Source organism: Dermacentor albipictus, unplaced genomic scaffold, assembly GCF_038994185.2.
Source record: "Dermacentor albipictus isolate Rhodes 1998 colony unplaced genomic scaffold, USDA_Dalb.pri_finalv2 scaffold_44, whole genome shotgun sequence".
In the NCBI taxonomy this organism is placed as follows: Eukaryota; Metazoa; Arthropoda; class Arachnida; order Ixodida; family Ixodidae; genus Dermacentor; species Dermacentor albipictus.
Window position 1 is genome coordinate 613,767 of NW_027225598.1, and position 144,179 is coordinate 757,945.

General features: G+C 46.1%; 3 protein-coding genes and 2 long non-coding RNA genes across 5 annotated transcripts; all 5 read left to right on the forward strand.

The window, feature by feature from the left end:
• The first annotated feature begins 10,122 nt into the window (after positions 1-10,122).
• On the forward strand, positions 10,123-20,641 carry LOC139052918 (uncharacterized). Its single transcript, XM_070530067.1, has 4 exons — positions 10,123-10,259; positions 14,063-14,100; positions 15,846-15,920; positions 20,198-20,641. The coding sequence occupies exons 1-4, from the start codon at positions 10,223-10,225 to the stop codon at positions 20,393-20,395; spliced, it is 348 nt and encodes a 115-aa protein (XP_070386168.1). The 5' UTR covers positions 10,123-10,222; the 3' UTR covers positions 20,396-20,641.
• A 12,045-nt stretch (positions 20,642-32,686) lies between these two features.
• Positions 32,687-53,284, forward strand: LOC139052917 (uncharacterized). The gene is made up of 5 exons (XM_070530066.1): positions 32,687-32,823; positions 48,733-48,770; positions 49,597-49,671; positions 50,461-50,673; positions 53,188-53,284. The coding sequence occupies exons 1-5, from the start codon at positions 32,790-32,792 to the stop codon at positions 53,206-53,208; spliced, it is 381 nt and encodes a 126-aa protein (XP_070386167.1). The 5' UTR covers positions 32,687-32,789; the 3' UTR covers positions 53,209-53,284.
• Positions 53,285-62,076: 8,792 nt separating this feature from the next.
• LOC139052945 (uncharacterized) lies at positions 62,077-68,361 on the forward strand. Its single transcript, XR_011510129.1, has 4 exons — positions 62,077-62,126; positions 62,700-62,764; positions 65,920-65,973; positions 68,106-68,361. It is a non-coding gene; the product is annotated as an uncharacterized lncRNA (long non-coding RNA).
• Positions 68,362-74,126: 5,765 nt separating this feature from the next.
• Positions 74,127-99,238, forward strand: LOC139052937 (nascent polypeptide-associated complex subunit alpha, muscle-specific form-like). The gene is made up of 5 exons (XM_070530083.1): positions 74,127-74,273; positions 75,639-75,694; positions 93,348-93,653; positions 97,141-97,179; positions 99,087-99,238. Exons 1-4 carry the CDS (start codon positions 74,237-74,239, stop codon positions 97,165-97,167), a joined length of 426 nt encoding a protein of 141 aa, XP_070386184.1. The 5' UTR covers positions 74,127-74,236; the 3' UTR covers positions 97,168-97,179; positions 99,087-99,238.
• Positions 99,239-108,819: 9,581 nt separating this feature from the next.
• Positions 108,820-118,996, forward strand: LOC139052944 (uncharacterized). The gene is made up of 2 exons (XR_011510128.1): positions 108,820-109,015; positions 118,678-118,996. It is a non-coding gene; the product is annotated as an uncharacterized lncRNA (long non-coding RNA).
• Positions 118,997-144,179: the final 25,183 nt, after the last annotated feature.

A 144,179-nucleotide genomic window follows, 5' to 3' on the forward strand; every position in this document is an offset into this window, starting at 1 on the left:
TAAAGCATGTCTAGTATCGCGAGTTGGAAAATAAAAGACCTTTCGAGGAATTTTAAAGTTAGTGCATAAAGTATTATTAACTGGAATTGAGATCTTACGATTACATAGTGAATTAACGGATAACACATGTTGTGTTTGGAAAATATCATTAAATGTATCCCTGGTACAATCTGAAGCGCTAATTATTTTCAGGGCCTTTTTCTGTAGTTTTTGTAAAGGTTGTAATTATGTCATGTGAGCCACGCCCCATGATTCTAAACAATAAATAATATGGCTATGGTAAAACGCATAGTAAAAGGGATTTGAGTTCTTAGCGAGGGAAATATTGCTTTGCTTTAATTAGGGAGTAACAGCCGTAAGCGACCTTCTTGCATACATGATGAATATGGGCTTCCCAATGTATATGCTGGTCAAATATGATGCCCAGATATTTGAACGAATCAACTTCTTGGAAGGGGCTTCTATTTAACGTGATATTTATTTGACTGGTGCCAACGTTGTTTCTCCTCGATCGAAAAACTACATATTTTATCATATTGCTATTTACAGGTAATTTGTTTTCTAATAACCATGAGGAAATTCTTGATAGATCGGATGTCACATGCGTTTGCAGTGCAGAAAGTGTGTCTCCTGTGAATAATAAAGCTGTGTCATCTGCATACATTAGAACATTTCAGTTCTGAAGAGCATTAGGGAGGTCATTAATGTATAATGAGAATAACACAGCACCGAGCTCTGAACCTTGTGGGACTCTGCTGGCGACTGTGTTGTATGTAGAATAAAAATCACCCATTACTACCACTTGTTTCCGGGAGGATAAATAGCTAGAAAATAATTTTAGGGAGTCCTTTGTGACGCCATAACATCCAAGTTTTTGCAATAGTATAGAGTGAGAAACGGTATCAAATGCCTTCTTTATATCCAGAGATATTCCTATTATTAATTTATTATGATGAAGTGCAGAAATTATTAATTGCGAAAGCGTTAGGACTGCAGTTGATGTCGATCTCGAGGGAAGAAAACCGTGCTGCTGCGGGCAAATTACATTGTGTTCATTTATAAATTGCTTCAATCTCTTGGAAGCTGGTTTTGCAACAGTGTTTATCACACTCAGAACAGAAATTGGCGTATAATTCTCTGGTTGGTTCGAATCTCCGGACATGTATACGGGAACGACTTTGGCTGTTTTTAATACATCTGGATATGAGCTGGAAGCTAACGCTAGATTGAAGACATTGCATATTGAGCTGCAGAGAATGCCTATATTGTCTTTTAAAATCCTAGTGAATGTACCATCATGAGCAGCCGCTTTCTTTAGAGGCATTTGATATAATTTCATAATGACTTATTTCGTCTAGGTGAAAGTCGTTGTCAACTATTCTAGGTAGGGCAGGTACGGGATTACAGGATAAAATCTGGTTAGCTAAATTCGTTCCTATGTTAGCAAAATAATAGTTAAAATTATTAGCAACTTGTGTCTCGTTTATCAGGTTGAATGCTCTCTGTTTTGCTTTTTCCTATAACTTCTTTTATGATTTCCCATATCCTTTTTGTATTACCGCTCTCGTTCCTAATAAGGTTGGTGTAGTATTGCTTTTTAGATTTTCTAATCATACGAACTGAGCTATTTCTAAAGTATTTAAAGCTCTCTCTGTATTATGAATTTAATTTCTTGCGCCTCTACTTACGGTAAAAAGAGTGTTTCTGTTTAATGTTTGTATTACAGTATTGCTTGTCCAAGGACACACTAGTCGCTCGTACTTATGGTGCACATATACCCTTGTAGATTGTTTAATGGCATAGCAGATACATTGAATAAATTTTTCACATTGAGTATGAACATCACACAAATCAAATATTTCTTAATGTCTACGCATTGCAGCAATTGTCGTACTTCTGCATAATTTATACAAGAAGATCTTCTATCGCGTGCATTACACAAGGAGGACATGTATTTGCGAGGTAAGAAGAGAAACGTGGGGTTGTGATCTGCAACGGTAACATCGTAAACACCAGCTGATACAATAAAATTCAAAATTACACAAGATGTGAGCAATAACAGTTTCGGAGTGGTTTGTAATACGTGTCGGAGAAGAAAGGACATTCTTTAGATAGAGTGATTCAGGTAAAAACATGTAATCGTAACAATTCTGTTTCAAAAGGTCAATATTGAAATCTTCACAAGCGACTAGAGTGTCATCTGAGAAGACAAAGGGTACCATTATTTTCTCCATGCTTGCAATAAAATCATTCATGTTTGAAGGAGGAGGCCGGTATACGACTCCTACTTTGACTTCTTTTTCCGGGCACTTGCTACAGCGCCCACGAGCGCTACTAGGCTCGCCCGTTCCCCATACCACCATAAAAAAAATGGCAGTGGGAGTGTCACGCATTATTCTCACAAATATTTGATACGCAGGACTGATGGACACATGGTGGCATACCTGGCGCAGGAAAAGACACTTGGGTGGAGCAATGGGCGGCCATGTCTGCCAGGCTTATAGTGTCTGTAGCAACATCAACACCGCCACCACAACCACCATATTACACAGCGTTTGAAAGCCTCAATTTACATAATAATTACAGAAATGAAAAAAAAAACAACGAAAGGTGCATAATAATGCTACGCACTACTCGAAGACGATTATGTATGCATAAGTGGGACGTACCCATTAGCAGCCACTGGTTACCTGATCACGACAACGTGCCTTGCTTAATGTTGGCTGGCTTCCATGTTGGCCGGTGCTTGCTACCCGTTGTATACACCCTGTAAACAGTTTAGCTACTGCACTTTTACGTAACATTTATTTGGTGGAGGTGGTGGGCACTTCTGACGACGCAGCTTCGCAGCGGACGCCACCTAGGATCTACTGCCATGCCTCCAGGCGATTCAACGTCACCGCCAGCTACGCCTGCTACAACTACCCCGTTTATCGCCGTCGTACAATGGATGCGATCCTGAGGCCCTTTTGAGGGGCGAGCAGTGTTGACGTGGATGAGTGGCTCAGAATGTACGAGCCAGTCAGCAAAGAGATTGGCTGGGATTCAACTATAATGCTGGCCAACGTGATATTTTACCTCGTCGGAACCCCTCGCATTAGTTTGAGAACCAGGAGGACGATCTCACCAGCTGGGACGCGTTCAAGCACCAGCTTCACGACCTTTTCGGCAACCCGTTTGGTCGACAGCTTGCCGCCAAGAAGCAAGTGGCGGTACGTAACCAGGCGTCAACTGAGCCATACTTGTCGTACACACTTGACATGCTGGCCTTGTGTCTACAAGCTGACAAGATGTCCCAGACTGACAAGGTTGCCCACTTTTTCAAAGGTATTGCTGGCTACGTGTTCAATCTGCTCGTTTTCATCAACGTGGCCACCGTAGACCGCGTGATCAAAGAGTGCCGTCGTCTAGAGCAAGCGAAATGCCGGCGCATCTCACCGCAGTTCAAGCGTCTACCGAATTCTGCTGCAACGTCGTCGTGTGAGGCGGCTCCTTGTCAAGCATTCACATCCAACGACGTGACGGACTTCGTCAGCCGAGATCTCGAGGCCACATATCCGGCTTCTTTTAAACCCACGGTATCCGAGACTTCGACACCGGTTGTTTCATTATGGCCGGCCGTTGATCGCCAGGAATATGCGAACCTTGGTCGCTTCTCTACTGCCTGCACCGTGAACGCTGTTGACGTCGCCCTAGTCTCCGGGGACAGGCCTCGTCACTGATCGTACGCCTTTCATCATTCCAGAAACTCTTCGGAATGGAGAACAGCTGATGATAAACCTGTCTGTTTACGCTGCAGCCGAGCTGGACACACTGCTCGCTGTTGCCGCAGCCAGTAGCCCTCCGAGTCCCATGGCCCATTTCCCGCGTATTCTGGTACCTTCCGTAGTGCAAACTGCTTCTACTGGACTAACTCGGCCCTACTGGCATTCTCTCCACTGCTGCGTGCTCCTCGCCTCTTGTCAGCCAATTAGGTCAGAAAAACCTGTAAAGATACGCAACGCTACTGGTGTTGAGGATTGGGCGAATTGGTATTTCATTTTCAAACTGCTACAGCGCAACAAGGCAAGGAGGAAACAGCTGGGCTTGCCAAAATAAGAAACAACGTGTTCACTTCCATCTGGTTTTATTAGCAGATTGGATGGAATATGTAGTCACAGGAAAGCATCCGATAAGACCGTAAAAGCACGTCACAAAACGTCACATCGAGCGGCGACCGCACCAACATTAGTCATAAAACATGTGCAATTCTTGATGCACGGTTGAAGTGTTCAAGAAATTGTACTTCTTCTGAAGATTTCAAAAGATTGGGCCCTAACACATGTGCTGCAAGCCCTTGTAATAATAACGGCTTCAATAATCCCTCGCGTAAGTTGCAGTCGGGACTTCTTCAGCGCTTCACACTGATCAAAATTCGATTTATTCACTGTAAACTTCACTGCCGCGACTGTGGACGCATGCCGAATTTTAATCGGTGTGAAGTGCTGGAATAGCAGCGATCACAACTTCCTACAAACAAGGAGAGCGATCAAACAACGCTGCCGTTCACCGCCCGATTCCTGCGTCAGAGCAGGGGCGTCTTCGCTGCGCAGCGAACACGCTCCTGTTCCGCGCGACGCCTCTTTCGGACCTAGGTGTTCTCGACGCTTTGTGCACGCTTTGGAGTTACTTTGCTGGCTCGTGATTACGTGTTCATTCTGCATTTGTCGCCCGCATGCTGTTGAGACGTCAGCTCCAAGCGCTCTCTTCAAGCTATGGGCAACTGTAATGCTTACAGTATCACAGCCCCGCACGCTACCTTCGCAGCCCAGTATCTGCATTCTTGTCGCATAGAAAAGCAAGCCCAACACGTGCCATACACACAAACCGCAAAATGCTGCCGCGGTGGCACCGGCCAGGATGCGTGGAAACGGGCGCCATCTGGTGGTGTTGCACCAAACCCAGCGGCGTTGCGCGAGCAAGACCACATCAGCAGCAGCAGCGCCCGGAAAGTTGGGAGAAGAGGCAAAAAAAAGGCTTGCCCTAAACCCTCAATGTTCAGATGAAAATACGTAGCGCACAACAATAGCTTAAATGGAGTAAGAATGGAAGAAGATATAAACAAAGTTACAGCGTATCGAGAACAAAATAAAAAAGAAGGAACATGAGAACAGTAGGTAAAACATAGTACTGCATTAATTTTGGCAGAGATCATGCTTCGCATAAGAGACTCTATCCATTTGAAAACTCTTATCATTGTTTTCAGGGCCTTCTTTAATCCCGGCAAATTTTGCTGATCCACTGCTCAGCTGGGAAGGTTATAATAATAATAATAATAATAATAATAATAATAATAATAATAATAATAATAATAATAATAATAATAATAATAATAATAATAATAATAATAATAATAGAATTGAATTGAATTGAATTTTATTCTCCTTGAAACAAATACACAAGGAAGGAGCAGCCACAAAAAGCTACTGAGATTAGTAGCTTGACGAGGTGGCTGCCCCTTTACACAGCAGCAGCAGCAGTAGTTATGAAACAATTTTCGTACAAATGACTGCTTTCATACATATGCACGGACAATGATTCCACAATGGAACATAAGCATTTTGCACAATACAAAAGAAAACTTCACATTAATGAGCAAAATATACGAAAACATAAATAAATGCATCATAGTTCACAGGAACTGATCTCGCATTGTTTTTTTGGACAACTGTGACACATCTACAGATTTGTTGGCAAAATTATTGAGCAGAGCTGGGAGAGTAAAAGCGATCGATTGTTTCGCATAGTTGTTTTGAGGTGTAGGTATGTGCCAAATATTATGGTGACGCGTAGGGTATACGGCAATATTTTCAATTAATTCTGAAATCTCGCTGTAAAAAGAGTTGTTCTTTTTTGTGGCCGAACAGTATGTCTGGAGTAAACGATAATTATAAAAATCATGGATATTTATAACGTTAAACTGTTTAAAGAGTTGCTGCGTGTGAGAATCATATGGGACGTTTGCAATTATTCGCATAAACTTCTTTTGAATTAGGAACAGTCTGTTTAGATTCGTTGTTGTTGTTGTGCCCCATACTAGGTGGGCGTAGGATAACTGAGAAAGGGCTAACGAGTTATATAGTAGTAGTTTTATACGTTGAGGAATGATATGTCTACATTTGTTTAGCATACCCGCAGTTTTGCACAATTTTTTATGAGTTTCGCGGATATGGTCATGCCAAGTTAAAGTACTTGAAAAATATACGCCCCGCACTTTCATGCATTCTACTATTTCAATCACATTTTGGCCAAGTGTAATCAGCGGCAAATTTACAACCTTATTTTTTGGTCTGAAGACTATTGCTTTTGTTTTTGCGGTATTAATAAGTAAGGAGTTGCACTTTGTCCATTCCAGTAACACCGGCATTGTTTCATCAGATATCTTTTGTATTTCGTCAGTTGTTTTACCGGTGATTAATAATGTAGTGTCATCAGCATAGCAAATTGATGTTACATGTGGATTTGAGGTAAAGGAGTGTAGGTCGTTAATGTAAACACAAAATAAAAGTGGCCCCAATATGCTGCCCTGAGGTACTCCCATTTTTATGCATTTAATATCTGAAGAAGATGTTCCTATTGATACATACTGCTTACGATGCCCTAAATAAGAAGCTAGGAGGTCATACGCAATGCCGTGTACACCGTATGACTGCAATTTATGAAGTAGTATTTCATGCTGTAATGAATCAAAGGCTTTCGATAAATCTACATATACTGCCAGTGTTAAATTATGGTCTGAAAAGTTTTTTAAGATTATTTCCTTTTGCTTTAGCAGCGTGGTTTCCATCGAACAATGCTGACGAAATCCATGCTGAAAATTGTGTAGTAATGACTGCTTAGAAAAATAGTTAGACAATCTTATATACAAGAGCTTTTCTATCGCTTTGGAAAAAACTGGTAAAATCGATATAGGTCTATAGTTCTTCAATACATTTCTGTCACCGCCCTTAAAAATTAAAGTTACTTTTGCAATCTGCATGTTTTTTGGAAATACACCAGTGGAGAGGATAAGATTAAAAATGTGCGTTAATGGACGCGCTATCTCATGCACTACATACTTTAGTGGTCCTAATTGTAGGTTGTCTACGTCGCAAACGCTACTGTTTTTAAGTTTTGTTATTGCAGAAGCTACCTCTTGAGCGTCTGTTGGGCAAAAAAATATGGTGTTTGGGGTTGTGCAAGGTTGTTGTATACTTTTGTGTTGTTGTACTGCATTACGTGTGAATTGGTTTATGAAAAAATTGTTGAACAGATTGGCTAAAGCAGAACCAGAAACATAATCGTTACCGTAACATATTGAGTCAATTTCGTTGGAATCTTGGTTACGCCCGAGCACAGTGTTTATTTTTTTCCAGGTCAGGTCGGTACGCTTAGTATCATGTGAAAATAGATTAGAGTAATACGCCGTCCTCGCTTTCCGGAGCGACTTCACAACGTGGTTCCTAAGCCGCTTAAATTCAGCAAATACATTTATGTCCTTGGTTTTGAGGAAGGTAGCGTAAAGTTGTTCTTTGGTTTTAATTTTATCGTATATATCCTTGCTCACCCAAGGTTTTCTTATTTTGTGTGTCCGTTTAGCAGTTTTTGTGGGAAAACTTGCGTGATAAGCATTTTTTACTACATTAAGAAATTCGTCATATGCCTTATCTGCATCTTTGATTTCATATATACACTCCCATGTAACATCCTGCAGGGATTCTTTAAATCGCGTCAAGTTTGCATCTGAAATATCTTGATAAACGCGTTAACGTCTTGGTTTTTTACGGCAAACTGTGTCTAAAAGTAGAAAAACGGGTAAATGATCACTGATATCACAAGCTATGGTGCCAGCCGTAGCTTTTTCAAGCATGGTGTTTGTTATGAGTAAATCTAACAAAGTCTCTGATGTGTCTGTTATTCTCGCTGCGCTTGTCGGAACAATATCATAGCCATACATACTGACGGTCGATAACAAAGTCATTTGTTTAGAATCACGTTGAATTAAATTAATATTAAAATCACCTCCGACAACAAGTTTGAGATTCTGCTCAGTTGAAAAACATAATAAGCGTTCAAAAAAACTAAAGAAATTGTCAGAGCTGCCAGCGGGCGGCTTATACAAGCCAACAAACATGTTTTCATTTGCACGGACCGCTACAGCTTCATAGCCATCAGTTACACATGTGTACTCTCTTTCAAGGTGGCAATCGATGCATTTTTGCGTAAGGATAGATACACCGGCCCCTCTTTTGTTGTTTCGCGTCACGAAGAAATGAGCATACGGTGGTGGCTCATACATTTCCGAGTCCTTTTCATACCAGGTTTCTGTTAATATAATCACAGAAAAGGGGAAGCTTACGCGATGAAAAAAAAAGTTCTAGGTCATCTATTTTTGATTTTGCAGACCGACAATTAAGGGTAAGAAAAGACAAAGAAAAATTACGTGGTTTTACTTTTTCAGAGAACTGGTGGGGTAAGACAACCATATCGGATAATCACACGAGCAATGCTACTAAGTCAACGATTGCAACCGCGTGTCTTTCTTGACAACACTCGCTCGATCCCCAGTGGCCTTCCGCATAAGAATTTTGCCGTTCGCATGCCAGACAAAACGGAAGGCATTCGCCGCTGCCCAGTCTTTTGTTGAGCGTAGAAGTTCTCGGTTCTGTTTCGTTATATTCTCTAGGATTGAAGCGCGATTCCCGACGTCTCTTAGCCTCTTACGTGTGGCGTACCACATTTCTCTCTCTTTTTGACGACTGAAACGAACAATTATACCGGGGGTTTTGTCTGGCCTTGCGGGAAGTCGGTGTATGGCAGTAATATCATCATCTTTCAGGCAAGGTACTTGAAGAACAGGTGCAAGTTCATTTACTTTACCGAGCAAATCTTCAGCAGGTGTCACAGGAATACCATGGAACACTAAATTTAGGCGCCTGCTGCGCCATTCGAGTTCATTGATGGCCTCCTGTAACTGCATCTGTGTTTCGCTCAATCGCGCTTCGTCAATCTTGCCCACTCTTTTCTTGAGCGACTGTATATCTTTGTCCTGCTTATCTAGACGTTTCATGATGTCGTCAAACGTTTGTGACATATGCTGAATCGATTCCTCTATTACAAGAACAGATTTGCTTAGCGGTAATAGTTTCTCTAGCTTTTTCTCCTATCATCGCTAGCTGTAAGGCAACATCGGTTGCTTCGTATGCTGAACTGGAACTTTTTGCCGATATGCCAGCGGATTTTGCTTCCCGACAAGATTCGCACTTCCATGTTTTCCGATTAGTATCACTTTTCGAGCGAAGTACCTTTTGTGTTACATCGCAACAGCTTCCAGCATGGAAAATGTTGTTGCACTTAATACAAGCAATAGTCAATTCATCGCGTGTGGTAGGCTTTTCACAGACAGAGCACTCTGTACTAGACATAACTGCAAGGGTTCAATGGGAGCAGCGGCAGGCGAGACAGATTAAGGGCACTAATAGTACAAAGCTAATAATAATAATAATAATAATAATAATAATAATAATAATAATAATAATAATAATAATAATAATAATAATAATAATAATAATAATCGCCATAGCGCAGCTTGTCTTAGGTGTCAGCACACGCGACCAATTTTGGAGTTAAAACGTTTCGTGTTTGTGGCACACTCAAGCAATCTTACGCTTCCAACCTAGCCTGCATATCTCCGGTAGAGGAGCAGTGCGTCTCCCGGAATTTTCGCTGGCTGTACACGTTATTCATGATTTAACGGATTAAAACCGCATTAAAGATTAAAGCGTCCGACGCACCGCGTGTAACTGGAGGCAGTTATATATTCTTCAAGGTGCGCGGAAGTACTTCAGTTCTCCGAATCTCGACTGAAACTGCATGCGAACGCTGTCGAGTCTTTTGAAAACCGCACTCGCCCAACACGTGCGACCTCATTGGACAGCTGAAAAGAAAAACCAATTACAGCGGCCCGTAAGTGCGCTCAGAAGCGCACGTACCAGTTCACCAATGCCCCCCCCCCTCCCCCCTCCCAAAAAGAAAAGTGCATGCAGTGAGCCGCAGGCATCCGCAGACGAACAAACTTCTTGACAGTCCGCGAGTGCGACTCAAAACCGTTTCCGAGTGCTACAGCTACTTAAAGCGAGCTTATCCTTCGAAACGGGCCCGAGCTCTTCTAGGTCCCATTACGTCGCACGGTGCTCGGGATAGAATGATGCGGCACGCGCTCTTCACAACCTTGCTCGCACGTGAGTACGCATTACTTCAACGCAAAAGACACGGTGATCAGACGACGAGGTTCGGGCGATAGCAGGGCGCTGGCGCGTTGCGCGCCTCACCGTGTTTGTCGTTCGAGGCAAAATTGAAACCGTTCAGCTCGCAGGATTGTGCACAGATCTCGTAGATATTCCGAGATGATGGATTTTCAATCGAAAGTAGCGTTGCTATTACGTTGACGCGCGAAGCAAATCATGGGCATTGGACGCGTTCCTTTTACCGACATCGCGTGACCGGCCGCTGGCCGCCTTGTGTTCGTCGATTCTTGCTATTATACACATCGTACTTTATTCTTTTATTATTTATCATATTTCAACCATTTATCCCTGGTGCTAACCAAATGTTCCAGTACCTTGAGCACGCGGCACAAGATATGACATGCCAGCTGTGTGAATTCGAAAACTATTAGTAAGACGACAGAAAAGCCCAAACATCTATTCGTTGTAAGAGTCACTAATTCTATACTTACTCAAATGGTAATATATGCCGTTTTCCCCTACGAATTAATGCGTACAATATTTAGCGCATTCCTTAAGTCTCGCTCAAAGGTTGTAAGCATATTATAAGATACGGCGCGTACAACATAAATGGCAACTCTTAAAGGTGAGCAGTGAATTACCGCACCGAAAGAAAAAGGAAATTTATATTAGGCCGTTTTGCATAGGAAGATAGTCATGCGTGATTTCATCTGCCGTTAACGAGGACGAAGGCGCCCTCCTTACCAGCGGTATTGTAATGCCAGAACCCTTTCGTATATATGTATATATATATATACATACATACATATATATATATATATATATATATATATATATATATATATATATATATATATATATATATATATATATATATATATATAGGAGAGAGTTTTTACACACGAGAGAGAGTTTTCGCATTTTGCATGCATTCGAATTAGAACACCTGGTTAGTAAACCTATTGTAAGATGAGAACATGAATCTCAAAAGCCCGTGTGTCGGTTTGTGCCGTTGAACATCACAACATCATTTGGTTAGATTATTTTGATGAATACTGACACTGCAACTGCAACGCGCTGTAAAAAAGGCTTTTCTTGCATACATATTTCCGAGCTACCCACTCATTCTCTATGCTATGCAATTGTTTGGGAGTTTCTTTCCTGGCAACCATAGAATATTATGTGAGGTTAGACAGTATTTTCTTTTTATATACCAGCCGTACATGAACAGAACACACGAGTCGGGAGCTATGAGGCGCTATCTAAAATTGAGTAAAATGGAGCCAACCTTATCCAAGACCCTCATGACTTCACGGAAAAAAAAAAAAAGAGCCAAGTTGGCAAGTTAGCGTTTTGAGCATTTTCTGAAGAGTCGTCGTAATTAGCGAGTAACTAAATACATATTTGTGCAAGCAATAATTTTTCGACCTTCAATGTAAACAATTGCACATAACGGGCTTGAAACAGATAAACGATCTAATTACTGGGCGCAAGCGTTACGCGAAACAGAGAAAAAAAAATTGTTTTTTTTTGTTGATGCCCGAACGCGGTACATCGAGCAACGTTCCATAAAACATGACAATGCCCCCAGCAGTGGTCGTCTCTAGCGACACGCTAGCACATGGAAGGGAAATTAGGGCACACTGAGCATGTGGGTGGTTCTGTTCACCAGAGGCTCAATGTGCGCTTCTAAGTTTTGCCCATCAACCGGCACGACAGAACTACCAACTGAAAGCCGTGTCCACAAATGTGGACATGGCCTTTGAAACGGACACATTCCGAGTTTCTAGATCTTTGCAGATGCACAGCCCTTAGACCTACACCAGCACGCTAGCACTACGCTCAAACGGTAGCAGTTTCGCTCGTAAGATGGCATGATTCTTTGTATGATGGAATAAATATTTCAACGGATTTTCTAAACGCAGGAAAACGTAACGATGTACCATGAATTACAAAGATGAATCAGTGAAAACGAAAATGGTAATTTGTAGCGGTAATTTTGAAAAACAAAGTTCTTTTACTTGTGTACAGACAGGCAATATTGCAAAATTAGGCGAAATACACAAGTTTTGATATCGAAGCGGGCATGCGGCAGCGGAATAAATTTAAATGCCTCAGGGAAATCCAGGAAACCACGGATTAAGCATGGCGTAACAACAACTGCGATAAAGCTATCGCATAAGTTACAAGCAACGCAAGATGTAAATCAGAAACAGGGGTGTGCAATCGATAAATATTTAAGCGATTACAATGCTCATCTCAAAGGTAATAGGTGATGCCTTTCTGTTATTCCAATGATATTCCGTACGCCCAAGAACCTAAAGACACGCAGTGGTGGCTTACTGGCTATGGTATTGCGTTGCTAAGCATGATATCTCGAGATCAAATTCCGGCCGCGGCGGCCAGATTTCACCGGGGAGGAATTGCAAAAGCATCCCCCTCTCATGCATTGGAGGCACGTTCAAGATCCCCTGGTGGTCAAAATCAATCTGGACTTCCCCACTACGGCGTGCCTCATACTCAAATCATGGTTTTTGAGCGTAAAACCCCAGAATTGAATGGAATTCAATTCGAGATGTTGAGAAATTTTGGAGGGCTCCTCAAAAGTATATTGCAAACGGCAAGCTCACCTCACTTCTATATCACGAATGCATCTGACCAATGAATATACCTACATGCAGGTAAGTTCAAATATAAAGATGCACCAACTAGAATATATCTGGATAAAAAAATAGTTCTCACGGAGAATGGGCAGCGTAAGTATATCGCCGCTGTTTAATTACTGAAAAACAGAATGCGTACAAATGACAAAGTTGACATTAGATGCCTGCATGTTCTGTGTAGAAGTGAATGTAAAAGGCGCGGAAACCAGGCAAAGAGCTGTTTCAATGGCATGCATGAGTTATCTCCGGAGATGTATGTCCGAGTTACAAATTATGTTTTAAATATCCCTAATGGCTCGAATGTGGTGTCGTTTGACCGGTACAAGTTCTTACTGTCACCTTTTGTACGTGCTATGCACCAGTGATTGCACGCGGAAATACTATTTTTAACTTTATTAAAACATTATTTTCGCACTATTTTGTATGCGTTTTTGTACTATGGACGAGTGATATGGGTAGCCGGGGGAATCATATCTCCAACATCTGAATCAAGCCATCAGATAAGCTTTTAACACCATACTTCAAGGTATCCAAAGCCGAGTCACAGAATGTCTTTTATTTCAACAAGTAGCCTTTTACTTCAACAGTGTATGCAATGTAATTCTCAGCTCCTTTGCATAGTGGTCATTGAAACACGTAATCCCAAAAATGTGAAATATGCGATAATACGCAATATCAGTCACTGCAACTATTAACATATCAGGTGTCGAAGCTCAAGAACACTGCGTTTATCTTCAGTTACAGTTACCTCTCATGGGCCTTTAATTTCATTGTTGACTTAAAAGAATTTAGGGAACACACATTCGGTGTGAAAAGCCGAACGGATAAAGAAAGTACTTAATATGGCAGCCCATTACTTAGGGCTAATGATATATTCACAAACTTGCTTGCGTGTAATAGGCATTCGTGCTAGAAACAAGGTGCGTAAAATTAGTCGAGTGAGCCCAGATGCATTGTACGTTGTCATCGCAATAAAATGTAACGGTACCAACTCCCACTGACGAACATTGCAACAAAAAATCAAGCTCTTTGTTGTTTTTCATTCTCTTTAGTGAACTTCGGCACAGCGTTTTTATACACTCGCCATACCGGGTGCATGCACGTTAACTAATAAAATATTTCTCAAATTTGCAGTTCTCGGGGCAATCACTGTCGACAGAAGTTATGCTCAAGTGAGTACAACAAGATGTACACTCTCTACTACAGTTCTGCATATGATTACTAAATTTACACGTTAGATAAAAGACAGTGATTTAATTGCAGCTGAAATGCAATACTAATAAAAAGAATTGATAAATTTAGGAGAGATAGATAGATCATGCCCCTTCTACAAATGTTCCAAGCCATTATTGATTTGTTAAAGTGACGTAGAAGCTTGACAAGAAGTCAAATGCAGAGACAGAAAATTCAGTAACGTAGCGTTTTGGGCGCGTTGGTATGACATGGTGAAGTTTATGGTGAAGGTATGGTGAAGTTACATGGTGAAGTTATAGCGCACGAAGAGACAAGGGCACAGAAAGACGTGGAACGCGCGGGCGCCGTTCGTGTACCAGCTCCTGTGTGCACCACGTATTTCATCACTACCTCACTGTGATCAAGAATGACATACTTAACAATAAGACGAAGAAAAAAAGTGGTAGCAATTAGAAGGTAGACCAGGGTAGCTGTTGTAGTTGATTAAAAGAAGAAAAAAAAGTTGAGTAAATGTGCTGTCGTAACGTGGTAAGCAGGCAACCGATTCTATAGGTCATCGTTTGTCGGAGTAGCAGAATGTGTGCCGAAGAAAGGCAACTGCGGCAAAGGAAGGGAAAGAATAGCGTTTTGAGAGAATCTGCACATATAGCTTGGTGTACGCTGGTGCAGTATTCTAAAATCGGCTGATGGCGGCTGCTCCGCTGCTGCTGGTGGCATGGTATGGTATGGTGAAACATTATGGATTAATACAAAGCACGCAGAAGTTTGTCTTTCGCCAAGTGGATGAGTTGAACGCCGCCAAATGTGTTACCGATATACCTATGTCAACGTGCCTACGACACATGCGTGCTCTTTCGGGAGATCATTTGCACGTGATGTGGTTACTCCTGGTCATCGCAGTGGCAGGACAGAACTGTGCTGTATACGTAGTTACAAAGTGGGGCTCTTCTTGTAACAGTATTTTGTAGGCACACTGGAGACACAGCATAAATATTCAGCGTAGTACGCTTTAAAAGAAGCCATGAGTAAACAGCAAGGCAATGTTTTGCCCTTTGACCAATGGGAAATCGCGCAGCTTTGCAGCAGATTACTCGCTCTTCGTAACGCTGGCAATCTTTTATCTACCTATGCAGTTTATTAATATCGCCTAAGCCGGTACACATAGGTAGAGGGCTTGAAAAGCCGGAAGCTGCAGATTGCACAATTGTATTTCGCATACCGTGAGTTATCCTACTGAATTTTTCCACGCGCTAACCAGCTGCACCTGTCAAGAAGGCTGGTTTGTAGCTGTTAACGGAGCGTATTTAAAAACTCGTAACTCGTGTTTGTTTATACAAAGTTACCACATCAGGACCGATAGCTTACCGCTGTGCTTGAAGAGAAAGGTGCAAAGTCATTGCTTTTCTGCCGTTATTGAGTTAGAGGGCAGTAACCTGGAGGTTAAGAAAGCAGCTTGAGAAAAAGTTACTGCGCAAAGAGCAATGGGATGAAGAATGACATGCATAGCTTCAAGAAAGAGGAAGATCTGCAGTATAAATATATTCTTTTTTGTTTCTGGAAAAGCACCTGGATTTTCAATAGGGAGCACTGTCCAAAAAGTGAACGAAGGCGTCAGACAGCGGATGGTGGGGATCTATTATGTGTTCAAACAAATATTGCACTTTTAGAAGTAAAATACGCAAGTGACATCGCGCGGCCACTAATAATTGTCACTTTTTTCCAGGGAGGATTCTACGGCGGGTCTTCAATCAAAACCGGCATCAAGGGCGGAGGATACGACATGTATTATCCATACGTTGTGAGAAACAAAAAAAAGGGCTTTTCTTAAGTTTTGAGCAATCCTGCCTGAACCCTACCTTCAAGCTCACTTTCAGGAACGATTAATTTAGACATAGTTCTTCGCGGTACGTAGTTGGATGTGCTTGTTTCCTTATGGCGCACCGTGGACTGCGGCTTTGTTTGTATTAAATCAAGAATGTCAACGGTAAAAATTGCCGTGCACATCTGGACAGCTACAAAGAGAATTGTATAAAAAAACAGAGTGAACTAGTCGACGAGGATACGTAAGATAATACGGAGGTGGGGAAAAATGAATAAGGCCACTAAAATTCACATTATCGCTAAGATAGGTCGGTTGTAGACGAAGCCATAGGTCGGCATATTCACTTGTGGCCGCACTTACTCGAGCCCCCTCCCCACTGATTTCACAAACATCACGTAAGAAAATATAATTTGATGTCGATTGCAATGGAGGAATGAGGACCAGGGAGGTCGAGTTACCCTGAGAGTGAGGAGGAATGAGTGCCAGTTAACGCCAGTCAGTCCGTCTCCGTGAGGTACGAAGGAACTGAGCGTTAACGTAAGCGCTGGAGAGGGCGAGTGGATGCGAGTATGATCCCTATTAGGCAACTATGAATGAAGGCGAGTATGAACGCGAGTGAGTGAGTGCGAGTACATGTGGGCGCAAGTAGGAGCGTTATTGAGTGCCGATGAATCTTAGTACATAATATTAGTATACAGGCCCCCCCCCCCCCCCCCGAAATATTTGTGTATTTGAGTGAATATCGCTAGTATTACGCAGCAGAGGAGGTTTAAACATCCTGGCTTAAACTTACGAATGAAGCGAGTGAACCTCGAACTGCGAAGGTAATTCGCCGAACAGATATGTACAATATTGCTATATTTTCAGTCTGGTGAAATTGCTGAAAAGGTCGCCTGATTGAAACTTATAGGGCTCTAAATGTATTGGACTGGTACAGTTGGCGTGGCTGACTCAAGGAAAGCCAAGCGCAACGTACGTGGCACACCAATTTAGCCCTGCTCGATACTTCAAAGTTGCCTCGTCTACGTTGCCCAAATGCCAACTGCAATGAAATTTTCGACCCTGTGAAAAGCGCAGTTTCAGATCTTGTTAGACACATAGTCATCTCCGCGGAAAGTTTCACGCTTGAAATGCGAGTGGGTACGTCACAAGGCGCTCGCAAACATCGATGTTTTTGATGCCGAAACTGACAAAGTTGGAAGAAGACACGACCTCCTGTTGCAGTCGATGATTGACACAGTGCGGGCCGAGTCACTGCGCGGCTCATTTTATTGCGCCACTCCTCGAGGGCGGGGAGCAGGAGGAGCGTCGAACTCAAATCTTTTGCCGCACTATCTTCGGGGTTGGCCCTCACTTTAACCTGTGATGACGTGTCAACCAATCCCAAATAATTTCTCCAATATAACATGCGAGAACTAGCGAGAATTTGTTCCAAGTGGATCAGCCTTGCGAACTCCCCGGATAGTCTTGGTGAATTTCAATATGTGCCACAAGGTAGTTACTTAAAATTTAATTCATTAATTTTTGTTAGCTAGTCGGCTATGTATTAAAATTTTTTATGCAGCTAACGACCGCCTCTTCAAGTGGACGAGATCATTAACTTTAATTGAGCCATATGGCTGCTAAAAGCAATTAAAAACAAACTTTTTTGAAAGCGCTTGCTGAAACACCAAGTAATCTCTACAGAATACAATGGTATCCCATAGGAAACCCACATTTTCTCATACCATGTAGAACACCTTACCGTAAAAAAACGACAAGGTTCTACGGTGACTATATTCAACACATAAACTTTAGGGAGCTCACATAAAAGGCTCTATGTTTTCGTATAGTGCATGGGACAACCCTGTTATAGGTTATGAAAAATAGGGGTTTTATATGAGATTGATTTATAGGGCAGGTCTCCAACAATGCTCCACAGAAAGTCGGAGTGACCAAATATGTCATGTACCTTTAGCCGTGCTTCATTTTGTGTATGTCGCTCAAGTCCTTGTACTTTAGAGAACAACGAGATCCACTGGATCCCTTTGAACATAAGACGCACTTCGTTGCACCGATTTTATTGCTGTAAGCTCCATGTGCTGCTCTAGATACTGGAGCGCAGTAACTATAGCCACTTTTGCAATTAACAGAACCCCGTGGCCACACACAACCACACACACATATATATACATGTAAATAAATAAATAAATAAATAAATATATATATATATATATATATATATATATATATATATATATATATATATATATATATATATATATATATGCTTGCAGGCCCGTCTTCAGTTTGTAGGTTTTTAAAAAGAATGGCCAGTTGTTCGTAATATCATTTTGGTTCTTGAGACAGGGAGGCGGGCATTATTTGCAGGAGAACTCGATAGAGGTATTCAACGCATTATTAATTCACTAATTACCGTAGTAATACATTCCTTTATGACACATATTGTAAACAGCGTTTTTAAAGACAATGCTCTTCTCTGCACTGAACCACATAAGTGACTGGAATGCTTAGTTATGGTGTCCCACACTTGTTGAAATTATATTTCGAAACTGATTTCATCCTGGAGAATAATTTCATGTGAAAATGTGTTGCATACTCACCAGCAACAATTTGTAAACTATGTTGTGTCCAGCAAAGTAATTATTTACCAAGGTCACTGCGCAGATCATTTTATTGCGTGCATGTGTTCATTTTTAGTCGTACATGTGTTTTCATTTCTCGGGCTAGTATTGCCCGCGTCTTCGAATCATCAAGCTCAAGATCAAGAGTGACGCTATCTGCCTCAGGCTGTTTTTGAATATTCCTGAAAACTTAACGTTTATCCCCCCATATATATGTAAACGCTAATGCTTTTTTTTGACAGTTCAGTAGTTTATTCATATAAATATTTCACCTTCGTTAACTGTTATATTTCCGCCTTCGCTGCCTCTTCTTTATATGTATATGCAATTGCGAACAGGAAAACAACTTTTCTTCATGAAAGTTCCGATAGGAACTACCACTTCTGTATTTACCCTCCTTTAAACTCCACGACACGAAAGGGTGTGCTTCACATATCACAAATTTCAGTGTTGCTCGCCAATTTTTCGAAAAATTGAGAAAGTTAAGAGAGACTGCATTCAAATTACGGAGTTGGTAATATCTGGCTGCAAAGAACGAGTGTGAAAGAAGGCTGAAGCATGGAAATGCCACATGGCTTGCGACGGCTAGTAAGAAACAAGGCGGGGTATGCGATTATAGTAAACAGCAAAATTGGTTTTCGGTTACTATTACAGCAGTTCAATGTTCGAAAACGGGTTTGTCTTGAACGTCCGCATATCTGTTGCACTGACAATGGCCGCGTATTCACGCCGCAATAGTTGTTTTTGTCGTCGTAGAGGTTCCTCCGCCATCCCTAGCTCTGTAGGATCTGCAACAGCGTGAAGAGGAAGAAAAAGTGCATAACCACTTCCATTGGTAATTGAAATCACGTCATATATAGGAGAGGAGTACGCTAACCATTGAGCTATCGTGTAGAAACGCAGCTGGGCATTTAGGGGAAAGCTTAGCGTTTCACACAGATTCTGCGAGCAGTGTCGTCTGTGCACCAATCTCGGAGTCCAGAACAAGCAACCCTGTAGTGGACGACGATTGCATTTTGTACATCAGGACACGTGGATTTTTCTCTTGTAATAAATACCGTAAATGTTGCAATAAGTAGGCTTATATGACCTTTTCTTACACTCGTAACAAGCAAAAACAACATCATTGATGACAGCAGTTAGATGCAAACTGGTTTGAACGTCTACGGTATCAGAAAAGAAGCCTTCATTTTCTGGATGCCAGTCTTTCGGGTGCAACATTTTACTTGCGAGCATTTTCTCGTTTTGTTTTATTCCAGCTCCAACTACCTGCAGTTTTGGGGGACAAACTAACTGTTACAGTTATTATTAACTCAAAAGCTTGCTTCTGTGAGGAATCTGATAGCGCTTGAGAAAACGTGAGAGGTGAACCATTAGGAAAACGTTTGGATTATCGAAACAACATCGCACAAACAAGCCGTAAAATTTCAACTTGAGGACACGTGCGACGTTTTTGTATACATACACTTAGCTTGGGCTTCCTATTTATAGCGTATTATTCACCTCTTACGTAAGTTTTGTCAATTGAGCGACCTGCAAATGCAATTTTTTTAATGCTACTGCTAGGTTCCGTAGAGAAAACTGCTTGTGGCAGTACCGGAGCTCATTGGTCTCTTCACTTTCATGCAGTATTCTCTGCCATTCGTCGCAAGGGGAACGCTAACCATCTCGCGCAACCCTGGCTGGTATGGAGGGTCGAGCACCTACTGGCAGCAGCAACAGCAGGTCCCGCTTTCACCCTTTTACGGTGGCAGCAGCGACGGCATGGCCGCAGGCTACGGCGGAGGCAGCCTCGGAGGCAGCTACGGAGGCAGCATAAGTGGTTAATAAATTCGAAGCTCTGAAGCAACTTTTGCAGAAGGATTTCACAGTCTGCATTTCGAAGCCACTGTGCGATTACTTCTCTCTTTTGTATTTTACTTCTCAGTGGCGATGCATAATACATGTTGACGAGTTTGGACAGCTAACAAGTGTGCCCGGCTGCCAAATTAGTTTTCACGATAGTCTGCTTTCTTCTCGCTATTCCACTGTCCGTCTCTTGAAACGTAATAAACTCATTTCTCAACTTCCCAAGAGCACGGCCATCAAAATGTTTTTTGGGGTACATCTACACAACGCCTGAACTACATTTCCCAGTGTCACACAATAAATTGCCAATTGCGGAGATACGTAATTACACAGAATGTCGCTCGCAACAAAGAAGACTTGAACGAAGACTCAAAAGCGTCACATCTCTGCACATATTCCGCACAAGGGCCATGTTAATTTTTATATAATGAAGCGCAATCTGCCTTTTTTAAAACATTAACGGAGCCCGAAATCGAAACATCACAGCATAGTGAGATACGCATCATGGTTTTCGCAGTGCTAGGACGTATGCTTGCGTGAAATTTGGAATTATTAACCATATTGGCCTCTCATTCTCAAGTTCAACAAATGAAAAAACCAACAAACGCTATAATCGGCGATTGCTGCCGAGATGCGCAGACACATGTTATATTATAATTTTGAACGAGGGCTATTGCACTATCTTCGGGATTGGTCCACTAATGGGGAATGCTTAACGCCAGCTTCACCTCCACCTTGGGTCGGTCCGGCATTGCACTTCCTTCGGGATGGGCCCACATTTGAAAAAATGTTAATCTATGTTCACGGAGACGAGATCTGCCAGAACCTAGCCATAAACTGCTTCGCTGTAAGACAACCTGAGCTGTATATGTCAAAAGCTTTTACAACGAAGTACTTCGTACATCGAAAATGCTTATTTCTACAGGTCACATTGCTGTGAAGATCTCGCAACCGTACTACTCGGTATAGAGTAGGCGCATCACGTTCAAGAAGAGGACACCTTTATGTACCATGAATTCAAGAGAGAATGAAATAACTTACCAACATTTCGCCTACCGGAAAATGGGTAAAGCGAAGCTCCTCCTACGTGCACGTGACCTTCGTCATGGTTGTAACTCACAGGTAACGCGGTGCCGTATTGGTTCGGCATCCCGCTTTTTCAGCTCGCGATCTTCTCGTTGCTGCCTGATGGCCTGGGCTCGGGCGGCTCCAACGGCTAAATCGGAGCGCCGTCAGCTATTCCTTTCACAGGCAAGTTCTCGGCGCCACTCGTGGAAAGCTGCCAGCTCTTCGGGGAACGCTGAAGCCGTGGCCGTGCAATTCTTTTTCGGAGAATGAACTCAATGAAAACGAGGCTGGCGTCACGCGTGCGAAACCCCTTCCTGTCGTTTCCCTCCCCGGCGGAAGCGAAACAGCTCTGATTGGTGGCGCGCGTGGCTTGAGCGCGCGCCTGTGCAGCTGCAATCCTTGCTAATGACTCACGCTCCGGTGCCGGCGCAGCTGTCAACTCATCAAACCGCCTTTTCGTGCAGCTGCTCTACTCTGGCATCAACTGGGTTTTGCGTGCCCAGATCGCTACTGAAACTCGTGAGCTAATGCATGCTTCGCTTGAAAAAAAAATTTCGAGGACACCTAAGCAATTCTTATGAGTTACGAATGCGAAAGCATTAAATGCAATTGAACGCCGCTGGGCGGTTATTCGAGTGATGAACTCCTCGAGGGCAAGCTAGTGTGTTGTGACGCTTGCTAGACGTCTTCTAGATAGCACAAGGCCGGTGGTGTTCGATCCGTGACGTCATGCTATCTTCCCCTACTGCCATAGAATGGTATGCGGACGCTACCGAGTAAGCCGCGGTGATGTTGACGTCACCGCTTTCTTCAGGCGGGGCTTGGCAATGGAAATTTCACTTGAAGTAGGATGAAGTCGTAAAGCAGAGTGCACAGTCCTGTTAATTGTGAGGCGCTGGTTTAGCCTTGGGAGTAAGGCCTTTGCCTTCTGGGCGAGGGGCTGTAGGTTGGAAACACATCCCTATGAATTTTTTCCTGTGGAATTTATACTGCTTTTTATTCATCAGTCTTTTCATAGCGATTACCGAGACCAAGTTAGAGACACCGGCGACAGCTTGGGCGAGCAAGGAAGGCGTGAATAACACAGTATTGCGAAGGTGACGTCTTCTATGGATGAGGATGGACTCCAGCTTTACTTATGATGTGGCCTAGGGAACGAAGCCCATCTAAGCTCAGTGGCACCATCCGGCTTCAGAGTGAGCCCTGATCACCTGACGACCTCTAGTATAATCATAAGGCGCGCCTAGGCTGACCGTCCGAATTCGCGGCAAAGACGACGACGTCATGCAAGTAGGCGATATAGGTGTGTCACTTCGGCTATGCTAATACCATCTCCATCATGCGCTGGAAAGTTGTTGGTACCAAGCACAACCCGAGTGGCATGACCTTGAACTCGCAGAGACCGTCAAGCGTGAGAAAAGCCATCTAATCCGGATCTATTGTGTCAGCTTCCATTTGCCAGAAACCTTTGTTGCGATGCATCGATGAAAAATATATAGCATTGCAAAGGCGGTCCAACGCGTCGTATATCTGTGAAGAGGCGAAGTATACGTCCTTGTTGCGATCTTGTTCACACGATAATATTCATCACAAGAACGCAGGGCACCGTTCCCGTCTTCACTAAAACTACAGGACACGCCCACGGACTCTTGGACGGCTGGATGATTTCGTCGGGCAGCATTTAATCAACTTGTTCCTTAGGTTCTTGGCTCCCATTCTTGGGTTGAAATTTGGCACCGGCTAGGACCCAGTGGTCGAGTGCCTTCTTCGGTTCTTATGCGATGCGTTGCGACTTGTGTTTCTGGGATCCTCAATGACATATCGAAAGGCAGCCTCTGTATTGTCGAAAACCATTATTATGTTGCGGCTTACTCATAGGAAGACCTCTAATGCTGCCGGAAGGGGGCTCGGGAACTGTAGCAGAAAACTATGGCCGGAGCTATGGCAGGGAACTGAAGGCTTATTCAGGAAATAGCCGAGGGAGTTCTCTTGCTAGGCAGCCGAGAAGTAGATAATGTTCAACCTAGACGACATTTTCTACGTCTGCAGATGTTTCAGTGCCGATGGAAATGGCGCTGGAGCAAGGCAGGATGCTTACTTGGCCTTCGAGCACATTCAAGGAACGGTAACCGAGCATCCTATCCTGCGATATCGCTTGGTCCATGGGTAGTGTTATCGAGTTAGGTCTGAAGTCGTTGAATGTGCCGTGTTGGCTGAGGAAGCCCATGCCGAGTGTTATGTCTCGTAAGCACTGTTGGAGGAAATGGAAGGTCACAGGGTAAGTCCAGTCATGAGCAGTAATGCCATCTTGCAGAGATATTCGGATCGGCGTTATCAGGTGTGCGAATTTAAGGGCCGTCCCATGCACTCTTGAACTTCTTGAACTTGGCAGCAAAAAGATGAAGTGAGTACAGAATTGTCGGCTCCTTAGTCAACAAGTGCGGTGACCTCATGGCCGTCGAGAAGCAAGTCGAGGTCGAGCGCCATTCTTGCATTATAGATAGGTTAGGTACCGAGTGACGGCTGCGTCGTGTTTCCTGAGCCGTATTTTGCCGTGTCATGAAGTCTTCCACACGCGCCATTTTCATTTCTTTCAGGCTTAGTTTGGGCGGCTGCGTGTGGTGGCTAGGTCGACGGATTGGTCGCTGCGTCGGCTTCATCAGCAGCGGAAGATTCTGAGCATTTAGACGAACAGTAACTTCCTTTATACGGATGGCGGCTTTCAGTTTCACGGATCAGGCCCACCAGTTGGGCCAATGCATGGTAGACGCTGTAGTGAGATGTAGCGTCGTGGTGAGGACGAACGGGAAGGTTGTCGAGGATGTCACTGCTTTTAAGCGATGTAGTCAGTGATGTCGCGAAATTGACCACCTCATTGTGAACGGAGTGCATTGATGGAGAACCCTCGTAGTCCCATCTAGGGATATGGGCACCAGCGATAGATGTGGCATACTTCTCCACAGTGGTAGCAAAGGGGACGGTGGTCTGGGGCATGCCAAATGTAATTCCTGGGTCGTTTTGCAGGCTCACAGGTGGGGCCGAAGGGGGGGGGGGGGCAAGGGGCGGCGCCTGGTGGCAGCGCTTGCCGCGTATGTCAATGTGTCTAGCTGGAGCTGTGGTGGTTCGAGCTGCACCTCGGGAGCTCCCGATGACCGCTGAATTTCTCCTTTCACAAAGTCGGCCATGGAAACCTTCTTGAGGCTGGGCCACAGGAAACAGCTTACACAGCTTTTTACTTATGATTGCCCTAATGATTTCTTGATGCTCTTTAAAGCCGAATGCTTGGACCTCGTAATTTAGCCTTGACACTGGGCTGTTGTATTGCTTTGTACGCATATCCAGGGTCTCCTCAATGGCTGTGCGCGTAGTTGTAAACTTCAAGATGGTCTTGGTCGGGTTGCCGTATAATCTGGCGAAAAGTTGTCTTGTTTCACACCCCTCATCAGGAAGCGGACTTTCTTTTTTTTTCAGACATATCAGGATCGCTGTGTGAAATAGCTGAGTCACCTATTTTGTATGCATCGCGATGTTCTTGTATCGGAACTGCGCACAGCATTTCAGCATCACTTCAGCTTTCTGTTTGCGAACGACGCTCGTGGGGTTGCTCAAGAAGTTGGTGGGCGAAAGGTCCCATGTTTTTGTTCGGGGGGGGGGGGGGAGACTTACGATTCGTTAATCTGGTTTTGGTGGCAAACTACACTGCCAGGGCTTGTCGTCGGAGTTTTAATTGTTGAACGCAGCCACCACTTCGTGTATCTCCAGCGATTTTCCCGGGTGTTCAAACGATGGCGTGGAGAGGTGGGTTGCTCCCTTGTCTGCTGCACCACGATGAGGTACGCTGGCGCGGCCATTATGGCTGTTGACGGCGCCTTGATTTCCCTTATCTTTTCGGTAAGAGGTCCGTACTCCGGTAGCAATCCTTGCAGCTCGTGGCTACGTCACGGGCCTGCTGCGACTTTTACCTTGTCTGCGACTTGCCTGGCAGGGAATGTCCGATGCGGAACAAAGAAGCACCTCCACCAGGCGCAAATACTATGTGCTTCTCATTGACCGTGTCAAATCGCGTCAGAATTACGTCAGGCATACAGTCGGCGCGACGGCTCATCATCAATGCTTGCAGCACTTGCACCTGCGTGTTATTCATGCAGCGTGCCAGTGACTGGAAACTAAGCACAAATTGCCAACCCACCCGGTATCCACGAGAAGGATGGACTATCGCGGACGCTCCCACGGCTACGAGCCTATCCAGAAGATACAGTGGTATTGGTTATGCGCTGGTGCCATGGAACAGCTTAAATACATAGCGGCTGCCCACCGTCATGTACGACCCCACCTCCCCCCCTCCCAAAGAAAAGAAAGCTAATGCACCGTACGAGGGATGCCATATGTTGATCCTAAATGTCAATGTCCAGTCAAACTATGATTCTATATACATCGACAGGGGCAAATGCAGTGCGGGACATTTATTCAAACGCGTTTGTTATCGCTACACCTGCGCATTCATACCACATAACGCTGTACCTTTTCGCCTAGTTTATGCAGTCCTTATGTGAACGAATGTTCACCTCAGCAAGAATTATGGTTCGGGCCAAGCATTCAGGGCAGGACAGCATGGTTCTCCAGTGAATAATCACCGCGTGCTTCGTCTGCCCATGCTATTTAACTCTACCATATCTCCCCAAATCTTTACGAGGTTTCATGAGTGAACGCATACAGAGACTCAGCCTCGCGGATTTCTAGTCGCACATCCGGAATCATAGTGCACCGAGTGTAACACAAGTCAAAGAATAAAAACCTGTAAACCCCTGCTTGCTACTTTGCACTTTTACGTCTAATGCACTTGCGAAGACGTCACTCACGATGATATTTTCAGCAGGCTAAGGTGGCCGATATCTCGTGATCTCAACAGATACGCGTACAGAGAAATCCCGTGTCCGCAAGGTGCGCTGCCTTGCGCTGATGCGCTGCCTAGAAGAACGCAATACGAATGGCCATTCTGTTTTCCTAGGCGGCTTACTAAATTTTATGCAGCTGATTGTCAGGCTCATCAGTCGTGAGAGCAAGCACAAAAACAGCTTAGCGTTCAGTGCCCGCTTAAGGATATCTACATCTGGGTGCCTGGGAAAAACCGCTGCGAGCGCCAGCGCGTCTCTGCGCAGCTGTGGCTCCCACACCTGTCCTACTTGAGGTGTTGAGATCACTTTGAGGTACTGAAAACCAAATGGCGCTTTACATCCCACGCAAATTCTAGCTGGAACGAAATATCACTTGAGCAAATATGACGACGTATATGCTATCATAGCCACATTGACACAGTTGCGGGGCTGGCAATGTGTCTTTTTTGTTTTCTTCTTAACAGCCAGCAAGTACCATCTAAGGAGACGGTGCGTGCACACCGTAGTTAGCGGATATGGTGGAAGCCCCAAACACAGTCTAATTTTTTTGAGCTAGCTACTTCTCAATAATCTTAATTCCACTTCGTTTAAGGAAGTGAGGGGTGGTTTTCTCAGCTTCGGTGTTGACAAGGTCCATTCTTCTAGCTTATCCTGACGCACTTTCGTATTTCAAGCGTAATATTTTGCACAAAGGTTACTTTTGCCAACGCCTCCCAAAACAAGGCCAATTTTGCTGGCCGTGATCTTAAAAAAATGGAACGTAGCTTAAGTGGTAAGGCACTATAATATTTTTTCGCCTATAAAACAGCGCTTCCTCTTTGAACTCCCGTGAGTCCCGTAGAAAAAAGAAAGCGTAGCGCTGATTAGTGATTCTGCCCGTTGCTCGCCTTCACCCCATCGCCCCTTTCCCACTCAGAAAATTGTGCAGCAACTCCACTTGAATTGTCTAAGTATGCCTAAGCACACTCCCCAATTTCAGTAGGTTCACAACCAAATTTCAAATTGGCCCATTCCCAAATGCCGGCCAAATGCACTCGCAAATTTGAAGTTGGCACAATCTCAAACTTCAGTTGACCAACACATGATTTTCAAGTTGCGCCAACCGTAAATTTCAGTTGGCACACCTCCAAATTTCAAGTTGGCAACCCGTTTATTTCAAGTTGGCCCACCCCCAAGTTTATTTAGGCCCTAAATTTAGGTGGCCCATCCCCATATTAAGTTTGGCCCATCCCCAATCTTCAGGTTCACCAACTCCAAATTTGCTGACTCTTGAGTTTCCCGCATGCAAGGTACTTTTCTCCTAGTTATACTTTGTGGCGCAAAATACATTTCTTGAAACGGGACCGAAGAAAGGAAGACAGTGAAGCGCCAAACTACCAACTGTTTAATGACAGCTTGAACAAACGTATACATGAAAAGACCACTTCCGCTCATGCGCAGGAAGCCAAGGTGTGACAGAACAACATGGTCAGGATAACATACTTTGGATAAAGCACATTTCTTCGGAATATAATACGATAGATGCATCGCTGGCACAATCAGAGCCTTTCTTTTTAATATAAAACGCTTCCAACTCCCATGCACTTTGGTCCCTTCTTTTGCGAAGAATCAGAAGAATCAGGTTGGGACAAGTCATACGTCGGACAAACGGGACGTTGTATCAATGACAGACTGAGGGAGCACGCTAATAGTATCGGTAAGTGTGACTAGGCGCATCTTCCTGCGCACTGTAAAGCCTGTCGTTGTACGCCACGCTTTGAACAAGTATTGATTCTCGGCAAAAGTAGGGACGAAGCTGCAAGGGAGTTGTTTGAAGCGTTTTATGTTTGAAAAAAAGGCTCTGATTGTGTCACCGATACATCTATCGTATTATGTTCCGCAGAAATGTGCTTTATCCAAAGTATATTATCATGACCATGTTGTTCTGTCACACCTTGGCCCGCTGCCCATGAGCGGAAGTTGTCTTTTCTTCTATACGTGTGTTCAGGCTGTCAATAACAATTGATAGTTTGGCGCTTCACTGTCTTCCTTTCTTCTGTCCCTTTTCAAGAAATGTATTTTGCGCCAGAAAGTATACCTTGAAAATCTAAGCACCAACTTGCCCAAGAAGAAGTTCTTTTGGAAGGTACTTTTCGTAACCGCCAGAGCGCTGTTCCTTGTGCCCAGCAGCTTTAGCCTTGAGTGCTGTGCCGCGCCAATTTGTCGCGCCCTCCGATAATTTGAGCACCATCCAAGGAGGCATTGTTGTTATTATTGGCCATCTAACTCCTTGCTGACTGCAAGTATGGGAGCTTGGCAAGGAAATTGGTCGATTTTTACGAGGACCAAAAATAAACTTTCAGGACAGATTTCGGGTTAGTGTTATTAAAAGGAGAAATTACTTCTTGAGGTGAAAGCAATTAAATTTGGAAGAATGAATAGTAGCTACTTGAAATGCACAGAGAAACGAAAATATGCAAAATTAAGAGGCCATTTGGTTGTACTCCATACGAAACTCCTAGACTACAGAGCAGCCCTCCCTGTGGCTGACCCACACTGTAAGGGCCCAAAGAAATGAGTCCAAGCACAACGTTAAATCTTGATATGGTTGTTATTTCTTCTCCATAAGACGAAAGGGCCACTTTTCATGCATGCCAATCATTTCGCATTTTCAGAGATGAGAATATTAGGTAGCTGCAGCCGTGTGATGGACCATTCATCTTTTTTATTAGTTGCATGAACAGGGTTGTCTTATTATTTATCAGCAAGGAACTTTTAGAAATACACCCTGATAAGAAAAGTTGCTTCAGAAGTGAAATATTGTTCTGTTCTCTCAATACAGAAAGCTTAATTGCATTCGAACGCCTTTTAAAAGCGTTTGTTCAGTCAACTGGGGGGCTCATAAATGTGAACAAAAACATGTTATATCTGGTATACCACAACAATGATAGCAATGAAATAAAAGAACAGCTCATCACTGAAAAGAGGCAAGCTGAGCTGTAACACGGATGGTGTTTTTAAAGGATGAAAAGTTGGGGACACTGTCGGATTAACAGGCTGACTAAAAGTAGCAAACCCGTTTTATCACCAGCCCATAGGCAAGGCATCCTGATTTAAAACGCATGAATGATCAATTCATTCGTTTTCTAGCCAACCGGCAGCTCTGCACGGCGGCCTTGCGTTCGTGCAGCAAAATCATTTGAAAGAGACCGTATTCATCGAGCTTTATGTTGACTTGAATACCAGTTGTTATCCGTTATATGTAAAGCAAAGATTATCTTTGACAACCTCGAATAGTGAATTATAAGTTAGAGTCGCACACACTATATGAATTGTACTTCAAATAGAATTTAAAATGCACGCCCTTACTTTACTGGCTTTACAACGCCTTCTAACAACGAGTGTTTGCATATGTCGCATTTTAGTTAACACATAAGCACCTCCCGGAATGTTCCTTCTGGTTCTGTGACTATTACGTTGCCTATTTACCTAGCAACATACGAAAAACATCGAAATGATCTTTAATAGTTTTATTTCTTATTCATATTGCACAAGGACATACCAAATGAAGTGTGAAAGTGTTTCTCTAAATACTAAGTAACATACGAACATCAACAATATTGTTAAGCTGTCAGTTAAATGTAAATGTATGGTCCAAGCCAGTAGCGCACCATTTTCTTTTGACCCTTGCTTTCTTTGTCTCTCTTTCAATTGCATATACGTTTTTAAACCAAATGATAAAATTCTAATAATCACTAGTGACAATGAAATTGAAATTCAGGTACATGGTTACAAACGAAGTTCGCCTCAAGTGTAAAAAAAATGGCTGTGGCTTAGGTAAGGTTAAGCCCAGGATGCGAAGCATACTAGCCTTTGTTTTAGTTGTTGAACCACTGTTTAGCTTGGTGAACTGCTGTTGCTTGGCTATATTTGGTTCGGCCAGACGAAGAAACAACTCATGCGTTATTCTGCTTCGCCTTGGACGCCCCGCATTGGACGCGGTGAGCGTCGAGCAACGCAGCGTTCGGCGCGGCAACGAAATGTGTGCCTGAGCAAGCGACGCACGCCTGAGCCTTAGAAACAGCTCGTTTCTAAGGCAACACCGCATTCACTAGAGGCGCTTTTGTACCGCTTTGAAGCATCGTACTCGTGGCTCAGTGGTAGCGTCTCCGTCTCACACTCCGGAGACCCTGGTTCGATTCCCACCCAGCCCATCTTGCAAGAGTTGAGCCAAAGCCACTTCTCCTCTGTCGTGACGTCACGGTGTCACGTGGTTTCAAGGCGACACCGCCGCGCCTGAGGAGCTGGGTTGAGCTCTCGTAATATGCTTCGCATAAAAACTGGCTATATTTAACATTAATAAGCGACTCAGTGCGGTAAATGACAATGCGCATGCTCTATAGGGACGAAGTCTGACAAATGTATTTCGGCATTGGTGTGCTTTGCAGTGCCTTCCTTCCAAGCAGTGGGCTATGCCTCAGGATACTTGAACTATCATTTGCTACCCCGGCAGACATGCAGGCTGAGTTTGCTTCGGGAAGCCGCAACAGGAGGCCCCTGTTCGGCCCATTTACGGTGGCACCATAGGTGGCGGCGGCGGCGGCAACGCAAGTAGTTCAAGCGCTTAATGAAAGCGAAGGTTTCAAGCAAATTTTATAGAACCATTTCATAGAGTCTGCATTTCTAAGGCTCCTAAGATCTCTCTTCTGTTCCGCACTGTGATTACATGCGACCAAGCATTATAAACTTTAATATAGACAGCAATTGTTTCACGCCGGAAAGATGTTCAGCATAATTTGCTTTCTTCTCATGAACCTATTAACAGTCTCTTTAGTTGTAATATAGTGATTTCAGCAAAAAAAAGAGAAAAACAAGGAAGAGGACATTGTATTTTTTTCAATAATTTTTAAGAATTGAGTACATTTTGCCGCCTGCAAGTAGTTGTTAGTTATCCATCGCCGCATGGGAGTACAATGCAATACAGAAGATATATCGCATAAAAGCTTCGAAATGCAGACGTGAAAAATTTCTGTAAAACATCCTTCATGCCTTGATGATGATAATAATTTATAATTTTATTTATATTTATTAATTATAATAACTTATTTAACTGGATCATTGCCTATGATCCAGTTAAACTTCCACCAACACAAGAAAGAGTGAACTTGGCTGGACAGCTTAGAAACTGCGAAGAACCTCATCCTCAACACCTATCTAAAGACATCTTTCAGGTAGCGCGCGGATTTCTCAGCTGAAGAGAAACACACTTTTTGCACTTACTCAAGTCCAAATCATGTGTACCTGAGAGAAGAGATCTACTTCAATACAGTGCAGAGACATTGACAGGACATAAAATTGTGAACGCGCTTTCATTTTAATTCTTTTTGTTAGATTAGAAACTCTCGCTAACAAATCCTGGCTGTCAACATTACCGGGCACTTGTGGTGCATCTATTTATATATCTGTCGTGTAAAGTAATGGAACACTGGCTTATTGGCCTTACCAAGTACAATACTTCACGTGGGGTAAGTAGGATTTGACTGCTTTCAGCCTTTCTAAATTGGTAGTACGAGCCTTGGAAATAGCCTTTGTAACTGTCGCTTCTATTTGTCTCACGACCATAGTGTTTCGAAACCATTAATAATATCAGATTTGTTAGTTTATAGAAATTATGTTGCTGTATACCCGCGTGTAGAATACTTCGATGTGGAAATATCCTAGATTTCCAGAGTTTTGCAGGAATCTCAATCACCCGCCATGACATGTTTGGCGTTGACAACAAAAATACCTGCGCAGTTCGAGCTTTCGCGTTCAGCTTCCATAGTATTTTTTTTTGTTAGGAATTCCTCATTTGCGTTGTTTGTGCACTACATGCAAGAAGAAGAAATGGGAATAGAAGAGACGGAAAATTTGCATGCGACAGCTGGGTAATACCCATCTGCCTTTACAGGAAAATGTTGCCAAGGAAGCAAGTGTAGATTTATAGTAACGTAAAGTAGCTGTGGAAGGTCTCGTCGAGAAGGTAATGTATTTTATGGCGATTTGTTGAAGGCACAGCACAAAAAAAAGTTTGATGTGTCGCTTACGGCTGGGAAATTTAATTTCGCGTTTATGGACTGTTCACTCTCCCTAGACAAGCACATTTCTTTGGAAGCCTGCAGAGAACCGCAAGACGCGCCGCTGAAATCATTCATCGCTCATCACCGCGCGAAAAGCAATTACGAGGCTGTTCGCGCACGCGGAACCAGTTGCTTGCGTGCAGGCAAGCTCGAGTTCGTTACTCCGAACTGAAGTTTCAGGCCTCTAAAAGAAATGCAGCCACATGCAATAAGTCTCGCAAGTGAGCTGCAAGTATTTAGGGCTCTCCTTTCGGTCGTACAGCTGAGCCCCTTCCAACGATCACCGCGGCGTGCCGTGAACCCTGAGAAACGATGTGGTGTAGGCTTGTGTTGGCCCTCTTTGCATGTAAGTGAATTTCTTTCTTAACGTTGACCGTTATCGAGTTTGGCGACTACAAAGATTATCCTCACAATGTGAATATGTGTCCGTTGTATTGCAATAGTTATGCGAAAAACAAAAGCAAACACATAGGGGGGCACTAAGAGATGGGACACTGTAGTGAGTACGTTGTATAAACCTTCATAGCTAAAGCAAAGTGGTCCCCGCGTATCTCCTGAGCATTATATATTTTTTTACCGTACGAGATCGTGATGACGACGTGGTAACTTGAATACAATGGTAGGTAAATCATTGTTATTATTAGTCGCTCATCCCTATTCACCTGTGATGCTCGACCACATCATGTAGCCTAAAAGTCCTGAAGTAATATTACAAACTGCGAGTAACTTCTTTCGCATCGGTAAGCTACGCCTGCAGTAGATTTATTTGTCACATGCCGCAATGGGTTTAATTTGTTGCCTAAAATGACTATGAAATCATAACATGGCTTATGAACGAATGTATGCTATAGAGACTTCTCATGCATTTTGAAGTGATTCAGACCTGTGGTAGTGAGATTCGGCAGCACTAGGCGATTCTTCCGCGACAAATTTTTCAACAAGGTGATTCAACTGGTATGTGAAAGAATATAGGCGAGTTCATTAAACAACTTCAAGTCAGATCATCTGGTGATTATAGTCGACGCAATGCGATTAACAGCAAATCAATTTACGACACACGAAAGTGCCAACGCCAAAATGCGCCATTCACGATGCCCACTATGTAGCCGGGTTCATCTCTCTCGCTTTCAACAGGACACGATGGACTATCTATTGGCAGCGCCACTAAGGCCGTGCGCAACGTGAGTGAAAATATTCATTCAGGCAAGTCGTCTAAATGTATTTAACGCGGAGCTCATTCTGCTTCACACAACCTCAATTTTAAAAACCCTTTGCTGTCATTGAGGCATTTAGCCGGCGGCACTAAGGTCCCCTACTTCCGAGGGCATGAACTTGGGAAGGGTAGAGGCAGGGAAGGAGGCTGACGACGACCGACCCCGCCAGAGACAGCAGCCACCAGTCTGTACGTGCAACCACGTTCCACACATATCTCGTCGTACCGTATCGCTATTAAAAAAAAAGGACAATAGTTGTTTGACTAGCGTGGCCACAAATGCAGCAAGAGGTGGTACCGGGAACGGTTGGCACCTACAATAGAACTAGAACCACGACAACACCAGCCTTAGGCATGTGACACTAAACAAAAGAGAAAAGAACAAAGACATGTAAACGAGTTCTCAGACAATATAAAAAGAAAATATGGTTTAATATTTGTTGCTCTTTCGAAAAAGAACATTTCCGCAGAACCTATGTCAGAATGAGGGTCGACAGTAGTGCCTTTAGCATTGAATCAATGCAGCGACACGACGTACGGCCGCCCTCAAACTTACGTATGAGGCAGGCACTTCAGCAGGACTCTGCTTTCGCGCTTGTGATGATGTCGATTATCTTTTGGCATCCTCTTTGAAATGGGGCGATGACAAATTGTCACCACAATGTTCACCTAACAGCCCTCGATGCCATCTAGCGGAACCGCCACGAAGCCCTTGCGTGGCCTTCGAAATGGAAGGCGCACCGGCGCGTGCGAATGCTGAGAAACGCGTCATGGGGCGACGGGGCTCCTCTATCGTGCTTTTTTATGGACACGCTGCGCCATCGAACGGCAGTCCCGAGACGTTCGAGCGTGTCTTCAGAGACAAGAAGCCCCGCACGTCGGTGTTTATGAAACGCTGAGAAATGTTCCTTCTCTTGCCGCCCACCCAACCGAACATACTCAGTTTCCCAAGTTGGCTAGAGGTTCTTTCAAGAGCGGCGTTCCCCCAGTGGATTCTTGGACCAACTGGCTAAAGCGTTGGAGTGAAAGACATTCATCGAAAAGCGGCACATACTCATTGCATTCGTGGTGTCGACGGTTAAAGCATCGGGTTGCTGTGTATGAGGAATTCTTGTGACGTGGCTTTAACTATGCCAAGCATCGAATAAGCGTAAAATATTGTTTTTTCAGTCTAGTTTTGTACTTTTCCAATGGCACATATCTAGTTACCCAACTTGGCGTCACAGGTGTTCATTGATGTCCAGCACAGACCGAGTGGCCGATACGAGTGTTCCAAGATGGCATTAAAGTGCAGCATCTACATAGATCTATGTGGGCGTGAAAGAAGTTAATTTAAGAGAGACACGTATGTACAGATTTCCACATAATTAGTTACCTATGTTATTCCAATGGTTAGTTCGAAACGCAGCTCTCTCGACGTAGCAGCGCGGTGCCCTACAAATTCTGCCATGGACTAACAGGGATCAAAGTAGGAGGGAAACCAGTTGGATGGATGGTTGGATATATATATATATATATATATATATATATATATATATATATATATATATATATATATATATATAGATTGATAGATAGATATATAGCCAAAGAAGCTAAGGCATTCAGATAGCGGCGAAACTTATCCCACGATAAAGGTGGACGTAAAGCGCTTAGAATATAGCGAAACAACGTATTGCCACCATCGAAACGCGTGAGGTGAGGTATGCGGCCTATGCTTCAGCGGGATTCCTCTTTGGCGTTTCTAGCTCCGCCGCCGCAAAGCCTGCACCTAGCCTAAGCGATGCTTGCCGGGCCAGTGCGTGAGAACGCTTAGATGGACGTCATGCAGCACTCTAGCGCCCCTCTCGCGCTTCATTATGGACACGCTACGCCATCTAGTAGCACTGCCGAGCAATCCACGCGTTACCTCCGAGACGAGAAGCGTGGCGCACCAATGCTTACGAATGGTGGGAATCATTTCCTCACTTGGCGCGCTCTAAGGGGCACATACTCATAGACCCAAGTGGGCGAGAGAGAGAGAGATTTACGTGCATTGGTCGGATCCCTTTAGTCCGAGGCCCCGCTGGCCTCGGCCGCCCGCTTGACCTATCTTATGAAGGACTGTTGTCCCGACAGGTCTGAGCTGGTTAGCTATGCCTCCCATTGCTCCATTGTGTGGTGTGTTTTATCAAACGGGTGTGATTCACAATCCCATGTAATGTGCTGTAGTGTTGGTATGCCGCCGCAACATGGTAGTCGGGCCTGTAGCGAGTGGTGAACAGGGTATTTTGTAATTTAACTTGGGGGTATACCCTGGTCTGAAGTTTGCGCAAGCTGGTGGCTTCCTCTCCACTCAGTTGTGGGTGAGGGGAGTGTATTTCTTTCTGATTGCACGCTGATGAGCGAGAATCTCCCGGGCATTCTGTGGATTGGGGTTATTATACAGAGGCTACCTGAGACCGTCCCAGTCGAGTTGGCCCTGTTGATAACACCTCGGGCTAGCAAATCGGCCAGTTCGTTCCCCTCAAGGCTTGTGTGACCTGGGCACCACACGATCCAGTGGTTGTGGGCTAATTTCGTTGGTATTATTAATGACATGTTTTGGTCACGTGGCCCGTGAGAAGCACGCGACATGCTTCTTGTCAGTCTGTTAATATGGTGACGCCCTTTTGCGTGCGTTCCGCATGAGCCATTGCCACGGCGAAAGTTTCTGCAGCCGCCGGAGTACCTGCCCTGGCGAATGCCGTAAATTGTTGCGGTGCTTTCGTGTCGACTATTAAATTAAATTAAGGGGTTTTAGATGCCAAAACCACTTTCTGATTATGAGGCACGCCGTAGTGGGGGACTCCGCAAATTTCGACCGCCTGGGGTTCTTTAATGTGCACCTAAATCTAAGTACACGTATCGAATTGCCGCCGCCCTGGCCGGGATTCGATCCCGCGACCTCGTGCTCAGCCGCCTAACACCATAGCCACTGAGCAACCACGGCGGGTGAATTCGTGTCGACTATTGCCACTGCGCACCTCCTGACGTTCTTTTGGGGATCACTGGCGTTCGAGTGTACGTTCGAATGCACGGCTGTGTCCGTGTATATTGTATTGTACGTGGGAGTATTTTCATACATTGTTCTAATATGTTGTGCGCGTGCTTTTCGCCTTGCTTTATTGTGCTCCGGGTGCATGTTTTTGGGTATGGGGGCCACTGTTATTCGAGCTCGTGTTGAGGTCGGTAGTGGTAATAAGTGTTCGCTGATAAATTGTGGGTGTGGGTAAATACGTGCCCTTGTCAGCAGGGCCCACCCTGCGTGAGTGTAGCTCAAGCATTCCTTCTGAGAGATTAGCTCTTCGAATGTGTTGTGCACTCCTAAGGCTAGCAGGCGCTCTGTGGACGTCCCCTTGGGTAGTCCGAGGGCCGCTTTGTATGTTGATCTTATTATGATGTCGACCTCCCTCTCCTGCTCATGACTAAACAAATGGTAGGGCAGGCCGTACGTGACTGGGCTTATCACTAGTGCTTGGACGAGCCTCAGCGTGTCGTGTTCTTGCATGCCAGCTTTCCGATAAGTTACGCGACATATCATTTGTGCAATGTTACTTGTGGTGGTCTTCAGTGTTTTGATGGTGTGGGATGCTTTACCGCTACTTTGGAGCAAGAAACCCATGATACGCATCGCCATAACTTCTTGGACCGTGTGTCCTTGCACAACGATGTTGACAGGTCCGTTGGATATGTAGCCCCTCGAGTGTAGCCGAATGGCCTGTGATTTTTCGGGGCCAATTATAGGCCACTGCTCCTCGAGAATTTATCTGCTGCCTCGGCTGCTTGCTGTAGTACATGTTCTTTGTGTTCCAGAGGGCCCCTTGCTACCCACAGCTTTATGTCGTCCGCGTACAGTGTGTAACCCAAATCAGTGATTTTGTCCAGCTGTCGCGCCAGCTAAGCGACAAATCGCTACATTCAACAGCAAAGATGAGATTATTGCCCCTTGGGGTGTTCCTCTGCTGGGCATCTTGAACGTTTAGGAAGCGGTTCGACCGATTCCTATTGTGGCGGTGCGGTTGGTGAGAAAAGCCGGCACGTTGTTGTACGTTCGTTCTCCGCATCCCGTCAATTCGATTTCCTCCAATATTGTTTTGTGCGAAACGTTATCAAATGCTCCCTTGAGGTCTAGTGCGAGCACTAGTCTTTCCTCTCCGCGGGCGATGCTAGCTATAACTTCTTCTCTGATAACAAGAAAGGGGCTGGCAGATGGAATGGCACACTGTGGTATAAACTTTTTTAAAACAGGGTTGAAGTGCCTCAGACAGGCTGGCCAACGTTTCGATAGCTGGACCTATCTTCGTCAAAGGCGGCCTCGTCATCCTCGGCGTGTTAGTTTTAAAGGGTTAGTGCAGTGACGTCACGTGCGGGTGTTGTCGCTGGCGGCTGGTTTTAAAGAGAGAGATTACAAGAGGGAACAGGCGCTGTCGTCCGACGTCTGTGAGCCTCATTCTCAAGACGAAGGGACAAGAGCGTGAGAGTGGGCACGCGGGGAGGAAAGAAAAGAAATAGAAGCAGAAAAAAGGGGGGAAAAAGGAAAAAAAAAGAAGCAGGGGGGAGCACGGGCCGTACCAAGACACAACAAAGGGGGGGGGGGTGAAAGAAAAAGAAAGAGAAAAATGAAATCTTTTAAGAAATACGGGGGCTTGGGAGCGTGTTGGGGATGTGAAAGGTTAGGAGGTATTCAGGGGAGTCGTTGGCGGCATGTTTTTGAGGCATTAGAACGGCCGGTCAAGCAATAGGTCGAGTAATTTTGAAATAGTTAAGGTGGCGGCGAGGAGTCTGCGGTGCAATGTGTGGGGTGACTGAAAGTCAGCGGCATGGTCTTTCAAGGGGCACTGCCCCACGCGCTTAACGTAGGTGTCGTTACGGCGGCATCCAGAAGGCGATACTCCGGGTTGAGCCGCCGAAAAAGGCATATTGACTTCGGAATGTGTTGTCGAGGGGGTTTCAAAAAAAAAAAGACTAAAGAAGGGGGCAGGGGGAAGGGGGGGGCGAAATCGGTATAGCAAACAGGAGGGTGACGCGTGCAGAAGCGGGGGCGCGGGCAAGTGTACATGGAAGAAGGGGATCGTACACTTGGTGTAGACGTAAAATCCTGAAAGAGTACATTAAATTGAGTAGTAGGCAGGAAACTTTTTTTCCTTTTTTCCCCTTGTCCCCCTCTCCCCTTTTCTCCCCCTTTCCCCTTTTCCTCCGAAATGAAAGAGTAGGTGAGGTTAAGAATTAAAGTTGGCTGGTGGCCTAATGTGTTTTGTGTATTGGTTGATGATATGAGAGTTTCAGATTTAAGTTACAGCTTTTAAAGATTCTAAGTTGCCGCGTGCCAAATTAATTCCTGTCGGGTGTAGGCAATTAAACTTGTGTATGAGGTATGATTCCGTGTACTTCCTTTCGCGAGGGGAACGGAAATTTGTTTGTAGTATATAGAGCCTTGCTTTGTCAAACATATGTCCATGTTCATTAAAGTGGCTGGCTACTGCTTTGGGTAAATTGTGTTTTGTGTCCGCGCGGTGACCATTGAGTCTTGTATTGATTTGTTGTCCGGTCTCACCTATGTATTTTTTGCTACAAGCGGCGCATTCTAGACAGTAGACTACATTGCTTGATGTGCAGGTGAAAGCCGAAGTTAGTTTGTGTGTGTAATTCGACGCTGTACTTTTTACTGTAGTAGTGGATTGAATGTGTTTGCATGTAGAGCACCTGGGGCGACCACAGGGATTGGTTCCCAACTTCTTCTTTTTCTGTAGTTTGGCGTGCACAAGAACATCTTTAAAATTAGTGTTGCGTCTGTAGGCTACTCTGGGAGGGTCGGGAAAAATCTTCTTAAGTTTCTGGTTGCTGGTGAGAATCGGGTAGTATTTACTTAGGATGTTATTCACGTTTGGGAGTGCGTTTGAGAATTTAGTAGTAAGAAGAGGCGTTGTTGTTCTTATGATCTTCGGGCGGGGCTTGAGGACCTCGGCTCGATCAAGTTTGGTTGCAGCGATGTAAGCTGTTTGAAGGTCACTGTTTGGGTGGTTCCTGTTTGATAGCGTTTCATTAAGGTGATCGAGTCTATCTATGTAGTCTTGGTTTTCAACGCAAATGCGACGTAGTCGTGTGGCTTGGCCTTTAAAGATGCCTTGTTTGCAATGTCTGGGATGGTGGCTGGTATATTCTAGGTACTGTTGTTTGTCGAAAGGTTTCCTATACAGCGTTGTCTTTAGTTCACCATTGTCAATGTATATTGTTGTGTCCAGAAAGTTTATGCGCTCAGTTGAGGATTCTGATGTGAATTTTATTGTCGGGTGAACAGAATTTAGAAAGGATACATATTTATCTAGACTGTCTTGGCCATGTCCCCAGATTATGAGTATGTCGTCTATGTATCGTAGGTATGTGTGGGGCTTGGTAGTGCAGCGCGATAGGAAATCTGTTTCTAGAATCCCCATAAATATGTTCGCGTAGGTTGGTGCAAAAGGCGTACCCATGCTTGTACCATGTATCTGTAGGTAGTAACTCTCTTCAAATTCGAAGTAGTTATGTGTGAGAACTAATTCAAGGAGAGACAGGTAAACTTCAGTAGAGTGTTGTGCACTGTGTTTAGACAGCGTTTGTTTTATCGAAGATAAACCATCAGGGATTGGAATGTTGGTGTACAGCGCCGTGACGTCTAGTGTTGCGAGAATTGTGTTGTGGGGTAGTGTGCCTTTAGTATTAATGTCTTCTATAATTCTCAGCAGGTGGGGCGTATCTTGTACAAATGACGGAAGTGTTTTCGGCAAGTTACCAAGGTAGTGGTTAAGGAATGTGGAGATGCTCTCTGTCGGGGTGTTGTTGTTTGATACTATCGGACGGCCTGGGATAATAGCAGTGTATAGTTCAGCGGATGGAATTTTATGAATTTTCGGAAGGAGGTAAAAACGTCCGGCAGTTTTGTTGCTTGGTTTAAGAAATTTGTATTCTGATGGTGTTATCAATTCATCAGCCAAAAGTGATTTCAGCCTGTTGGTAATTGTCACTGTATAGGACAATGTCGGATCGTTATCTAGTTTGCGGTAATGTTCTGGGTTGTTTAGTTGTCTGTAAGCCTCGTGCTTGTATTTTTCTATTGGCCAAATAACTATACTTCCACCCTTATCTGCTTCCTTAATAACAATGTCATTCCGGCAGCTCAGATTTGAAATGCCGAAATACCGATTTCGCCCCCCCCTTCCCTCTGCCCCCTTCTTTAGTCTTTTTTTTTTGAAACCCCCTCGACAACACATTCCGAAGTCAATATGCCTTTTTCGGCGGCTCAACCCGGAGTATCGCCTTCTGGATGCCGCCGTAACGACACCTACGTTAAGCGCGTGGGGCAGTGCCCCTTGAAAGACCATGCCGCTGACTTTCAGTCACCCCACACATTGCACCGCAGACTCCTCGCCGCCACCTTAACTATTTCAAAATTACTCGACCTATTGCTTGACCGGCCGTTCTAATGCCTCAAAAACATGCCGCCAACGACTCCCCTGAATACCTCCTAACCTTTCACATCCCCAACACGCTCCCAAGCCCCCGTATTTCTTAAAAGATTTCATTTTTCTCTTTCTTTTTCTTTCACCCCCCCCCCTTTGTTGTGTCTTGGTACGGCCCGTGCTCCCCCCTGCTTCTTTTTTTTTCCTTTTTCCCCCCTTTTTTCTGCTTCTATTTCTTTTCTTTCCTCCCCGCGTGCCCACTCTCACGCTCTTGTCCCTTCGTCTTGAGAATGAGGCTCACAGACGTCGGACGACAACGCCTGTTCCCTCTTGTAATCTCTCTCTTTAAAACCAGCCGCCAGCGACAACACCCGCACGTGACGTCACTGCACTAACCCTTTAAAACTAACACGCCGAGGATGACGAGGCCGCCTTTGACGAAGATAGGTCCAGCTATCGAAACGTTGGCCAGCCTGTCTGAGGCACTTCAACCCTGTTTTAAAAATGTTTATACTTCTCTGATCAGTAACAATGCGCCTTGACAGGATAGCCCCATACGGAACCCTTTCGTCGTGTGTGGAAACAATCTTATTTCTTCAAGGTACCACTGCAGTCTTACTTGTACTACTCGTTTGCACAGTATACCCGCGCAAGAGGCGAGAGAAATGGACCTCAGAGCGTCTATTGAGGGGATCTTTTTAGACTTGGGGATCATGATAATTTTAGCGTGTTTCCATTTCGGGGGCAATTGGCCTTTGAGCCAGCTCTCGCCATTGAAGAGTTCTGTGATTCTAGTCAGGACTCTAGCCTCCAGGTTCTGAAGCATCGCGTTCGTGATGGCACCAGGGCCAGGAGCCGAGTTTTTGGCGGCTGCTTGAGCTGCCTCAAAGACTTCTGCATATGTCAATGGTTCATCTAATTTCGAATTGGCCTTTCCAAGGTATGGTCGCGTCTCGTTTGGGGCGTCTGTGTTTAGTGGTGGTCCTATATATCGTTCTTTAAATTTCTCTAGTAGTTCCGCGTCTGTACCTGGGAAAGTGTCCGATATGATTTGGAGTCGTTTGTTGCTTTCCGTGCGTGTGCTATCCGGGTCAAGCATTCCACGAAGGTTGCGCCACGTGCCAGCCGTTCCCAAGGTCCCCGAGAGGGACCCGCAGAACGTAGCCCACTCGCTTTTCGCTAATGCGGCTGCGTGTTGTTGCGTTTGCTCCGCCAGAAGTGTTATGCGGGCACGTAGCTGTTTGTTCAGGCGTTGTTTTTTCCAACGCTTAACTAATGTGTGTCTATTGACCCGCAAGTTTACAAGGTGGGAATCTACCACGAGGTCCTCCAGTGTCTTTGTGTGTTGACCGGATGAGTTTGTACATTCTTCTATGTTGTCGGGAGCCTTTGATGCGTCGAGGTTCCTTTGGAGCTCACTGTATTTTGCCCAATCGGTTAATTTCGTTGTGCCAATCGTTCTACGTAATTTGGGGGTGGAGAGTGAACACTACGAATCAGATCATGATCAGTCCCCAAGTTTTCGTTTAGCGATGCCCACTGTGCGTTTTTGATGTTTAGCGTGTACGCTCAATCGGGTGTTGTGTCCCTGCTCACGCTGTTACCTGTGCGTGAGGGCATGCCTATATGGTTTGCTGTCTGCATGCCGAGGTTCTCAACCGATTGCTCAAGTAGGGCTCCTTTAGGGGATGTGGATGCGTAGTCCCACATTGTATGTGGTGCGTTGAAAGCGCCCAATTTCACCATCCGGTCTTTGGTGCCCGCTATGGTCGCTATTGCAGAGTGTCCGATAACATTTGGAGTAGGTACAGATCTTTGCTTTTGGGAGGGCTATAGGTGTATGTTATGATGCTGTCTGCTTTTCCTCTTTTACGCGGTAGCACGCTGATCGTTACGGTATTGGTTTCTCCGGGAAGTTGGGAGAGGAATATTATTTGTGCCGTGATTGTCTTGTTCGCCAGCGTGGCAACTTTAGGATTTTGGAGTTCGCTCATAACATAATAGCCCTGTAGTCGGGCCGGTTTGGGCCCAACCTCCTGAAGGCATATTATGTCGGGAGCTAGCGCCTTTCTAGCGAAGGATCGCCAGTTTCATTGCCAGATTTCTAATGGTTCCGGGTTGTTTGGTTTTGCTTTCCGTCTAACTGTGGTAGCCATGGTTCCCACACCTTATGTATACTTTTGACATCTCGGTGTCCGAGCCGTCTGTATCAATTATGCGGTTGGCCGTCTTGCTTTTGGCCGATCCGGCGCCGACTGCTATGGCGGGTTTCTTAGTAGTTGTGGTTTCGGCTGCTGTTTTTAGCTGCTTCGTCACTTGTTGTTTGTGCTTCTCGAATTCTGCGAGAATTTGTGATTGGAAAGCGAGGTGCTTCTGATTCACGAGAGTTGTCATCTCGTGCATCAATGATTTAAAGGTTTCTGACAATGATAGTTGGATTTGTACCATTGCATGTGGCGCTTCGTTATTCGGTGTTTGCGGTGTTGGTGTTAGTAGTTTTGGTTCGCTACACGTGTGAGAGTGTTGGTATTTGCGGCGATTTGTGTCGGTTCTGCGGCGGATTGCCTACGATATAATTCGAGTTGCATTTTTGCCTGTGGGGCCTTCCTCTAGCTCCTTAATTTTCTCGTCGGATCGCTGTCGTTTGCCTGCCTCCTCTCGAAGTTGTACGCGTAGCTGCGCGTTTTACTGTTTAAGTATTTCGTAACCGGGATCCCGCTGTGTGCTTGGTGTTTGTGGCGGAGCATTGGGAGATACAACCGTCGCACAGCTCACCCGAGGCTTTTGTGACAGCTGTTGCTGCCGGGACACTGGCTCTTGTGCGGCCCTAGACGGCTCCCTGGAGGGGCTCCTACTCCTTTTGCCATTAGGAGATGTAGATTTGTGGCGATGGCTGTCTTCCTCATCCTTTAAGCTGAACCATCGCGGTCTCTTCTGGCCCACTAGCGATTGGTGTTCTTGGAACGAATGTTTTTTTAGTTTCTGTGGGCATTGGTTGCTGCCAGTCTCGTGGCCTGCCGCCCCGCATGGCGCATTTGATCACACACTCATTTCAAAGGGTGTGGGAATGCTTCAGGCCACATTTCTTGCAGATGTTGATCGGGTGGGGGCACACATCCGGTGGATGTCCCGCTTGGAAACAGTCCGTGCATACTTGAACAGTGGGCTTGTATGAATGGAGTTACATCTCTCCTCTTATGTGATGAATACATTTGAGAAGGGAGCCACCTGTGAACGTGATCAGTGCCGCGGATGACTTGCCTAGCATCCCAGCTCGTTAGATTTGAACTCCGTGTGTCCGTACTCGCATGTTGGCTACTAAATGCCCCATGGGCATGTCCGCTGGAATGCCGTGAGCCACACCTCGATAGCCGTTGTCGGGGTAAGCTACATATGTGTTCAACTGGTGCACACGTCCATTCAATTCGAGTTGCGTGATGCGGCGGAGTACGTTGGCGACTTCCGTGCTACTGACCGATAAAATTATAATGTTCGACACGGGGCGAGTGCGGAGGATGAAATCCACGCCTGTGATTCTCCCTCGCTTCGCGAGTACATCTTGAGTTCGAGATGGTCTGGGATTGGTTGGCTTGCCTTGAGAATGGCAGTCGCCAAGGTTGCTATTAGTACATCTTCGATTGTTAATCCTTTTGTTGGACGTATGATGATTTTTACATCATCCTTTGGTAGTGCTGGCAGGCTCTTACGCTTTGGATGGTGGAAGCGATTTCCTTGATTGTCGGCCACACCTAATGGATGGTCGCCGCGTTCCCCAATGGCGAATTTTGCCCAACTTGGTGAGCCGCGTTGCTTCGGAGATTGGGCTTCCTTGCCTTTTTCGTTCTTCTTACGTTGTTTCTTGGCTCTTTGTAGAACTGCGCCAACTACCGTCAGTGCGGTCGGCATTTGTCGGGTCGGTTTCGATGAGGTCCTTGTCGAACTCGTGTTCCATCTCGGTGGATGAAGATTGTTCGTTATATTTGTTCGGTGAGTGCCTTGAGGTGAAGCACATTGGCGGCGGGGCTGTACCGGTAGCCGTCATTGGCTCCTGAGAGGCCTTCTGAGACATTTTCCGTATCGTTGAGGCGGCAGTGGTCTCACAGACCACGCCTAGGTGTAGCGAATGCCGTGCGTTTCTGTGAGCGTTCTTGCCGCGTTTGTTACCCGACGCAGCTGCGTCCACTTCGAATTTCCAAGCTTCGATATTGAGGTAAAAAATTCGCCTACCGGTTTGAAAATGATGCCCCGGTGCAGGTGTCGTATCGGTGCAATCGATATGTTGGTTGTTGTCCTACGGTCATTGGAACGGGCGTAAATCGCGTTTCGGTGGAGCCGATGTGAGGCACGTCTGCTCCGTTGGGCCCCCCAACCCTTCCCCCACTAGAGAGGCATGGGAGGCAGCCCTACTCAATTGCTCGGCGCTGGAGTCCCAAAGGGTCTAGTCCAACGGGCGCGGGTAGCAGCTTCGTCCAGTGGGGTCCCAGACAAAGAACTCCACCTATGTAAAGGGCCATGTTCTGCCTGCAAACTTTCAATCCGTTGAATAAACGTTTTTCATCCATCTCTCTGGCATCCCCAAGTGGGCAAGAGGTTTATTGGAGAGCGACACACACCCATTCCATTCATCGCGCAGCTGCGTTGGCGTGAAAGACGCCAGCTAATTCATAGGCTTCTAGTGCGTTGGGTTGCTTACCTCGACGAACCATGGGGACGTTGGTTTGATTCCGCTCAGATTCGGAGAAACTTAAAGGATGTTTTTTTTTTTCTGCCGTTGTAGAGCAGCACATTCCGAATTGCACATACATGGTTACCCAAGTTTGTGTCCTTCATTGAAGAGCATCACACAAATAGTGCCACATACCCAGCGACGCAAGTCGGCGTTGAAGTGTTTTTTCAAAATGTAGTGCCGACCCAGACCCTCATCTACACATGTGGGGATGAAGGATGTTCGCTGAAGAGCGGTATGCATGTTCCCATTGGCGTATACTCGGTGTACCTTGCTGGTGCGATGGCTGGTTTCAAACCCTTTTACTTCAGCGCAGCAGCCTAATGAGGTAACCATTCGACCACGGACTACATAGTGATCCAGGTAGGCGGAAACACACTTAGTTACAAGCATCCGCAGATAGATAGATCGCCTCCGGAAAGTACGTGAAGCACCTAATGAGCTTTAACGCAATAAAGTACAGATGATTTGACATTTAGCCCTCCCCATTGCATAGAGTCGCGACTAGGGACTTTTGCTTGAAAGCCGGGACTGTTCCACTAAACTCGGGATGGTAGGTAGCCCTAAGTTCCACGTGCCCATTTAGCGATGTTGGCGTGAAAAAGGTTTGTTTCAGAGTGACGCACACTTACTGGTACATACCGAATGACGCAAGTGGCAATCTAAGAGGTTCATAAAAAGTGGTACTGAGCGCGTGTCACATGCCTAGAGACGCGAGTTGGCCTGACGCTAGGTTTTGAAGCCTGTTCTTGAGACCAGCAGCGCTCATCGCTATCCGTTAGACCATGGACTACGTAGTGATCCAGTTTAGCAGGAAACTATTAGAGACAAACATAGATAGTCCGCGGAATATGCGTGAAGTATCTTGAGAAAGCGAATTGCTTTAAAAGCAATCCTATTATTATTCTAATGCCATACCAACGTTTTTTAGTTCTATCATTTGGCTAAGTTATTTATACTAAGAACTTTTTAGCGATTTACCTTCAAGCTCATATATGCGTAGGGAAGTCTTCGTTATAATTTGTAACTAAGTAGATGTTGGCAACAACATACTTTCTGGCTTCACCTTTTTGGATGAGATCACGCCAATAAGTATGAGAAGTGCCACAATAAGTTTTAGAAACATGTTATAAATACTACTAATACACAAAATGTGTTTATAGTGAACGGTTATCCTTTTTCAAGGATAGTGCAAAGCTTCTCTAAATAAATATTTGACCGATTGTAATATGTATTTTTACTTGACCAATCATCCTGTTTATTGTGACCGTTACCAGACCTGCTTACATTTTACGACCCGTTAATAGCGCAACTTTCTACCTGAAATATATTTCTTCGTTTGTGGGTCTTGAGGCATTGCCTCTTTTATTTTTCTTACTTGTGTCGACTTTTGGAAAAATATTTCCGTTACACCTGGAATTTTTATGTAGCCCGCTATGGATGAAAAAGTCCTATATCAGTATCTTTTTGTTATAGGTTGTCACCAAAGGGGTTGAATGAGATAGTTACTTGTTGCTGTGGCTATTTTTGTGTTATTCTTCAATTTGACTTCTTATTCCTTGGAAGTATAGCCATTAAATAATTTTTAATCGCTTCTCGATAACCTACTGTTCTATTCATGAGAAACAGAGAGAGAGAGAGAGAGAGAGAGAGAGAAAAAGACAAGAAGAAAAGGCAGGAAAGTTAACCAGGTGGTCACTCGGTTGACTGCCCTACACATGGGGGAGGGTAAAAAATAAAATTAAATTGTGGGGCCTTACCTTCCAAAACCCCGATTTGATGCGGGGCTCTTTAATGTGCACCTAAATTAAAGTACAAGGGTGTTTTCGTATTTCGACCCCATCGAAATGCAGCCGCCGCGGCCGGGATTCCAACCCGTGACCTTGTGCTTAGAAGCCGAACACCGTAGCAAGTAAGCAACCACGGTAGGGGGGGGGGGGGAAGGCTAAAGAGAGCGAGGGAACGACAAAAAAAATAGCACAAGACGATTGTGATACAAGCATATGCACCAACATGGAAGATCCTGAATCACTGTTCTTTTCCCGACGATCCCTCACAGAGCAGATTTTACGTTGAAATCAAGAAACAACTACTTGTGATATAGCAAAGTATAGCTCAACCTATATAGAAATTTCTGTGACACATTACTAGGCAGTTTAGTGATGAAGTGTTTTCCCTTTCACTAAGTTTATTGTGATCATAGCTTTCCTCTTGACTTTTAATGCAGCAGAAAATCTAACCCTTCACATTGAATATGCCCGTAGAAATCCGAAGAAGCATACATGAAAGCTATGGCTGTGTGTGGTATGTTCCAGAAGTGAATTAGTACTGACAGACCTGACCGCTATAGTCAGCTCAGTGAAGCGAATCTCTGATGGAAAGCGTGGTCTTGAATGTGCGGGTGATTGTCCTAGTCTTCTAAGTACATTTATTCTCTTGCCAGAACGCGTGACGCCTGCTCTACTGTGTTGTTTACATGGCCCGCTTGTAAATTTAATAGATGCAGCTGGCTGGTTCTTGGTCAAATTTAGTAATTTGCAATCTCTCGTTCCATGATGAACTGGTTATGTGTCTTCGAATATAAGGATTGTAATAAGGTCTCACCGTCCTGTTGAGAGCTGTTCATGCCCTGATGTGCCTATAGTATGACAAATAGGGTTCTAAGCTCCACACAAACAGCCTGAGATATGTGTAAGTTCTGTTATCTCATATGGTCGAATAAAAAGCGAATGCAAGTCATATGAACTGTGCATCATTTTGGAAGGCTAAATTTTCGCATGTGATATGTTTCTTCAGCTCTTCAAAAGAATTCGAAAATATTGCAAACTTATTTTGTCCTTTTCTTGTATATTTTAGTCTTCACAGGCTTCACTGCAGTCAGAAGCCATATCCTGGTAAGCAACGCCTTATATTTGTGCGCTACACTTATCCAAGCAATTGTAAAGGCCAGAATCACAATAGAGATGTACGGTTTCTGGTATCTTAATTTAAGTGTCAATGATGCTAACATCTTCGAACGCCAGGGGGGTCTAATTTCCTTTAATTTGCTAAGTCAAACATATTCTCACTTCTGATAATTCATCACAAAGGGTTAGCTTAAATGTAGGAGTTAATTATTTAGCGCTTCCATATTTTCCCTTACCAATTTCCATATTCTAACATTTTTAACACATGCCAACGCACACACGTACAACATATTGACAGCTGCTCGTGTAAATTGCGGAAAATTTATTGTCTAATTTGTAGCGAGGCCTTATATTTAACAAAAACTAAACTAAGAGTTTGATTCTCGCGCTGCAAAAGCACATTGCTTTTGGCGCCTACGATAAACGACGCAAGTCCTGCATACCTAAAGTCACATGACAAGGATTTCTTAGTCTGCCATACTGTTGCACTGCTGAACAGGACCTGGTACCTGATGCGGTCATTATCCTTGTCGAAAATGAGGCCCTATTAACTAGCTCAGTCGTGGCTCCATTCTTGACCGGCTCAGAGTTGACTTCCGAGACCCAATCATTCGCCGCAGTAGGAACACCACTATGACAACAGAATCCCAAAACGAATTTCTCTATAATATAGAATTGTTGGTTAAGAGACGATTAAAATTAGTATAATGGGCATAAGTATAAGTTTATTAGGAAAAGCCAGTCGGCTTCTAAGTCAAAACTATCCGAGACGCGAACTACGCAGTGAAGCATTAAATTTTTTTTTCTGTTCTAGATACCCGGTGGCGGCTACTTCCCAGACACGGGAATGAAGAAAGTCTCCAGCCAGAGCTTCTGGACCCAACATGGGGTGAGGATGTTCACTTGCCGGTCTCTTCAATGCGATAACTGCGGCATACTGCCACTGGCCGCGCTTCGCCGCCGTCACTGGCACTGTTGGCGCTGCTGTCCGATCGTCGCGTTGTCCCGATATCGAACGGTACTCGCAAGGTCCGCACATGCAGGATTAGGTTCCTTGTGCGCGCCGTGCCTATGGCTGCAAGACGAATCCACGAGGCCGCACTGTCACGCTCCGCTGAGTCGGCCTGGTCAGAGCCAGAATAGCATTCTGGCTTCCGCTGCTAGCATGACCGTTGTGTGCGCATGCATTAGCGCTCTTGCTGAGAAGTTGCGCTCATACCACACCGTAGTGCACGCACTGATCTGAGAGAAGCGAACTGCAAACGTGGTGCAAAATCTGTCTGATCTTTTGGTGCATTACACCAGTGGCCCATAAACTGGTCTGAGTGGAGCGGACATTACACGTTAGGCTAGATCAGATCTTTTCAGCGGGCGCTTAATGACACTGACAGCTTTATCGTCCGCGCGATTTCTCGCACAATCCATGTGTGAAGGCGGGTACACACACACTGCCGGCGTTCCTCGTCAAGCGAGAATTGGAGCAAGCCTGGTTTTCGCTTGAGCTCTGCTCCGGCGGCAGTGGGTGTGAGTAGGCGCGAGTTGGAACGCGGGGGAGTGTGAGTGCGTATCGTGAAAAAGTAAATGTTGATGAGGGAGCTTAACTTGCTCAGCCGATCTATATTAGCGCAGGGTGGTTTTAGGATGGCATCCTGCCACTTGCTAAGCTTCCCTTGCGCAGGGTGGCGGAGGATTCATCGGTCCAGGCATCATTGGGGGAGGAGCGGCTGGCGGAATAGCAGGTGGTGTCATCGGTGGTGCAGCAGGTGGTGTGGCAGGTGGCGTCATCGGTGGTGCAGCAGGTGGCGTGGCAAGTGGTGTCGGCGGTAGCTTGGCTGGCGGCGTTGTTGGAGGAATAAAGTCGTTTAAATACTGGCCGCAACAACAACAGTTGGTATGAAATGCCTGCGATGCTATTTTTCTTATGGCCAGTAGCCTTTGATATGGCCATTATACTATGTAAAGAATTTCTGCCATATCTCTCCCCAGTATAGCTGCCTGGTTCTTTTCTTACTCCTCTCGATTAAGAAGCGCTTCTAATCGGTTTTATTCCTGTGATACCACAATGAGCAATAATCATTTACGGTGGTAAAGATAAGCATGTCTCTTTTGGTGTAATATTTTGGTATAATATGCAACATTTGTGCAAACAGTGTGCAAGAAAACTCAAAAGGCGAACGTAAAAAAGAGCGTGTAACAGAGCCTCTTTTGCATTAAACAACAAAAAATAAATGCCTCACGCAAACTACACACAAACTCATGGAACATTATTTAATATATCCTCTGAAGAATGGTACTCGAAAGACGTGGTTGCAGTGGGCGTCGCCACGCATGGCACGGCACGGTTTGACCTAACTTTGAGATATGTGACGTTTTTTATCTGTACGTTTACTTGTAAAATACAGTGACCTCTAGCATAAGCAGATAACAGAGAGAGTGACGGAAGTATACAATTCAATACTATGAGTGCGTACCACATTCTACTACATTGAAATCAGGCATAGCACAAAAGAAGAATGATAAATATAGCAATACCAACAAAAAGTGCAATAGATGGATTGCCAATTCCACCCGAAAACTGAGACGCAGTTCACTCGTGGATTTCACTGTGCCTAGAATTCAAATTTTCAATCGTACGGGGAAACCATACCAGTGCGGGTTAGAAAGTTTCATACGCAGGGCGTTGTAGCTTGTAGTATACACTTGTGGGACAGGTGTTAAAGGGCAATAAAATTATTAGTTAAATTCATTTTCAGAATTATTATGAATGTGGACTTTAAGAATTTTATGGTAAAAGTTAAGAACTAATTCCGCAACAAAACAACAGGAAAATAGTAGCGACCTGCGTCGCCGAACCTAGAGCAGTCGTTAAAGATGAAACAGTTTTACTTCATCCATATAAACACGAAAAAAAGGATGCTAACCGTTACTTCATATGCAAACAAAGTGCAATCAGCACTTCTCTTGAAGGATATATCCCAACAAACATGAAGAAAATGGGGAAGGAGAAAAGAGGAGGCGATAATGTTTGAAATTGATTGGCGTGCAATACAGCTGTAATGGAACCGATAGCCGAACATTATGCGGAGACCCGGTATTCAGGCAGGGCTTAGCTGCCGACTAAGCGTCTATTGAAACAAAGAATAGACCCGCGTGAATAAAAGCATTCGTTCGTCTAAGCATTTTTAGATATATTAAAACTGCAACATACATTCCTAAAGCTTGGTGCATTCCTCGTTTTATAAGCTCTCCCATCGCGAATTTCGAAGGTAATGGCTCACAAGTTCACCATCTCTTTTGTCAGCTGCCCTGTTATGGGATGCAATGCATTCTAAGAATATATGCAGTCGATTTCTCTCGGTGAACATAACGCAGCCAGGAATTTAGAAAACTAGCAATGCACATATATTGTCTAACTTCTCGCTTAAAAGTCAACGCTCGTCAACTGCCGCAGCCTGTAGTTTAGTACAACATTTTAGCGAACTGCGCGCGCAATGGTGTCAGAAGCGCCGTTCATTGCAATTTCGCACTGACTTCACACCATTGAAATATAATATCGTTAACAATACACTTAGCTCAAACGTAAGCCTTTAGTATTTCGTATAATAATGTACTGTTTACTAATGTGTACTAAGTCGGTCTCCTCTGTGCATAACCATGAAGGATGCGAGTCGCTCAGAATTGGCCATCAGAAAGATCCTGATTGGGAACCCATAAAGCGTAAAGCAAAAAAAAAAAGATAGAAGAGGCATCTCTGCAATAGTGCAGGTTGGGCTATGTCTTCCATCTACAAGTGTGGTCAAGTTTACATAAACATGATCACTCATGCACTTGCGAAGTGCTCCGGAACAGTCACTTTTCTTGTGTGTATAAAAATTTAAAACGGCTGTCACAGTAGTTTTTTCCACAGTTATTTTTCAATACTTTTTCGAGAGCACTAATTCATTAAGGCAATAGCAGCAGCTGGCATCGTCTAAGAGACACTAACATCTGTTTCAATTAACATTGTTAACTCAATTCTTTTTCAGAGCTGTGCGGTCTCCTACACGACTCGTATATTTTTGTGTTGCAATCCGAAGGTTGCGCACCGTGGGATTTCGACTTGTCCTTAAACTGCAGTGTTCAGCCTTGAAGTGAGAGGTGCTCTTCGGTCTGAGTGCTATGTTATGGATGCCTTCAGTTCGTTCAATGATTCGATTCCACTGTCAATGCAAGAATCAGCATGCAGGCTGTGAGGGATATTGTATAGGGGGCGGCGAAGGCGAATTTATATGTATATATATATATATATATATATATATATAATGAAATCATACACATTCTGGTAGCGGCATCAGTTTGGTTGTAAGAGCTTCTAAAGTGGTTCCTGCCTCGATTTTTATTTGCTTGTTTTTCTTGTGTCCAACAGCTACAACCGGTACTTGGATGATGCGGTTTCAGCAAGAGGAGTCCGTGAGAGGTCCCATGAATGTGAATAATGCACGGAAATACACTATGAAGTATAACGTCGTGTGTATCTTTTTTGTGTATAACGTATGGCCATTTTACCGTTTTGGATACCTTGGCGTTGGAAAATTGACAAACGACGACACTGGTAACATTTCAGGCAGCGCAGTACGCAACCTTGCTGAATACATATCAGTATGACACTTACCCCTGTATTGAGAAATGCTTCTTAACTTGAAGCTGACGGTGGACTTGATCTAAATGATTCCTGAAGTCAACGTGCGTTTGACACTCATTGCGTTTCCTTTGGCCTGTTCACGACACGCTTCATTTAGGCTGAGTCAAGCGTGGACATAAAGTTAACATGCCTTTCTCAATACGGGGCTCGTCACGCGCCGTTGTCGCCATGGCTGCCACCGTCGTCCTGCTGTAAAGGGATCGATGGCGCATGCGCGGTCTGCCTGCGGAGGTTAACGATGCCTCCTGTGAAGCGAGAAGTACGTATTGCCTTTGGGTGCAACCTCAGAGTCTGCTCAGTTGGCTGCTTCAGCGGAGGCAGTACACAGTTCATCCTTCCGTGATTGCCACGGCTTGATCGTTTCGCCAACACTAGCGTTCCTGCAATGTAGATGTGCGCAAAATGATGGTCCGAGTGAAAAAAGCAGTAAAGCTGAAGCTGCGAACACCGATGCGTTTTCTTCAGTGTCCTGCCGTGTACAATCAGGATGTGACGCCTAAAACACTACTGCTAGCGTTCCTCATACGACCGCGTTCTCAGATGCCATATACCTGCCAGCACACAGTTGCCTCCAGGTATCGCGCCATTTGAACAGCATCGCATGAGTTTTACATAAACCTTGCTATTGCTTTTAATGCTTTGTCCCTCCCGGCTAAACTGCAAGATTTTTTTTCCTACGAGCATTTTCTTCTGTTTCAACCACCACATTAGGCGTGGACACCAAAAACACATATAATTTTGATCACATGGCCGTTTTAGGCAATATAAAAGCTAAAAGAAAAGAGAAGTTTCATAAACACTACTCTCGAGAAATGGTGGTAACAAATGCTATATAAGGAAGCATTTCTAACTTTATCATGTTTTTCTGACTAGAAGAAAATTGGGACCTCAAAATGCTCAGATACTGCAGAAGTCGTGGGACGTAAGGTGATTGTTCTGCACTTCTCAATAAATTAAATGGCACAGTTTAATGTCTCGCATCTGCAGAGTGCTCTAGATTAGGGACGCCATACTGCGGTGCATGGGAAAAGTTTTGGCCCAGCGAGGACCTGAAACGCACACAATTTGTTCATAAACGCAACATATTTGCTTGCCCAAAAGCGAAATTGATAGACGGCAGCGTTGCCTTTCCCGATACCAGATAATAAAACCAAAGATACTTTTCCTAGAAGGATTAAATGTACCACCTTTTTCTTCTCTGTGGAAAGAAACAGTTTGTTCATTTTTTCGTCTATCGCTGCATTCGTTGTTATTTTTTTCTCAGCAAATTATATGAACGTGATAAATCAGGTCAATTTATGGTCAAGTACCGAACAAGTGGCATAAAATGCACCCAAGTAAATAGTATATTACGCAACAATGCACAATAAATATGATGGATAAAGAACCAGTACCGGGTGAAAAAATAATAATAGAATAACACATTATATCGGTGAACAATTTAACTGGAAAAGACTCATATCCTATACAGACACGCGTGGCGATATGATTGCAAGAAGGAGTAGTCGCACTCAGATAACAAGCACATATAAACACTCAGTACTCGTGTGGCTATCGTAATACAGTTATACCATATGTAAGCAATGACATCTACGTTGGCTTCTTATGCTGCGACTAATAAATATCGAGCCCTTCAGTTTCCTTTCTTCTCGTAACCTAATACAAGAACGACAAAACGAAACGAACCGAGAATTCTTGTACACACCACAAGATATCATATAACAAAAGACACTAAATATATGTGAATGCGCATTGAGAAAGAACAAGACATCATAACAATAAAACTTTATGTGAGTTAGCGCCAATGTCAAATGCTCAGCTCATCAATTGAGTAATTACATTCAAAGAATGTATATACTTACGAATAACAAAGAAATATGCCAAAAGACTTTGCACGTCTTGCCCCATCATAATTTCTGAATCCTGTTTGCGAAATGGATAAATACCACTTGAGGCAGTCTTTGCAGTGCACTAAGGAGACAGAGGCACATTAATGAGCATAGAAAATGAATAACATCACAGGTTGAAAACCAGCTTGTGTTATCATCGCCTCACTCTAAATGACACCTCAGCCAAATGATGCGTCGGAAAGGGTTTTTAACGTGCAGTCTGCACCCTGCATCGCTTTCGAAATTCTTGGCGGTGTTCTATCACTGAGGCTGCGAGTTGTTCGGTATGGTTGCCTAAGAAATACACATTGGTCAAACTGGAAAAGTTCTGGGAAATATATTGTCTTTCTTAGAGAAGCTGGAAACGTATCATTAGAAATTTGGACGCAGACACAATACAACCAATAACGACAAATGCCATTAACAACTATCTATTTCCATAAAACACTATTTATACGCTCATTCGAGAGAAATGCTCAGTATTACTATCACACGGTGAAAGGTTTTCATCAAGAACTACCAGGCGAGTGAGTGCAGGCATTACAAAAACACGACCTTGGCCTTGCGCTACGCAGTTCATGGTTTGCTTATACAGATAGCGGAATTATTATTGTCAATAAAGCTGCCAAAGCCAACCGAGCCACGTTATTTGCAGAGCTGACGGGAATCCTAGGCTGACAAAACCACGCCTCGCATCAACATTATGTATTACAGGCAAGCGCCCGAGCGCCAGTGGGAGCTTGCACGAGAATGCGGTCAAGGAATCGGCGGCGGTGACGACCGCCGCCTCCCCGACCGCCGCTGCTTACGCAACATGGCGGCGGCTGCTGCTGCCTCAGCATCACAGCTGCTTGCAGACGTCGCGACCTACTGCCACCACCTTAAACGTTCGCGTTTGTCGCCCTGAATGTCCTTCAAATGTAGTTCTCAGGATGTAGTGGCTCAGGACATTCCGAGTAGCTGTGTAGACGAACGCTCACTGGCAGTTTCTACTGCACTCTTGACCGTCACTACCACGTGACAATAGTGCACTACCGAGCCGACCCGCGGTGGTGGTAAAGCAGGCTTTAAGCACTCCCCCAAGTGGACCGATCCAGAATATAGTGCAATACCGGGCCGAGCCGCAGCAGAGGTGAAGCAGGCTTTAAGAACTCCCCATACGTGCGCCGCGCCGACCCGGGGCGGAGGGGCACTTAGCCATTAAGGGGACCACATGAAAAAGGATGACACAGCTTAGCTGGTCATCCTTCTTCACAGAGTAGGAGGGCACTGAATTTTTTTTCAGTTCTTTTTACCATGGTAGGAGATTAAACAATATATTAAGAAAAAGCTTGGTGGCACAACCCACAGCCCTTCTCCAAAGGGGACGCTCATAACATGCATCCATTCATCCAAAGCGCAAACGAGAAATTCCGCTGCGGGACACGTCTCACACATACCTCTATTTGCTGTGGCAATACATTGCACCGTTATATTAATTCAATGCTAAACGTAATCACGTCGACAGTCATCGTGATGTCTTTCCGCCAAACATTTTGTCATTGTGAGCGGCACATACCTAGTTATTCAAGTTGCATCCAAGACGTTCATTGATGAGCGGCACATACCTATTTTCACATACCCAGCTACTCAAGTTGGCATCGAGGAGGTTGACTGAAGAACAACACGGCCCGAGTGGCCCACTTGCAGTGTTGCAAGTCAGTGTTTTATCGTTGAGCGGCACCTATCGAGTTCCGCAACCACAGTTACCCATGTTAGCGTGAAAAAATATGCAGATGAGCGGTACAAGTATGCACGTTACCACCTACTCAGTGATCCAAGTTGGCCCAACGATTGGACTTGAGCCATGTTTCAACACCACAGGAGAGCGATGGGCTACCCATTCTACCACGGACTACTCAGTGACGAACGTAGGCGGGAGAACGGTTACGGACAAACGTTGATAGATAGATAGATAGAAAGAAAGAAAGAAAGAAAGAAAGAAAGAAAGATGGATAGACAGATAGATAGATAGAAAGAAAGAAAGATAGAAAGACAGAGAGATAGATAGATAGCTAGTTAGATAGATGGACAGATAGATAGATAGATAGATAGATAGATAGATAGATAGATAGATAGATAGATAGATAGATAGATAGATAGATAGATAGATAGATAGATAGATAGATAGATAGATCCCCGGAATCACATTAAATTGTCCTCAAAGCTCACAATGCATAAATATTTTGAAATATGTTTTCGGCAGAGATCGGTAGTTTGATAGTCTGACACAACAAAAAGATGTTAAAGCGGCAGCAAAGAACATTGTTTCCTCTTAACAATACGAAACTTCTGAAGCTATAAAAGTAAGAAAGCAGTGTTGTTCTACTGTCGTTCCTAAGATGCATCCTTGCACATACCAATACAAAAAATAAGGCATAACTCACCTCGCGATGACTGTCGATTGCAATTCGATTAGCATTCAGACAATATAGCAATACACCATGTCTCTCAAGTAACTTTTATTTAACATGTGTAGTCATTCTGAGGCTCCCATTGTTTGGGCTCCACGCGACCAACTACGCAATCGACCCGCTTTGGTATGGCATTCGCTTATCATGGTCGTTGAGGGCCATCGCGGCATGACGATAACTTAGTGACGCCGACGCTGTGATGGTGATGAAATGAGGACGAAGTAATGACGGCCGGGTAGTGACGAAGGCACTAGGATGGCGACGCCATAACAACAATAAGATGATGATTCCTAAATGATGATGATTGTATAGCGACGATAGCGTGATGACTACGACATGAGGACAATCAGAATGACGACGATCGTATGACGATGATGGCGTCCGACGATGGTATGGCGACAACTAGATGAAGCTTGAATGATGACGATGGCACGACTGCAACGTCACGGCGACGATGGTATGACAACGGATGCATACAACACGGATGCATACAATGCAATATTGTCTGACGACGACCCAATGATGACGATCGCATGAACACGGTGGCATTAACGCAGTTGAATGACGAAAGCGTAATTGCGATAGAATGATGAATTGCGTCAGTGAAACGATGATGGCGTGACGATGATGGACTTACGTAACCGTAGTGGTTGCGATGGTGAAATGACCGCATAACCACGACGGCGTGACCAGTGTTGGTTGACGAAGTTCAAATGACGATGATGCAATGACCTCGAAGACATCACGACGACAATATCATAACGAATAACGAATGAATCACCACTAATGTATTGGGCGGCAACAACGATGACAATGGTAGAACAATGGCATGATGACCATGGCATGAGGCGTGTACGATGACTATGACGAGTGCATACACTCATGAAGAGTGTATGACGACAATAGCGTGACGACGTCTTTATCAGTAGCCTTGAATGACGGCGATGACGGGATGAGAGCACGATGATGAATCTGGTGTGATGACGATGGAACGATGAAGGCGGTGTGACGAGTAGGGCATCACGACGATAGTATATTTTTATTTATTTCAGTACCTTAGCTGCCCCAAGGCGTTACAGAAGAGAGTGCTTAAAGCAAAATGTATATTTAATATGCGGTTAGCGCACATGCAATAAGGTTCAACGGCAGAATTATATGCGGACACATTGAGACGGGTGATTGCGGAGGTTGGCAGGTGATTCTATTCTTTGATTGTGTGGCGGGAATGACTCCGAATATAAGCTAGTGCGACAAAAAGGGAAGTCAACCTTACGGGACTAGTCAGTACGACATTACAGATGAATTGACTCACTGAGGGCTTCATTTTCAGGTGACCATTATGAAAGTTCTCTGTGGAACGCGGCTAATTTTTCTGCGCAAAAATCTTGAAGCCGCAAAATCAGTTTCTTCGAATATACACTGGAGAACCGGGAATAACTTGACTGATTGAAAGGCGCACTACGGTTCTGCACCAATTATATTTGGCTAAAAGACATTCTTACCCACCGTTATGCATTAGGGGCAATAGTGTTGCGATCCTCAGCATGAGGTCGCGGAATCGAATTTCAATAGCGGCTGCCGTAATTAGATGGGTACGAAATGCAAACCCACCAATGTTTTGTGTATTGTAGGCACGTTTAAATATCCCCATGTGGTGAAAATTAATCCAGAGTCCGCCACTACGCTGTGCTTCAAAATGAAAGCGTAGTTTCGGCACGTAAAACCCCAGAATTCAAACATGAAGTCTTCACTACGTTCCCAAGAAGCACATGCTTATTGAAGCTTACACTTTACAAGCGTTTTACATATTCGTAATTTAAGAGATAACCGCGCCTTTGAAATGTTGCTTAGCAAATAATCTAACGTACGATTACTAGAATTAATAACGTAGTTAACATAATTATGCCGAGAAGTGCTGACAGTTAGGCGAACTCCTATATACTTATAAGACGCTACTTCGTCTAAGACAGAATCATCATTGTTATAAAGAGGAGGTTAATGAGTGGTTGATATTTGGGAAATTATCATTACCTTGTTCTTGTTAATAATCTAAACCATTTGCCGTGTGTTGCACCAGAGAGCGATAGCGTTCAGGACAGACTTCACGGACTTTTTCCAACTTTTGTACTTGCTCTAACGAGTAGGAGATAAACATCAATTTTCGCAAAACTGTCTCTATGTGCTTCTCGACACGTACTACGCAATTGCGTCTTCCTTGTTTCAATGACATTAGAAACGTTTCTCAATATAAGTACCCTGGCATTCTATTCACACACTCTATCCTGGTCCAAACATATTGAAGTAACCTGAAGCTCTAGCACGTCTAGATTACTTAAAGATTCTCTGCGCTCAGCCCCCGAAGAAATAAAATTGCTTGTTTATAAAACCCTAGTGCAGCCCATCTTGGATTACGGGTGTGCCAATTGGAATCCATACCTGAAATCCGCATAAAAAAACTCGAATCTGCCCTTCCCCACAGAAAGGCTATCCGAATTATATACCGGCGTTACGACAAGGACTTATCCCGCCCTTCTAACCTTCCCTCCTTGAACCTTTCTTCGCAAGTAGAGCAGCGTAATGTAGAAAGTCTTAAATTGCTTTACGCTACTGTTAACTCAGAACGTTGCTCATCCTTGGAATACATTAGGTTTGCTAAAGTGTCTAACACACGGAATTCTCACCCACTAAATATAACGCCCCTGTACGGCCGCACGGACAAATTCCAATATAGCATTTTTCTCCGATCCATAGAGTTGTGAAACCATTTGCATATATGTATGTATTGAGACCATTTTTTTATAGTTCTTACTCTAGTGCTTTGCTGTCTGCTTTGTACCGTTGATTTGTGTACTCGCTATTGCTGTATGTTAGGCACTTGATTTTGTGCCCCACTCCTTCGATTACCCTCTAAAGGTTGCAGTGTGTATAAATAAATAAAAACAAATAAATAGGTACTGAAGGGTTAACGTCAGAAGACAATACGTGATAAATTACGCGGTCTTCAGCAGACAGGATAATAGATGATTGAACTACGTTAGTGAGGTGGACAAGAAGGCGCATCAGAATCGTGAGCTGTAATAAATTGGAAACGATCGAATGCATGATCACGACTGTGTGACGACGACACAATGACAGCGATGGCATTACAACGGTATGAGGAGAATGGGATGACGAGGAGTGTATGATGACGCTGCGCCTCACTAAGCCTGGATGATGACGTGGGCGTGACGACCAAACGAAGAGGTTTAGGTAACCAAGCTGGAGGGACGGCCATGGAACGACCATGAAAGTTTATGACGCTGGTGTAACAACGAATGCAAGACTGTGACAGCGATGGAGTGACGGCGACGGCATGAAGAGAATCGGATGAGAGTACTGGAGTGAGGGGAACACAACAACAACCATGGAATACCAAATCGAGCTCAAACCTGGCGGCCCAATCTTTTGGGCAACATAGGTTGAAGCAGTGATAACGGTGGTGTTACAAGAGTCAGATCCCGAAGCGGAAATGACGATGACGAAACGATCGCGACAGCATCACGGCTACGAGCACCTAGGGGTCCAAGCTGGCAGGCAACTTGGGTCATGGGGCCGGCGGAAGGGGCTACAAGGAGAACTAGATAGATAGATAGATAGATAGATAGATAGATAGATAGATAGATAGATAGATAGATAGATAGATAGATAGATAGATAGATAGATAGATAGATAACCTCAAAACTGCAGAAGTGGAGAAATAATGCTAATCGCATTATTATCTTAAGCCTTAGGACTGTAGTTAAGATGAGATGTGAAGCGATTTTTAAGTACAAAACACTCTCAGCGAAGATGGCCACTATAGTAAGCGTTACTTATGAACGAAAAGCACTCTGAATTAAATTCCCAAGATTTATTAAAAAAGGTCACGCCTATTTTTTACTTTTGTTCTGAATTTCTGAGGGATTCGGCAATATTTTTTTGTTTCTTGACTGACGCTTGCTCTTTGTAGTGAGTCCTGTGATTCTTACGCCTTTCACCCAGTGGCACTTGGATTACAACAAAATAAAGGCGACCGGGGGGCGAAGGTTCTTCTCTTCTTCACTGAAACTGCTTTACGGACTGAACAGCTCTATAGCCTTCGAGGACGCTACTTTAAACGGCGTTTTCACTATATCTCTGGAGACAATGCCATGAGTCCTCGCGTGTCAGCACTTACTTCGGTCGCCTTTCCATCTTACCTTCAGAACAACGGCGCCTATAAAAGAACGCAACAGCTGTTCATCTTCGAGACAGTCGGTAGCTGACATCATGACGCCGTGTACGTGCATAGTTCTAATATTGAGTGAGTGCTTTAGAGTCTTACATTTGTCATGGAAGTCGTGCTTCGGTGTCCTGCCGCTGAGCTTGCGATTGAATATCATAGGGATGTAATCGTTATAGACTAAACGAATTAAGGATGACTTGGCATGCGAAATAGTTTGGTTATTACCCGTTCAGAGGTAAACGATATGTAGAAGCACACTTTTTTATCAATTTAACTTAAGGCACGCCTTTGGGGCGTGACGTCCACTCAATAACCACCGTTGTTGGCCTTTTTGACGACATTTCCCGAAAATTTGCTTAGGAAGTCAGTCCACGTAGCCACGGAATGAACACGGTTTACATCACGTATTCAGGTCTCACAGAGGTGTGACGTAGTGATAAAGAAGTTCTCTCGCATTTACAGCTAAATTGCCACAAGATTTTTTCATATTGCAATACAGTCGTAATCCAATATCATCCTGCACTCTACGTTTCACATGCGGCAGTTTCAATGTTACAATAGCTCGCACGAGCTTCATGCATATTGCAAACAGTTGTTGGAATAAGGTGACAGTGTCAGTGTTTTCATGGTTGCTCTGTTCTGCTTTTTCAGTAACTGCATGCGCTGCAGCGGCAACGGAAAAACCAGTGTCCCCCGTGTACTTTTTGTTCCCATGGGTAAATATCACTGTAAATGAAGCTAAAGCATAACAATTTTTATCTCAGAGTTATCAATGAATATTAAATTGCATTGATGCGTTGCCATGCTTTTTAACAAGGCTGATAAGTTTGGATATATTTATAGCAACTATTATCAACATTAGGGTTATGGTAGTCGTCTCTATATAGTACACTAGTCATGAGTGCGAGCAAAATACAGTGCATAGTAAAATAGGAAATAGAAATGTTCTACGTTACTTGCAAATGCGCGATCAACTAGATCTCAGGGGTCGAATCCATAAAGCTTCTCAGCCCGTATTCCCAAAATCATTTCACTCTAGAATTTTTAGCAATACAATATATAAGCCAACCTAGAGGCAGCACTTAGTCATGAACGCGCTGTTCGGATTGGGTAAACAGTACAAAGAAACAAAAACATTTGTAAATTCGGCCCCTCACTTATAAACGTTCTTTGCTATTCGCAAGCAGGCTATGCTAATATTCAGCGTCAAGATTAACAGAAGTTTTTTACGCACAGTTCAAGCCTAGCATTCTTTCCGAATACGGTTGATAGTTTTAGGGAGGAGTTAGATATTACGTATTGGGTGATGTGAGTCATTCTGTGATTTTATTCATTACTAGAGGAGGTCCCAACGCAGCATTTCTTTGCGGACATTGCATTATGCTTTTGGATTGTTGGGAAGACACCCCTATTACATCCCTGTGCGTCTTCTTTTGGATACTATTTTTTCTTATATGCCTATGGCCTCGAGGTCTGATTTTGGAATTAGGGAACGAAGGTGGGCTCACGAAATTCGATATATTGTCCCAAATAACATATCTTCCTTTACTTGGGTGTAGGTGAAGATGAAATATTGAAAGAAATGGACATAGAACCTATTATACGTTACGTAGGCTTGTAGCCTACAGTCAAGTGGCCGGAAGTACCGTTACTATTCGGTAACCTTTAATACTGCCAACGTCTATCACTACAGAGCTTTATCAACTGTGTTTCATGCACTGATGAAAGAAAAACTTCGTTCCGGTTGCCAAGACTTGATGTCCACCTTGTTGACGCCTTTGTTGAAGATGTCCTGAAGTTTCTCTTGAGCAGAAATGTTTTAGAGAGGTATAAAGGAATATTTATCGTCTTGAGTGCATTACCTTGTGTAATGTGACTGGAAGCACAACGATTCGTCATAGCAAACCGCGAATAAATTTACAGGAGTAGTTGAGAGCTGGAGCGCAGGATTGCTGCTGGCTAATATTCAGCTTAGTGGATCTAAGGACCACTTCATGATGAGCAGTTGATGGCACTCCTGCCAACAACGATGTCTCTGAAACTGATCATAAACAGGAAAAGATTCGGTTTACCTTAGCCTAAAGCGGCATGTCATGACTAAGTCTGGTGCCTTTTCCTCTGGAAATCGATGAAGTGGGCGCAATCTCACGGTCTGCCTAATCAGCTGCCGCAGCGGAGCCACTACACAGTACAACCGTCAGCTGGTTTCTTGATCTCTGCTCAAACAGCAGCGTTCCGTCCATGCAGCTGTCTGCAAACAGTGGTCTGAGCTCAACAGGCAGCGAAGTAGGGAAGACGGAAAAAGTTAGGAGGGAGCGTCGCGCAACGCGGTTGACGTCAAACCAGTAGGTCCAAAACCTGATCGCACGTCAAAGTGCGTTGTTGGTTTTAGCATTCCCGCTTTGCAGGCAGAGCCACAGCAGGACAGCTGAAGAAGTGCGCACCAAATAACAACTACTGGAATAGGTACTGGGAACCAAAGGTATCAGCAAATCCGGATTCTTGTTCCGTGATCGGCATGCAAGGGGTCACGTGTTAGGCCACCACTGAGCAAATGATGTGCTTCACGAAGCGTCCTCTTGCTAAGGCTGGCTGTGTGACGTAGTGGTCTTTCTTAACTATTCCCCTCCTCCATGCAGTGAAGCTGAATCTGCGAACGCCGATGTTTTTTTTTTGAGTGTTACATCGTATACCATAAACTCGCGGCCCCTAAAACGCTATCCATGGCGCTCCTTATCGTGCTCGCGTTCTCAGGCGCCTTGTAGATGCAAGGACACAGCTTCTGCTGGCCAGCAGCAGTTGCTTCCCCTAGCGGGTCATTCCAACAGCGTCCCACAAGCTTTAGTGCAATGATAAAGCTTCGTGTCGCTTTTAAAGCTTAGTACAGCCGAACAAACTTGCCAGATTTCTTGTAAATACGAATATTTCTTTGAGCAAGCCCCACAAGATGGGGACAAAAAAAAAGACATGTCATTAGGCACGCTGTCTACATTTGTGGCAGTATATACTGAATGATATTATCGAGAATCAAGACTATTTTATTGCCTTAACATGACTAGAGTAAATGTGGAAAAACGTGCACGTGTATATATATAAGGAATATTGGAAATGTTTAGAGTATCTCCCGGTATAACGTGAATGGAAGCACTACGACTCATCAAAACCGCCGTATAAGTTCTTCAGCAGTCGTTGAGATATCAGCGCATAGTTCCTGCGTCGCTAATAGTCAGGTAATTGCTCTAAAAACAACTTCATGGTTAGCAAATGATAGCACTTTTGGCAACACCCTTTTCTCCGTAATTGCTCGCAAGGACTGGAGGTTTTATTTACCTTGGCCTACAGTGGCATTTGATGACTAAGCTGGGTGAATTTTCTGTTGAAAAAGTGCATTTACATTACTTCACTCGAAAAGAAACACCCTTGCAAAAATTGTTCTTGCAGTGATTTTGTTCTCGGCATGGTAACGACGTGCTCTGCGGTTTACTCAAAATGTTGTTGCTTTCCCTAAGACACTACAGTTCTGTATTGTATTCACACACCAAAGAGAATTTACTGTAGAGCTCTTGTTAGGAGGAAATTCAAACGAATCATGATGCTGGACATAAGATGTGCGAAGGCGACCTGCGAATGAGAAGCTTTACTTACGAAAATAATGACTTTCTGAAATATGTCCCCGACGAATAACGCAAAGCAATCCTAGACGCGGATCTTATAACCTCCAAACAACACGTATACGCTTGCTCGTCAATCCAAAAAAAGGAACGAGATACAGGCACACACAGGTCAGCACCATTAAAGTCTGTCTAATACGTAAATGAAGGCAGTATTTCTGTTTTGAAGACGTTTTCCATCTTTTTTGCGTGTTTTTTAGCCCGCACACAAATGTCCTGCTGGAAGCCAGAATTTCGACAAGTGCGCAGTGAACGTAAGGAAAAAAAACTTTACATTCTTTGTCTGCATATAATTGCGATTAGCTTTCTTTGGGCAGTTGACAAATTTTCTGGAGGCTATCTATCTATCTATCTATCTATCTATCTATCTATCTATCTATCTATCTATCTATCTATCTATCTATCTATCTATCTATCTATCTATCTATCTATCTATCTATCTATCTATCTATCTATCTATCTATCTATCTATCTATCTATCTATCTATCTATCTATCTATCTATCTATCTATCTATCTATCTATCTATCTATCTATCTATCTATCTATCTATCTATCTATCTATCTATCTATCTATCTATCTATCTATCTATCTATCTATCTATCTATCTATCTATCTCCCTGCCTGTCTGCCTATCTATCTATCTATCTATCTATCTATCTATCTATCTATCTATCTATCTATCTATCTATCTATCTATCTATCTATCTATCTATCTATCTATCTATCTATCTATGTCATAACAATTTCTCCACCAACTTGGGTCATCGGGTTGATTGCCTAATGGGTAGCGCATCAGGCTGCTGCGCTCAGGCAAAAAGGGTTAGGAACCAGCCTTAGGACCAACTTTGGTCGGTGAGTATGTGGCGCTGGATATGAGCCGCTGTTGAATGAATCACTTTGATGAAAACTTGAAGCTCATGGCACGTGCCGCCGGTGTATGGGCCGCATTTAAATACAACCCGCGAAACCTACGGACTTCTTGGCTCTGCCGCTAGAGGACGCAGAGTGCGTGGTGGGGAGCGCGACCCAGCAGCTCGTGTGCATGCACGTTACAGCCTTGGCAATAAGGTGTGTACCAGACATTGCTTCAAAGCTAGTCGTATTGCCGTAGACGTTCATCGTAGGATGAATACTGGCGAATTAATAAAACAGAGGCTATTTCTTGAAGCTTCTTTCGTGGCCTAAGAGAAAAAAAAAAATGAAAGGCATACCTACACCAATCCTGGATTTTTCGCCCGTGAAGGGCTACGTAACAACTACCAACAACAAAGGAACGTGCATGCGTAAGTAGAGGGCAGCCTGGGGATGTGAAACGGCAAATAAACAACTATGGCGCCCTATTTACTTTATCTGGGTGATGCTGCATCACGGCGACAATTTGGAACCGCTGCGCTCCAAGCGATAGCGTAATGTACAATGCATGCACCTTTTCAAAGAGAGCCTCCCCTTGCCTCCTTTTGTTTCTTATTTGTGCTTTTGTATATGTTACTCGTGTCTTAAGTCTTTCTAAATTTGCACCACTCCAACAAAACGGTATGGTAAATCAAAGCACCCGAACGGCCATCCTTCTACCTTCTGATCCTTCCGGTGTGGAGCTCCTTCGTCTCGTCTCTCTTTATCGTTATCAGCAACCATCTTAACTGAAACCGGGGCATCGTCAAGCGCCTATTTAAAACCACTGGAGGACGAAGATAACACACCGTGCTCGAGCCAACTGCATTCTATACTAGCAATATCCGTCATGCTATAACTACGTCAAAACATGACTGTTTAATATAAAAAGTGTAATGGCCAACGTTTACACACTTTTTCTCGCTCCACACAGGTTCATGTAAAAGGGTGCAATATATTTGCAAAAATGTTGCACTTACGCAGTACAATCTACACTGAATGGATATCCATGAGCACTGGCTCCTCCAGCGAAGGTTCTTTGAACTGTTAGTGTATATCGCTCTTGATATTGTTCTGCATATATTTCACAAAAAATTGGAACATCTTAATCATGTTCCACATAGGTTCCATAGACTAACAGAACCATATTTGCAAAAACGTTCCACCTGCATATATTAACTTATGCAGAATGAGATTAGGAGTTTTTATATACCTTCGAAATTTCAGTAAATCTGTACGCCTACAATGACCTCATTGACGTATTGCCAAGGATGTAAATAAGGAAAAATAAAATTCTGAGCCCTGCATACCATTTCAAAACTGCAGTAATAATGTATGCGTCTAAACGGCGTAGAATTATAGTGTTAAGAAAAACATTTACGCCAACTTTCTCTGTGATGCGTCCCGAGGTATTTCTTTCAGGTTACCGCAATCGACGAGGCTCTTCTATGCGCTAGCACAGATAAAATTTAACAGAGTTTCCTGTTTTCAGGGCCAACACTGCCCCAATAATGTTGGTTACTGCTGCCACGGCGTATGCCTCTGCCTACGGTCAAGCATCATCATGTGCCCTCGCCTACATAAACCACGATACCTCATCGGCATGCACTGAATCATGGCAATTGGGGCCTACGCATTTGAGCAGAATAATATTCACTTTGTGGCAGCATAACGTTAGAAGGTGAGACCAGATCACCTCCAGAAATACAATATGAAGTCAAATGAATGCAAATAAAATTTTGCTTATACGCCTCCGTCTTTACTTACTTAATACATCCACAGTAGATGTGCTTTTTTTTTCGCAGGAGCGAAATGCACATTCGACTTGATAAACTTGTCAATGTTCTCCAACTCTGCATCGCAGTCATCCTACATCTTATTTCAGCAACACGATAACTTTGTAAATTAGCCTGAAGGAATCTGTTTGCTAAGCGTGTAAGTGATTGAACACATGTGAAATTAGGCGATAAACGATAAGTTACTAGTTGTATCAGTGTACGTTCCTAACCGGTGCTTGTTCTCAAATATAATTCATACTGGTGCTCATCGTTCCAGTGGTTTTATCTAAATTGGCTCGGTTAACACTGTAGGCTGGAATTCACCGATAAATGTTATGAAATATTAACATGACACGTAAATAATGTTTAGATGTGCCATGGATTTCGTTCCAAAGAAAGTATGAAGGAAGATTGCCGCAACTCATTCGCGTAAAATTATCAATAAAGTTTTTAAAAATAAGGTGAAGAATCAGGAGAGTTTTGATACGAATTTGGTGACTGAAATGAATGTGCTTAGCGTCCTAGTTAAAATGATTTTTGTAGCACTGGTATCACTTTGAACATCTTGACATGAACCGTATCCAAAAGGAATATTGAGATTGGCTAAGCGAAAAAATATATACAAAGCGTCAAGAAATCCTGCAAATTATTTTGCTCACATTTGAAGAAAATAAACCGTCTTTACGCAGTTACTGCAATAAACTTGCTACAATTACTGCAAACGCAATTACTACAACCTCATGAGCGTTTAATGTGGCACATCCCTTGTGATCCAGTGTGCCAGCGGCGCACGATCACCATGATAAACGCTCATCCGCCCCCTGTACACGATTTAACACTTGACCTCTAAAATGTTTGCATACATCAAGCATCCATCCGTCTCGGCTCACCCTCACCGTGCCCCCTCGAGCCTCCGGAATACGGCGTAAGGGGGCGCTATAGGGTATTGACGCGAATCATCGCACTTGGATTTTACATTGACTTTCGTGGAGATACCGAAGGCGGCGTGGGCAGCTAAATTAGTCTGGAGTGTTGTGCAATTAATGCCGCAATAAAATGAATCCTGCTTATTTCAAACGCAAATGCATGATGCGAATGTTATCAAACAAGGGGATCGATCTTTAACAGTCTTTTTTTATAAACTGAGAGCCTACATAAACTCTGCGTGATCTTCGAGTCATATTATAGGCCGAGATGTGTGTATCGCTGCTATCCTTATATTTCTAAAGCTAGTAAAGCTGTCTCGCTATGTGTGTTTTCCTAATGTTAGGACGTCTTCACAATTTCTCGATATAATGAATTTTATTATTGTTTCCCTGTACCCAGCCCTCTTTGCTTATTAATAACTAGGCAATTTATTGCTAGCAGCGAGGAAGGCTGGAAGGCAGGTCGGTCGTTCGGTCGGTTGGTTGGTTAGTTGGATGGTCGGCTTGTTGAATACAGCCTATTTTGGATACAGCCTGTGAAGAATAAGGAATAATTTACTAATAAGTGTTAACTTTTCTACCACGAAGTTCGAAAAGTATTCCGACTGGCTAAGAAAATAAGACATAGTCAGTTGTCTGGAGAGCACATTTTCAATTACGAGTTGTAATTTCTTGCACCTATGTGGAGCATCTACGCAAAGGCAGACTTCGGGACGGTAGACCCTGCCTTAGCCGACTCTCGATAAGAAATGTGATAAGAAAGGAAAATGAGACGTGTGACAATTTTTTGTCTGTTTTTTCATGCTCGCATGCTCTTTTAATTTGCTTGTAAATGATATCCCTGGTTCTGGTAGGTATTACGTGTTTGGATATATGTCATATTTGTGAATGAATGTTATCACGAGTTTCTAATAGCCGCTATTGGCTATGGGTCATTATCATGGGAACATGGCTAGCAAGATAATCCAGCACGGTACAAGCCTCTGCATTTGCCCCATGGTTGAGACCACGCAGCAAAGAAAGATAGTTCGGCAATACTGCACTATTCAATACACACTTATATGGAAATAAAAAAATAAAAAGTTACCTAACAAAAATAAACGACTATCAAAGTGACCAGAATGCAACCACCGCGTAAATAGAAAAATAACCCGAAGCCTGCAGTTTTACCACGAAAGAAACTGCTGGTGCTCACAGTGGATACTTTTGTAAGGACCACTGTACAGATGGGAACTAATTAGAGGTAAATATAGAGGCTAAGAGTAATATTTCGACTTGTCTCCTTCTTACTCAAATTTTTCGCAGGTCAACAAAATTGTTGAAGTTGCTGAGGAGGTATTGGTGGGCTAGTTGGTTAGACACCAGTGATAAAACGGCAGCGTACTTGATGAGATAAAGACGAACACTACAACAGATACAAAAACAACACAACTGCAACTTAGTGTTGAACGTTGTGCAAGAAACATTTATGGTCATGCTCAAAGTAAGTAGACAGTTTCACAGGAGAAACACTCATAGTTGTAACACAGTATTGGCCAACTGCACAAAGAAAGCTTTGTATTATTATGAGCTGTGTAAATTGTAATGAACATTCACCGAATAAATAAATGAACAAACAAAGTACAACGTTCCATTAAGGGCAAACACGGGCAGATCTGCACTCGATGACCGCGGACACTCGCTGTTAAAACACTAACGTGATGAAGATTGGCAACAGCGGCGAGTGAATCCCTTTCGTGTTGCCTCTGCATTCAATGCGAAGTAGGCGTGAGAGAACGTAGCTCGAACGAAGACATCAGCCATCTCGGGTCGCTAACCATTTGCAACCATCGAGAATTACCTGAAAAGTAGGGCGTGAGCTGCCATGCTAAGCCAGGCCATGTGCAGCCGCGGCTGCAGTAGAAGAGCAGACGGATGCTAGCCTCCACCTGCAGCCAACCCTCCAAGCACGGGTTCATCTGAAAGACACCGTGCCTCCAGCCAGTGCCCTTCTCGGAACACCCTTGCGCGCTTTTCCTCGTATTTCTTTTAGCGCACGACGCAGGGTCGGGAGCTTATCGCACCTGTACTTTATACAGAACACCGACGATAACTGCGATGGTGACGCTGACAGCAGAAATTTGTCTGGGGTGTCCATATATTTCTATCGCAATAAAAAATCGCATGCGTTGCTCAAAAGAAGGACCTGGGGTGGGTGGGGGAGGGGTTCGATTGTACACGTTAAACGGATAAGACCTTAAGAATGAGAGAGATAACCAGAACAGACAATACGAATACACAAAATGACTAAAAACACTGAGCAGTCAACCGATTAACACATTGTCCTTGGTTTAGATTATTCGGATGCGCAAAAAGAGCCTGCTTACTTTAAAGGGACACTAAAGAGAAAAAATATTTCTTCTGCATCAGTAAATTACCGTTCTACAACAACAAGAACACCACTCTTAAAACGATAAGACGTTTGGTAAGCCAGAGAAAGCGCAAGAACGAAATGAGGGTGGCGACGCCTACTTAAGTTCCCGCAGCTGGGGGCTGTGATGTCTTGGATTTTGATGGCATCTTCTCGGGCCTGCTAATTATATATAGCGGTACAGATTGGCTACATTGTGTTCTAAAGGAACGAAATAATAAACATGGCAAGTTTCGATAACCTTCATTCAGCCAACGCGGCCCAAATGCGAACACATGCTTTGGAATCCCTGACGTCACGCTGACGTACCGGCGCTGGGGTTTCGGGGCGAAATTCAAATACTGATACTGGTACCTTCATTTTCTCATCTAGCAATCAAACTATTTTTTTTGAAATGACTGCCTGCAGGGTTCTCAAACAATGCTTCATTAGTCTAAACTGATTTATTGTTTCACTTTAGTGTCCCTTTAAGCGACCGAAGGGCAACTAACATACGTGCCCCTCGTCCTGTGAATATATATCACTTGTCGAAGACGTTGTCGAGAGTATATATATATTTGTCGAGTAAGTTGGCCTTTTGCCCGCATCCTTTAGCTGCCAGTTAAAGCTTCAAAGCAGACGTACTGCCGGTATACGCTTCAGGTATGCGGGAACTCAGCAGTGCACCTATTGAGTAGCAAATCTCGTACTCCGTGGAATTGGACTATGCTCTTCTAGACTGGCAAATATTCTTAGCACATTTTTGGTTGTGGCACTTGTAACCAGGCGTAGGATATTCTCCTTTGTTACTTATGAACGCCCCCTCGTCTGGTTTAAATAAATTCAGAAAAGATACCTTTATAATTCTGCTCCTATTTGATGTGACCCATCAATGCCTCGGGAATACGCTGTAAGTAAATGGTTGAATGTATTATATGTACGGCAGAAAATTTGTTTGAAGTCCAAAATTTTACTTTTTCCATTGCATAATATTCTGTCGCTCAGAGCGTAGGAGTGTGAAGCCCAATAAGATGATCTAGAGGAACAAATGCATTAAGTCGGCAGCATTATTTTACCTATGGGATGTACGTATATCTTGCTAAGGCAAGATATACGTACATACGTATACGTATACGTATACGATGAAGGCAAGAGCTTCGTCAGTCAGGTTATATATTTGACCCGATTGTTATTTCTTAGCCAAAGAACAAGAGCTGTGCATAAAGTTTTGTAAAACGAGCTATTTCTCATTTATGTGAAAAACAACTAACGAAATAAAGAAAGCCATGTCGTTCTTTTTGTGCGTGATGAGAAAGAAGTTTCAAGCTACGAAATCTTTTGTAACCGTAACCTAATGTGACAAACTAGTGTTAGACATAGTATGTTTCTTATAATTATCAAGAAATTCTAATTGAATATTAAAATATTCTATGGAATATTATATGGAATTATTCGCCCCCATTTTTTTATCCCACGCACATCCTGCCCACCAAGTCTGCCTATTTATGTGAGTAAAACCAGTGTCTTTACTCTCCTAGTTCAAATTAAAATAAATAGCATAGGAAGACCAGTCATTGCAAGCGGTATCGCACGATATTTTATGGTCTTTCATTGGAGTGAGCGATAAAACCCCCATTCTGTGCTTCCTTGAAGGAAAGCCGTGATTTCTTTTTTGTAGGTGACTCTCGTATTGTTTTAGTAAACCAGTTCAGTTCAGTTCAGTTCAATTCATTTCCCTCGATAAAATGAACTTCTAGTGGCCGAGGGCTTTTGACATGACGTCTAACTACAATAGACTCTCACTGTAGGACGAGGAGTCAGCAGCAGACGTTCTCCAGCATCCACACTTCTGATCTAGAAGATGTATGCCACTTTTTTTTCGACGTTATTGGCTCATCCCCTTGTGGGAACAAGCTGTACGCTGTTTCTTCTTTCTCTTATGCCTTTTTGGTGAATTTAAATGTTGATTGTGCTATCAATATCGTTTGCTATTTGAAGACCCGACGAACAAGCACTCACATTTTTGGAAAAAGAAAAAAGCCACAGTATTTGTCTTGTCAGGGTCGCTCTTTTTCACTTGCTCTTATTGTCTTATCATCTTATTGTCAGACTTTATGATTTGTTCTGCTCTGTTTCCTGCTATTCCTCATATAATTCCTCTATCTCTGCCAGAATATATATTTTCTTTTCTATACAAGGCGATGGTGCAAGACTAATTTTATGGACGTAAAAACCTAAAAGGCAAAGAAAACTCGCCCGTGAATTTGTTCCCACGTCACATATAAGAATTGTTCGTGAATCTAAGCCGAGTGGAAGGACATTTCTGTTTTTCGTAAGTTTGTGGGGTTCCATCTTGATGGGAAACTAGAGGCGCAAAATATAAGGAGTTCTTCCGATTCCAACATAACATGCCCGCGCGGACTTCGCGGGGGTCAGTTTACATTTTCTTCGTGCGTTGTGTTTTGCTTGTTTGTTCAAAATATTATTTAAGCGCGCAAGGTTGTAGTGGAAGCTGGAGAGGTTCGTGAATATGGGGTGCCCTAGAAATCTGCGGCTCGTCCTTTGTGGTAAGTCAGTGCATGGGCGCAGCTTTCATTTTAATTTGATAGCGCCCTACGAGAACAAGGTAGCCTAATATTGAAGTGAGTGGTTTCATAAGCTCTTCTCTAGTAAAATATATCCTTGTTTACGTTGACCACCGTTTGCCCTGAGGCACGCGTGGAGATTTTGATTCCGAGTTTAATATACTCGATCATCCAAAGAATGCATAAAATTGATATTAAGCATTCCTCAGAAGGAAGATATGAAATTGTTTCAGTGGTTGTAAAGATCAATGGCACATTAACTGGGATCATGAATGAAATGAACCAACTGGCAGGAACCACTGCGCTAGTCGAATAGCTTGCAGCGCTCCAGATATCAGCTACAGCTACACTGCGTTTTGGAACATACCAACTACAGGCTCTCATTGCAGTGAATAAAATGATTTTACAACTTCATAAACGAAGGCGAGCGTGCTCATATTGACTTCGCCCTTCCTGCCCCCTTCGGAGGCCCGGGTTAGATTCCCAACCAGACCCGATTGTACCAAATTGTCTTTTCAAAATTAGTAATTTACTTTGTGTACAGGAACCTTCCTGAGAAATATGACGTGAATCCGCGCATTTTCTAAAGAGTATTTTTACTCTATGCGCCATTGGCCACTTTTGGCACCACGGCTTGATAACGCTGGATTTTCCGCTTCATGAGACATGTAATGCTTTCGCATTAAAAAACAAACCATCTTTCTAAATACACTGCACAATTGCTTCGCCAGATTTCGCAATTCGCCGAAACACCTAACAATGTGACATTAGAAAGCTATAGGGAGAACAAGAATTTGGAAAGTGCCGTTTTAATTTGCGACATGACGAATGTAAAAGCTCCGTGCCCCTAAACAAACTTCGTCATATAGTTCAAAAAGAAGTACAGTCTAATGGCGATGTGAGCTCGTTTGCGCTTGTTTGGCGGTAAATAGATTGGTTATAATGCAAGTTCTATAGCTTCGTGAATAATGAAGAAGGTGTGTGATGTTAGATATTGGTGGCAAATGCGCGTAATTTGGGCCGATGCTCTAATCGTCATCCATCGTCTTTTTAGTACAAAGCTAACATTATCAGTGGCTGGCCTCCCAGTTGCACTTTGAGTGGATCAAGTACACCACGTCTCCAGCGAAAGAAACTTTGGGTGTATATTTCCCTTGTATTGATTCATGCACCCATAAACACTTGCATTCGGCATGTTTGTGAATCGCGCTATCGATATGCTAAATAAAACTCAGCTACCGTTATGCTAAAGTGTTCTCAAAGTGTAAAATGAAAAGGTGTACCGACTTCCATAAATAAACATATGTGCTAAAGGAAGGTTGGTTATGCTCTTGATGTATATTTCAGTGATCGTGCTTGCGGTAGTAGCTGATAAAGCCTACGGAAAAGCAGTAGGAGAACAGGTGAGCTATTGTGGTACCTTAACGCTGTTTTAATATACACACATGTAAATTCACTAATCACACCCCCAGAACCCCCATATGTATATATATATATATATATATATATATATATATATATATATATATATATATATATATATATATATATATATATTGTTTTCGGGTGTCGGTGTGTTTGTGTGTATGTTTGTTCATATGTATATCGCCCCTCTACTGCATGAGATAGAGATAGTTACACGAGATAGGAAAGCCAGGGAGGTTAACCGGATAAGCCTCTTGTCTGCTACATAGCACTCGGAGAAGGGCAAGGGGAAATGAAAGACACACAACAGCGGTGAGAAAAGGCAAAACAATAAAAAAAGTAGAGAAGATCGTCAACGTCCATGAGAATTAAAGCTCTCCAATAGGCCACTCGAACCGTCTTGTGGTGTGACGACTGTATAGGACCCCCAAGGTCTGTGAGTGTCGCCTATGGCTAGACTCCCAGGGTTCTACTAGTCAAAATAAATATCCAAGAAAGTGGATGAGAAAACTGTGCCGCAGTAGCCCAATTGGTGGAGCAGCGCACGCGAAATGCGAAGGATGTGGGATCGTTGCCCACTTGTGGCAAGTTGTTTTTTCATCCACTTTCAGTTCCGCCGGTTTGTCGTTTCTTTATTACATTTATTAACACAAGTAATTGCCCCTATGTTGTCCTGGGTGTCGGTGTTTGTTGGCTTCTTATGATATGACTAATAATAATTGGCCGCTCCGTTAATGGCCTTTCTTCTCGTTTATGACTGTATAGGACGGTGTTCCAGGACTGTCGCCTCCGAAAGTGGCCGGTCGTCAAGACGCGCCAGCGCGGTCACGAGTGCCTGCGCGTGTGCGCTGTATCGGGGGCAATGAGAAAGAACGTGTTCGATAGTTTCTTTGTCGCCCCAGTAGTCCCACGCAACGCTTTCCTCCCATGCTATGTCGAAAGGAAACGACTCCGTAAATGCGACACAAAGCCACAATCAGTAAAGTGCCGTTGCCTCGAGTCGGGAAAATGCAGGTGGATGATGAAATTCAGGCACGAGCCCAGTCGATGTAGTGTGTGCTGGAAACTAGGTGTCTTCCAGAGAAATTGTAAGACGTCATATGCAAGCACTCGAAGTTGCGCTGCTGCATCTGTTCTTGACAGCAGGATTGGCTCCTGCATGGCGTCTTCATGAGCAGATCGGGCAGCTTCATCGGCCAGTTCATTACTCATCATGCTACAGTGGCTAGAGCGCCACTGAAATGTGACGTCGTGTTCTTGCTCGATGAGGCTGGGAAGGAGCTCTCGGATTTGCAGCGCTAGTTGTTAGTAGGATGCACGGCGTAAGGCGGAAAGCCAGCAATGTAGCGCTGCCTTAGAGCTGCTGAATATGCTCAACTTTTGAAGTGCCTCCTCTCTAATTATGCGTAATGGGCTACGAAGAGCAGCAAGCTCTGTGGTTGGTGGTGTAGTCTGATGTGAAGTCTCGAACTTCAAGGTGGTGACTTTCGCAGGAAAAATCACTCATCCTGCAGAATCGTTCATTGTGGTTGAACCATCAGTGCATATAATAGTTAGATGGTTGTATTGTTAGTACAGCAAGAGCAAGGAAATTTGCTCGAGAGCTGGCTACGAGAGTTGTGTCATCATTCGAATCCCTGCTATTGTGAGTGGAATTCGTGGCTGAGCCGAGCACCAAGGGGGAAGTAAAGCTCTCGCTGCAGCTGTTTAATGTGATGGCAGAATTACACGCTAAATCAGTGTCGTCTGACTAAAAAGAGGCACGTGGCGGGTACGTCTTCTGACAGGGAGGCGACCTAGTGAAGAGAGGCATGAGCAAGGTGCCTGACATGTGCTCTTAGCGCTTTCATAACAATGTGAGCCTTGGTTGGGTATTTCTGCGCAATTACAATGGTTTCGGATGTTGATGTGCATCGTGGCAGACCTAGGCAAACCCAAGGCGTCTTAGCCTGAGCACTTTCCAGTGTACGGATGTTAGTTCCGCAGGTGCTGTACTTTAGCTACCTTCAAAGTCTCGCTGTACTTTAGCTACCCGAATTAGTCCCGTAAAGCTGTACTTTAGCTACCCGATAAACATCGTCCAGTGCAGTAGAATCATCATGTGTTCTGAAGTACCCGAGGCTTTTCCTTCTTGAAACTTGAATTGATTAGAGATGACTGTCAGGCGCTTCGCTAAGTAGGCCACTTGAGGACTCCATCAGAGGTCACGGTCGATGATTAGAAACCTGTACGTCCTTACCTAAAAGATTATTCGTCCATCGATGGATATGGCGTACGAAGTCATTGGCTTCCGGCTAAATGCCACCAATGCAAATTTTTCTGGAGAAATCTTGAGGCCTTGTTCCCTAAGGTACGGTGATATCAACGTGGCTGATTTTTGTAGCCTTGTGTGCACTTGAGGACGTGTCACGCCAGATGCCCAGACGCAGCTGTCATTGGCATAGATTGACAACTTCACTGTGTTTGGCAGAGATGAGACAACTGAGCACAAGGTTGATGAGTGTTGGGCTCAACACAGCAGCCCACGGTACTCCACGGTGTGCATAATGTTGAAAGGTTGGGCCGTCTTCGTATTCACAAAGAGAGACCGCACATGTAAAAAAAAGGCGCGTCTAAAGATAGTGTCCACCACCGAGGCCAACCATTTCCAGAGCCTCTAATATAGCCTCATGCAGAACATTGCCATATGCTTCTTTGATGTTGAGGAAGATGGTAACAGATAATCGCGTACACGCCTTTTGATTTTGAACGTACGTAACCAAGTCGATGACATTGCCAATAGAGCATCGGTGACGTCGAAAGCCGTCCACGGCTCCTGGGTAAATTTCATAGCATTCAAGGTAAAATTGAAGTGTGTCGAGGATCATTCGTTCTTTTACCTTCTCAATGCAACTAGCCAGCGCGATGTGGTGGTAGGACGTAACCTCTAGAGGAGACTTGCAAGGTTTGAGTGGAGGTACCAGGCGACTGGTCTTCCATTCTTTAGGAACGTATCCATCCTGCCAGGGCTTATTGAATATGTGCAGGAATGCACATCGCACCTGTTCACCGAGGTGGCACAATACACGGTAAAATATACCATCTAGACCAGGTGATGACGGATGATTACATAAGACAAATGCCGCGTCGAGCTCTTGAGTGGTGAAAGGCATATCCATGCTTGAATCCCGTGTGCCTGTAATGTAATTAAAGGCAAGGGTACACGTGCCCACTGACTGGCCTGCAATCATAACACAGAAATCTTCCTCTATGTCGAGGTCTTGTTGGCTTTGGAAGAACGCTAGAGGCTTGAATGGGAAGCGTTGTTCCGGAATAGAACCTAAGCCTCTCACAGTTCTCCATATTTGAGACAATGGTTGAGGAGGCTCAAGGAACTCACAATATTTTCTCGATCGCTCAAATTCCAGTTATCGATGTGACGCTGTATATTATTCTGAGTGCGACCGACTTCTTGTTTCGGTATCTTCGTTCGGCGTGACGATGAATCGCGTGAAGTCGGTCTAGCTCTAGGTCGAATTGCGAGTTACTCGGTGAGCACATGAGCGTGTGCACAGCCCTCTGCGTCACTTCTTTGACAGCTTCTTCCAGCCCAGAGGTGAGGTATTTCTGACAAGTGTCCTGCAGTAGGTTCTAAAGGGAAGCTTTCTTTGCCTCGTCCTTTGACTTTGCCACTGCCGCCGCCGCTGCTGCTGGTGCTGCAGTGGGCTGCTGCTGCCGCGCACACCACATCGGGGAGTAGTTCAGAGTATATATAGATGACAGGAGCGAGTAAGAGAGGAAAGGCGACGGGAGAAACTGGTTTTCACCCTACCGTGTCGAATGTGCACAATACCCTCGGAAGCTGCCTGACTGTCGCCACATTAGCCGCTTGACAACTGTAATTATCGGTGACTCCTCTCAGAAGCATTAGAAAAAATACAGTGCTTCCGTTTCTACTAACGTGCGAGGCCAGAGGGGACGCAGGTAGAAATGTGGAGAAGAGAAGAGGCAGTTACTTTACAAGAGAGGGGGGAGGTGACGTGAGAAGGCAAGGAAAGCCGACTACTATACGACAGCAGTTGCGGGGATACAGGACAAGCTTAAGTTCAAGGCACGATAGAGTACGCGGCTGCTATGTCTGAAAAACAAACGCCGTGCAAATATGTCAAGAGGGCAACTTGTGCAGGGCGCGCAGAAACAGAGCCGCAATAATTAAAGTGCACCGCAGGGTCCAGGAGACAGTCAGGAAGTGGTGGACCATCAAATCAGCACTTCTGTGCCCGCAACGTTTGCTTTGCGCCTATGGCATTACTAGATGTCGTGTATTTGATCTCAATCAAGGCAGCCGCATTTCGACGGGGCAAATTTAGAAAATGCACATGTACTTAGATTTTGGAACATGGTAAAGGAGCTCACGGTGTCAAAATTAATCCGGAGTCCGCCACTACGGTGTGCCTCATAATTCGAGTGTGGCTTCGGCAGGTACAGCCCCATTATCTAATTCAAGTTTAATACTTGTGCTCCAATGCGATGTGCCATGTGAGGCAATGACAACGCTCAACCCTCTCAGAGGTTATAAAATATGGCGCACAACAACGCCTTGAGCAAACACCTCTCCCTGTGAGTGCTTTGTACGGCGCAGCCAAGCAGCAGTTGTGCACGCAAGGTAACGTTTAACATCAACTCACCACTCTCGTGTTAGCCTAAACGTTCAAGAAATTAAGCCTTAGCGGTCAACATCACCGCTAATTATCGTCAATCAAAGCATCCAGCACGGAAAGCTTCACTTGCATCAATTCCCACAGTGCGTGGAATCTGCTTAATTTTTTTAAACACATTCGAATCTATTCGTCGTAGTGCGTTAAGCTGATGGGTGTTAGGCATCCCGTCGATCTTAAGGTAAGGCGGGATGTGATCACTCCCATGTGTCTGAATGTCCAAAAACAAGTTAAGCGGGTGGTCAAGGAGCGTGATATTGTGCATGAGAAAATCAATAGGATTGCACGTTTCCTTTAGTTTTCTTGTTACAAACACTATTGCGGACCTAGTTTGTCGAATCCAAGAAAAACTACAGCTACAGAAACTAGAAAATAACGAAAGCCTTTCGCACTGGCTGAAGAAAAGAGAATAACGGATGAAAGGTAGAGAGGTCAAGCACAGTAAGCGTCCTGTTGGCTACACGGTTCACACTTCACTGTTGGCTACATACTTCAGCGTAATACAAAGGGCTTTACTGCCTACTTTTACGGCTACACTGTCTGAGTGTTCTATCGCGACAATGACACAAAAACTCACTTTATATGCCTCTGAAACCGCTTTTAAGTTTGGTGATGTGACATTCCCTTTAGGCGTTTGTCTTGTTTATGACAACACAGCTGAATTACGGAAAAAATCGTGGCAAACACGACACTTCTGAGTGCATACTCTGTGAGTTTTCTGCACATGAAATTTGACAGTCGATGCAATGTCAAATACCGCCATTTTACAAACTCAGAAATTTTCCGGTTGTGGAACTACCACCGGTTGATGGAGATGCTTCATAACTTAGTTGCCTGTAGCTAACGCACAAAATTATTTACAATACATTCACACGTAGCCGAACAGTGGCCAAGGTAGTGACCCTTTAACAATCCGGAACATGTCCTCTTCCTCCTCTTCTGTGGCACCACACTGCGGTGGCTGTTTCGTACCATCACCCACGGCACTAGGAGCACTATTCCTCTGCTTAAGCTACACAGCCATGGTGAAAGGCGTGTGTGATACGGCTTTAGTCTCGCTACGTGAACGATGTCGCTTGCAGATGACGAAGATGCTGAGGGGGCCGGGGATGGTTTCCTGTGTGACACCGATCTGTTGTCGCACCACACGGTATAGAGCAGTGTAAGGTGACAGCAGCTTTTCGGAGAGGCCCATGCGGCGGATGGCTGACCAGAGAAGCACCAGAGAACACGGAGAAAAGTGCACGTTGTGAGCATGGTAATCATAGAGGCGACTCTGCTGGTCCTGTGAGGCCTGTAGACGGAAACGGGTGAGGAAACGTGGTCAGCGCGTGCGTTCATGCGTATTCAGCGGCGGAACGTGCGGGCAACGGCAGCAAGGAGTCCAAGGGCAACGCTGGTTGGCGGCTGCATATAAGGCAGACTGGTGAATAGTCGGCGGTGTCGCGACGCAGTTTATTGTACGCGAACGTCATTATGGTAAATGAAGATGCCACTCGTGGTGGTCGGCCACACCGTACTTCGAAAGGGAGTCGGTGATGGTCCTGCGGAGGCGCTCCGTCAAGCTGTCGGCCTGTGGGTGGTATGACGTGTTGAATTCATGATTTTCGAGCAGGAGCGGAGCATGTCTTCCACGGCTGCCGAGAGAAAGCTAAGGCCACGGTCAGTTAGTAACTGGCGTGGAGCACCATGCACTAAGATGATATCGTAGAGTAGAAAATCAGCGACTTCAGTAGGGTCACTTGTCGGGAGGGCTTTTGTGATCGCGTACCACGTAGCGTAATTGGTAGCGAAGGGGACTCTTTTATATCTGCAGCGGGAGCGAGGAAACTGCCCAAGAAGGTATAGACCCACTGGGAAAAAAATAAGTGCGGATTATTGTCTCACCAGAGACATTCAGGGGGAAGCGCGGAGGGCTTCTTCCAACGCTAACAGGCTTACAAGTGTCAACATAACGCCGCACGGAGAGGACGAGACCCAGCCAAAAGAAGCGACGGCGTAGACGCTCTTATGTGCGCAAGGTGCCGAAGTGCCCAGCCAAAGCAGCGTGGTGAAGCTTGGCGAGGACAGCTGAATGTAGCTGTGATGGGATGACGAGCAGAAGGTCAGGGCCATGGGGATCAAAATAACGGTCGTACTGTGTCCTCTCTTTGAGAAGCATTCAGAGAGAGCGGCGTCACCAGGTATTGACTCCAGCCGGCCGATGACAGCTCGAAACGAATGATCGCGGCGTTGCTCGTCGGCCATTTGAAGCAACTGTGACACAGAGAAAACATGAGCGACGGCGGCGGAATCTACCGGTTCTTCCACGGGGTAGCGGGACCAGCAATCTGCATTCTGTTGCAAGCGTCCCTCCTTATATGCGACGGAAAAGGTAGATTCTTGCAGGCCTAAAGGGTCCTTGAGCGAAGATAGCCAGCAGAGAGCGTTGTGGTCAGTGATGACACAGAATGAACTTCTGTACAAGTATGGACGAAACTACGCGACCACCCCCACAAAACAAGGCACTCGCACTCTGTGATTAAATAACTGTGCTCGGCGGGTTATAGAAGTCGGCTGGCGTAAGCTATAACCCGATTACGATTATATCGAGACTGGCATGGCGCTAACATTGCGCCTATTCTGCGACTAACTGCGTCCGTTCGAACTTTGGTTGAGGCAGACAGGTTGCAGAAGGCCAGGTTTGGAGGCATAGTAAGGAGAGTAGTCAGATGAGAAAAATATGCGGCATTATTCGGACCCAGCGAAAACAGGACATCTTTACAAAATGAATTCTGTGCAAAACGCCGTAAATAGGAGCAGAACCCTACAAAATTACAAACGTCTTTTGTAGTTTTCGGGACAGGAAAGTGCAAAGGGCAATTTCGTCCTGATCAGGTTGCACGCGTCATCCAACCACAAGGCGTCTAAAGAAGCTGATTTGGCGGTGAGCAAAGTGACATTTTCAAGAATTCAGTTGGAGACCGGCTCGGCGGAACACGACAAGATTCGCTGAAAGACTATCTAGACGCGTGTCGAATGTGGGCGACGGAACGATGACGTCATCCAAATAGCACAAACCAGTGGACCACTTGAACCCTTGAGACAAAGAGTGCGTCATTCGTTCGAAAGTGGCCGCCGTGTTACAGAGACCGAAAGGCATCACCTTGAACTTATAAATACCGCCAGGGGAAACAAATGCAGCCTTTTCTCAGTACAGTTCGTCGGCGGCAATCTGCCAATAGCCGTACCGTAGGTCGATAGAAGAAAAAAATCTGTGCCCAAGCAATCCGTCCAGATGGTTAACCAGCGTAGCTGAGACGTGCAACCCCGGTGTTTATCAGTGGGTTAATCCAGACGGTTCATTAAACGGTGGCTGGGTAGGCGGCTGGACCCTCTGTAAGCAATAGCTGCTTGCACTCGGTTGCACAAGCCTGCTCTTGTGCCCGGGCTACAGCATCGGCACGGCGTAGACGAGTTCGTTGCCGGCTGTGCTCGCGGCATTGCTGATGGAAAGATGCCTGCTCCTAAGGCGTACGTGTCACGCGTGGCGTACTCATTTTGGATACGGATAGAAACTTCTGCGCACGCTCGGCTGTGAAGAACAGTGACGTCACTACTGGCGCAGCCGATCGCGCACCTCTCTTTCTCTTTCTTTTTCGCACATGCGCACGGGGTTACGCCGAAGCTTTCGGCGTAAAGGCAACAGACGTACGGACGGACGGACGGGTCAGCCAGTCATATAAAGCTTCGCTATAATAGGTGGAATCCTACAGGCAGTCTAGAGCGTTATCAATACGCGGCAAATGGTAAACGTTCTTTTTTCGATTTTGTTCAAGTTGCGATAATCTATGCAAAACCATCACGTTGGGTTTTTCTTTCTGACAACTACCACCGCAAAAGCCCAGCGACAAAAGGAAGGCTCGGTTATGTCCTTTTAAAGCATCTTTTTAACTTCCTGTTGGATAATTGCTCGTTCCGACGCGGAAATACAATATTGACGTCGGGAAGTAGGGTTTGCATCTACAGTATTTATAGTATTTATGCGATTTGTCACGACGGGCGTTTGCCCTAGGAGCAATGGTCCAAAGTGAAAGTGAGTGATTGCCGAAGTAAAAATGTCGCGACGGCTTTCATGAACGTCCCAGAGGGCTTCTGCTTGAGCAGGTGTAAGGTCAGACGAAACCAACTTTGTCATGTCCACGCCACTGGCGTGGGATGACGTCGCATTATGGGTAAAGCTGCAAGAAGCGTCGACTATGAAGGGTTCTACATGATCATCCTGCACAGAGCTAATTTCAGCCAATGAGGTCCCTTGTGGGAGGACTTGCGCGGTTAGCGCGAAATTGACAAGGAGAAGGCAGGAGCGGTTGCCAGTAATTGCCAGTAGAGTGTACGGCGCGGTAATACCATGTGTAAGCATAATGACCAGAATTGGCGTGACCATGTAATTGTCGTCAATTACAGCTGGTCTGGAAATTAAGTCGATGTGCGTAACAGTATCGGGGTCGATACTCAAACACGGTCGCCGGGCTGGTACTCGACGAAGCGTCGTCGGAGGTTGTAGTGTCGGCTGTCGGTACCCTGCTGGTTCTTGATCCGTAGGCGGGCGAGCTGTTGAGCTTCTTCGGCGCTCTGGAGATAGGTAGCGACGTCAAGATTCTCCTTATCAGTGACGTGTGGCAGCATGGCGTGGACCGTCGTCGACGGGTTCCTGCCGTAAACCAGCTTAAACGGCGTGATCTGTGTTGTTTCGTGCACCGCCGTGTTGTGAGCGAATGTTGCGTAGGGCAGGACGGCATCGAAGGTCTTTTGTTCGACGTCGACGTACATTGCTAGCATGTCGGCAAGGCTCTTATTCAGGCGCTCCGTAATACCATTAGTCTGTGGGTGGTAGGCTGTTGTCCTCCTGTGCCTTGTCTGACTGTATTGCAGAATAGCTTGGGTGAGCTCCGCTGTAAAGGCCGTTCCTCTGTCTGTGATGAGGACTTCTGGGGCGCCATGTCGCGGCAGGATGTTTTCGACAAAGAATTTCACCACTTCGGCTGCGCTACCTTTCTGTGGTGGTGGTGGTAATAACTTTATTGATAATCCGGCGAATTCGCGGCATGGGCCTAGGCCCCCCCGAGGAGGTCCGGAGATCCTGTCTCCTCGCCGCCTCACGGGCTTGCTAGATGGCCCATAGTTGATTTTCGAGGTTTGACCTGCACAACGCGGCCATCCATCGCGCCGCTGCTTCATCTGGGGAAACTGAATTTTCTGTTTATATAACCTCACATTCCCAGAGAATCTGTCTAAGAGATGCGTGAGCCCTGCCATATAGTTTGCAGTTATCGTCTGAGTAGATGTCCGGATATATCCTCCTGAGATGGACGGGATTGGGGAAGGTCTTTGTTTGTAACTGCCTCCAGTCTACCACTTGGGCCCTGTCGAGTTTGGGGTTAGGGGGCGGATAAACACGCCTGGAGTTTTGATAAAATTTAGTAATATCACAGCACCTGGTCGTTCTGTCCCTCTCTGTCCGTTGGATTTCCAACACCAAAAGAGGATCCTTCTACGCGTGCGCGGAATGTGGGACCTCGCGCGACGCTATGAACCTCCTCATTGAGGTTGGGAACGGGAGTGTCGGGGGACGTGTGAGCCGGGAACCATATAATGTGTCGTTCCTCCGTCTCCTCGGAGGTGACATAGTTCGCGTTGGCTTTGAGTATAGCCTCATCCTTCGGCGAAATTCTGCCTTGTGCATAGTTTCTGACCGCCGTCTGTGAGTCACTGAGTACGGATATTTCGACAGAGGTTTAGTTTCAGTGAAGCGGGTAAGGTAGTCCGTCGCCACGACGATCCGCTCATTTCCTGTTGACGACGGAAAGGGTCCCAACAACTCCATCCCTATCTGCTGGAATGGTCGGCAAGGAGGCTCGATCGGCTGTAGTGATCCCGCTGGCCTTGTCGGTGGCGTCTTGCGTCGCTGACAGTCTCGGAATGTTCTGACATAACGGGCGACATCAGCAGTCAGGTGCGGCCAATAATACCGTTCTTGTATCCTCGATAGTGTGCGAGAAAATCCTAGGTGTCCAGTGGTCGGATCATCATGTAGGGCGTGCAATACTTCTGGACGCAGGCCTGACGGGACAATAAGAATGTAGTTGCGCGCTCTGGTAAGAAGTTCTTCTTCACGAGTAGGTTGTTTTGAAGCGAGAATGAAGACAATCCTCGCTTAAATGCCCTAGGGACCACGTCGGCATGCCCTTCCAAATACTCGACAAGGTTTTTCAACTCCGGGTCTGCTCGCTGCTGTTCAGCGAAGTCTTTCGCGCTTAAAATGCCAAGGAAGGCGTCGTAATATTCGTCATCTTGCGGAGGCGAGTCAATGGGGGCGCGTGATAGGCAATCGGCATCACAATGTTTTCGTCCGGTCTTATAGGTTACAGTAATATCATATTCTTGCAGTATTAGACTCCAGCGCGTCAGCCGTCCTGAAGGATCCTTTAAGTTCGCTAGCCAACACAAGGCGTGATGGTCGCTGAGGACTTTGAATGGCTTGCCATATAGGTGAGGGCGAAATTGCGCTGTAGCCCAAACGATGGCGAGGTATTTCTTTTCGCTTGTAGAATAATTACCTTCCGCTTTTGACTACGACCCGCTAGCGTAAGCTATCACGTGTTCATGTCCATCTTTTCTCTGGACTAGGACGGCACCGAGGCCTAGGCTACTGGCGTCAGTGTGGATTTCGGTATCGGCGTCCTCGTCAAAGTGCGCAAGTACGGGCGGCGACTGCATGCGGCGTTTGAGTTCTTGAAATGCGTTGGCCTGCGGCGTTTCCCACTTGAACTCGATGTCACATTTAGTTAGCTGTGTCAGCGGCTCAGCGATGCGTGAAAAGTCCTTGACAAAGCGCCTGGAGTAGGTACACATGGCAAGGAATCTGCGCACTGCCTTCTTGTCAATGGGCTGCGGAAACATTGCGATGGCAGCTGTCTTCTGCGGGTCGGGGCGGGCTCCAGACCTGCTGATGACGTGGCCTAGGAACAGAAGCTCATCGTAAGCGAAGCGGCACTTTCCTGGCTTCAGAGTGTGCCCTGATGACTTGATGGCCTCTAGTACTGTCGCAAGCCGCCTAAGGTGATCGTCGACATTTCCGGCGAAGACGACGACGTCATCCAAGTAAACAAGACAGGTCTGCCACTTCAATCCTGCTAACACCATGTCCATGACGCACTGGAACGTTGCAGGCGCCGAGCACAGATCGAATGGCATGACCTTGAACTCGTAGAGGCCGTCTGGCGTGATGAAGGCGGCCTTTTCGCGATCTCCTTTGAGTCGACTTCTTTTTGCCAGTAGCCACACTTAAAGTCCATCGGCGAGAAGTATTTAGGGTTGCAGAGCCGATCCAATGCGTCGTCTATCCGTGGAAGGGAGTACACGACCTTCTTCGTGATCTCGTTCAGTCGACGATAATCGACGCAGAAACGTAACGTTGCCTCCTTTTTCTTCATCAAGTCAACAGGGGATGCCCACGGGCTTTTTGACAGCTGGATGATGTCGTCGCGCAGCATTTCGTCGACTTGTTGCCCAATGGCTTCACGTTCTCGCGTCGAAACTCGGTAAGGGCTCTGGCGGAGTGGTCGAGCGCAATCCTCGGTGATTATGCGGTTCTTTGCGACTGATGTTTGTCGAATGCTTGATGGCGTCGAAAAGCAGCCTATGTATTGTCGGAGCAGACTTTTGAGCTGTTGTTGCTTAATCACGGGGAGACTTGGATTAATGGCGTAGTCTGGTTCGGGAACCATGGTCATCGGGGTAGATGTGGCGGAATCCGAGAGGACAAACGCATTACTGGTGTCCAGAATTTCCTCGACGTACGCGATTATCACGCCCTTGTTGATGTGCTTGAACTCCTGCCTGAAGTTCGTTAGCATACCTTCCGCTTTCCCTCCGTGCAGTCGAGCGATCCCTCTTGCGACGCTAATTTCACGGTCTAGCAGTAGACGTTGGTCACCCTCGATGACGCCTTCTACGCCGGCAGATGTTTTGGTGCCGACGGAAATGACAGTGCTGGAGCGAGGCGGGATGCTGACTTGACTTTCAAGCACGCTTAAGGCATGGTGACTACGAGAGCTCTCCAGCGGTATCGCTCGATCTTCCGACAGCGTTATCGACTTCGACTTCAGGTCGATGATTGCGCCGTGCTGGTTCAGGAAGTCCAGCCGAGAATGACGTCTCGTGAACACTGTTGGAGGATAACGAAGGTGGCAGGGTAAGTCCGGTCATGAACGGTAATGCTTGTCGTGCAGATTCCAGTCGGCGTGATGAGGTGTCAGCGGTTCGAATTTGTGGGCCTTCCGATGCAGTCTTAACTTTCTTCAACTGGGTGGCGATGGGTGCACTCACGACGGAGTAATCGGCTCCTGTGTCTATAAGGCGGTGACATGGTGGTCGTCGAGAACACGTCGAGGTTGGTGGTTCTTTGTCTTGCGTTACAATTAGGTCTTGGCGTCGGATCACGGCTGTGTCATGTTGGCCTGTGGCTGATACGTGGCGTCGTCAGATCGTCTTTCGTCGGCGTATTCTTTGCTTCCAGACTTCGTTGGGACGGCGGTGTTTCGTTATGTCGTAGAAGTAGTTTCTTCGGCGTCTTCATCGGCGGCAGAGGATCTTCGTCAGTTCGACGAACAGCAACCACAGCTACATCGGTTGCTGCTTTTAGTTTTTCGGATATAGGCTCGCAGACCGGGCCCGGGCTGGGCCAGTGTATGGTCGGCGCTGCAGCGACAGGTAGTGGCCTGGTGACGGTGAACGAGACGGTCATCGAGGGCTCCACTGAGTGGTGGCGAGGTTGTCGGCAATATCGCGAGGTCGTTCACCAAGCTGTGGTCGCGGCACGTTCACGGCGAACCCTCGCAGTCCCATCTCCCTTCACGATGTCGGCGATCGAGGCCACTTGAGGCTGGGACGAAAGCAAGACCTTGCGCAGTTCTTCACGCACAATGGCCCTGATGGTCTCGCGCAGATCGTTCCTGGCCAGTGATTGAATTCCTGAGTAGTTGGTAGAGTTCGTACGGCGGTTGAATTGCCGGTTCCACATTTTGAGTGTCTTCTCGATGCTGGTGGCCTCCCGGTTTTCGGTGGGCTTCCTATCATTGCGCCGAAAAGTTCTTCCTTCACACCACGCATGAGTAGGCGGACTTTCTTCGCCTCGGGCACATCCGGGTCGGAGTGGCGGAACAGACGGCTCATTTCTTCTGTAAAGATGGCAACGTTCTCGTTGGGTAGCTGCAGTCGGGCGTCCAGTATAGCTTCGGCCCTTTCCTTGCGCACGGCGCTCGTAAAGGTGCGCAGGAAGCCGCTACGGAACAGGTCCCATGTTGTCATGGTCGACTTCCGGTTCTCAAACCATGTTCTTGCTGCGTCTTCTAAGGCGAAGTATACATGCCGCAGCTTGTCGTTGGAGTCCCAGTTGTTGAAAGTCCCGATTTGTTTGTAGGTCTCCAGCCAGGATTACGGTTCTTGAGTAGCTGCTGCATGCAAGGTCGGTGGGTCCCGAGGTTGCTGCAGCATAACGGGGGACGCTGGGGCAGCCATTGGGGTTGTCTTGGCCACGATCTTATTTGTCGTCTCAGGTAGAAGTCCGTGCTCCGGGGGCAGTCCTTGCAGTCTGTGGCTAGCATGGTGCCCTTGGGCGATGTTGGTTTTGTCCTCGGGCTTCGGGCTTGGATCGCAGCTTTGCGGGGGCGTTCGGTACGTGAACGCACAAGCACCTCCACCAGATGTCACGTGGTAGTGACTGTGAAGGAAGCAGCCAAACTGAGAAAGACGAAAATGGCGTTTTATTGGGCGAACTTGTGCCCTCAAAAACAGGCTACACTCAAAGAACGGCAACAGCGGCGAACACAGTCGGCGATCGTCGAAAATTTGACCAGCGGGTCAAGCGGGTCGGCTTTTATGCAGCCGTCGTCCAATGTTCCAGACTAATCGCTGCGACCCGCGTGTCTTCCACAGAGTTCTACACCATTCGCGTCACGCGATGAAATAAGATAACACATGGCTCGGCGACAACAGACAGTGGATAGAAGCATCGACAACATTCCAGAAACTTCCGATACATGCAGGCGCGTCCTGCGCTGTGCGATAGCATTTGTTCGGTGGTGAAACGTGGTCACTCGATAAAGATGAACAAGTAAACGTATCAACACTGTTGCCATTGAATCGCGAATATGCAACCTTGTCATGCCATCCTCATCCCAGCCGCTATCGTGGACAAGTTGTCAGACCATGGTCGCAATGCCATCGTCGTCACAGCAATGTCGTCATAAAAGTTTCATGATACAGTCATCATTACACCTTTGTTATAACAGTCTTCCCACTGAAATCATGCCGTTGTCATACCATCGTCGTCATATATGCGTCGTCATGCATTCGCTGTCACAGCGTCGTCTTGATGCTATCGTGCTCATTACAAAGTCGTCATTCTTACTTCGACCTCCGACTTTCATCATGCCATCGTTGTGAACGATCGTCCTCGCACTGTTGTAATCATGCGATCGTAGTCACACTGTTGTTTCACCATCTTCTTCCCTTAGGTAGCATCATAGCACCTTCGTCGACCCATCAACCTCATGTCTGTTTGTCATACTGCTGTAATAGGGCTGTCGTCATTCAGTAACATTAGGTTGTCGTTGTCATGCCATCGCCTTCGACGCGTCATTGTCACACAGATTTTATGGTGCGTCCTTTGTCATGCAGGCATAGTCATGGTGCCGTGGTCTTGCCATCGCTGTCACAATCGTCATCTTAATGCCCCCATATCGTCATGGCCACGTGGTTGTCGTTACACTGCCGCGTTAACTTAAAAATCCCCATCTCATTGTCTTCATTCCATCACGAATGCATCGGCGTCCTAAAGTCGCCGTCATCTTAACCATCTCATATCGTGGTAGTCATGCGGTTGTTGCTACACCCTCACCGTAATTTCAAAATACCCGTCTCATTGTCGTCATTTCATCACGAATGTAACGGTGTCACACAGTCGTCGTCATCTTAATGCCCTCATATCGTCATGGTCACGCGGTTGTCGTTACGTCATCACCATAGCGAAAAAAATCCTTCATATCTTTGTCGTCATTCCATCACCAATGTATCGGTGTCACACAGTCGTCATCATCTTAATGCCCTCATATCATGGTGGTCACGCGGTTGTCGTTACGTCATCGCCATAATGAAAAAAAACCCTTCATATAATTGTCGTCATTCTATCACCAATGTATCGGTGTCACACAGTCGTCGTTATCTTAATGCCTTCATATCGTCGTGGTCACGCGGTTGTCGTCACGTCATCGCCATAATGAAAAAAAATACTCCATATCATTGTCGTCATTCTATAACCAATGTATCGGTGTCACACAGTCATCGACATGTCACCATGCACAAGTAGTCTTGGTAAGCAAGTGCCAAGGCTAGTGGGATGATGCCGGAGGATGTGCCATATAGCTGGGGAACGAAATTCTCAGAATTACGACTACACATGGGAGTGTGGTCTGTCCCTGCAATGCTGAAGTGCTATTGCCGTTATCTTCGATAGCCATCGTGAGAAGAGTTCTGCTATAATAATATTTGCGTTGAATCAACAAGCTCGCTCTCTAAACTATGAACCGCACACAACGCCTCATGAAGACTAATTTTATTACAGCGAAACTGTTAGCCTTTCGGTGGTCGGCCGTCTTTGTGTCCGCGTTCGTTAGCAAAAATGTGGGTTGACCGCGGTGGTAGAGCAGGCGAGAAGCAATGGCTCGTACCCCCGTAAGGCAGTACATACATCCTTTGTAATCACGCATTCAACATACAAAACGCATATGTTTCAATGGATATCGAGCACCAAACACGCATCTTATACACTTGTTTGATGATAAGTTGCTGCTGATAACAATGCGAAGCCCGTAACGCTCCCCGCTCACATTTCCTGGTAATGTTTACTGTTGCGCAAGCTGCCGTGGCGACGGCCACTTGCAAACCAGCCTAGCACTGATTTCAACGTTGTTGCAGCACCGCTATGGGCAGCGACGTGCTGTAAAAATTACCGTTACTCCCATTACTCTAATTACTACCATTACTCTAAATTACCATTACTACAATTGTTATAAACCAATAAACAGCTGCATTCCCACCTCAGTCCTTGTAGCGGTTTTAAATAGCTTGGCTGGGCATACACTTTCGCAAGGCCAGGAGGGCGAGTCACTTCCTCTTTTGTTGATTCCTCTCTTGCTAGCCATAAACTTACAAGACCTGTACCTCTTTTTTTTATTTTGCCATCATCTTATAGGGCATTTTTATACTTCCGGCCTTTTCCTACAGATTAGCATTCAGGAGCAAATACGCTAGATAATAACTTTGCATTTTCAATAAAGAGATTTCTCTCACTCTGCAATACCACAATGACTGTCAAAACGAGTCTTAAAGCCTAAGTCTGCGTTATTCGGCATTTACACGGCCATCTACGGGATATTTGTCAATGTCTACCGAATCTAGGAGATATTATTTTATTTCTAAGTAGAAGAGTAAAATTGCAAATCAGGGCAGTATTCCAGAATGCCGCGTGTAGCATGTTGAGGAGCAAGCTAGAGGGCACTCCTCGAGTATACCTTTCCTCCTTTGATGCCCAGTATGCTCAATGCCAAAAAAACAGAAATAAAAGATATGCTGGAGAAACGCCAGGCTAAGGTCTCCAGCATACCATTAAAACTCCTTCTCTCTATACTGACATGAAGGTACCACTAGATGATGAGACAAAATGAAATTAAAACGCAGAGACTCCTTGTACCATTTCATTTCCGTAATTTGCAAGCTACCCCCATTCTACCATGAAATCGTACCAACTCATACACTTGTGAACCTTCATATTCTACGAGCTTGCTTTTTTCGGACTGAATACTCCTAAAGCAGACCTAATTGTCCACTGCAGAAGAAACTGGTCGTACCTTTGACTGCAAAGAAGGGTGGAGGCACGACCTCCCCACCGAAGCAGGCGCTAGGAACACCGCCTGCAAAAAAGAGTGGAAACAAGACCTCCCCACCGAAGCAGGCGCTAGGAAAACCGCCTGCAAGAAAGAGTGGAGACAGGACCTCCCCACCCAAGCAGGCGCTAGGAAAACCGCCTAGGTTTCCCTTCCCTCCACCTGTCGGCCCAGTACCTACCATCAAGATGCCCAAGGGTCCATGGAAAGGTATTTACCTCGTGTATCCACCGATCGACCTGCGACTGGCTCCAGTAAGTATGGAAGAATGACTCACGTTAGCTGCTTGGGTTTATTAAAGGGCATTCGCCTTCCATACATTAAGCTATTCACTTGTGGCGAACGGTTAAAATGTACCAGGGTATTTGCTTTTTGAGGGCATACAAGATTATCATTGTTTGCTTATGGTAGAAAACGTCATTTGAATCTCTCAACTGAACGCTCTAAGACGTCAGTATATTTTACACAATTTACATACATAAGTGGCTATGGAACAATATTACCCCCAGATAAGCTTTTCAATAACTGAACTCTAATGCACACACTGCAATTTAGAAATTGTTGTCTGTGTGTTTGGAAGGCATACTTTCTTGTAAAGAACGACTCTTGTTGAGTTATGAAGTTCTACACTTGATAGTCAACTTTATTCTTTGTGGAAATGTTTAACAATTTTCGGAAAAGGATTGGTGACCATAATGGTAAGTCTTCTCGCTACAGTGGTTACATTACGACTACTTGTTTGAAATGCAGCAGGTCTTGATAGATCAGTTCCAGCAGTTGCCGAGCAAAACAATTTCACTCTCTTTTGTTGCATTTACGAGTACACATGCATATAGATGAGCCCGCCTAAGATATAGCGCTTCGGAGCAGTCTAGTAAAAGCCTCGAAGTAAACACCGGGATACTGTTGCAGCCATGCCGATATGGTAACTGAGTACATCGTGATCGGGAACAGAAGTGGCGCAGAAGATGCCTGCGCGACTTATACCCCTATACAACGGACAGCCTTAACCGAGGTTAACTACGGTTACGGCTGACCGCAGTCACCGCGAACCACACGGCAGAGCTGGCCGTAGTTAGTCCTCTAACCAAGGTTACCGCAAACCGAGCTCGGCAACCTCGGTTTACTCTCGCAAACCGAGAAACAGGCAATATGGCTGACACACGCACAAACCCCTTGAGCACAGAACAACGCACGACGTGAAATATTATCACTAAAGCCTACGGGACGTGCGACAGTTGTAGCCTGAAGCAGATGAAATAATGAGCACGAACTGCTAACACGCCGCAAGGACAACGTACACCAAAAAAGAAACGCAATGAAGTGCTTTGGCTCTCGTAAATGCTGCGCCGGTTACGGCAACCAGTGTTGGAAGACTTAATGTGCAAATTGCCAAGCCGCTCAATATTATTGAGTTTTAACGCCGTAAGCGTATATTTTATTACAACATGTATCTGCATGCTAACTAATATTTTTTTATCATACACCGCGAACTTTGTTTAAAGAATTTTGCACGCATGATGATCACGTGATCGCGTCGGTTTGCTGAACCGAGTCCGTGTAGCACTGGCAAACCGCGCTCGTGTTAACCGCGGTTAACCCTGTGAACTATGCTTAAGCTTAAGCGCGGTTATATAGACAGAGTAATTACTGTCATTTCGATACGCGCCCCGCTTACTCACGTGTAACTTTGCAGCTTGACACGGAATTAAACTTGCAAATTTTACGCGTAAGTGATGATTTGTGCGTTGTGCTCCCACTATTTCAGTGTCAGCCTTAAGAGGAAGCTTTAGCTCGGGCCCAACTGCTACACGGCTTATTCAAATACATGTAAAACGCAGAAACACTTTTCTGAGATGACACCTGGACCGATTTTAATGAAATTTGTTGCATTTGAGAGAGAAAATTAAATTGTAGTGACTGTATGAAGCATAATTTTGATTTAGGCCCGAATTTTGTTTAAAAACTTTTCAAGAATTCGAAAGGTCGGGAAAATGGAACCTACAAGTTTACAAATTAATAGCTCTGCATCAAGCACAGGTATCGCGGTTCTGTAAACACCATCTTTTAGAACATTCGAAGCGGACACATTTGATATGTCAATTTGTATCTCAGTGGATTTGTTACGTTTGGTACACGGGTTCTGCAAAAGCTGTATTTCCATATTAATAATTTTTTTTTAGATTCGTGTGTAACATATCAATCTTGTCCGCTTTAGATGTACTATTACATGGAACTCACAGAATGGTGATATAATTTTCTATTGCTTAGTTACAGAATTGTAAACATGATAGTTTTGTTTTTTGACAATTTGCAATTTTTCCCACTTTTTAAATAAAAATATGACGACCTAAATGAAAAATTCGAAACCAGCTCTCACTAGAATTCAAGTTTTTTCTTTCAAATGTAACAAATATTGTTAAATTTGGTGCAGTTGTTCCGAGAAAAAAGAATTCTCCTTTTACATGTACTTAGATTGTAGGGCCCGAGCTACATAAAGCTTAGCTTGACTTCATATCTGCTTTAGTGTCCCTTTAAGCGCAAACATCGTCGTGGCCGTGAGGGACATTGCAGGCTAAGTATGCACCATTGAGGTTAAACGCGCCTTGCTTTCTCACATATTTTGCCTCTTTCTGGGAAAGTGTATGGTACGACAAAGTTTCGCTTATCTTCGTCTCACATTCGGAACAAATTTGGAACGTTGCGTTTTCCGTTCCCTTTAGCGTCGTTCTCCATATTGTCACGTGGTCGTGACGTCAAAGAACACAGTAGCAATACTGTGAAAGGCAAAAACTAGCTTTTATTGGGCGAACCTGTGCCCACAAAACACGCTACACTTAAAGCACAACGAGAGCGGCGAACACAGTCGGCGATCGTCGTAAATCTGATCAGCGGGTCAAGCGCGTCTGCTTTTATACAGCAGTCGTCGAATGTTCTAGACTAATCGTTGGGATCCGCATGCCTTCTACAAAGTTCTACATCATTCGCGTCAATCGATGATATCAGATAACACAAGGTTCGGTGACAACAGACAGCGGATAGAAGCATCGACAACTTTCCAGAAACTTCGCACAAACGCAGGCGCGTCCCGCGCTGTGCGATAACATTTGCTAGGCGGCAAAACATGTCGCCCAATAAAGATAAGTACACGTGTCATTACCCCCCTCTTAAATGCATTGACCCGATGCATTTAAGAGGGGGGTATAGTGATTTACACATGTGATTTACGTGACAATATTGACGGGTCGAAGCGAGACGAGATCGCCGCCATACCAGTGGCTTGGATTTGTTCGGATGTGTTGCATGCCTCTGGCAGCCTGCACCAGAACACATCCTCCATCGTTCGCGGTACCTCACGTGCTATAACTGTTAAACCACTCATTGGCTGACAGGCACGCACGAACCCATCGAAGCGCTTAAAGACGCCGGAGAGTAATGCATCAATTTTGACGTCATGACTGCTGATTTACATGTGAGTTTTATTACGTACGAAGAACCCACATAAATTTGGGCGCAATATATCAATGTTGTGGGCATGGAAAGAAAAGGATTGACAAACACAAAGAAACATGTGGTATGGCTTCTTTGGACGGACATCATCTATGCCTGCACGGGGTCTCTTAAATTTGGAAATGAGCTGGTATTACACTAACTTACTTAGGTATGCAGTATCTGTGCTAAGCAGATCCAGCTCCATACTACGGCATCCCGGAAGTAAATTTCCTCGAATCTTTTTTCCAGACAAGAGTCAAGTGGGATACGTTGTAAGGACTTCTGGAGGTGAGACTATTCCGGCATCTTACATCTATAGAAATGCCATAAAAAGGCCTGCATAAAAGTCAGCGCAGCGTGCGGGAATGCTAAGCATCTTTTTTGAGGCTCCAAAGTAAATAAATAACATTATCCGCGCTACCTTTAAAGCAGTTTCATATATATGTATCCTCAGTTCTTGAATGCCCTGTTCATGTAAAACGAAAACTTTTTTGCAGCTAGGTGTTTCGATATTCGTATTTTACAGCAGTACTTCGTCAAGCTTCGTCAGGCGCAATCGGCAAGAAAGGTCACGACCTCACGGCTTCACTGATCACATCTTTCTTTTCTTTTTATTTATTTTGTACGTGTGCTTACATGAAGTTGACATCATACTTTATTTAAATGGAACGCGCGTCACATCACCAATATTCAGGATGGCCAGGATGAGCAAGAAACAAGCAATTTTTTGTGGTGCATCAGTACAGATTTCTTTCTCCACTTTTGATACGAACCAAAGATGGTAATTAAATAAGGCTTTATGAATCGCTGGTTGCGCTCTCACAGTTAGCTTTCACTGAGATTGCTGGTACCAATGTAGTCGCTTGGTTCAAAACCCGCCGAAAGGGTAGCGCTACTCAGAAATTCTGTGATATATGACGCTAGGGGGACAGTCGCCATTTCGGCGAGAGTCTCCCTGCTTCTTCCAGGTAAGTTTGTCGGCTCACTCGGAAACAGCTTTGGGGCACCGAGCTATATCTCAGTTTTCGGGTGTTGTGCGGTTTCACACCACCTAATGCTACTTTCTTGTTATGGTTGAAGCAAATCAGACATCCTAAAGGTCCCTTATATATGGCGGACCCATACTAGTAGCTCGCTAAGGAATTCCGACAGTAACGCTCGTAGATTTCAAATATTTAGGGGGTCTAATATTGGCATCACTGGTGCTACGGCTCCATCCCGCGTTCCTCAGTGCAGCAGACAGATACTCTACCCATTTGGCATAGCTATTTTGAAATTCTCTGCTACATCGTACCGCCTCCGGCATTCACCAAGTTTGACACTTAAACAGCACCCAGAATGGAGTGTCATCAACGGTAGCGGACAGTGTTTTAACGCTTTCTCTACGATAACTTGCCGCGCTACGTACTCCAGCTGGCGTAACCTTAGTCTAGGGAGTCTCAATGAGTGCACCTAAGTCCATTGCACTTCGGTATATTTGTGTAATCGCGTATCATCCCTATTTCAACGCTGCCTGCGCACAGTGCCCGTGAAACGAGCTTTAGGCAGGTGTTCGAGGGTGACGACAAACTCGTTCCCCACAAATGATGGATCTGCTCAATTGCCACTTGCGCAACTGGAGACATATTAAAAGACAATACAATTCGAAGAACTCACTTTGAAATTGTAACCGATCTTCAACACGTTCTCGACAAGAGTGCCTCTTCGGTGGGAGGGTTAGCCTGTAGCGTAAATTGTTAGAACGCCAGTGCCCAGTTGCTTATAAGGCTAAGAAAATATTAGCAAGCGCAATACCTAGATGGAAAGACAAAACTGCCAACCCTGTCCCTATTGGTGTTTATTATAGTTAGCAGAAAGCAGAGAAAATGTCAAGTCGATAAACAAAATTGAAACCTATATGGTGATAAAATATTGTGGCCCTTTCTTCCCGCTTTCACCTAAAGATGTTCGCCACGGACGCCCTCCAAGAATAACGTTTGGGCTTTGAGCGAACGTAATGCTAGCTGCTCTTGAAGGAGGAATAGTTTTGATGTACGCCTATATGGCGTTTGCTGCTTAATTTCTGTGATGCTGTTGTGCTGTTTCTTAACAGCCTTGTGTTCTGTTGTAGGGAAGCGCCAGGGAGTGGAAGAGGCATACCGAAGGGCCCTAATAAAAACTTACGCTGCACCCATGTTTTCTTGTTTTTTTCGCAGATGTGGAAACGGCATCTCAACTGGTGGCAGATGGAAATACCCAATTGCGAACACCAAAATCTGTTGGGCCCCGATCCACGCAAATTGAAAATCCTGCTCGTGATGTTTCTTTTTGTGAGATGCGCTGCAATAAACTTGGCCAAAATATTTTATTTTGGAGTGTTCCAAAAGCAAATTACAGAAAGATAGTTAATCATTATAGACGCGTACGAACAGTCTTAATTATACTATATACAGTTATGTTCAAATGAAAAAAAAAATACGTGAAAAGCTACAAGTCATATTCCTCTTTCACATTATCTAATATGAATAAGACTAGTGTAATCCAAGTACGCCTAGTTTTGGAGTGGCATGCAATAACATTGCAATATGCGATCATGGCAACGCTTGTGATGTCATTCTGTTACATTAGCCGAGTTCTAAATTTATTCTGCCAGTGAGCATTTCAAATCACTGCGGTAGTGCATCGGCTCTCGGACCTCTGCTAGTAATGTTCTGCATGGTTTTTATGCATGCGTTTCTAATATTTTTCTGCATTACGTATCCTTGAGGTATTGAATCTCCAAATAATTGTTCAGTATCCTTTTCAGTATCCCCAGCCAACTAGTTCAAAGTGATTGTGCTTAGTTGAAAATTACTTTCGTCACCACATTCCGAGAAACAGCAAGGAAGTGAGTAGGTCATGAATGTGCAAAAATAAGCACACTTCTATTCAAGCTTTTATTCCAGCATGTGAAGGTATGGGAGCTAACCAGCACAGAGAAAAATATATGCAAATATAATTAATAAAGACAATGATGTGTCATGATAACCTACTGACTGAGGGGTTGTGATTTGATGGTTATGCGTTTTCAGGATGGAAAAATGCGCTACAAAATATAGGGGTTTCAAATTATATTTTTGTCTCATATAATTCAAAGAGCAAATGATTCTCCGCGAATACTTTTCAAAGATATTTGAGAAGTAAACGCAAGTGCACAATGCCCCGCTTTGTTTTATTTATGGCGTTGCAAACACCGTTTCGTCGCTGACACAGAGAGAGAGAGAGAGAGAGCGAGAGAGATAGAAAAATGAAAGATGGGAATGTTAACCAGGTTGCACCTTGCTTGCTACCCCATTGTTCGAGAGAGTGAAATGATGAGAAAAAAAACTGACAAAGCAGAGGTAGATGAATAAAAATGTAATGCGCGGGCAACACATATAATGACAGTACTGCGCAATGAGTGGCATTCTCAGAGCTGAGACTTCAGTCAGACATGTTCACAGTTGCTCAGATAAAGGTCGAATTCATGGTAACATTGTTCTTTTTTTCTGGTTAAAAGTTTTGCCGCTAATTGGGCACGAAGCAGCATGAATTATGTGGTTTTTATTGGTGAAGGAAGTGCCATAGGTTAGCATTTACTTTATCGTCTTGTGGCAAAAGCAGACGTTGCACCAGAAACGCTCCATCATGCCGATAAAGAAACAGTGTTTGTAATAACGACGTCCAACCAATAGCAACACAGTGAAGCTGAATCGCGTAGCGATAGACCACGCAATAGTACAAGACTGAATGAATGGTCAAGGGAGTGCACTCTCGAGTTGGCCCATTCCGATCAAGTCCACCGTTCCTATGCAATTGGATGAGGTAGTATACGAAGTTGTCCATAGTGCATCAAAATTTTACAATGTCACAAGCACACGCTGGACATGGTATTCAGCAGAACTCGCGCCCGCTGCTACTCTTTCGTTGCCGATTGTGCCGCAAAGATCCGACAACCAATAAGTTTAATTATGGGCCTGTTTTAAAGAGCCGGCTAGTGAGGTTCTATTATGCGCCTATTTTCGTCAGGACAAAGGCATCTACTTTTGGGTTCTCCCTAAAAATTTCTCTGAGTGGAATGAATTTCTGTAAGTACCGCTGATGCCATCCATTTTGTGCCTGAATGGGAGCGTGGCTTTGCGCCTAATAAATATAATAACCAAGTGTGTGTTTAGTTTCTGCATTTCTTTTGAATGTTTGGTGGCTTTTTTTCTTGTTCTGTTTTCTACGATTCAACGACCCTCCTGCTGAGACCACAGAAGTTGTTAAGAGGACGTATAACTCAATAAATAAACAATCGTACCACCTGTTCACATGAGCCATGCTGCAGGATTGAATCCAGTTTAAGCAGAGTGGCCTACAAATCTCTGAATATGGCCCACGGTCAGGGTGCTGCTGCTGCGTGCAGCAAACAGTGCGTCTCAAATTCACAAGTTCCGATTTGGTTGATGCTGCGCCATGGTAAAACTTCAGTCTGATCTACTTTGATCATGACGCGCTGATTACAGCACCGGACGAACTAGCTGTTTTAAATAGCAGAGCGATCTGAGCATACTTGCACACAAGAGCCCATCTGACGTAAGTGCTGTAAAGCGACGCGCTTAAAAGCCAGCCGCTGGAAGTCGACCTTCTTTCAAACAGAATGAACATCAAATTTTATGGGATGTTTTCTCAGACACGCCATGGCAGTAGATAGTGGAGACAATCAAAAACGTAAAGCCAGATGTAAGTGACGCTTGATGTGCAGTCACAATAGCGCAAAATGAAGTGCTCCATCTTCGCGTTGGCCGAGAGGGTCAACGCGAAGATGATGGCAAGAGTGGGCACGAAGCATGGGGTATGTGCATTCTGAGTGCACTGACGAGTATGTGTGTTCAAAACTCTCTGTTCATCGTGCTTTAATTAGCGTAGAGTGGTCTCAGTAAATTTTCATTCCAAGCAGCCAAGGCACTCAAGTGCGACCTTTGGGGTGCTGCCCCTTGGATGCCACGTGTACTTCGCTCGTTATTGCTATGACAATTGTCTCACGGGCACTACAGCCACACGAGTCAATAAGACCGAATCAAGCATTCACATAGTGGTTGTCTGACCAGCTATGCGACATTCATAGAATGGGTGTAGAATGCTCTTAGTCATTCGAGTGTTTCATCTGTAAAGCTTCACCCTATAAACATTTTGCTTTTGCCTCATTGGAATGGCCAACAGCCCCACGTGAGACACATGCAACATCGACGAGACGCTCGCACATGTTGTCTGTCTCTGCTCGCGCTATAGTGCTCATAGACAAGTTATGTGCAGAGTAGTGGACCAGTTGGACAATCGTCCACTATCAAAACTAAAAGCTTTAGGCCAATGCTCCGAAAGAACATCCGCGTTGAAGGCCTTACTCACGTTATTAAGGTTCCTGCGGTCTACAGGGCTTCACGACATACTCTAAGAATGCCACCCCCTACCACTCTGTAGTGTACGCGTTTTGTTAGTGCTTGTCTCTCTTTCTTTCTATCTCCCCCTTCCATTCTGTTTCTCTTTTTACCCCCTTAACCCTTCTCCCTGCGCAGGGTAGCCAACCGGAACTACCTCTGGTTAACCTCCCTGCCTTTCTCTGCATTATCTTATCTCTCTCTCTAGCGTGGGCGCTGCGATATAGCCTAGGCAGTGGCACCATCTATGAGCCGTTGCTCTACTTATTCGAGCTGAAATTCTGTGCGGTACGCGAGGTGTACGCTCAGTGGCATTTGCTTGTGGGGGTGTTCGGGCTGCCATGGTCAACTTAGTGTGACATGGCATCTTCTGTTTTGTAAACAGTTATATATATATGACACGTAATGAAGAGATTTACTTTGGAATGGCCGGAGTTTCTACTAATGATGAGGCAGATAACATGTGTTATGGTCAACTGCAGACATTTCGAGGCAGTTATGATTCCTGCGACCATGCCTGCGTAGAAAAGCACACTACAGAGAATATTCCTGCTGATTAAAATTAGTAACTATAATGCTGGACAGAAAGATGTAAACAAACAAAACCAAATGACGTCGAGCGTACGCCACTATAATTTATTAATGCACGTGCCCAAATAAAGCCCGCTCTGCTATTTGAAACACTAGCAAGATATTGAAAGCAATGTTGTTCTCGCCGGGAAGAAATAACTCCTCAAATTAAAGATATTGAAGAACCCGGTATAGTATCGGTCGTCTCTTTCCTCACTGCGAAGTTTTTTATGCAAGTCACTCTGCGATGCGCGTCATCTACTTCTTTCGCAAAAAGATGAAATCATACATTGTCATTGCTCTGCGATCACACGCATAATTATATTCAAAAAGTCTTGCGACATCCGAATATATATATTTTTGAGGGGTTCGTACGCGGCGGCGTCACAATAACACGAGAACTACAAGACATTCAGCGCACACCGTGATACGAGGTCCGCTTTTGCTTCAAGGCTGAACCGGGACGGGCTGTTTCTCGGCGTGGCCGCTAGGTGGCGGGCATTTAGTTGGAGTCGTTGGAGGACTTCGCATGTGCTTGCTGCGGTAAAGCTAGGGAAACGACGGAGCATGTTTTATTAGAATGTGAAGACGTCTACCCATTGGCCGATTTAGGCACCACTGGCTTGCTTGAAGCCCTTGGGTTCAGCGGGAGCAGTGGTTAAGCAAACATATCCGTAATAGGCATTAGTAAGAGGCGATTGGAGGATGGGTGGAAGAAAAGTAGGGAAACGACAAAAGACGGAGACGTACAAAAGCACAGTTCGTAATAGGGGATCAGAAAATTTGGGCATGGTAGTTCATAGTGTTTTTTTTTTCTTTTTTCATTGTTTACCCTAGGTAGGACATTAGGCAGTATAATAGCAAGAGCTTAGTGGTGCAACCCACGGCCCCGTTCCAAAGGGGACGCTCATAACATCCATCCATCCATCCATTGTCAGTATGAAACAACTAAAGCAACCACCGCCGCCTCTAGCGGCATTTGGTACGTAAGAGCGCTACCGACTGCTTGGTGCATAGATCCGAGCATGGGCACGGCATGCAGCATCGCCAAAATAAAGCTAGGGCCGTGATAGGGCGCCTGGATCTTACAACGCGATATCGTTAGAGCGCACGCTCGATGAAAAACCATCAGTTTCAAAATAAAAAAAAGGCCACTGACTTTTCTGCTCGTTTATTTTGTTAAAAGCTTCATTAAATCGGGTTTTCTATATTAGAGTGTCGTTAATTCGGCTAGATGACAACATTGTAACTCCAGGGTACCTGCCGAGGAATGTAAACTTCTTTGTTAGATCGGGAATGTCCTAAAATCGGGTCTCGTTAGATCAACTTTTAGCTGTTGTTGCTGCACGTAATGTGTTGGCATTTATGGAGACGGCGGTGGTGGCGGTGGAAGTGATGGCCTTTAGTCCATCTTTCAGGACCCATAAATGCATAAAATGATTACGTTTGTAGCGTACTACTACGTGCCACAATGATCCGGTCACGAAAACACGATGACGGCACGATGAGCACGCTGACTGTGCGCGAGCAGTGGAACCGGCGGAATCAGGCACGCACGGCGTGAGCTCGACTAAAAAAAATATGCTTTATGGACACCAGGCACCAGCGTCTGTCTGGTTTTTCTTCAACCACAAACTGGTGACTGCGGACTTCGCGTCATCGGTCTCAGCTCCGAGTGTCTCAGCCGCTTCGCTGGGCTTACCGCTACAAGGAACTCGAGCACTGCTGTCTCCGCAGTCCGCCTTCTATGCAGTCTGCCACGGCCTCGGATTCTCCCGGTCAAGTACTGTCCTCCGCGCCACTGCCCCGCGATCCCGAGGTCTCCACTCTCAAGCTCCCGGAGACTCTCACTGGCTTGGCGCTCTTTAGCCATACCTGGCCCTTGCGCCACTAAACACTACACATTCATTCATTCATTCATTCTCCCGAAGTTCTGGTCATCGGATTCAGAACTTTGGTTAATTACCATCCATACTTAGTTCCGTGGCCACCGCCTCAGTTCGCAGTTGGCCATGTTCGATCGTACCACGTGTCGTTAGAGCGCTGCCACCTACTACTGGTGCGATTGTTGGCGATGTTCTGTGCAGCCCGCCCATCGACCGCGCCTATGACCACCTTAAGGTGACACTCATCCAGCGCACCACTGAAACAGAGCAGCATCGATTACAGCAACTTCTTAGATTGGGGGAGCTTGGTGACCGCAAACCTACCGACTTATTGTGTCGTATGCAACCCTGGAATTGAGACCTTGCTGCTTCAACTGACAGCGCAATTTCCCGGGAACGTTTCCTGTAGCGCCTTCCACCGTAGGTGCGCTTGATCCTGAGTGCGTCTCCGTTCTTGACGTTGAAATCTCTGGCACAGTTAGCCGACGATATTAACGATGTCAATTTTGGTGGTGGTGGTGGTGGTGGTGGTGAATTGTAGCAACAGGTGGGATTAGCCTGGCAACCAAGGCCGGCAACTGCTTCACTCGACCGTCTCTTACAATACCGCTGAAGGGTTCCAAATATGTCCATCAAACCAGTCTCTCTTAAGAATTCGATAAGGAGACGTGAAGTTTATTTGCGGGCTATAACTGATCCCTCGGGAAATATAAGGTAGTGCAGACACGCATGCTCACATCGGCCTTAAGCGTATCTTTCTCTGAATGTTTGTCATGGCGGTCGTGCGCCAACGCATCATTGCAGCTGAGCTTCTCTGGCACTACAAGCTCGTCGTCGACGTGCGGCACAGCTGCATCTTGGACTAAGAGACGAACTTAACCGTCTCAAAAGTTTACTGTGCCATCTGATTCCAACTTGCGCCTGCAAATTTCCAAATTTCATCACCCAACCTAGTTTTCTGCCGTCCTCGACTGCGCTTCCTTCTATTAGCATCCATTCTGTAACTCTAATGGTCCACCGGTTATCTATCCTACGCATTACATGGCCTCCCAAGCTGCATTTTTTTTCTTAATGTCAATTAGAATATCAGCTATCCCCGTTTGCTCTCTGATTAACACCGCTCTCGTCCTGTTTCTTAAAATTAAGCCTAACATTCTTCGTTTCATCGCTCTGTGCGCGGTCCTTAACTTGTTCCCGAGCTTCATTGTCAACCTCCAAGTTTCTGCCCCCCTTGTTAGCATCGGTAGAATGCACTGACTGTACACGTTCCTTTTCAACTGAAGTTTCCCGTCAGGATCTGGTAATGCCTGCCGTATGCCCTCCAACCCATTTTTATTTATCTGTAAATTTCTTGCTCATGATCACAGTCTCCTACGAGTAATTGACCTTGGTAAACTTATTCCTTTACAGACTCTATAGGAGAACTGGTGATTTTGAACTCTTGTTCTCTTGCCAGGCTTTTAAGTATTACCTTTGCCTTCTGGGTAATAAGCTTCACCTCCACTCTTGTACTTTCTCTGTTGAGGTGCTCAATAATTTGTTAAAGTTTGTCCCCAGCGTTACTGAACCGGACAATGTCATCTGCAAACCGAACGTTGCTGAGATATTCGCCGTTGATCCTCACTCCTAAGCATAAGACATAACAAGCTGCAATGAGATGTACAAGTGTGCCACTAAGATTCAGCGGCACGCGCTTCTTCCGCAGTGGCGTACTGGCGTGGCCGCCCTCATGTGTCGCAAGAGCATGCGCACTGCTCCGTCACCCGCCGCCGATAACCGGCGGCACCACCGCTGCGACTGTGACGTTAATGCGCAAAGCTCGCGCGTCCGCTTTTCAGCGCAACAACAGGTGGCGCGACAGCCATTATTAAACTTAAAATTTGCAGACACTTATGACTGCTTGTGTGTGCGAATACGACATCGGAACGTCATAAACGCGCTCATTTCACACGCTCATGACGTGGCACTACCTCCTCCGCACCGTCACGTACGGCGCGCAATGACGCACGCACTAGTCAAAGAGATGGATGTGACGTGGCGTGTGCAATTAGGTACGCACTAGGCACACCTTCAGTAAGCCAGAACTGAGGAGCAGCCGCGGCTTCAGGGAGGCGTGCTCGTCTCGCACTCCTAGAGCCGGGTCCCTCACCCAAATGTACCGTATTTTGTTTTCCAAACCACGGTTTTACCTTGTTTGCAGGAAACTCCATGAGAAGTGTGACATCGATCAGGGAATTTTCAAAGTGTTGTTACGGCATTCGGCGTCGGCCATTTTCGGTTGCGGCGAAGCTTCGCCAAAAGCACAACCAACATAGGCACCAAAAGTTTTCGCCTCAGAACTACTACACTACAAACATCGGGAACTCGTTTCTTCCGTTTCATTTTGTGTTCACGAGTTTTTCTATGTGCCGTCAGATGTTGTCTTTTGTGGTACTAATTTTCATATTTAAGAGTTGGAGTTGTGCTTTTTCTGGTCAGGTGCCCACACATATAAATATGTTTTCGTTTTCCGTTGCGGCCGTTAGAAAGCGACGCTCCCGACGCCGCTGGACTTCAAAGAACGCTGATGCCTCTGTGAAGAGTACGCCCCTACCGACAACACCTCCTTTTTCGCCCCCTAGGCTTGGGGCAATTCAATGCAAATCTGACAAGGTCATAGCGGGGAACAATACAACTTGGTCCTCACGGCTAAAGCAACAGCCAAAGCCATAAAAATAGCGGAGGTCACAACCGAAGGCACAGCTGATGCCACAGCCGATGCCACAGCCGGAGTTGGAGCTACGTTAAGTGATACAGCTGCGCACGGCTGTAGAGTGCACAGCGCGGGTTCCTGACAAATTGCCCGAAGAAAACCGGCAAGTGGTTATGATGCTCCGGTCTCTGAGGAATGCTTTTAGAATGCTCTTAAATAACCTGCACACTCCATCAGCGTGAAATGCATTGCAAGTGCTGGATGCTCTAAATTCAGTACTTGCAACTCTTGAGTAAGCATCATGGCACATCCGCATCATTATATTTGCACTGAAGTCAGAACGGCTGGCGTTTAGCTAAAACATATACTGCCACCCACTGCAACGTACTGCTGAGGCCCACAGGCTCATTGGTCTTCGCTGGTAACTTCAACGTGCATCACCAGCTAAGAAGCACCAAGATTAGCTTCAGACAGCATAATGACGGCAGCGTAACGTATCGACGGAGCACTTGCTCTGACTTGACTGATTTCCAGGCACTTTGCTGCGTGCACAGACAGTGATCCCTCTATCCCGTTTTTCTATTTCTGTTCCCCTTTCCCTTCCCCCAGTGTAGGCTTGCATACCGGACGCTCGTCTGGTTGCCTTTCCTCTCTTTGCTATCTCTGTTTTCTTTCACTGTGTAAAACAACGTCAATTGACGTTATCACTTCTTTTTATATTCTGCCTATTTTCTACGTCTGTATATTCCGTGAGGCAGCTTAGTGCATTTGTGGTCTGGGCATCAAGCATTTACTAATAAAAAAAATATGTCGCCGCTTATTTGGAGAGTTTCGCTGTGACTCACTATTTCGCGTGTATAGTATGAGTCAGAAGCCTTACACATACCTGACACAAAACATAATAGTGAGGTTATAAGAGGCGTTCATAAAACATAATAGTGAGGTTATAACAGGCGTTCTGGCATTTTCCAAATACGCCACAATAACCTGCTTCCAACAATAAATTAACTATTTATGTTTTGTCTGTAGATTTTGCTATTACCGCGCCATTTCAAATGTACTGCTTCTTCCTCACAGCATGTTCTCATAAGAGCAAATGCTCCAGCATATTGAATTCGTCTACAGTGCAATGTAGCACCTATCTAGGAATAGATCTGTTCAGTATCCACGAATAACGCCATAAAATGCAGCCAGCTGCGCTGTTGTAGAGCTGACATCTGAATGTAGCTTAGTCGACTCACGTACACGTGATGTCTGAATGACGAAGTGGAAATAAAACAATGAGCGTGTTTTGCGAAAAAAAATATATGTGATCTTGTTTGTGTGTCTGTCAGTGTCAAAAGCCCATTTGCATGGTGGCGTTTTCTAGAATCCTCTTCTAGAAAGCTTCTCCGTTTTTGATGTACTAAAACATACATATCTAAGATATGTTATAAGGAGAGATTTTAGTTGCAAGCCGCAGTCTTTGCTGGGACAATTACTGGGCGTTAAGCTCCCTATATAGAACAACACTGTTACAAGCATTTAGGTCTCCAAGGCCATGCGCATCTTCACAACTGGTGAGTATGAAGTTTATTACTAGATGGATGTTGCAATGTGCTTGCTTTGCCGTAATCACGCAAAATCTGCTAAGACAGAGTACATGCATAATCTCACATTGAGGGCTAACGCCTGACACTTTGGTGGTCAGACCTACTCTTTGACAATAAGCAGACAATGAATAAATGTGCACAGAAAACGCAAGAGTGTACACATTGTGAATTGCCACACGACGCTTGTGGCTATGGCTGGTTGCAATCAGAATCAGAAGCTTCGCTGCCTAGGATGTATGGGTTGTTTGAATGGGCATATAGCTGCCAATTTTTTTGTTCTGTTTCTCCTGCCGTCTAATATGAATTCGTATGTCATGCGGTTGTGGTCGCCTGGCTCAATGTGAGCAGCTTTCTTTGAATCCCTTCCACTCGATAGTGATTCTTTATTGCTGGGTAGAGCGTAGCATACATCGCATTGGCTCTTATTGCTCTGCGGAGATTGGAGATTTCGGGCCTGCAATACTGAAAACGCCTTCCTTAATGTGCGAAAGGTCAACAGCTATTAAAAAAAAATCATGTCCATGCGGAGGATCGCCAGGGGGCGCCGAGAAGTGCGGACACGCAAACATCGGCTCCCGTTTCCTCAAATGTTTTCGGTGGTGCAGTACGCGAAAACGCTTGAACACTGTGCATCATTCGACGCAGTTTGTTGCGGGGATCAAGCCGATACCGGATTTATATCGGTAGGTGCTTTTCTGGAACGTTTATACGACCTTGAACTTTTCGCCACGCCGGGCGGAGCTAACGCTAACGGGTCAACGCCGGTTAGGAATACGGGCTAGGCCTTGGCCTAACTCCGGGGTGGTGGGGCACCATGCCCGAAGTCGAGATGGTGGAGGGGGTGGAAATCACCCCCGAAGAAGCAAGGTGCCCCGGCTGGACCACGGCAACGGGCAAGACTAAGAAGGCAAGGCAAGAAACTTCCAAGTCGACGCCGAGCCCGGTAAAGCAGGGAGGCGGCAGGGGCGGCCGCCGCACGGCAGCCCCGCGGAACGCGCTGAAGAAGCTAGCCGCAGCCTCAAGGCTCCCGAGACTGCCACGGGACCATATTCGTGTCATCGTTCGGCCAAGGGGTGGCCTCGACGTGAAAAAGATAAGCACTATTAGAGTGGCACAGGCGCTGGCTATGGCGGCGGCGCTTTCACCCGACGAGGTTGGCGAAGACATCGTCTGCCCAAATAGCGTGCAAAACATCTACGTCGTCTCAACACCAGAAGAAAGGAACGCGCGTGCTTACGCGATGGTTCAACAGATACACCTGCGCGAAGGGGTCTTTGAAGTGGCCGCGTACATGGCCGCCTCGGACAATACATGCAAGGGTGTTGTGAGAGGCGTCGAAGTCGAGTTCAACGACGCTCAGCTCCGGGCAATGATCGTACACCGGCGGAACCCCACCGCGTTGGAGGTGCGTCGCATCAAGAACACCACTACGGTAATCGTCCTATTCGACGGACTGAGGGTGCCGAACTTTGTCATGTGTGGGGCAGGCATGCTGCCCTGCTCTCTATACAGAAGGCAAGTTGATGTGTGCTACGGTTGTGGGGAACTGGGCCACAGGGCCTATGTATGTCCGACCCCGAGTGTGAAGAAGTGCAGGGGATGCGGAGCCACATCCCCCACTGAAGGCCACCAGTGTGAGGCGAAATGCGGCATATGCGGCGGCCCTCACCCAACGGCTGATCGTAAGTGCGCGCAACGCTTCCAAACGCCGTATGTCGTCAGGCAGAGACGCCGGAGGCGCTGGCGGAAGAAAACTGGCGACACCAAGAAGGCCAGCAACGCGGCACGCGAGATGAGCCAGGCACTGACGTCAGCGCTACGGAAGAGGAGCTCTTCGAGGGGACGCTCCCGCTCGCGCAGTCTTTCCCGCTCTAGAACGCGCTCCCGCTCACATGAGCGCTCCGTGCAACGAGAGCGCTCTCAATCTAGGGGCCGCTCCAAGTCCAACGTGCGCATCGCAGGAGGTCCCACCTGGGCCGACAAAGTGAAACAGACGAAGCAGACGGGCCGGACGCAACACGCCGCCGCACAGGAGAGCGAGCGGGCGCATGATCCCAGTATCGCGCAGTTGATGAACGAAAACGCCAGCCTCAAGGAGGAAATCCGGAGAATGAAGGCCGACTTTGAGGCCTTCCGAAACGCCAGCGGCGTTCAAGCGGCTGCGCCAAGGCAAATGTCTACGGAAGAAGGGGCCACAGCAAGAGCGGTCAAGCGCAGAGCCACCTCTTCCCAGGGTACTGTTGAGGACGTGAGCACGGCGGAGGCTGCCATGCAGAGGTCTTTGGACCGCATGCAAAAATCCTTTGCCGAGCTGGTACAGAGTAACCAGGCCCTTCTACTCCGAGTGCAACTGCTTGAGAACGAGCTTGCCAAGCGATGTGACGTACATAACGGCGACGCCGCCAGGCCGGAGGCGGTGTCCAGTGAAATGCCACAAGACAACCAGCAGTCGTGGGCTGACGAGCAAGATGGCATCTCAGCCCAGCTCCGGTCCAACATGCGCAACCATGGCCAGACCGGATAGTAAGCTCATCGTGTGGCAGTGGAAATGCGCCAGCTTTCGGAGGCGCAGGCCTCAACTGGTGCAGTTCAACAAGGCCCGGGAGCCGCAAGAGAGGCCCCACGTCATTTTGCTACAGGAAACAGGAATGGAAACGATTTCCCTCCAGGGGTACCGAGCTGTCTCCTCGTTGGCGGAGAACGGGCTCGGCATCGCGATACTTATTGCAAATAAGTGCGCCTTCCAGGAGCACGATCTCCGTCTTGGCAACACCAAGCTTGAAGCGTTGCTCGGCGAGATCATACCAAACAGTTGGCTCAAGAACAGCGTCTACGTTATCAATGTGTACTGCTCGTTTAGGGACAACCGGCAGACCTTCTACAGCCTAACAACCAAGGCATCGTCCAAGGCGAGGGAGACGCCGCTCGTTCTGGCTGGAGATTTCAACGCGCCGCACGAAGCCTGGGGCTACGTGAGAAGCATTCCCAAAGGCTGCAGACTCCTGCAGGCAGCGACTGACAGCTCCCTAGAATTGATAACCGACCCCCCTTACCCCACACGCATGGGAAATTCGGTCTCGAGAGACACCACCCCAGATCTGGCCTTCTTCAAGAACGCGCCGGGAGCAGAGTGGCACAACTTACAAGAGAACCTGGGAGGGGACCACTACATCGTGGAAATCTCCCTACCGGTCAGCGCGGCCCCGCAGAGGTCCTTCGAAATAGTCGACTGGGACGCCTTCCGAAAGAGAAGGAAGGACGACCACGATAAATACGAGTCGTTTGCGGACCTCGTGGCGCAGCTCAAGAAGGATGTAGCTGCGGTCACCAGGACCATCGAAACAGACCTCAAGCTCGATCGCATGGACGCTCGATTGGCGCACCTGCTCGAAGCCAAGAATTCCCTCACGGCCAGAGTGAAGACGCAGAAGCTGAATCGCAACCTCCGGAGAAGGATTGCGACCCTCAACCGCGAGATCGAATCGCACTGCAAGGAGCTCGGCCAGCAGCAATGGAACGAAGTGTGCGCGTCCGTCGACGGCCAGATGCGTGCGGGAGGCAAGTGGAACCTCCTCAAGCAGTTATTGGACGACACCCAGTCTAAGAGAAACCACACTCTGGCTATCGATAGACTGGTCCACAAGCTTAATAGCGAAGGCGCATCTATGAACGAAGTGATGGACGAAGTCGCGCATCGCTACCTCCCCATCGGGCAGTCCGGGCCAGAAGATTACCCGGCCTATGGCGGCAAGGCGGACGAGGAGCTCGACGCCCCCTTCTCCGTCTCGGAAGTCAGAGCGGCCCTTCAAGGCCTCAACGGAAGATCGGCGCCCGGGCCGGATTGAATCTCGAACAGACTCCTTCGAAATTTAGACGAAGGCTCGATCGAACTGCTCATCAAAGAAATAAACAATGTCTGGGAGGCCGGCATCGTACCGGATGCCTGGAAGGAAGCCTCGGTGATCCTAATTCCGAAGCCGGGCAAGACACCAGCCATAGACAGCCTGCGACCCATTTCGCTCACGTCTTGCGTGGGCAAGGTGGCGGAGCATGTCATCCACAACAGAATATCGAGGCATGTCGAGGAACGACACCTCCTCCCGCCGAATATGGTCGGCTTCAGACCCTCCCTGTCCACTCAAGAGGACATGCTGCTGATCAAGAGGCAGATAGTCGACGTGGTCACGAGAGACGTCCAAGGCATCTTGGCGCTGGACATCGCCAAGGCCTTCGACACGGTCAAGCACAAGCACGTCCTCGACTCTGTGACGAGATTGAACCTCGGCGAACGCTTTCACGCGTTCGTGAGCTCTTTCCTAAGGGATCGCAAGGCCACGATCAAATTGGGCCAGGTCAAGTCGGACGGGTACGCGCTGGGAGCCTGCGGCACGCCGCAGGGTGCGGTGTTATCTCCACTGCTTTTCAACATCTCCATGAGAGACCTATCAGTCCGACTCGACCGAATCGGGGCCGTCAATCTCAATCACGCTATCTACGCGGACGACATCACCCTCTGGTGCGGCGGTGGGTCGGACGCAGCGGTGGAGCGGGCCCTGCAAGAGGCCTTGCAAGTCCCGGAAGAATTCCTCGAGGGCACGGGACTGGTCCTCTTGCCGACTAAGTCGGAACTCTTGCTCTATCGACCCGACAGAAAAGGCCGCAAGTTCGACACGACGCTGGACCAAGTACCGATCGAACTCAGAACGAAGACGGGTCAGCGCATCCAGAGGGGGGATTCTCTCAGAGTGCTCGGACTGGTCCTCAATGCAAAGGGCAACAACGCGCAAACGATGGCGCGCCTGAGTGCGAAGACGGAGAACATGCTCAGACTTGTTTCGCGAGTGACGAGCAGGAGGGGGCGCATCAGCGAAGCCAACCTCATAAGGATCTACCACGCCTTCCTTATGAGCCACATCAACTACGTGGCTTCTGCGCTAAACTGGTCACGTTCGGAGGAGAACAAGATCGACGCACTCATGAGGAAGAGTATCAAACGAGTCCTCGGCATCCCCATGACGACCAGCACGGAGAAGTTGATGCAACTCGGGGTCCACAAGACCCTGAGCGAAGTCGTCGAAGCGCAGAAAACGGCACAGATCGTTTGCCTCTCTACCACCAAGGCCGGCCGCCGAATACTCGAGATGGCGGGTCTGGCAGCCATGGCCGAGGAGTCGTGCGCCGTCCTGCTTTGCCAGAGTGAAAGGGAAACCTTTCGAGTCTCCCCCTTCCCGAGGAATGTTCATCCACAACACAACGAGGCCCGGCGCGCAGCCAGAGCCCGAGCACTCATCAAGATTGCCCTGCAAACCCCAGAGCTCTCGTCCATTGTCGACGCGGCGCGGTATCCCGGATCAAACTCGTACGTGGCCACGGTGGTTGACCCCCAGGGCAAGATCCTGAATGCGGCGTCTATACAACGTTCGACGGCGTCCGTCGCAGAGCAAGTCGCAGTGGCGCTGGCTCTGTGCGAACCCGGGCGCACGCATATCTTCACGGACTCCAGGTCAGCGGCGATGGCCTTTCTCGCCGGCTCTGTCTCGGCCGAGGCTGCGGCGGTGCTGAGGACCCGCAAGACAGGCACGGCCCGTCATGTCATCACTTGGTTCCCGGCTCACATGGGCCGGAACGTCTCGCCCGGCTCGATCAACCCTAATGAGCTGGCCCACGACCAGGCGCGAGGTCTCATCAACCGCGCCAGTCCGAGGGGCCCGGCTTCGCAGGGGATCAACCGAACCACGGACCCGCTGCTTACTTTCCACGAGATCACTACTCATTACCAGCTGGGACGCAGACAGTATCCGGCTCCTCACCTGAGGCTGGGCAGACCCTAGGCCTCGGTGCTGAGAATGCTGCAGACGGGCTCCTTTCCGTCTCGCTCGAGGCTGAGCCACTACATTCCAGGTGTGGATCCCCGCTGCCCAGACTGCGGCGAGGAACGGTCGACCTTGAACCACATGCTGTGGCAATGTTCTGCTTTGCGCCACTCGCCTTTAAACCGGCAAGAAGACTGGGATGAAGCCGTCAAGAGCAACGACCTTCAAGTCCAGCTTCGGGCTGTCCAAAGGGCCTGCGACAGGGCTGACGATCACGGTCTTCCGCCCCCGGCGCAGCTGCGGCCCGCGACTAGGACCTTAGGACCAATTAGGACCGTAGTCCCTTAGGACCAATTAAAGTTTCTTGTCTGTCTGTCTGTCTATGTCCATGCGCCACCTCTCGGCTTGTAAGGTACAAGATTCGGTAATACGGGTAGATCAGTGACGTCACTCGTCTGTACTCCGGGCGGGTAGCGCAGAGATTACGGCGTTGCTTACCACAATATTGATTGCAGGACATCCTTGGAGGAATATATGAGAAAACGAATTTGGGATATTCACGTTTTTTTTTCTCACAGCGAAGCTCTGAATACTATTTCCGCAAAGGTTATGTAAAGTTGGAATGTTGGGTGGCACTCCATTATAGAAATAATGTTGACTGTTGTACGGCACTCAAAAAGACATCCTTTTTTTCCGTTTTAGCTAACTAGTAATCCGTATCTCTGCAGCTTAATGTCTGTTTCACCGGTTCCTTTTTAAGAGGTCAACTGCGAGGCGTCTATATGTCGCCGTTGTTTCCTGATAACGTTAGTTTCAGTATAAATTATTTTGAGTGCGTTTGTGCCACAGCGTGTGTTACCACTTTGTTTCTTACTGAGTTTGAATTCAAAACGCAAGCTTCCGTGCGAAGTTCGGATACAGTGAAGCATAGGAAATGGCTTCGATATAGCGAAGAAATCGTTCCAAATATAGCGAAGTGCATGGAAAGTCTTAGTCAGGTTTTCAGTCCCTCACCGACTATTTGGCCTTCCAAAGGGTTTGACAGCTTTCTCATAAACCGTCGCTGCCTAGGATGCATGGGGTGTTTGGATGGGCATATGGCTGTCAATTTGTTTGTGTTGTCTCTCCTGCCATATAATATGAATTCGTATGTCATGTGGTTGTTGTCACCTGGCTTAATGTGAGCAGCTTTCTTTGAATCCTTTCCACTCGACAGCGATTCCTTATTGTTGGGTAGAGCGTAGCAAACAACGAAGTGGCTCTTATTGCTCTGCTGAGATTAGAGATTTCGGGCCTGCAATACTAAAAACGCCAACCCTAATGTGCAAAAGTTCAACAGCTGTTTAAAAAAAATCGCGTCCATGCACCCCCTATCGGTTTGTAAGGTAGAAGATTCGGTAATACGGGTATAGATCAGCGTCATTACTTTGCTCAACGTCACCTCAAGAGCAGGCAAGCAGCGGATATATACCACCAAATGGTGGTGATGATCACTATTGGTGAGATGCAATGAATCCTGCCGCTACAACACATGGTGACGGCGACTACTACCGCTGCAATGTCAACCCAGTAGCTACTGCTGAAATGTAACATGTGGACTAGCGGGAAAGCTTCTGTAAGTGAAATGCGAATACGAATGACGGGCTTTTGTGTTTATGTCCATAGTAGCAACTTTTGGGAACAGTTTGACGAGAGCGACAAAGAAATACGGAGTTATTTCTTGACAGTAACCTATGCGGTACCTACGAGGGTTTCCCTCATGTGGGGCATTCGGCACAGTGTCATCGATGGCTAGCAGCTTCGCCCGTGCGAATGTGCATAGCTAGTGTAATGCCAATCATACACGGAGTGTTTAAATTGTAGGTAGGTGAGTGTCCCGCTGTGTTTTTTTTCGAACACTTAGGTCAACACATACTTGTCTGAAAATCCCTCAAAGTAGCGGCACCCACAGAACTTGCCCTATAGTTTAACCGCGCCGGTTATACTCCAGGCTTCCGTTTCATGCGGTTGCCGGAGACATGAAGCTGTGTTCATATGCGTTGCGCTCTGGCTATTGGGACCTGCAATTAAAAGTAATTGCCTGGTAAGCAATTTTGTCATTTGTAGAGCGCTACCTAATTTATTCAAGCCATCTCTGTGCAATGTCGGCAGCTTCCCCAGCATTTCGCGATGACACCAAGTTAGGTGTTGCACGGTGCACTAAACACTCCCCAGAATTATCGAGGTCGACGTCACCTTTGACTACAGCTTGAACAAAAAGATTTCCGCGGAAACGGTTGAAATATGACGTATCTCACATGCGTTAGAATAGTTTCCCAGTACGCTTTCAGAATTTTTTATCCATCTCGAGTATGCTTGATCTACAAACTTCGAAGGTTGCAAACTTAGCAAGCAGCTTAGCAAAATTGAAAGGCACTGCAGTATTGTTGCAATTAAGCAAAAATGTGATTCGAGAACGTAAGCAGAAAGCAACGAGTACGTAATATACAAGATTCATGCTGTCGCCTAATGAATATCCGCAATATTACGTAACGCCAGGTAATACCAAACGCAATGTGGACTTCTCTTTTCTAAATTCATATAAGCAGCGGAATGCATCCTAAATAAGGAAAAGTGAAGTGTGAATGAGTGCACAGCTATATAAATTTTCTGGCGCCATATTTTAATGCCTTCTGGTGAAGCGGAGAATTCTGCGAATAGAATGTGCAGAATATCGGGCACGAGAAGGGTGTTTTTACAGTAAATTCAAGAAAGTGTGAATAATGTTCACGACGGTTGCAATTTGGGCTTGCTCATAATGCATCTTCGAGGGGTGTACGGTAGCGCGATTAAAAGACGGGGCAGAAGAAGACACATGGGGACACACACACACACACAGCGAATAGCACTGTGTGTGACCTCGTGCGTCTTCGTTTGTCCCATCTTTTAATCGTGCTACCGTACACCCCCTGAATAAGCTGTACTTAATAATGAATGCACCTGTATTCAGTTAATTTTGATTTGGAGTACGGATGCTTATGTAATACTGCGCCCTTAAGGGAATATAGAAGCGAAAAAAAATTGCAGAAAAAATGTGCCTTGTTACATCACACTGGTAAAAGCTTTACGTTTTCGATTCCAGGGTGGAGTAGAAGAAAATTATTAAGTTTGCGTCTTTTGCTCAACTTTTGTCATTTGTGGACTATTTGGCATATTTAGAATAAACTTAGCAAAATAATCCTGCTTTGCAGGCAGCGCGCCGGATACAATGAGTATATCAGCATGTGGCCGGCCTATTCATGGCACCATCGCAAATTTGATATTTGATCGCACGGCATTTAGGGAGCATATTATAAATGGTGCTTGCCATATTGGTTGCTGTAAGCGACGGCTCAACAGGTCAGCTGGAAAATACGTGCACTCGTTCGAAACGTGTCACTTTGCATCAGCTGCTGAAAGCGTCATACTCTGCTCACTAATATACAAGGAAGATAACCGTTATGAAGCACAACGAAAAAAAGTACATTGGTTGGTCAACGCTATTACCTGAAAACAAAGAATCACGTTTACTTCTCCTGAACCATCTGTTACATTATTGGCTCAGCGTGTTCCCGTCTTATAGGTATACTCTCTCTTATGACACAATATGGTGACCGTATTTTAATATAAATAATTTAGGACGAAATTCTGCATATCACGCTTTTTCTGTGGAAACCTTCAGCAGCTACGCGAATGCAACTTGCAATCAAGTAATGAAGCCTTAGAAGTAAATACAAAGTGAAATATATGCTTGCCTATGTGGTGGCGACCCGAAATAACAGGAATATTTTCTTACAGCCAGTACACTCGTACTGCTCCTGATCGCGCTTTCTCGGGATGTTTCCTCGCGATCGCTGATGCCGATGGCACTCCCAGCTGGGCTCTCCTCTTCCGCGGCTGGTCCCGGTGCAGTGCTTGAAGAAAGGTCTCTCATCGAAACGAACCCAGCCACGGAGCGGTCCTTACAAGACGAAAACTCCGAGCCGGATTCGATCGTGGCGGAGGATCCACCCTTCAAGTGAAGATGTTTGCTGGACGCACCTAACGTTCGCAAATATTTGCTGCGAAATGCTTGGGGGGCTCATGACCCGTAAATAAGAATGCCTGTATTTGTGCACCTGCAGTGCATCTCCATTCACTTTTAACGCATTTTTAAACACTTTCGGGGTCTGTCTGTCTGTCTGTCTGTCTGTCTGTCTGTCTGTCTGTCTGTCTGTCTGTCTGTCTGTCTGTCTGTCTGTCTGTCTGCCTGTCTGCCTGCCTGCCTGCCTGTCTGTCTGTCTGTCTCGCCTACAAGGATAACGGCGCAGTCCGCGGTCGTAGAATACGAGCCTCAGGCTGCTGTGCTGGCTTTAGCGAGCTGCGCCATGAAAGCACTGGGTATGCGACGCTCTGTAATGAAGTTCCCGTCCACTTGCGTCACTGAGTAGGTGACACTCGATGTACGCAAGTGAGGGAAACATTCACCAAGTTTGCAGAGCCCAGCGCGCCACGCTTGTTGTGTCGGAGGCCAGGTGCGACTTCGCGGCAGCGCCACCGGATGGCGGAGCTTGTCCAAAACGAAGCGCGAGAGAGGAGCCCGGTCGCGGGCATGGCGCGTTTGTCAGCGTTCGTCGGCACCGGTGCGCCATGCATCTACTAGGTCACGCGCATGCTCCGCGCCGGTTCTGGCGTCGAGTGTTTAAGGAAAGCAAGGATGAGGAGTGAAATATGAGCGAAACATCTAAGCGACGGCGGCTCCGATAGTCAGCTAGAATTATTTTTTTCTTGAGGGAAACCTGGCGAGCGCTTTTCTGGCTGAAGCAGCATGAAAGAAACTCCACGTAACCCACTGGGCACAGTGCACCGTGCAAAATAACACATGCATGCTTACCAAACGGAACGAGCAGACGAGAGTGTGCTTGTCCACTCTAAAACCACACCAGCCACTGCTATGGATCAAGAAGCGAGTGAAGACGACGAAGGAGGGACTTGGGTTCTCGTGGCCCGAATGTGCAAGAAACAGGTCCAAGCTACGTCGAGCTTGCCACCGAACATCGAACCCGCACAGCAGGATCACCTTCATCTGACATTGCGCAATAAGAGCTCGCAGCTGCCCCCGCTACCGCTCGACGACTTGAAAGTGGTCTTCTGACCGAGAGATGGTCCGAATCTCGGTGAGTGGCCGCAGCACTTTATAGCCAAAGCTATAGGCACGGCTGCTCAATTAAATGAGAACACGCTCCACTGGCTAACCATCCACATAGGCCGAGAGCAGAACGTCGCAGTGATCAGCACACCTCACGAAGAACTAGCAGTAAAGCCGTCAGCTGATCAAGTCTATATGCTTGGAAAACAAACAGTACGAGGCTCAGGCCTATGTGGCTGCTCCGGTTGCTTCCTGCAAAGGAGTCATCTGCGCCATAGAAAAGAACACAACGCCGACAACGCTGATGACAAATGTCCGATCACCGATGGCTCAGGTCCTGCATGCAAGAATGACTGGAAATTCAGCCACGGCCATCATCACGTTCTCTGGCATTCGGGTTCCCTGGTACATCTACTCTTACGGAGCAGAATACCGGTGCTACATTCATAAACCCCGACAGCAGCTGTGCAGTGTGTGCCTCTCCACGGGTCACCGAGAGGATGTTTGCCCAACCCCGGATAAACCCCAGTGGGCTGCGTGTCGAACTTCCAACCCCTCCGAAGGACATGCTTGCACGCTGAAATGATTTCATTGTGGTGGTGAGCACCCCGCCTCTGACTCTCGATGTCCAGTAAGGTGACGCAAACCTTTTAACAAGAGCCACGCGTTCCGAGAGGTTCCGAAAGCAGCAGAAAATGGCGGAGCAACAACTACAGTGCGACAAGAAGTCCAGCAAGGTAGCGACATTCAACGGTGCAGCACCTACGACTACTGATGCAGCACGTGGTCGTCCCCGCTACCGATCCAGGGTACACAGCCAGTCCCAAATCACAGTAGGTCCAAGGTCCGCAGGCCGTCCAAGGACCATAAGCAATCACGTGGTCGAAGCCGATCTGGGAGCCGCAGCCTCACGCAGCAGAAACAGCTACCGAAAGAACCTCAGGCCGCGTGGGCGAAAACAGCCGCCCATCACACCAGGAAGGGGACATCGGTGAGTTGGTCAGCGCAGTTTCCCCCTCTTTCCTCCTCCCTTCCTTCACATCCGTTCGCACAGCAAACAAACAAACAACAAACTGTCGCCCACAGCGACGCTTTCGCTCACCCAGACACCCACAATCGCACCTGAGAAACTCCCTCACAATTCCTGCACCAAACAAGAAGTGTGCGAAATGATAGAGGAAATGGCGATTGTTTTGAGAGTGGAGATGAAAAAAATGAAGGAAAAGATCATGGCTGATGCCATGCCCATGCTACAACAGGCCATACAACAAGCCATGACTGACATGTAACAATTCATCAGTGCAACTTTTATGTCAACTTTCAGCTATCAAAACAACTCACTTCCACATGACACTAACGCCACCCGAGAACCCAGAAGGTCACACCCTTATAGCGTTCCGGCTCGTACAACAATACCTGCCCTCACCAGCGAGGTGGCATCACAGTTCCTAGCCACACAGCCTCACCCACCAGAGGTTATCGCACTTCAAGAAGTACATTGCACTCCCACACTCACTGGGTACAATGCATACACCGACAAGCATGACACCACCAAACCACCACTAGCTGCCGCCCTTGTGTCCAAACAAATCACAGTCATCGAGCACACGCTCGGCAGCTCCCCTATTCCGCATGTGCTCTTAGAAGTTGTATTTAGGAATCGATATGAATCCAACTTGTTCTTACTTAATATCTACAGTGCACCGAAATCGCGACGAGTCGACTTCGAACTACTTTCTTCGGCCGCCAGTAAACAAGCCAAAAATTGAGTATTCTGGGAGATTTCAATGCGTCCCATTCAGCCTGCGGGTACCAAACAGAAACTTCAAAAGGCCACCGTCTAGCCCACGCCATGAACCTTCATCATTTCACTCTGCTGACAGAACCTGACACACCAACCAGAACGGACAACAGCGTAAGCAGGGATACCTGCCCTGACCTAACAATGGTCAAGGGGTTGACTCAATGCTCCTGGAACAACCTAATTGAGAATCTGGGCAGTGACCACAGGATTGTAGCCACAGAAGTCCAACTGGTGGTCATAAGCACCCCAGAACGTCCAATTAAAATAACGAACTGGGACTCTTTCTGGGGCAACCTAACCAAATATCAACAACACGACGCGCCATCTCTACACGAGTGGACACGACAGCCACAAGCAGATTATAAAGCAGCCACTAAGCAACTTACTGCAACAACGGAGACACCGGATGTGGACAGACATCTGCTCCATCTCTGGGATGCTCGAAGAGGCCTGACCAAACGATGGAAGAGGCAGCGGCACAACCAAAGGCTGAAACAAAGAATCGCCCGGGTCACGGCAGAAGCTGAAGAGTACGCCACCACTTTCGCTAATAGCAATTGGCACAACCTCTGCGACTGCCTTAAGGCACACTAAGTAGTTACAAAACGTGGTCCCTCCTCAGAGCACTACTCAATCCAACGCACACAAAAACGCACACAATGAACACCGTCCGCACTCTCATCCACAAAGAACAAATGGATGACGACGCGTTCCTCCAAACACTGCAACAGAGATGCATGGCTACAGGTCACAGGCCGGAGTACTAAGACTATCCACACGACGAAGAAAGCCAATTGGACGGCGACATTACAGAGACAGAAGTGACGGCAGCCCTACATGGCATAAGACGTAACACGGCGCCCGAAGCAGACGGCATTCACCTTCCTCCTGGGAGACTGCGCTGACCAGCTCAAGCCGTCAAGAGCAGCGACGGCTGATTCGGCGGGCACGCGGAGTGGGGCTAGCCAGTGGGGCCTTGAACTAAGGGCTCCACCCTGCGAGGAAGTTGCTCAATCTCATGACAAATGCTTTTTCATTCTCTCTCTCTCAGTCCACTGCAACCGAAACGCAGACCAGGCGATCGAGAAGACGGCAAGATCAGCGATTGAAAACCTACTTGCTTAGGCGCTGTTATTGATGTATCCCAACACACAAGGCACAGTTGCGCGTTCATTACCATGGAGAAAGGCGTGTCCAGGTGTCCAGGCGATACGAACCTTGTGTAACGCTGTGGGGTGTAATGATGTAAGGATGCCGTGTATTGTTTATTTTTTGCAAAATATAATAATTTCAGATATGCTTTGAGGATGCTTTAGTTTATAAATGCAGAAAGTTTTCCGCAACATACTGTCATGGCCTAGTAGGAGACGGCATTTAGATTCCGTGCGCTAGGTACACCTGTCGATCACGGCGCCCATCTGATAGCATCATCACAGAAGGAACCCAAGGTCTCCCATTGTTTTGCCATATGGATGACACACAGCCCCATTCTAGAACGAAAATATTTGGAGGGTGCTTAAGCATCGCCTTTAAGAGTGGAAGGCAATAGCAATCAAAGATCCCTAACTGCTTCTTACGCTACGCAGCAACTGTGGCTTATAGAATCTTAATGCTTACCGGGAAACGCTGGAGGCGAACGCTATGCACGAAGGCGAGCTTCCTGGTAGAAACGTGGCCTGTTGCATGGGGCGATCTCCGAGTTAGTGCGGAACCACGGTAAAGAATAAATTATATCATTTCCAGGTTTCTGTTATTGATCTCCACTTTTTATATTTCAGTTTCAGACGGTGCGATAGAAGAGGCATGTGCTGGCGGTATTTTCTTTCACGACATTTGTTTGTGGGCTGTCGTTCTCAAAATTCTGAGAAAGAAGTTTGTCAAGAAAGTAAGAGAAAGTGTAGGCAACTTTAGTGATAGAGTGGTATGGCAATATAACCCGCATAAACAGCAATGTCATATAGCAAGGCGTCATGCCATACATATAGACCTAAGTATCTGTGCAAATTTTGGCTCAGGAACAACGCTGCCGATGCCAACACCGGATCTTCCGCGACACGGGGCCGCTATCGCTTTAACATCGGAGCCACCTTTGTCAGAAGTCGACGACCAGCGCGCGAGCAGTGGCATGAGTGCGGTTACGGCGAGGGGCGCCGACATTCAACGCAGGAACGAGAGCCTGAACTGCGCTGTAAAAAGCTCCACGTACACCAGATTTTTTATAGGTTCGTAGTGCAAGTGTCCGGCACGGCATTACTCACGACACCAGGTGTCGCCTTCTCTTGAAACACAGAGCGCAATGGGGACACAATAGGTGCGCGGTGCTCCGAGGTATGTGGAAACGTGTAATGGTTCCAGGATTTAGTTTCAGAAATGTGGTTGTTTGCTTGAAATCAGGGGTACAATCAGGACTCGATGGCAGTCAAAGGTCACTGGGACGCCTCGCATTGTGCGTTCACGGGAGTACTACAAATTGAGTTGTGTATGGTCATATGGGTTGGAAAGGTTTTGAAGTGAGGGAAGCTCACAGTAAAATTGATTATCAAGAACGGCTGAGGAATATGCAAGAAAGTAAATGGGCTGTGATAGTATCGAGGTATTTGTACAGAAAAACAACATTGATTCACAGTGGAGGAAAAGAACTAAGAAGCTTAGCAGCAAGTATCCGATCTGTATGGTGAGCAACATGGCAACAAAGAACGTCAAGCGGGAAGTCAGAGAAGCTGAAATAATCTCATGGGTGGCGGCAATGGGAAAGAAGCCTGCCAAGAGTAACTACTTAAGAGGAAAAGAAGAAATCAGGAAAGAAACAATTTATGATAACACAAAGCGAAGTTCATTACTTCTTGAAGCGAGATCAGGATGCTTTAGAACACGCAGCTATAAAGCGATATATAAGAAGGAAGAAGAAGCATGTGCTTGCTGCAGTAAAGCTATAGGGAAACGTTAGAGCCTGTTTTATTAGAATGTGAAGACATCTACCCAGCGGTTCATTTAGGCACCGCTAGCATCCTTGAAGCCCTTGGGTGCCGCGAGAGCAAGGGAAAAGTAAACATGTCCGCAATAGAGATTAGTAAGGAGAGATTGGAAGAGTGGCGGAAGAAAAGTAGGAAAACGAGAAACAACGGAGGTGTGCAAAAACAATGTTTACGATAGGAGTTCAGAAACTTTGGTTGTGGGAATTCATCGTAGTTCTTTCTTCTCGCCTTATTTTTTTTCTTTTTCAACATAGGTAGGACACTAAGCAACATATTAGCAAGAGCTTGGTGGGACAACCCACCACTCCGTTCTATAGGGGATGCTTACAACATCCATCCATGCATCCATGCGGAAACTGTGGGAGACGGGACATGGGCTCCGACAATTGCGCGTGCTGGTTGGTTTTCCTCTGGATTTCCTATTTGCACGGAAAGAGCGTATAGTTAGTCGTGGGCTTGGTGGGCTCGGTTTCCGCACAGCAGCGCTTGCACCCGAGGGAATTGGAGGAGTTAAGGAGGTTTTCACGTTCTCTCGTGCTCTTGCTGCCACATGGATGAGGCGACGAAAACATGGTTTTGCACTGCAATATCCCTTACCGATTAGGAAATGACGGCTGAAGGCATACGACGGGCAAAGTGCGTGCTTGCGGTTAATTTCTCAAATGCGTTGATTTTGGGTGCACACATATTCCGCTATATTCTCATGGACATGTAGAAGTGGTATATCCCTGTTAAAGTTAGGCATGAGACCGGCAGAAAGTGTGAACAGTCACGAACCAAACCGTTCGATAGACTTTTCAACTATGTATGTATGCAGTGTTGGCTTTGTTAACGAACAACCAAACCTAACTTGCAGGAATAAGTGTGGTATTTGAAAGGCAAATATTCTAGCTGAAGTGCTATTGAAAGTAGAAACACATATTGATGGTTTTAGTTAAAGTGCAGCAAGCTTCAGGAAAATTTTCACTGAGGAATGAAGGGAATGCGTGTGTTCCGCTTGCGTTTGCGTGACTTCGGCTGCATGGAGCAGGAAGTTGATAGTTGAAATGATAAATTATGCAATCCCGTACTCATCTATTAGTATAGTACAGCAGCCATCGAAGCAGGCAATATGATAATTAAGATGAGAATGATTGAAGTGGTAATAACCCCCAAGCCACACACACACACACGCAAAAAGCCGGGTGTCTCATCTCAACGGCACGTCGGTTTACAACTTTAAACCCACCATGCCTACGATCTCAGTGACCTCATAGTTCAACATTATGAACCGCCTTTTCCTCATTTATTACGTCCCCGCACCTCGCACGTAATCACCGTCACACAGTCCTGATCGCACTATTGTTGCCACCCCGTCGTCACACAGTCGCCGTCACACCATTGCTTTCATGCCGTCATCCTCATGCTGTCGTTTTACCATCGTAATCATTTGAGGAGCGCCATGTAATTGTCCCCGTATGGCCATCACCACAACGTCTTCCTCGATCAATCAACGTCGTTCCTGTAGCGTCGTTCCATCGTAATCATCTCATAGTAATTCATTTCTTGTTGTGCCACCGTTGCGATGCCATCTTCGTCGCTGCGTCGTCGTCAGACGGTCGTTATCATGGATCTCTTATCTCACCATCGCGCTTATGCCATCGTGGTTATATAGTTAATAGTCTAGCTTCGTTATCCAACTTTCGTCATGCTATCATCGTCGTATCGACTTCGTGATATAGTTGTCGTCATCCAAATTTCCTGATGTAATTCTCTTGCCATTCTCGTCATGGCGTCATCGTCCCACAGCATATGAACATGACTGAAGGACTAGCGATTAACCACAACGTCCGCATTGACATGTTATGACGTTGACGCCGGGTGAATCGGTGGGGCCACTGTGGTGAAACACTATATTCATGATATTCACCGCATCTGTCACTTCGGAAAATTTTGTTATTTTCTCATGTGAAATTGCCGCTGAAATCAGAGCGCCATGAAGATACGATATCCAACCTTGGGGTGCTTTGACTTACGTGATGAAGAACAATCTGTGTGGTATTTCGCTTCATACGTATTACACCTTCATCTGGGACCCCGGAAAACAAGGGCAGCAGTGTGTAGATAGCCGAGCGGAATACACTCGTTTTTAATACACCCGTTTTAATACACTCGTTTTTAATACACGAATACACCCCTGCAAAACTTTGTCAAATTGTAATTTACTTTTTGTGCAGCCGTTTGAAAAAAAAAAAGAACTTTCTGCGGCTATTGCAACTTTATTTTACCGAGCACCACCCAATCCCAAGAACAGCCACACTGCACACTCCCCACCCGTACATTCCTTTTATGTGGTTAAACTTATCCGCTCACTTTCCTTTGTGTTGTGGTTTGTTGTCTATTTTTGTACTGTGCTTTTTTTAGAGTTGGCACTGCGTCGCCATTGCGTTTCCAGTGTCACCACTTATTTGAAAAGGTTTGTCTTTGACTCACTATTTCATTTGTATTATGAGTGAGAAGCTGTAAAAATGCGTGTGCGCTTATTTGAAACAGAATAAAGAGCCACGAAATATCCTTCTGGCAGTTTCCTAGTGCGTCATGATAACACGCTTTCAAATGTACATTAGTCCTTGATGCTTTATCTGTACATTTCCCTATTGTCGCATTAACTTAGGTATAATAATGTACTGCTTCTTCGTCAGAATACTTTTTTCCATAAAACCAAGTGACCCAGTATATTGGTTTCGTCGTCAATGCACCATGACACCTGTCCAGAGATACACACGTTTTGTAGTCATAAATAATGGCATATACTCGAGCCATCTGTGCACATATCAAGCAGACATCTGAATAGAGGATAGTCAACTCTCGTACAATTGAAGTCGAACTGACAAAAAGTAAATGGAACGACGAACGTGTCTTGCCAAATTTCTTATACGAACCTATTAGTGGGTGTCTAAGTGCTAAAGGCCTATTGGTTTGCGCTTTCTGGAAGGCTCCTACAAAAAGCAATTTTATTTTTGATCTAATAAAACAAATGCAATTTCTCAAGAAGCATGAAAGCCAAAGTTTTTATTTTTCAGGGTCAGTCATCGTTTGAAGAATTACTGAGACTTAAGCTTTTCGTAGCCAAAACATGCGTATAATCACAGCTTGTGAGTATTTTTTATTGAAGTTTAATTGCATTTTGGTCACTGAATGGGCTAGCTCTCCGGTAATCTCTTAAAATATGCTATGACAGAGAACAGATGCATATTTTCGGCTTCAGTGCTGAATGGCGCAGTTTCGCCCGAGAGGGAAAGGCATCAATTGCGATAGCAATTCAGCGGGCACCCATATGAAATAAGGATAGTAGTATTATCGGCCCTAGAAAATTGTAAGCATAAGCATACTGACTAAATTAACAAACACGGTATCGCGCGGTCACATGCAAACATGAGCACATGCCACTCGATGAACGCGGAAACTGGCCGTCAAAACGCTGGAGTAAGCAAGCGTGACCTCAGCAATCGAGCTCAACCACGTGCTCCACCCCACGTAGACGCGAAGAAAGCCGCGGAAACACAGCATGCGGTGTACTATGCCCCGTCGCAGATGGACCTTAAGATACAGAGGCCCGAGCACGCGCGGCCGCTCGAAGTAGAAGGTGCCCCCCTGCCTCTCTCCCTATCCACGGCGAACCTTGTCCCTAAAGCAGATGGCTTCCAACATACAGCGGCCCGGGCGCGTATTTCCAATTGCTAGTAGCTAAAGCGGGGCATGGCACTTGCGGATACGACGGATGTTTGCGCGCATGCCCGAGTAAGGGCGGGTGCGAGAGAGGAAATGTGGGGACCTTTGCTCCTTGAAGACACGACTCTGCCTAGGTACTACCGAGGGGTTTCTTGGCGCGCGCTCTATGCGCTTGTCCCTAGGCTTGCCGGCAGAAGTCGCAGGGCGTGGTAGTGCTGAACTTAGCATCGAAAGTTGGCGGTTCGACGCAATTATACTTATACAATCATGTTTTTACTTATGAAAACAACGTGTCATTATTTCGCATTATTGGTGGTACCTCCAGGACATCAAAGCGGCAACGGAGACATCAAAGCTAGAAGCCGGACTGGTCTGTGGGTTGGGGCTCGCAGAGGCCTGTGCGGGCCAGGAGAGTATAAGATCAGCTGTCAGCTATCGCGGACAGCCAATTTTTTATGCGGACACCCCCTGGCACGCTACGGCCTCCACGGCCCCAACTCACGGGCCGCCCTGCTTCCAGCTTTGACCCCCCCGCTACCACTTGGGTGCCCCGGAGGTCCTGCGCCGCCTGCTTTAATATAACCGTTGCCGAGGCTTGCATCCGCTGCCGAGGCTTGTGAGTAGTAGTGCTGGCTAACATTCCCAGGGTGAGTTCCAGTAGATAAAACATAAATACTCCGAAATGTGGATGGGAAAACGGCTCCGTGGTAGCTGACTATGGTAAGAGCGTCAAACGCTTAATGCGATGACGTGGGCTCGTGCACCATCTGCGGCCAGTTGTTTTTTCATTCATTTTAATTTCCATCATTTCTTTCAATTTGTATGATGCAATTAAAAAGTACAAGTAATTACCCCATCTGTGCCTACTGGCTTCTCACGATATCGGACCCCCCCTGCGCTTCCTATATATATATATATATATATATATATATATATATATATATATATATATATATATATATATATATATATCCCGAACCTGACACGGTGTTGCAAGTTATGTTTGCTGTGCGTCATGCCCCCACACTCTGCACCCATAACCTGCTTACCCGCTATCCATCATCACCACCAACCACCATGCCCGCAACCTATGACCTATAACGATCACGAGCCAGCATGTCTACTACAAGCATTCACTTGGAAGCTTCGGACCGGACTCTTATACATCCACAATGCTCATTTTTCAAAAAAGGCTTGAAAAAAATAGAACATTGCGTCAATCTTGCCTCCTTCTTCGATACTTTATCAATGCATTTTATGTTATTGTAGCTCATGCATGTTAATTTATTCTCAATAGTGCAGAAGCTTCTTGTAATTTTAGACATGGCAGCAGCATCAGTGTGGTTTCGAAAGTTTTCCTTCGATGGACGGATTGTTATAATAAACATGTGAGCACGTGAAATTGGAAACCACTAAATCATTCTCCGGGAGTGGATGACCTCTGCATAATTTCTTTAATGATGCGTCTCCTAGCTGGGTGTTAGTGTTGGATGGCGTTTCTCTGTAAACTAAAGTAAAGGGACAATATTAAATGGCTCATTGTATCGCATCAATTATTTGCCTACCTTTCTTTGTTTTTTTGGTGCAACTGATGCGCACTGACAAGCTTTCCCATAAAATAGGCTTGTACCGTTGTTTTTTCATTGTTTTGCTGTATATAGAGAGACCTTAATCCAGTAAAACCGGTTGGAATCGTCATTTCTGCCCAGTAGTTCAACCAGAAATGAAGGGCTTTCGCTGAACGGTACTAAAAACCTACATAAACCGATTCTGGGTCGACACTCTTAGAGAATATCAAAACCATGCTCTGAATAGTGCAACCAACCCTCCTTTGGTAAACCAAGCTGATGTAGTTTTGGTGCCAAGCATTACAATGAATATTGGCCAGTGTGGACTGCTCGATGGCAGCATTCTTGTTTGTCAGTATTGGTGGATACTTCCGTTTCTGCATGAAATAGTATCTGATGTGACGCCTCTCTAGAGTAGTGGGAGTTCTACCCGTTGGCTTAACATATTGACGTGCAATGAAACTGATATTCGAGGAAGGAACGGAGTCAAAGTGAGGGCCTAGGTCAGCCAGAACCAACTCTTTGTTGGTCTTTGTTGGCCAGAACCAACGCACTAAGTGTATATTTGAAATTGTTTGAAGCCAGAACGCTGTGGCATTTGTCTGACTGTTTACCAGATGTCAGTATTTCCACTCTCTGAACTGTTCTTTCTTTATAGTTCTTGCTAACATAAGGAGGTAGTAGGATTTTACAGCAATGCAAATTAGCCAAACTCAGGGCCACAAATAGAGCCAGAGGTAGACGCACAAGAAAGCCGGCTGAAATAAAAACTCTCGAAACGTTCATATTTTTAATACTTCAGAAGAAACAGTCAATTAGAACGATCTTAGATGTACAAGTGAAGCTGAGCATTACAGTGGAGTAGTTAGTTGAGTTCAAGCCACATTTTTATCCGTCCAGTACTTATACCACTGTATACATCCTCTGGCGAAGAACGTTTGCTGGGGGTATCAGGTATTCAATAAGGCTTCTCGCAATAGGCAACATCGCCTCTGGTGCGGCTTACTTTGTCGTAACTCCCCCCTCAAAATGTAGCTCTTGTACTCAAAAATTTGCACCATCGGATATTTCAAGCGGTCCAACGCCGGGATGTTCATCTTTGTCAGCCAATAAGCTTTCGTCGAAGAGTGGGCTCTCGCATACTTCTGTCGAGAATGACTGTTCTAAAAAAGACACCGTGCCAGCATATGTGGTTCTCAATGGCATCAGCTCCTGAGGAAGGGGGCTTACGAGTCCGAGCTGAGATATACGGTTTTTGAATCCAATAATTTTGAATTTCACGGTGCCGACAGCTTTTCTTATCTTCTGTTTGAATCCTTCGCCTGCCATATGTGACAGAAAATGAGCCCGTGCGCTGCAATGAAAAAGAGGGCCAAATGTTATAGCCCTCCTAACAAAACAAGTACTCAAAAATGTTGCTTCCGTCAGAAATGTATGGTTGAATGCATCATTCAGCGACAACTTATACCACTCTTCAATGCTTTGTTCCTTTTCTAAAGGACAAATTGATCTAGTTTCAGGAAGAGGCATGGCGGAAATTTTATGCTAGTCTCCGTTTGATGAGGAGAAAAGTCTTGTTTTGTTTACAAATAAATTATGCTTATGAAAGCCTTAAAATAACGCCATGTGTTTAACGTAACGCATATGGAAGAAATTGTCGCAGTAATACGTGACGTGCACCCCATAATTTTTAAAGCGAGACTTTTCTGCCTCTTCCTACATCTTTCCCACAGCGGTTGTTTCTGCTTTTGTTGTCTTGCCGAATGCGCGGGTAATAGTGAATGTAATCTCATCGTCACGCAATGGCCGTCCTACAGTCTTTACCTTTCGTGCCTACTGGCCAATCTCGCATGATTGGAAGGTGCAGGAGAAACATACAATGGTATAGCGTAAGTTGACCGTCGCTGTCACGCAGTTATCGTCATTTTATCGCCTTGAAGCCGTTGTCATTAGTACATGGTCCTCATGTAGTAGTCACAGCATCGAGGTTGTTCCATCACGACCACTTTTTTGAGGTTATTCCGTCGTCGTCATGCCATTGTATGCCATACGTCGTCGTCAATTCATTGACATCAGAGAATCATATGTATGCCGTCGTGATAATTCTACCGTCCTCATTCATTCGTCATCAAGGGCCACTTTCGCACGACCGAGTGCAACAATTTCATAGTGAGCGTGGTAACCTCCAGTGAAAATCTCTAGTAGTAGGTCAAGTTGTCTTTGTTTGCAAACAGCGAATAAGCAGCTTCAGTGTTCTTCAGCGTTCTTCAACGCCAACTAACGTTTAGTTCAAACCAATCTTCACAGCGCGGGGGAACCACACATTTTCTTAAAGATTAAAATTTTGTCACGCAAATATCTCAAAATAGTAATGTTTATTTTAATCATCCTTTCGCGGTATTATCCCAAATTTATCCGCTTCGAGATTCAACTATCAGTGATGCTTTTTTTTTCAAAACGCTACTCACTCAGTGATGTGGTACCGTTGACCAGAGCCACGAACAACTTGTTTTTGAGCTTTCTTGACATAGTAGATCAAATTCTAATATTCATAAAAAGCAACGAATGACGAATCATTGAGTCAGCAATCGCCCCACAACACAGCAAGAAAAGACTCGTCAATAAAATTGATAGTACAATTGTTTGGAAACAATCTAGAAGAGGAAACATTTTTCGCTGTATAGAGACTGGCAGAGTTAAGGCATAATAAGAAAATTAACGAATGAATGTAAACCTGAATTTTGCCGGTAGGACAATAAGGTTTTGTTCTATCAGTCATCTGAAATCCACGCTAGAAAGCAGCATGCCAGGTACTTTATTCTCCGTGCTGTTCCATTCTTTGTAAGACAATAAAAACTTCATTAATCCTTCACCCTTGCAATAGAGCGTGCTGAGCCATCTGTTGTAGCACAGGTGAGCAGGACGTGTATGTGCCGAACATAAGCGATGACACAGTCAATAGTGTGATTGTTCATCGCAAGCAGCAGCTTCTAGACAAAAAAAAACACATTTCAAATGCAAATTAGAGTCATGTAGAGAGCAGCTTCCGCGAATAGTGAATGTCATAAAGAATTGCTTTGCTTGCCTGGGCAAGCGTGTACTTCCATGCGCAAAACACAATTTAATTTTCTAATTGTTATATGTTCATTGTTGACCCTCGCTATGCAGACCCTCGCGATGCAATGAACTAGAAGAAAGGAAACCTAGGGGCCTGATTTTTATTAGTCATATGATATGAAGCCAGGCAACAAAGACACCAAGGACAACATAGGGCAAATAATGTAGTGAATAATTTAATTAAATAATTTATGAATAATGCAAATGAAAATGGATGAAAAAAAAACTACTGACTGTAGGTGGCACGCGAACCCTCGTCTTCACATTAAGCGTGTGATGCACTTACTAATTTAGCTACCACGGCGCCATTTTCCCATGTACGTTCCGACGTATCGGGTATCGGATATCGTTTTCCCACCCACTTTCCGGGAACGTGCCTTTCGGGATAACTTGCGTAGATAAACCAAAGTTCAAAACAGGAAGGAATATGTGGTCGTCGGCGACAGTCACAATTGTATGAAAAACGGCAACTGTGCGTCGCCGGAGAACATTGAAATTACAAGCCAGTATATAGTCGCCGCCAGAAACAAAGCGGAAGTATGTGAAAGGTAAAAAAAATACATGACGGCTTGAGGCGGCAGTCGCATGAAGTCTACAGAAAGTGAGCCGAGCCCTGCTGATTTTGGAGGACAGTAGTTATTACACAGCTCGAGTTGGAGGAGATGAGGAGCCAGTGCTGAATGTTTCTATAAAATGTCGAGGTTAAAGATAAAGTCATGGGAGCAGCGTTCAAGAAAAGCAAACAGATCGGAAGTGTTGAAACCAGCAACAGTTACCCGGGCCGCAGATGGAGCAACGCCCACTATTCTTGGCATGTGCACTATTTTTCTGGTTATTCACCAGAAGTAGAGACGCAATGTCCGGATTGTGGCGAATCGTACTGCTCGCTAGCGGACATGCTCTGACAAGGCTCCGCGTTAAGCGGCACCGTGTTCACCAAAGAAGAAGACTGGGTGGACATCCTGCGAAGCGACGACCACCAGACCCAGCTCCGGGCCGTCCAGAGGGCTCACGAAAGGGCGGAGGCTCACGGGTTTCCCGTCCCAACGTGGGTGCGGCCTAGGACCCCTGCCGACCACTAAACCAAGAGTGGATGGGGAGGGGTTCACTAGGACTCAATAGAGTTATATCCTCTTTGCCCCACCTGCAACGCGGATAACACGAGATGCGGCAGCCGTAAGGACTTTTTTCAGGCGGGAACCAAGCTGGTTGCTCATTACCGAGAAAGGGCTTTAGTATGAACAATCGCTGGGACATATACAGCATCAGCTATGGTCGGCAGGGTGAGAGGCTCTGGCAGGAATGCACGCGTCTCCTCCTATCACGCGTGCACGCTGTATCTTGGAGATAATCTCTACGCGGCAAGTCCAAAGGCGCAGTGAAAATACAGTTGGTGCCTTCACGTGGATTTTGCTGTTTCAGCGCATGTAGTGTTGGCAGTCGCATAATCTCAAGTTTCAAAGACATGGCGTGAAATGCTCGCTCGCCTTGTGACTGCGCGTTAGTGAGCGTCGAGCGAGATCTATTAACATTTGACTGAGCGCTCGCGACACCAATAAAACTGCAAACCCTACCTCGTGTAATTGTTTCTTTGCTATCGTAATTAATGCTCCGTCTCTGTGGCGAAACTGTGACTTTTTTCTTTTTTGCTAACGACGACTACCTGTATCTTTTTTACACTTTTGTTTGGGTACAGGCTGCGGGAACTAAGCGCAGTCAGCCATGGCGTCCATGAATTGTGGCATCGCACGACATACCAGACGCAAATGTTGGACACCGTGAGCTCTGTCGATTCATTGCTCCAGGCGCGAACGGCGCTGCCATGCGCAGGCGTTCATAATCAGGCTAGAATTCCCTGACCTTCTTGTAATTTGTTTATAGGCGCGTACCAACAAGGCAGTACCAACGAGGAATGCTCTGAGAATTTGTGAAGTTGTTTTTAACGCTCGAACTTTCGTACTTCGAGTGCACGAAATTTGCGGTTTAACGAAGTTTCTCACTGCTACTACAATTTCCTTATATCGAGGGTTGACTTTACATATAACGAGTACCTCAAGCACTTATACTGCATTACAAAGGATATTTTTTCGCTAGTAATAGTTGATGTTCGCCTCGATGTCAGTGAGGGAAACTTGAAGATATTATGGATGTCGCGAAGTCACGTTACAATAGGCAAGCCAGTGACGCTGATTGCAATGGGGTTAACTGTTTATTAAGATAGAATATGCAAGCGATAGAAAGGAAAGTATTTACACGGACATCACTACGAGTAACATGTTAGAATTTTGGTCTTCTTTCTCAGCCGAATCTCCACCGAATCCCCACCAACGGCCCCGCACGCACCTAAAAGCATTCCCAGCAACCCCCTCGCCCCATCGTTCGTCCAATCACACTGCGGTGCGCGCAGTTTGCACACAACGGGGCTCCAAGGTGACACTATCGGGAGTTCCAATACGTCCAGGTCGTTGCCACAAATCCCTTGCAGTGCAACGAGTCCCCTTTTGTCTAACAACCTCGCAAAAAAAACACACTTCCCGAAGAAAGCACTTCCGCGTTCTGTTCGGGCATCTGGACAGCTTGCGAATGTCTCGGCACAGTGCGGTTAAGCGACGAGGGGCTGACTTCAAGGCCAGGGCATTGCTTCCGCGAACCGGGTGGCGGAAGCCCGACACACAGTCACCCCTCCTACGCGCTCTTCGTAGCCCGAGGGGCGGAAGCCGACACACAGTCACCCCTCCTACGCGCTCTTCGTAGCCCGAGGGTCCCCCACCCACGATGCTATAAATTGCCGCCGTCTTGGTGTCGAACCACCCGTCTCCTTTGACCACCCAGCGCGACCCTTGCACGCAGCTGTCCGCACAAACAACAGCTTCGTAGCCCGAGGGTCTTCGTAGCCCGAGGGTCCCCCACCCACGATGTTCTAAATTGCCGCCGTCTTGGTGTCGAACCACCCGTCTCCTTTGACCACCCAGCGCGACCCTTGCACGCAGCTGTCCGCACAAACAACAGCTTCGTAGCCCGAGGGTCTTCGTAGCCCGAGGGTCCCCCACCCACGATGTTCTAAATTGCCGCCGTCTTGGTGTCGAACCACCCGTCTCCTTTGACCACCCAGCGCGACCCTTGCACGCAGCTGTCCGCACAAACAACAGCTTCGTAGCCCGAGGGTCTTCGTAGCCCGAGGGTCCCCCACCCACGATGTTCTAAATTGCCGCCGTCTTGGTGTCGAACCACCCGTCTCCTTTGACCACCCAGCGCGACCCTTGCACGCAGCTGTCCGCACAAACAACAGCTTCGTAGCCCGAGGGTCTTCGTAGCCCGAGGGTCCCCCACCCACGATGTTCTAAATTGCCGCCGTCTTGGTGTCGAACCACCCGTCTCCTTTGACCACCCAGCGCGACCCTTCGTAGCCCGAGGGTCTTCGTAGCCCGAGGGTCCCCCACCCACGATGTTCTAAATTGCCGCCGTCTTGGTGTCGAACCACCCGTCTCCTTTGACCACCCAGCGCGACCCTTGCACGCAGCTGTCCGCACAAACAACAGCTTCGTAGCCCGAGGGTCTTCGTAGCCCGAGGGTCCCCCACCCACGATGTTCTAAATTGCCGCCGTCTTGGTGTCGAACCACCCGTCTCCTTTGACCACCCAGCGCGACCCTTCGTAGCCCGAGGGTCTTCGTAGCCCGAGGGTCCCCCACCCACGATGTTCTAAATTGCCGCCGTCTTGGTGTCGAACCACCCGTCTCCTTTGACCACCCAGCGCGACCCTTGCACGCAGCTGTCCGCACAAACAACAGCTTCGTAGCCCGAGGGTCTTCGTAGCCCGAGGGTCCCCCACCCACGATGTTCTAAATTGCCGCCGTCTTGGTGTCGAACCACCCGTCTCCTTTGACCACCCAGCGCGACCCTTCGTAGCCCGAGGGTCTTCGTAGCCCGAGGGTCCCCCACCCACGATGTTCTAAATTGCCGCCGTCTTGGTGTCGAACCACCCGTCTCCTTTGACCACCCAGCGCGACCCTTGCACGCAGCTGTCCGCACAAACAACGCCGAACTTCACTGTAATCCTCGAACAACACGAAGTCATCGCTCAGCTCAAGACGCATCTGCATGGTTTGAAACTTACTCGAATGTTATTGTTGATTCTAACTGTTGTCTATGTTGTCGCCTAACATTCTCTAATCAGACTGCATGCCCGACCCGAATTGTGTAGTACTCTCCGGAAGGCACACGGGTACAAGCGATTACGCTACAACTTTCGACGAGTCATGTGAAAAGCCGACGCGCTTGACCCGCAGATCAGACTTTCGACGATCCCCGAATGTGCTCGGCGCTATCGTTGTGCATGATTATTGCGAGTTTTCTCTGGCGAAAGGCTCACACAAAGAAGGGTTGCTTTCGTGATTCACAGTTTTCGCTAATGTGTTCTTGGCCGTCGCTACGACATTACAATGTATGTATATGCAACCAAGTGGGATCAGATCACGAGTCTACCACAATACAGACCCGGCCTGACCCAAGACCACCCTGAAGGCTACTTTAGCCAGCCCAGCCCGGCTTCTGGGATGGGCCCAGGTTTTCGGGTAGGCCCGTGCCTGTGCAGTGCTTTAGTAGCTGCGAAATGACGATGTGTTGATCACGATGTAGCCGCTACACTAATATGGAGCCTAGCGGGGGTACAGAAAGTGTTGCTGGTGCTCAATGCGAGCAATGCACAAAAATTATTATTTCGTGAGCATGACACCAACTCTTCACGCTCGTCATCTGCTACCTTGTGTTATCGTGGCCGGTGAACGGAACATTGGCTTGTGGATATTTGATGGATATATGAAAGGACCCATGGTGAAACTTTCGGTATACTCGACCGCTTAGGACGAATGATTAGTATTTTTCGGTGAAAAATAGAGATGCCTGACAACAGAAAAAAAGTTTGTTTTGGCTGTTGTTTAATATTTGCTCCCGTGAAGAATGAAAATACCTGGTTGCGGCTCAACGCTGCATGACGACAATAGCAACGCAAGCCGCTGTTAGTTGCAGCTAGCAGCTATTGATTGCTGCTTTCGACTGATTTCTCAAATATTTATTCAAGCACGAATTGAATAAAAATAATCTATTCTGGTTCCTTTGTACAATTGGTGTCTTTAATTGCGACTCGATTACATTCACAGGAGGAAATGGGATCGAATCGCATATGTTGGAAACCATGCTGAGCGACGTTTTGATAAACTGATTATTGAAATGACGTAAAACTGTTGACCACCTGAAACACCTTACGCTGCACTATAGCTTCGTGCCTGTCCGAAAAACTTTCTGCCTGTCCGAAATGTTTTCTGCCGTCCTCGACTGCGCTTCCCTTCTATTAGCATCCATTCTGTAACTCTAATGGTCCACCGGTTATCTATCCTGCGCATTACATGGCCTGCCAAGCTCCATTTTCTCCTTAATGTCAATTAGAATATCAGCTATGCCCTTTGCTCTCTGATTAACACCGCTCTCTTCCTGTTTATTAACGTTAAGCATAACATTCTTCATTCCATCGCTCTGTGCGCGGTGCTAAACTTGTTCCTGAGCTTCTTTGTCGACCTCCAAGTTTCTGCGCCATTTGTTAGCACCGGTAAAATGCATTGACTGTGTACGTTCCTCTTCAGCTCAAGTTTCGCTTCAAGATCTGGCAATGCTTGCCGTATGCCCTCCAACCCATGTTTATTGACCTGTAAATTTCTTCTTTATGATCAGAGTCCCGTGCGAGTAATGGACCTCGGTAAACGTATTGCTTCACAGACTCTATAGGCGAACTGGTGATCTGGAAGTCTTGTTCCCTTGTCAGGCTATTGAGCAATATCATTACCTTCTGCATAATAAGCCTCAACTCCACTCTTGCACTTTCTCTGTTAACGTGCTCAATCATTTGTTTCAATGTGTCCCCAGCGTTGCTGAGCCGGACAATATAATCTGCAAACCGAACATTGCTGGGATATTCACCGTTGATCCTCACTCCTAAGCCCAAGACATAAAGAGCCGCAATAGGATGTACACGTGTTGCGCTAAGGACTAGTGGCACGCGCTTCTGCCGCAGTGGCGTACTTGCGCAGCCATCCTCGCCCCCCTCCCCTCCCCCCCCGAAACTCGCTCCTCCACCGCCGCCGCCGCCACTGCGACTCTGACGTCAATGCGTAGAGATCGTGGGCCCGCTTATCTGCCCAACAACACCTGGCGCGACAGCAATTTTAAACTTAAAATTCGGCAGACACTTAAGACTGCTTATGTGTGGGAATGCGAAAGCATTATATCATTTGTAGACCTCGGAATGTCATCAACACGCTCATTTTACACACTCATGACGTGGCATCACCTCCTCCGCACAGTCACATGTGCCGCCTAATGACACACGCAGTAGTCAAAGCGATGGCAGTGACGGGGCGTGTGTAATCAGGTGCGCACTAGGCACACCTTCAGTAAGCCAGAACTGATGAGCAGCCCCGGCTTTAGGGAAGCGTGCTCGTCTCGCATTCTGTAGAGCCGGTTCCCTCAACCAAATGTACGGTATTTTGTTTTCTAATCCACGGATTTACCTTGTTTGCAGGAAACCCCACGAGAAAGGTGACATCGATCAGAGAGAGAGAGAAATAACTTCGTGTAGTCGCCTGCAGAACGACAACATGACTAAATGGCGCCATGACGCGGGCCCTGACGTCTTCTCAGCGGGTGGTCTCTACTCAACTCCAGCGCGTGTTACTCCCGCGGTCGGTCGCCCTGAGGGGCAACGTTCCGTCGGTTTCGCTCGGCCTTTGTATTTCAAGAGCCGCCAAGACCTGCTGGACGGCCGAGGTTTGGCTTTCGTGGTCGTAGCGTTCCGGGAATTTCATTCCAGAAAATTTCATTCCGGAAATTTCATTTCAGGAAATTTTTGGCGTGTTGTTACTGCATTCGGCGTCGGTCATTTTCGGTTGCGGCGAAGTTTCGCCAAAGGCACGTCCAACATAGACACCAAAAGCTTTCGCCTCAAAACTACTGCACTACAAACATCGCGAACTCATTTCCTCTGTTTCATTTTGTGCTCACTAGTTTTCCTCTGTGCCATCAGACGTTGTCTATCGTTGTACAAATTTTCATATTTCAGAGTTGGAATTGTGCTTTTTCTGGTCAGGTGCCCACCCATATAAATACATTTTCTTTTTCTGTTGCGGCTGTTAGAAAGCGACGCTCCCTACGCCATCGGACTTCCAAGAACGCTGATGCCTCTGTGAAGAGTACGCCCCATCAGACAACACCTCCTCCTCTGCCCCCTATGCCTAGGACAATTCAATCTAAATCTGACAAGGTCATAGCGGACAACAATACAACTTGGTCCTCACTACTAAACCAACAGCCAACGCCAGAAGAACAGCGGAAGTCACAAACGAAGGCACAGCTGATGCCACAGCCGATGCCACAGCCGGAGCCGGAGCCACGTCAAGTGATACAGCTGCGCACGGCTGTCGAGTGCACAGTGCGGGTTCCTGACAAATTGCCCGAAGAAGACCGGCACGTGGCTTGTCAGGATTGGGGGCTCAATCCCACCGTCCCTGGTCCTTTGCCAAGATTGGAGTACGGCATGAATTCGGAGGTAGCTGGCCCATGCCGTCGTCCAACTTATTTACGCTGAGATCGTTGATGAAGTGAAGAACTGCTTCTCATCAAGAACGAGGAAACGGGGTTTATTTACAGAAATTAACTCAGTCTAACATGACTGCTTGAGAAAAAGAGTATCAGCCCAACATGACTGCATGAGTGAAGTGACTCAGTCTAACATGACTGCTCAAGAGAAGTGTCCTCAGCATTCGCACAACCACAGTTTTTATACACTCGATCCGCCGGTCATACGACGCGGCGACTGTTCGTTTACTCATCACCAACTCGCCGCTGCTCTGCAGATCAGTTTACGTACACAAAGGCAACCGCGCTCTGATGCCCGACGACGGCGTTGGCGGGGTGCCGTTCCGGGAACTATCGGTGCCGATCGAGGGTCGCTCGTTGTTCCGTGCCACGCCGAAGCGTGAGACGCACCAAAATACGTCGTCCCCAAGGCAGCTTGTCCATGCGTGTCAAATCAGCTCCGCGTTGGGGAACTCCGGAATCATTGTTCACACACGCCGAACTAGTTCCGTCACAATGTCGATGGGGCGGGTGGAAGGCGGCGGATTCCAGCGCAAAGGCCGCTTCTTTGAACGCCTCCCAGCTGCAGCGACGGAGAGGGAGAGGTGTGCGTCGTGTCGCCCTGTCGAAACTGTGTGGCAATCTTGTTTCGCAGCTCGCCATTCTTCACAGCGCCTCCATGGCCCGGAAAGTCTCGACTGTCTAGCGCTGACAACCGCTAGGCAGGAAGAGAACGGCTGCTGGTCAGGGGGGGGGGGGATTGATGTCTTGGCTCGCAGCGACCACTTGTGCATTGATGTCACCGCCCCAAAACATCCAACAAGGACAGGCAACTGCAAAATGAACCCCACAACACGGCTCTGCGCCGAGATGACGTGCATTGGCTCTCACTTTAGACTCGCTAGGCTTCAAAAAAACAACAACAACATAAGTGCAGAAACAAAAAAAATGCTACATTTCACTATGCCAATTTCTGAAGCAAATTCCTGCTGACAAATTCAGCAATTAATGGAGGGAATTCTGCTGAATGAGAGGGGATTTTCTTCGCCTAAAGAAAAGCTAACACTAGTAACCCTAAAATTTAGGCGGGACCCTCAAACGCAGAATTCAAATTAGCCTGCTCAAACCATCCGCATTGCTATGCAACTTTCCCTTCTTATATCTAACGGAGAAGTTGTACTCTTGGAGAGTGAGGCTCCATCGGAGCAAGCGGCCGTTTTGTGTGACATTTGATTGAGCCACGTCAGAGGACAGTGGTCGGTCTCGAAGATGAACTTCGCTCCGTACAAGTAACACGACAACTTCTGGGCGGCCCAAACCAAACAAGCGCATTCCTTCTCTGAAGCGCTGTAGGCTTCCTCCCTTACATTTAGTTTACGGCTGGCACAGAGGATAGGATGCTCCTCGTTATCGTCGCCGACCTGACTAAGTACCACGCCCATACCACTGTCGCTTGCGTCGCATTGAACTATGAATTCCTTTGTGTAGTCTGGCGCGCGAAGCACAGGGCGAGAAACCAATAGCGTTTTCAAACTTTGGAAAGCGTTCTCTGTGTCCTTATCCCAGTGTACGTTACTCGGTGCTCCCTTTCGGAGGGCGTCTGTTAATGGACTTGCCAATTGCGAGTAATTCGGAATGTACCGTTGATAGTACCCCACAAGTCCCAAAAATGAACGAAGGTCCGTTTTCGGGCGCGGCTGAAAAAATTCTCCAATCGTAGCTATTTTCAGCTCAGCCGGCCATCTCATGTCCTGACCGACAACATGGCCCAGATAAGTAACCTGCGAACAACCAAACCTACACTTTTCCGCTTTCATCGTTAAGTCGACTTTAAACGTACGAAGCCTCGCATTCTTGTCGTAATAGAATTTGGCGTTCTTTTGAGCTATTGCCATGTTCTTTCCGACTAGTTCTTGGGTTGCGCTTAGCCGTTCCAGTAAATTTAGCACGTATTCAACCACGGTTGGACTCTCCCCTCTTTCCTCCCACATCTCTCTTAACATTCTCAGTGGAGACCGGAGTGTCCTCCCATACACTAGTTCTGCTGGTGAGAACCCTGTCGCCTCATGTGGAACCGTTCGCAAAGCAAACAAAGTTGCCGGCAGACAGTTCTCCCAGTCCTCCTTGTGCTCGTAACAGAGCGCACGCAAAACTCGCTTAAGCACCGAATGCCACCTCTCTACACTGTTTGACTGAGGGTGATAGACAGAACTGTGTATTAACTTTACCCCGCACTTTTGCAAGAATGTGGAAGTCAGTGCGCTCGTGAACACTGACCCTTGATCTGCCTGAATTTCGGCTGGAAACCCAACTCGTGCAAACACTGTCAAAATCGAGTCTACTACTTCGGTGGAGCTGAGCTCTTTCAAAGGGATTGCTTCTGGAAACTTGGTAGCCGGACACAGCATGGTAAACAAGTACCTGTAGCCTGATTTTGTTTTTGGAAGAGGCCCTACTGTGTCTATTACAAGCCGTCTGAAAGGCTCTGTTATTAAGGGCACTACCTTCAGTGGAGCTTTCCAAGTCTCTCCTGGTTTACCAGAACGCTGGCAGGCGTCGCATGATCTTACAAAGTTTTCTACATCTTTGAAACAGCCAGGCCAGTAGTATTCCATAAGCAATCGTTCCTTTGATTTGTTTATGCCTAGGTGGCCGGACCACCCATTTCCATGACAAAGACTCAAAAGGTCGTCCCGATACTTAGTAGGTATGACTAACTGATCTAAAATCCTACCCTTTCGATCTCTGTAATGCCGATACAACAATCCTCCTCTCTCATGTATCGTTACGTTGCGCCTAGCAATGCCTTCTTTAGCTGTGTCACGTAATTTAGCTAAGCTCTCATCATTCTTTTGCTCAGCTGCCAGTGACTCTCTATCCACGCGTAAGAGTTGATCAAAGTTCTTTGAGGCCGGTGATAATAACGACCCTGTCTCGCTTGTGAGCGCGTCTGCTTGCTCTTCCTGCAGGCTAGAACTCTGACACTCTAGTGCTACGCTCTCATTGAGCTGGTCAGCTGGCAGGCTCTCCTCAACTGTTCTTTTGTCCCTCGGCCCTAGCTCGGATTCGGGTATTGAAATTATCCCTTTTTCTGCTTCCGCTGGAGGAGCTTGAGCATTTTCAGCCGAAAGCGCCGCGATCTTACGAGCTTGGCCTCGGGTCAATGCCTGTACTGTGCCCTCTCCCAGTTTGAGCCCTCTGTCGCGCAGTAACTGATTCGAACGATTCGAAAAGATGTAGGGATACTGCAGTGACAAAAATTTGGAAACTGCAGCCTCAGTCTCTAGCTCCCCGAATGGTCCACTGATTTTGACTTTGGCCATGGGCAGACACACGCTGTGTTCTTCTACAACCTGTTTTATCCACGCTACTT

Excerpts from the sequence above, each read along its gene's own strand:
- LOC139052937 (XM_070530083.1), top strand. The coding sequence starts at position 74,237 with ATGGGGTGCCCTAGAAATCTGCGGCTCGTCCTTTGTG. Across the intron at positions 75,695-93,347 it reads GAAAAGCAGTAGGAGAACAG|AAGAAACTGGTCGTACCTTT; the intron begins GTGAGCTATTGT and ends TGTCCACTGCAG. Across the intron at positions 93,654-97,140 it reads TCGACCTGCGACTGGCTCCA|ACAAGAGTCAAGTGGGATAC; the intron begins GTAAGTATGGAA and ends TCTTTTTTCCAG.
- LOC139052918 (XM_070530067.1), top strand. The coding sequence starts at position 10,223 with ATGATGCGGCACGCGCTCTTCACAACCTTGCTCGCAC. Across the intron at positions 10,260-14,062 it reads CTTCACAACCTTGCTCGCAC|TTCTCGGGGCAATCACTGTC; the intron begins GTGAGTACGCAT and ends TCAAATTTGCAG. Across the intron at positions 15,921-20,197 it reads ACATGTATTATCCATACGTT|TATTCTCTGCCATTCGTCGC; the intron begins GTGAGAAACAAA and ends ACTTTCATGCAG.
- LOC139052917 (XM_070530066.1), top strand. The coding sequence starts at position 32,790 with ATGTGGTGTAGGCTTGTGTTGGCCCTCTTTGCAT. Across the intron at positions 48,771-49,596 it reads CAGTCAGAAGCCATATCCTG|ATACCCGGTGGCGGCTACTT; the intron begins GTAAGCAACGCC and ends TTTCTGTTCTAG. Across the intron at positions 49,672-50,460 it reads GCTTCTGGACCCAACATGGG|GGTGGCGGAGGATTCATCGG; the intron begins GTGAGGATGTTC and ends TCCCTTGCGCAG.